Here is a 125,148-nt window from a genome sequence, read left to right as displayed (position 1 = left end):
GCCTACATGTGACTCCAGACCCACAGCAGCAATGCCCTCTGAATAAGTGCACTTAGGGATGGGCAATAAATGCTGGCCTAGCCAATGATGCCCACATCCCATGAATGAATAAAGAAAACCACTGGAACTCCTGCACCTACAAGACTCATCTTTGCATGCCTATCTTCTCATGTGAAGTCAACTGCACTGGAAAAGTGAATTATACAGCAGTGGCTTTAAGCCAGTTGACCTCCGTGAAGGAATACCTCCTTGGACTTTGATTCTGGACTCTGACTCATATGAAACAATAATTATTTTCTCTATGTCTTTGCCCTGTAAATCTTTCTTTTCTCTATCCCTCTTTTACTGTATAAGTGCAAAGGAGTTGCTACCCTTCTCCTATGTTTGAGTGTGTGCAAATAAACTAACTCTTTGTGTTCGTCCTATGTTGAGTTTGCTGCGGGGTTATTACTAAAAATTGGATCACACCAAAACTGAGGGGTTGGGAAATATGCCACCACTAAAAGCAAACCAAAATCAAAACACCTTTCTATTTACGGACAGGTGGCGAGAGGAAAAATCAGGGCTGTTTTAATTAACCCCCACTTCTGTCTGTAACAATATACAGTGCTGACATTACCAATTCCAGAGAATGTAGGGTGCTAACATTATTGAGTTCAAAGAATGCACAGCACTAGTACTACTGAGTTCAGGTGGAAAAGGGTGAGGCCAATGAGGATTTGAAAACAAGGATGAGGATTTTAAAATCAAGTCTTTGCGGACTGGGATCCAATGTAGGTCACGAGCATAGGATGAATGGGACTTGATGTGAGTTAGAATACAGTCAGCAGAGTTTTGAATGAGCTTAAGTTTATGGATTTTTTAAGTCTTTCATGTGTTATGACGCAGCAGTTGGTAAAGGCTGAGTTATTTAAAATCCCAAAGGGAAACTTTAAACAACTGTCATAATCTATATTTTCAAGGTATGTTTGAGATGCAGCTCTGAATTCAGGAATAAAACCCACCAGGCCTCGAGAGGTTTTGTATATAAATGAAACTAAACATTTATTAATTTAACAACAAATTAAACACATACATGTCTCTACAAATTACTACTATAATAACTATTAAATAAATCCCCAAATTAATCACCCCCGGGTAATCTTCCCAAAGGCAACAATAACCCATAGGGCTGAATTTTTCCGTCGGCGAGTTGGGGGCGGGGCCCGCTCACCGACGGCAAAATGACGCGGGATGACGTTGGGGGGAACCCGCCCCATTTAAATCTTCAGGCAGGCAGGGGCACAGCGAGATCAGCTGTCCTCCCGTTGACCTGTCAATGGCCAATTAAGGCCATTGACAGGATAATTAAAACAATTAAAGGACCTGCCCGTCCAACCTTAAGGTTGGCGGGCAGGCCAGGAGCCCCGGCGGGCTTCTGAAAAAACATGAAACCTCATCGGGATGAGGTTTCATGTAGGGTTTAAAAAAGTTTATTAAAGTTTGAGTGAAATTTATCAACATGTCCCATCTCATGCGACATTGTCACATGAGGGGGACATGTTAATGATTTTTTTATTTTTCTATTTTTAAAGTTTGAAAATCTTTCAGTGATCTCCCTGAGGCAGCACTTAGCCTCAGGGAGATGTGTGCTCTTTCATGCGCATGCGCGAAAGAGCGCAATCTCGCATTTGGGGAACCCCCCCGTGCCCGCACAGGAAGCGCATAGCGCTTCCCAGCGGATGTCACGCTGGGTGGGCCTTAATTGGCCCGCCCACTTAAAATGGCGGCGGGACCCGCTTCTCCGGCAGGGATCGGCTCCCCACCCGCCGGAGACTGGGTCGGACCCGCCCGCCCGACAGGCAGAAAATTCTGTCCATAGACTTAAACAGACACCAGGCAAAGCACATTTTATCTTACGAATTCAAAATGAGGTTCCTTTCAATGTGGTTCCTTTGCACAGTTGTAGGCTTAAAGGCTTAGATCTTACGTGCCTCTGAATCACACACAAAACTATTTTTCTGTATATACCTAGCCTTCCCTTGAATATAAATTCTCATTGTGTCACCAGGCCCTTTGAACTCCATTTCTTCCAACAATAAACCCCTTTCATAGTACCAATTTTATTAGTAATATAAACATATTGTTTGGTGTCTCCTAGCTAGGTGCAAGATTTCACGCCCAGTCTATGAATGGTTTATTCAACAAAATGCAAATGTACTCTTTACCATACTGTTTGACATCTCAAAACTACTATACATCAAAGCACCCAGACTAGCTGGCTTCAATCCAATTAAGACACACACACTCACATCCACAGACACATACCCTACAAGTCCAATTTAAAACAATTTCCAATAACATTATATACATTAATATCTTCATGACACATGGGATGTGGGTGTCACTGGCCAGGCCAGCATTTTTATTGCCCATGCATTCTTGAACCGCTGCAGTCCATGTGATGTAAGTACACCCACAATGCTGTTGGTCAGGGAATTCCATAATTTTGACCCAGCGACAGCGAAGGAATGGTGAGAAAATTCCAAGTCAGGATGGTGTGTGGCTTGGAGGGGAACTTGCAGGTGGTGGTGTTTCCATGCATCTGCTGCCCTTGTCCTTCTAGGTGGTAGAGGTTGCGGGTTTGGAAAATGCTATTCAAGAAACCTTGGTGAGTTGCTTCAGTGCATCTTGTATATAGTACACACTGCTGCCACAATTCATTGGTGGTGGAGGGAGAGGATATTGAAGGTCATACATGGGGTACCAATCAAGCGAGCTGCTTTGCCCTGGATGCTGTTGAGCTTCTTAAGTGTAGTTGGATCTGCATTCATCCAGGCAAATGGAGAGTATTTCATCACACTATTCACTTGTGCCTTGTAGATGGCGGACAAGCTCTGGGGAGTCAGGAGGTGAGTGGAAAATGGGCATGGCCAGGATAGCAATAGAATACTTGATAAAAGCAAAATACTGTTGATGCTGGAAATATGAAATAAAAACAGAAAATGCTGGAAAAACTCAGCAGCATCTGTGGAGAGAGAAACAGAGTTAACATTTCGAGTCAGCTTGAGCCTGGAAGTAACAAATGTATGGGTCAGTTTTTCAGCAATAGATGGACTGAGGCAGAGATGGAGATGCGTGACTTCTTTCCATTGCTATTTCTTCTCTGCACCTAAATGGATTCTACAGCTTGATCCTCTGAACCAAGGTCATTGCTCACTACTATACTGATCTCATCCATGAGTATTCAGGTCCCAGCTGTGGTCATTTCACAACCATGTTTATGCTTAGCATAGCATTCATTTATTTATATTTGTGCTATCAATTCATCCATCTTGCTATGAATGCTGTGTGCATTCAGGTAAAGATCCTTTAATTCTGTCTTTTTATCATTTTTTCCTACTCAGACCTCATATGCTGTTGCATTCTTATGTTTGTATGCCCTGTCCCTTCCTGTCACACTCTGAGCATCATTACCCATATCACTACCCTGTACTATTGCCTTTCCCTTATTTCCCCTCACATGAAACCTCCCCAACACTAATAGTTTAAAGCCCTCTCTGTGGGCCTAGTTAGACAATTCGCCAGGACACTGGTTCCAGCACAGTTCAGTTGAAGGTCATCCCAACGGTACTGCACCCTCTTTACCCAGTAGTGGTGCCAGTGGCCAATGAATTGAAATCCATTTCTTCCACTCCAATCTTTGAGCCACACATTCAGCCCTCTGATCTTATTTACTCTATGCCAATTTGCTCATGACTCATGGAGTAAATGCAAAGATGATTACTTTTGTGGTTCTGCTTTTTAGTTTAGCCCCTAACTGCTCATAGTCCCTCAGCAGACCTCTTTCTTGGTCCTACCTATGTTGTTGGCACCCATATGGACCACAACATTCCCCTCCCACTCCAAGTTCCTCTCCAGCCCCTTAACCCTGGCATTGGACAGGCAACACAGCATTCGGGACTCCACTCTAGGCTTCAGAGGACAGTATCTATCCCTCTCACTATAATGTCTAAACACATTCCTTTTCACTCCCCCTACTAAAAAGGCCCCCAGCACCATGGTTAGTGGTCAACTTGCTCATCCTCCCTGCAGTCCTTATTCTTGTCCACATAAGCTGCAAGAACATTGAACCTGTTGGACAATTGCAAGGGCTCAGGCTCCTCCATTGCTACTTTCTGCAGCTCCACACCTGCCTCTCTTACAGTCACACCTTCCTGTTTCTGACCATGGACCAAATCTGAAGTACCTAGCCTAAGGGGTGTGACTGCCTCCTGGAACAAGTGTCCAGATAACTTTCCCTCTTCCTGGTGCATTGCAGCATCCGAAGTTTGGACTCCAGATCCTCAACCCTGAGATTGATTTCCTTGAGCTGCAGATACTTACTGTGGCTGCCATATATCGCACAGGTCTTCACCAGCTCCTACATGCTACAGCTGCAACATATCACTTTCCCTGCCATCTTTATTGTGTTTTATTTAACTAATGAGGTTTCAAGTTTAGAAATATCACTCAACAATTATCTGTAATTATATTATGGAGTTTAACTAGGTATGTTATAAATTTAATACAATATTTATATCTCCCCAGTACTACTGCCCCAGTTTGGAGAGAAAAAAAACTCTTAAAACTCACCAACCAATCACCCAACTGTTCAACTAATTAATGTTTCCAGACGTTTGCTCTCAGGGCTCACTATATCTGGTTCCCTCACTTGGACCACTCCTTTTTTGTAAAAAATCAGAACAGCACCTCCTCCTTCAATGCACCAAATTCCCTCATTTACCAAATTCTCAGAGACTTGATCTTTCTGCACTCAGATAAACTGCATCTTTAAAAAAGGATGGAGGGAAAAAACGGAATTACAGACCATGCGTAATAGCAGTGGTAGGGAAAATGCTAGAATCTATTATAAAGGATGTGATAACAGGACACTTAGAAAATATCAATGGGATTAGACAAAGTCAACATGGATCTATGAATGTGAAATCATGTTTGACAAACCTACTGGAGTTTATTGAGAATGTAACTAGCAGAATAGGTAAGGGAGAACCACTGGATGTGGTGTATTTGGATTTTCAGAAAGCTTTTGATCAAGTCCCACATAAGAGTTTAGTGTGGGAGCACATGGGATTGGGGGTAATATATTGGCATGGATTGAGTATTAGTTAGCAGACAGGAAACAGAGAGTAGGAATAAATGGGTCTTTTTCGAACCGGCAGGCAGTGACTAGGGGGGTACCACAGGGATCAGTGCTTGGGCCCCAGCTATTCAGAATACATATCAATGATTTGGATGAGGGAACCAAGTGTAATATTTCCAAGTTTGCTGACAGCACCAAACTCGGTTGGAATGAGAGTGGTGAGGATGGTGTTAAGAGGGTTCAAGGTGATTTTATCATGACTCATTGGGGATAGTGCGCTGTAATATCAAGCCCCACTGTTCCCCGAGCCACAACAAATGTGTAAGAAGTTTGATCAAACCACCAGGTTGCCCCAATCCTACATAACTGTTTAATTTAGGTTAACAGAATATGAGAACCAGGTTTGTAAGCTTAATAAGTAAATACCTGTTTATTGAACAAATTGTCTTTAACAAGTGACAAAAGAAAGAAATATGAACTGCTAACTTCTAACACTATAATTTAAACTCTACCCCCTTCTTAAATCCCGACACACACACACATATGCACACACACATGACGCACACGACACACAAAACATGGATTTTAAGGGTGAGTTAAAACAGTTCAATAGCACCAAACTGGAGTACAGAATTCGATGGGTTGATTTTTGATCGATGTCTTCCAAATTCCTTTCAGTTCTTGTTCATGACACAAGGTGGTCTTCCAGCACTTTCAGTATTTAGTTCACTGGTTGAGAACTTGCTTTTCAATGTCTCTAAAAGTGATTTTCTCCTTTTCCTTTTTACAGGGGTTTCCTCCGAGACAGCAGGTTATAGAGATATGAGGATAACAGATTTTAGATGCAGGCCAGGAGCTTTCTGCTGCACACTGCTGCCACACAAAACCCTGGTCACCTGGTCAGGAGCCAATTAAAATGATGTGTCAGGATTCATTTCTGGCACCATTATGTCTTTCATGGCACACTCTGTTCCAGGACTGCAACATCTTGTTGCAGTGGACATCTCTTTCAACCTGCAGCCATTGTAATTCTAATCCACAGCCCAACAGAAAATACAAAGATATGTTCTTTACAACAGTCCAACAGAAATAAAAAGATATGTTCCTTACAATTTAGACAAGTTGAGTGAGTGGGCAAATACATGGCAGATGCAGTATAATGTGGATAAGTGTGAAGTTATCCACTTTGGTAGGAAAAACAGAATGGCAGAGTATTATTTAAATGGTGATAGATTGGGAAATATTGATGTACAAATGGACCTACCTGGGTGTCCTTGTACACCAATCACTTAAAGTAAACATGCATGCGCAGCAAGAGTTAAGAAAGCAAATGGTATGTTGGCCTTCATTGCGAGAGGACTTGAGTACAGGAGCAAGGATGTCTTACTGCAGCTATACAGGGCCTTGGTGAGACCACACCTGGAGTATTGTGTGCAGGTTTGGTTTCCTTACCTAAGGAAGGATATACATGCTATAGAGGGAGTGCAGCGAAGGTTCACCAGACTGATTCCTGGGATAGCAGAATTGTCGTATAAAGAGAATTGGGCTGACTAGGCCTGTATTTACTGGAGTTTAGAAGAATGAGAGGGGATATCATTGAAATGTATAAAAGCTCTGACTGGGCTGGACAGACTGGATGCAGAGATGATGTTTCCTCTGGCTGGGGGGGTCTAGGACAAGGGATCATAATCTCAGGATACAGAGTAGGCCATTTAGGACTGAGATGAGGAGAAACTTCTTCACTCACAGAGTAGTGAACCTGTGGAATTCTCTACCACAGAGGGCTGTGTAAGCTCAGTCACTTATTTAAGTCACTATTTAAGAAGGAAATAGATAGATTTCTGGACACTCAAGGCATCAAGGGGTATGGGGAGAGAGCGGGAGTATGGTGTTGAGATAGAGGATCAGCCATGATCATATTGAATGGTGAAACGTGCTCAAAGGGCCGAATGATCTACTCCTGCTTCTGTTTTTCTATGTTGCTGGGTACTTACTTTTTCTGTCCTTGTTGCCAAGGGAAATAGCAGGAAAGACAGTGGAACAGCAATGGCAAGAGTTTCTGGGAGTAATTTGGGAGACACAGCAAAAATTCATCCCTAGGAAGAAGAAGCATACTAAAGGGAGGACGAGGCAACCATGGCTGACAAGGGAAGTCAGGGACAGCATAAAAGCTAAAGAGAAAGCATACAATGCGGCGAAGAGCAGTGGGAAACCAGGGGATTGGGAAGCCTACAAAGACCAACAGAGGACAACTAAAAAAGAAATAAGGAGGGAGAAGATTAAATATGAGGGTAAACTAGCCAGTAATATAAAAAAAAGATTGCAAGAGTTTTTTTAGATATATAAAGGGTAAGAGAGAGGCAAAAGTGGACATCGGGCAGCTGGAAAATTATGCTGGAGAAGTAGTAGTGGGGAACAAAGAAATGGTGGAGGAACTGAATAGGTACTTTGCGTCAGTCTTCACAGTGGAAGACACGAGTGACATCCCCAAAGTTCAAGACAGTTGGGGGGCAGAGTTGAGTATGGTGGCCATTACCAAGGAGAAGGTGCTAGGAAAACTGAAAGGTCTGAAGGTGGATAAATCACCTGGACCAGATGGATTACACCCTAGAGTTCTGAAGGAGATAGCTGAAGAGATAGTGGAGGCGTTAGTGGTGATCTTACAGGAATCACTGGAGTCAGGGAGGGTCCCAGAGGATTGGAAAATCGCTAATGTAACGCCCCTGTTTAAGAAGGGAGTGAGGCAAAAGATGGGAAATTACAGGCCGATTAGCCTGACCTCGGTCGTTGGTAAGATTTTAGAGTCCATTATTAAGGATGAGATTTCAGAATACTTGGAAGTGCATGGTAAAATTGGGCAAAGTCAGCATGGTTTCATCAAGGGGAGGTCATGCCTGACAAATCTGTTAGAATTCTTTGAGGAGGTAATGAGTAGGTTAGACAAAGGAGAGCCAATGGATGTTATCTACTTGGACTTCCAGAAGGCCTTTGACAAGGTGCTGCACAGGAGGCTGCTCAGTAAGATAAGAGCCCGTGGTGTTAGTGGCAAGGTACTAGCATGGATAGAAGATTGGCTGTCTGGCAGGAGGCAGAGAGTGGGGATAAGGGGATGCTTCTCAGGATGGCGGCCGGTGACTAGTGGAGTTCCGCAGGGGTCAGTGTTGGGACCACAACTTTTCACTTTATACATTAATGATCTAGATGAGGGAACTGAGGGCATCCTGGCTAAGTTTGCAGATGATACAAAGATAGGTGGAGGGACAGGTAGTATTGAGGAGGCGGGGAAGCTGCAGAAGGATTTGGACAGGTTAGGAGAATGGGCAAAGAAGTGGCAGATGGAATACAACTGGGGGAAGTGTGAGGTCATGCACTTTGGTAGGAAGAATAGAGGCATAGACTATTTTCTAAATGGGGAGAGAATTCAGAAATCTGGAGTGCAAAGGGACTTGGAAGTCCTAGTCCAGGATTCTCTTAAGGTTAACTTGCAGGTTGAGTTGGTAGTTAGGAAGGCAAATGCAATGTTGGCATTTATTTCAAGAGGACTAGAACATAAAAGCAGGGATGTGCTGCTGAGGCTTTATAAGGCGCTGGTCAGACCACATTTAGAATATTGTGAGCAATTTTGGGCCCCGTATCTCAGGAAGGATGTGCTGGCCCTGGAGAGGGTCCAGAGGAGGTTCACGAGAATGATCCCAGAAATGAAAGGCTTAACATATGAGGAACGTTAGAGGACTCTGGGTCTATACTCGATGGAGTTTAGAAGGATGAGGGGGGATCTGATTGAAACTTACAGAATACTGAAAGGCCTGGATAGAGTGGACATGGGGAAGATGTTTGCATTAGTAGGAGAGACTAGGACCTGAGGGCACAGCCTCAGAGTAAAGGGAAGACCTTTTAGAACAGAGATGAGGAGAAACTTCTTTAGCCAGAGAGTGATGAATCTATGGAATTCATTGCCACAGAAGGCTGTGGAGGCCAGGTCACTGAGTGTATTTAAGACCGAGATAGATAGGTTCTTGATTGGTAAGGGGATCAAAGGTTACGGGGAGAAAGCGGGAGAATGGGGTTGAGAAACTTATCAGCCATGATTGAATGGCGGAGCAGACTCGATGGGCCGAATGGCCTAATTTCTGCTCCTATGTCTTATGGTCTTATGGAAATAGTGTTTCCCTACTTGCTGCCTCAAAACTGGACATAATTTTAATCCTTTTGGCCTTGATTTTATTCTGGTGAATCTTTAATCCCCACTCTCTGCTTCCATTCATTCTGCTACTTGTCCCCAGTAGAGTGAGAAGAAGGGTGGGAGGAGATTGGTGTGGAGCATAAGCACTGACACAGAACTCTTGGCTGAATGGCCTGATTCTGTGCTGTAAATCCCAGGCAGTTCTATGTAACCAATTGCTACCCTGGTCACCAGTACCTGCTCCTCCAATCCTATGTATGGATGGAAATGAAAATGTTCGATGCTGAATTGCTGCTCAGCGGGGTCACTGGTTACAGCTCAACCTCAGAAGGACACATGCCTCCTTTAAGGGCATAAGCAAAATATTGCAATACTGGAAAACTAAAAATTAAAAAAAACTAAAACTGAAAGTTTTAAAAAAGTTAACGTTTCAGCTTATTGGGCAGATAATGTTTTTAGTGGGGTTGATTGAGGGATAAATATTGACCCAGGACACCAGGGACAACTCCCCTGCTCTTCTTTGAAATAGTGCCATGGCATCTTTAATGTTCACCTGTGAGGGCAATCGGTGCCGTGGTTAAAGGTCTCATCCGAAGGACGGCACTTGAAAGACTGATTTTGTTTCTCTCCACAGACGCTGCCTGACCGGCTGAGTCAACCAATGTTGCCAGTATGAATCCAGTTGCCCCGTGCGCAGGCGCAGATCCCCAGTGCCAGTCTGAAATATGGCGGCCACGGATTGTGTTTACGCGGTTGTCGGGAATATTCCGCGTAGCCTCCGCTCCGCCGACCTCCGTAACCAGTTCTCGCAGTTCACCGAGAGCGGCGGCTTTAGCTGTTTTCATTACCGGCACCGGCCCGAGTGGCGGCGGCAGCAGCAGCCATTCCCGACTCCAGCTGCAGCCTCAGAGCTGGAGCCAGGCCCTAGCCCGACCTGCTGTTGTGTGGTTCGCCTTCCCGCGGGCCGAGCTCCCAGCTTCCGGCTGATGTATGACGGCTGCCAGTGGGTGGACAGAGCCGGGGACTCTCTGCGGAGTCGCTGCTTCATCCGCATCGTCAGAGCAACGGAGATTGCAGGTGAGGGATGGATGGAGGGAGGGGGTGGGTAGAGAATGGCAGATTTTTGAGTGGGGCCGCATCGCTTGTTCTCAGCAGCAACAACAACAACTATTTGCGTTTATGCTTCAACTCATCCAAAACTCTCGCTTATATCCTCACTCGCTCCAAATCTTAATCACCCATCATCCATGAGCTTGTTGACCTTCATTAACTCTCCATTTCTGACGGTGTGTTAGTTTAAACCCTCATCCTTGTTTTCAAATCCCTCCATGGCCTTGCCCCTTCCTATCTGTGTAGCCTCCCTCAGCCCTGCAAAGCTTCGGAATTATGCACACATCCACTTCTGGCCTCCAGTGCATTATTGATTTTGATCATTCCACCATTGGCAGCTGGGGTTTCATCCTCATTTGGCTCTAAGCTCTGGAATTCCTTTTCTAAATCTCTCCACTTCTCGGCCTCTTTCTATTCCTTTTAAGACACCCCTTACAACCTACCTCTTTGACCAAGCCTTTGGTCATCTGATGACCTGATGTGAAGTGGTGTTAAATTTTGTTTTATAATACTCCTGTGAAGTGCCTTGGGACAATTTATTATATTAAAGGCTGTACATAAATGTAAGTTGTTAATGTACCTTCAGCTTATTGAAATGCCCCAAGGCACACCATAAGAGGTTTCAAATAAAAATTGACACTGGTCCACAGAAGGAGGTATGAGAATTGCAACTTGGTTGAAGATGTAGCTTTTATGGAGTGTCTTAAAGGGGAAAGGAGTTAAACAGACTTGCTCTTCATCACGTTCACAGCCTTAGGACTCCCCAAAGAGCACTACAGACAATTAAGTACTTTTGAATTGTGAATTGTGGCCAGAGTTGCAATGTAGAAAACAAGACAGCCAATTTGTGCATAGCAAGCTCCCACAAAACAGCAACAGATAATCTGTATATTTAGTGATATTGATTGAAGGATAAATATTTGCCAGATCCTAGGGATAAATTCCCTGCTCTTCAAAACAATGCCATGAGACCCATTATATCCACCTGAGAGAGCAGATGGGTAAGGTCTGGTTCAAAGTTTCATTGAAAGGCAGAACTCCCTCAGTACTGCACTGGAGTGTCAACTTAGATTTTTTGTGTTCAAGTCTCTGGAGTGGGTTGAACCCATAACTTTCTGACTCAGGAGCAAAAATGCTATCAACTGAGACACAGTTGACACTAGACAAGCAGAGTTTTAGGGAAGAGTTCTGGAACTTGGGGCCTAGGTGGCTGAAGTGGAGCGATTAAAATCAGGAATGGGTAAAGGACAGAATTGGAGAAATGCAGAGATTTTGGAAGGTTTTAGGACTAAATGAGGCCTCTCACTACCAATTTCTCAAGGAGAATTAGGGATTGGCAATAAATGTTGGTCTTGCCAGCAACACTCTCATCCCAAGAATTAATATTTAAAGAAAAGCTTTGGTCAAGCAATTGATCTCCTGTTTTAATATTTCCTTATATGATTTGGTATCAAATTTTTGTTGGATAAAGCTCCTGTGAAGTGCCTTGGGACGTTTTGCTATGTTATAGATGTTATATAAATACAAGTTGTGAGCTTGCTTGGCTGAACTTTAAACCTCATGTCCTGCCTTACACTGGCCAATCACTGCCCACATAACAGTATCACCCGAATCTGGAGAAAATCCATGGTTTGGGAGGACAGGCCTATCCAAATGTTTCACAGCTGCATTTGACAGTTTAATTAGCAGTGATATTGACAGTGGGATTGGCGCATGAGCACATGGGGTCGGTGCGTGTGTGTTCATGTGTATTGGGATGTTGGTGTGCACACGTGTTTGGGCTTTGCTGTTTCTCTTTGGGTGGAGGACCATGTTTAATAGTGTTTTTGTTCAACAGATTCTAACCTCTTTTCATACAAAATGAGAAAGGAACTTCGGAGTCAAAGAGCTCAGAGTGAGACTTTCACCCCTGAGGACTTGTCCAGATTGCCGGAGCTAAACCCCCCGACGCTAATGCCCAATGGGAATGTTGGAACGCCACTGAAAGTTTTCTTGGAACTGATCCAAGCATGCCGTCTGCCTCCCCGTATCATCACCAAGCTCAGCCTGAAGTTTCCCAAGACCAGCTCTAGCAGGCGTTATGGTAATGTTCCGTTCCAATACCAGGATTCAGCCCCTGTACACAGCGGGGAAACAGTTTATACAGCTTCAGGAGAAGAAATCCCACAAGGAGACATGACTGCTCCTATGCTGCGGCCAGGAAAGGAGCAACGATGGGCAGGACACAGGAAATCTTTAAAGAGAAGAGACGAGGAGGAGGAGGAGGAAGGAGAGACATCTCATTCTGACGATGTAAGCAGCATTTTCTTGCCTTATGGGGAAAGGTCCCGTGGTTAATAACGAGTATTACACGTGGATATAGATGGATATTCTCAGAGGCAGCCCCATCGCCAGTCGCAGCCTTCCTCAGGCTGATGGAGCTTTCTCTTTTGATGGTGAACTAGGTGCTTCAGGGATTGGAACAGTCTCATCACTTGAGTCTGGATTGGGAGGGAATGCAGATATTTGGAGACATTTTCCAGGGGTCCCGGCCCACGCCCAGCAGGCGGCTCCCCGGGGGCCCTGGCCCACACTGTATAAATGCAAGCAGTTGTTCTGTGGCCTGTCACCAAGCTTTGTGTTTTGCCCAGGACAATGATACATGTGAGGAGTGGGAGAGACATGAGGCTCTGTACGAGGACGTTACAACCCAGGAGCGGACAAAAGAGCGACTGTATGAGGAAGAGATTGAGCTGAAGTGGGAGAAGGGAGGTTCCGGCCTCGTGTTTTATACAGATGCCCAGTATTGGCAGGAGGAGAAAGGAGGTAGGTTGGGGCCCGGGGATTGTTGGGGCGGGAAGGGGAATGGGTTGGCAGGGCGGTGATCAGGTAATGGCTGGTGTCAATGGTTGACTTTTGTTGCTTTCTTTCAGATTTTGACGAGGAGACGGCAGATGATTGGGACGTTGATATGAGTGTTTATTACGACAAAGGTCAGTTTGGATAAAGAGATGGTTTATAATTTTTTTCTGTTTGATGTAGCGTTGGAATCTGGCGTTTTATACTCCTGACTCCTCCTATAACCCTTTGCAAATGCAACAGACGGAGAAATGTTCAGGTTTGATTATTAGTAAAATAGTCTGTCCACATCCAGTAAAGTGGTAATAGGAAGTTTCATTTTTGGGACATGAATCTGCAGTAAATTAATGAGGCCACACAACAGGATATAGTAATAGCATGGAGGAAGAGGGGAGCTGAACCTGCATTTCTGCAGTGTACAGTAGGGCATGGGCTGTAGAGTCTGTGTTTCTTGCATTTCACAGTGCTGTGTGCAGATGCTGTGTATCCTGCCTCCTTTGGGCAGAGATGATGACAAGACTGTTGTGGAGTTTCCGGTGGAAACTCAGGGTGGTGTGTGCAGATTGCTTGCTCTGCCTGTGCAGTGACTGTTGAAAGGCTTTACCCACAGCGAATTTCTACTATAGCACAGAGGCTAAAGTGAAGTTACTTCTTGAATTTTGCACAGATGGAGGAGATAAAGATTCCCGGGATTACGTGCAGATGAGATTGGAACAACGGCAGAGAGAGGGCGTTGAGAGTATCTCTGTGCAGTCCCCACGTATCGGAGGCTTTGAAAGATATACTAAGGTAAGTATGTTTCCTTGTTTATTAGATTACTCAAAATTGTACTTAATTATAAAATATATGTGTTTAAATTGTTGTTTTATTCAGAACCTCCCTGCAAACTTAAATAATAGGCTGGTCCTTGCTGCTTTTTACCTGAAACACAGAATAAACAAATATTAAAAATGAAATTGGTGTAACCACTTCAAATACATTACAAACTGTAGAGACTTGCACAAAGCAAAATCTTGCAGATGCTGGAAATCTGAATTTTAAAAATGGAAAATGCTGGCAAAACTGAGCAGGTCTGGCAGCATCTGCGGAGAGAGAAACAGAGTTAACATTTCAGGTCTTTGACCTTTCATCAGAACTGTTCTAATGAAAGGTCACAAACCGGAGATGTTAACTGTTTCTCCCTTCACAGGTGCTGCCAGATCTGCTGAATATTTCCAGCATTTTCCATATTTATTATGTATAGATTCTGAGTCTACGTCACTGCAATTATACAATGATTTTCACATCCATGGTAGTTTCCACAGTACTTCATAGGAATAGGAGTGGATCATTTAGCCCCTCCAGCCTGTTAATCCTCACAGCAAATTAAGTACTTTTGAAATAAAAAAAGCCAATTGCACGCACAGTCCCATGGACAGCAAATGAAATAATTGGATCATCTTGTGTGTTGTATTGATGTAGGTTGAAGGATAAATGTTGGCCAGGACATGGAAAAATTCCAAGATCTAATGCCTACTTGAACAAACACGTGGAGGCTTGATTGACAGTATCTCCAACAGTGTAGCACCCCCTCTATAACTCCCTGGAGTTTCAGTCTCGATGATGGGTTTTGCACATCATAGAAGTTCAAACACAGTTGTCTTGAAGCTGCTGAACACAATCTTTAAAGTGTGGATTAGGAATGGGATGAGGTATGGTTGGAGTCTATGTCACAGCATTAGCTAATTCTGCAGATCAGTGCATATACACATGCCCAGTTACAGTTGTTTTTTTTTGTGTCTCAATGGAATGGGATATGGTGACTGGGTCTGACAAGCTTCTCCTTTAAATTCAGTTACCCTCTTCCTTTTGAATAATATTGATCAACGTGTGTGTTCTGCTTCTTACCCAGGGAATTGGCAGGAAGGTGATGGAAAAGCAGGGATGGAAGGATGGACAAGGCCTCGGCTCCAGCAGTTCTGGGCTGGCTGATGCTCTGGACAATGATGGGCAGAACCCCAAGTGTAAACGAGGATTTGGGTATGTGATACGAGTGGCTCCTTGTGGCAGTGTGCTGTGTTGTAGGTGTGGAAGCCCAGAATAGTCAGAGGGAAAGTGTTTGTTATTGACTGGGTTTCAAATAGTCTTCCACAAGTGAGTGTCTTCATTACACAAAAGTTTCAGTTGGTAACAGGCTGTCACTGGGTGATCATCAGTGTACAGAAGTTGTGTTGAACAACTGTTGAGAATTTTTCAAAGATCCACTGTATGGAATGTTGAAACTAGGAACTGTATGTTCCTGGAACCCTTGTTGCTTTCAAGCTAGTGAGCTAAGATAAAAATAATTAAAAAATATTTTCTAATTCACAAGTCTATGCCAGGAAACTCATGTTCCTCAGAGTGAAATTCCACAGTGCTTTTTATTTTTAATGTCCCTCTGCCTTTCCAGGAGAAGGGGGAAAAGGCTGATGAAAGAAAGAACTTGCATTTATATGATGTTTTTATATGGTTACAATCTCAGTACAACATTGTAGTGTTGAGACTGGATTTTGTGCTCCAGTCTCTGGAGTTAGAACTAGAACAATCACACCCTTCTGACTCAGAGGCTACCTCTGAGCCGAGTTAACACTTTAACACTCGACGTGCCAGGACAGAGCTTCTGTTCATCACCCATATGCTACCATGGGTATCATCTCAATCCCACTTCCAACAGCAGGAACAGAAGAGCTTTGAATGGTTATGATTTATTTGAATTGCCCTTGCCGATATCCTATTGTTGCTATGCGATACTCTGACTCTGCAGGTATCATGGAGAAAGAATCCAGAACTTCCAACCAGTGAAGAAAGCACGTCGACAAACCAAGCATTTGATTTCAACCGTGTATGATCAGCCTGAGGAGATAGACCAGGGTGACACTCTGCTCCGGAGACAGCCAGTGATCAGCATGAAATACAGAGAGGATATGAAGTTTGTTAAAGGGTCAGAACTCAGCAACCACACCCAGTTACCCCGGTAGTGACATTCTGCGGCTGCTGGTATATACTGGGCAGAAGCTGCTACTTCTGTGAAATGCAGTGTTAGGTTCTTGGTACCTGCTGGTTTTTCACACTGACAGTGCAGCAAGGGGAGTGGTCAGTCGAGCAGGAACCATGGTCAAGATTCCCCAAAGCCCATCCAACATCAGCCAGAGATCTGAGTACAACCTGGGGTCATAGTCTTTATTTATTGTATAAAGCAACTGAGGAACTGAATGAAGCTCTGGCAAAACAAACAAGAGGATAAACAATAACTGTTTACATTTGTATAGTGCGTTAAACATATAATGCAGTGTTGAGGTATTTTTCTATGAACACTCAAAAATACAGTATTCATGCCAATGAGATATTGGGCAAGATTCCAAAGCTTGGAGAGGAAATGTGCAAGAGATTATAGTTGAAGGAACAAATTGTTTGGGGTGAAGTGGGTTTTTAGGAGAATGTTAGAGATGGGAAAGAGGTAAGGTCATGAAGAGATTTGAAGAGACAGTTGAGAATAATTCAAAGGTGTTGGGGACCAGGAGATTTGATCATAGACATGAACACCCACCCACCCCTTCCATCCCCCAGCCAACGCAACTAGTCCATCCAAAATAAGTGCCTGTTTTCACCAAATTTCCTATGGCATCTTCGGGTCAAAAGATAGTTAGCCATTCAGCTCATCTAAATTCATCCATCAAGATCCCAAAGTCCCCAATGTTTGAGGTTTTTGCCTCCATATCCTTACCTGGGTTGATTTCATTCTTTATCTGAAGAAGGGTTTCACGGTATTAGTTTTAAACTTTCCCATCATGGGATTGGACCTGTGTCCCTGTCCAATTTTTAATATATTAATGAATTAGTATTTTCGGTTAACATTTTAAATACCTTTAACAATCTTGCGTAACTGTATGCAGTTACCTCGCACATGCCTTGTTACCAGGCTGAATAGCCCAAGTCTCTCCAGTCGTTCTGACTCAAATGGAGATCAGTTCCTTCTGACACTGCCTCCAGTGTTTTAATGTCTCTCTTGTTCTTCACAATCATACTGGAACCAGTAACAAGGAGAGATCTGACCAGAGCCCTGTACAGTTTGGTCACCTCTAATTTGTGGCCTATGGAGTTCAACACCCCATAGGTATTGTTTGTTGCTGCTTTGCATTGGTTGGACATGTTGACTTTACAAAGCAACTCGGCTTCACCCTGAGCTGATGTACCATCATTCATGGATTGTGTGTGAGACTTTTATTTCCTTCCCATCTGCACAACTTCATACTTGCCTGCATTAAATTCTAGCTCCTTTTGGAATTATTGAATGACAAAGCACAGAAGGAGACCATTTGACCCATGAGGCATTTGCCAGCCCTTTGGTGGAGCTAGCCAATTAATCTCATGCCCTGTTGCTTTCCCCATGGACCTTGTAATTTTTTTCCATTCAAGTATTTTTCCAATTCTCTTTTGAAAGTTACTATTGAATCTATTCCACCATTCTTTCAAGCAGTGGATTTCAGGTCACAACTTGCTATATAAAAATGCTTCTTCATTGTTCTGCCCAGTTGGATATTTTGCTTAACTGTTCTGTAATTTCCGAGCTGTCTATAACCATTTCATTGCTACCTAGTTTGGAATCTTTAACCAATGCAAATATGACCACTTTATACTGGATTTCTAAATTCTGCATTTATAGATGTGCACTCTTTTTAGTGATTTCTGTACTTGGAGTCCTTAATCTCTCTACTCATCCACAGTTCCTAGCTCCTTGCCATTTAGAAAATATTCTGATCTATCTTTCCTAGGTCCAAAGTGCAATTCCCACATTGAAGTCCATCTGCCACAGTTGTGCCCCTGTCAATGTTTCTTTGCAATATTCTACTTCCATCTACACTATTTATTGTCACCTAACTTGGTGTCATATGACAACTTAAGGTACTGTATATGGTGAATAGCTCGACCCCAGTACACTTGGGTTGAATTGGCCACAGGTTTGGGGCTGAAGGATGGTAGGTGCAACAATAGAGCATATTAAGCTAAACTCAAAGCTGACAGGATTCTGGCTAATCCTGGAAATGGATATGAAACTGTGTAGAAAAAGCAAGAAATGTGGGAGCGATAAGTTAGCAAGTTGTAGGCCTATTTGTCTAATGTCTGTTGTGGGGAAGTGACTAGAATCTTGACTGAGCAATTGGACAAATGTGAGCTGATCAGAGAGAGCTAGCATGGATTTGTAAAGGGCAAGTCGTGTCTAAAAGAACCTAGTTGAATTTTTTGAGGAGGTAACTAAGGTGGTAAATAAGGAAGTATCCCAGAAGGGAAAACCCCAGAACTGAGTGCAGAGTCCAGTCACAGTGTGATGGAGGAAACTGTAATTAGGAACCATTTTTCTTGTATACAAAAGCAAAATATTGCAGATGCTGGAAATCTGAAATAAAAATAGAAAATGCTGGAAATACTCAGGCCATTTTGATGAAGGGTCATCATGGACTTGACCCGCTGAATCTCTCCACAGTTGCTGCCTGACCTGCTGAGTATTGCCAGCATATTCTGTTTTATTACAATTCAATGTACTTTCGATGGTTCAATTTCATGAAAAATTATTTTGTACATTAAATAAAATATTTTCCTACAATCTTGATGGGAGCTGCAGAATTTCTTACTGTTGAGTATTCAATAGAATTTGACGATTTCTCATTACTCTAAGCTTTGCAAACTATTTTACTCTACTGATTTAATGTCACTTCTCACAATTCCCCATGAATGTTAGATGATTCAGGTGTTGTCCCCAATTACAGAACAAAATGAGCCTCAAACACGTAAACTAACTGAAAACAACATTCGTCCACAAGCATTCACTTTTGTGCAATACATATCCCAGTAGGATTCTTGGAAAATCCTAATCATTTTTCAAATTAAGTAAGTCTAACCACTTCAACCACATTTCCTTTTTCAACCCCTTGCAATTCTGTAAATGGAGTGCTAGGAATGTCAAAAGTCTGGCTGGAGATGACATGGAGGTGAGTCCAGTAGAACTGAAGAACATCCTCAACAGAATTGTATGCAGACGTGAGTAGTGGTTTTGTTTTTCACGGCTGCTTCTCTGTATGATGTGACCATACCAAATCAGCCTTGTAGATATCAGCATGGCTCAGGTGGTAGCCCTTTCAAGTCTGAAACAGAAATTTATGGGTTTAAGTGCTACTCCAGAACTGTGACCTAATTCCATATACTCGTTATTCCTTGTTATCTAGGGCCAACACAAATCTACCTATCTTAGTTTTAAAATTAATAATTAATCTAGTATCATTTATGGAAAAGAGTTCCAAACTTCTATCACCCTTTTCCAAGAATTGTTTCCTAATTTCATTCCTAAAAAGTCTGACTCTTATTTTATAAGACGACTGCCCCCTAGCCGTGGAGAATATAAAGAAAGTAGGAAGAAGCTTAAGCAAGGAGTCAGGAGGGCTAAAAGGGGTCATGAAAAGTCATTGGCAACCAGGATTAAGGAAAATTCCAAGGCCTTTTATACATATGTAAAAAGCAAGAGGGTAGTCAGGGAAAGGGTAGGCCCACTCAGGGACAGAGGTGGGAATCTGTGTGTGGAGCCAGAAGAAATGGGAGAAATACTAAAAGAGTACTTATAAGTATTCACCAAAGAGAAGGACTTAGCGGTCGATTTGTCTAGGGAAGAGTGTGTAGATAGCCTGGATCATGTTGAGATCAAAAAAGAGGTGTTAGGCGTCTTGAAGAATATTAAGGTGGATAAGTCCTCAGGGCCAGATGGGATCTACCCCAGGGTACTGAGGGAGGCAAGGGAGGAGATTGCTGGGGCCTTGACAGAAATCTTTGTATCCTCACAGGCTACAGGTGAGGTCCCAGAGGACTAGAGAATGGCCAATGTTGTTCCATTGTTTAAGAAGGGTAGCAGGGATAATCCAGGAAATTACAGGCCGGTGAGCCTTACGTCAGTGGTAGGGAAATTATTGGAGAAGATTCTTTGTGACAGGATTTACTACCATTTGGAAGCAAATGGGCGTATTAGTGAGAGGCAGCATGGTTTTGTGAAGGAGAGGTCGTGTCTCACTAACTTGATCGAGTTTTTTGAGGAAGTGACAAAGATGATCGACGATGGAAGGGCAGTGGATGTTATCTACATGGATTTCAATAAGGCCTTTGACAAGGTCCCTCATGGCAGACTGGTACAGAAGGTAAAGTCACACGGGATCAGAGGTGAGCTGGCAAGATGGATACAGAATTGGCTTGGTCATAGAAGACAGAGGGTAGTAGTGGAAGGGTGCTTTTCTGAATGGAGAGCTGTGACTAGTGGTGTTCTGCAGGGTTCAGTGCTGGGACCTTTGCTGTTTGTAGTATACGTAAATGATTTGGAGGAAAATGTAACTGGGCTAATTAAGTTTGCAGACGACACTAAGGTTGGAGGAGTTGCAGATAGTGAAGAGCATTGTCAAAGGATACAATGGGATATAGATCGGTTGGAGACTTGGGCGGAGAAATGGCAGATGGAGTTTAATCCGGACAAATGCGAGGTAATGCATTTTGGAAGGTCTAATACAGGTAGGAACTATACAGTAAATGGCAGAAACCTTAAGTGCATTAATGGGCAGAGGGATCTGGGTGTACAGGTCCACAGGTCACTGAAAGTGGCAACGCAGGTGGATAAGGTAGTCAGGAAGGCATATGGCATGCTTGCCTTCATCGGCAGGGGTATTGAGTATAAAAGCTGGGAAGTCATGCTGCAGCTGTATAGAATCTTGGTTAGGCCACACTTAGAATATTGTGTGCAATTCTGGTCGCCACATTACCAGAAGGATATGAAGGCGTTGGAGAGGGTGCAGAGGAGGTTTACCAGGATGCTGCCCGGTCTGGAGGTTATTAGCTATGAGGAGAGGTTGGAGAAACTCGGATTGTTCTCACTAGAGCGATGGAGATTGAGGGGCGACTTGATAGAAGTTTACAAAATTGAGTGGCATGGACAGAGTAGATAGTCAGAAGCTTTTTCCAAGGGTGGAAGAGTCAATTACTAGGGGACATACATTTAAGGTGAGAGGAGAAAACTTTAGAGGAGATGTGCGGGGCAAGTTTTTTACGCAGAGGGTAGTGAGTGTCTGGAATTTGCTACTAGAGGAGGTGGTGGGAGCAGGTACGATAGTGGTATTTAAGAGGCAGCTTGACAAATACATGAATAGAGGGATACAGACCCCAGAAGTGCAAAATGTTTTAGTTTGACAGGCAATATGATCGGCGCAGGCTTGGAGGGCCGAAGGGCCTGTTTCTGTGCTGTACTTTTCTTTGTTCTTTGTTATGATCCCAGCTGATGTTACTGCTGGATAAGCCTGATCCTAGGGTGGAACCTGGCTTGATAGATCCTAACTTTTATTTTTTGTTTAGATATGTGGAGAGTGGCTACTGAACAGAGTCACAGGAGTCAGCTGATGAACTTTTAACAAAAGAGTAAAACATTTCTTAAACCAGACAAGATGAACTATATTACATTACTCCTTCACCCACAACTATACCTTTATAGATACATAACGATTTGAAAGGATAACACAAGTTACAAAGGTTGTCTGTACTTACTGTGAACATGAGAGTATAAGTCCATGTAAACCAATAGGTGACCAGTGGTCAGGCACATCACACTCTGAAACCAAGTGACAGATGCTATGGATCCCTCATCAACTCCCACTAAACGCTTGTCACACCATGAGCCAACCAGTCTCACTAAACTCAGTCTTTCACAGGAAGGTTTCCAATCCCCACTCTCGAAGAACTCGCTCTGGAATCTTCTCCCAAACAACACTTTCTTCTTCTCATATCCACCTTAAATGGGAGACCCCTTATTTTTAAACTGTGTCCCCTAGTTCTAGAGTCTCCCACAAGGGGAAACATCCTTTCAGCATCCACCCTGTCAAGTACCCTCAGGATCTTATATGTTCAATAAAATAACTTCTCAATCTTCTAAACTCCAATGAATAAAGGCCCAGCCTGTCAAACCTTTCCTCGAAAGGTAATCCCCATACCAGGTATCAGTTGAGTGAACTTTCTCTGAACTGCTTCTAACGCATTTATCCTTTCTTAAATGAGACTAAAATTGTACACAGTGTTCTAGATGTGGTCTCAAGTTCATGTGTAATCTCCAACTCTAACCTCTGATTAATCAGGTTTGGACACTCTCCCACCCTGATCTTATCGATTGATGGGCACAGCCTGCAATCCTAGTTTGTGGGGTGGAGGGAATTATTTTTCTTGAGATGTTAATAAGCTGACATTATTTGAAATGTGATTTATCTTAAATGTAAGATTGATCTGTACAGTTGAATGTCCTGCTTATGTTTGGGATCTAGGTTCATTGGGATGATGCCATCTAAGGAACCAGTTTCAATATGGGCTGCTGCCTCAGGTAGCAGGGTAAGGGGAGTAACCTGGAGAAGAGAAAGATCTAACTTCCTCTCGTTAATAAGGTGTTACCGAGGCCCATGATAAACTTTAATTCGGAAATGGGTGAAATATGAACTTGCTCCATCACTGCTTACATAAATCATAGAAATGACCCTACAGAACGTGTGAATTTCTAGGCAATAAAAGACAATGGTCCATCTAGTCAGTCTTCTACCATCCTGGTAGCTGCATGATGCAATCCTTCTGCTGCTGCCACAGTTGTGTTGGCCTCAGACTAACATCTGTATTCTGCTGACATTTATGAATGTGGTTAGCGTTAGTTGAACCAGATATGACTTGCTGATATGGTAATCATGATGATGAAAAACTTAATGGAGATGATCTAGGAATAATAAGTATAAAATTATGAAGGGCATAGATAGGGTAGACAGGAAGGAACTTTTACCCTTGGTGAAGGGATCAATAACCAGGGGGCATAGATTTAAGGAAAGGGGCAGGAGGTTTAGAGGGGATGTGAAGAAGAATTGTTTCACCCAGAGGGTGGTGGGAATCTGGAACTCTGCCTGAAAGGGTGGTAGAGGCAGAAACCCTCATAACATTTAAGAAGTATTTGGATGTACACTTGCGATGCCATGGCATACAAGGCTATGGGCCTAGTGCTGGAAAACGGGATTAGAATAGTTAGGTACTTGTTTGACCTGCGCAGACTCGATGGGCTAAAGGGTCATTTTTTGTGCTGTAGACCTCTATGACTCTAATGATAATGGAATTGTTGGCTAAAAATAGCAATCAACCTCTATCAATTAGCCTATAAAAACAGGTCTGGGGCTGGCTATTCTGCAAAGAGTAACTTGCCTCCAGACTCCCCAGAGACTGTGCATCATCCACAAAGCACAAGTTAGGAGTGTGGTGGAATACTATTCACTTGGCTGGGTTAGTGTGCAGTTCCAATGACACTCACGAAGCTTAACATCATCCAGAGCTAAGCAACCTATTTGAATGGTACCCCATTCACCACCAACGCGTGCACTGACTCCAGTGCGTACTATCTGCACGATGTACTGAAGCACCTTGCCAAAGCTTCTTCCACAGCAACTTCCAAATCCGCAACCTCAGCTTTGAAGGACAACAGATGGACAGGAACATCACCAGTTCCAAGTTATGCACCATCCTGACATTGGAAATACATCAGCTTTCCTTCATTGTTGCTGGGTCAAAATCCTAGATCTCCCTCCCTAACAGCAGTTCAGGAAGGTGGCTCACCACCACCTTCTGGAGGGCAATTAGGGGTGGGCAACAAATGCCAGCGATGTTCACATCTAATTACCGAATAACAAAATAAATAAACCGAGGGATAACACGTGAGAAAACCCCAGAGCTGCAGAGCTTTTGGGAATCATACAGGATCAATTTTCCCTCCCAAGCCTGCCCAATTTACAACATGTCCTTGTCTGCGCCTTACCACAGCGCATGCTCGGATAGCCCGGGGGAGGGGGGGGGGGGTGAGAGAAGGTAGGGTGGGGGGTTCTGCGCATGCTCGAATTGGGTGGGGCTGCGCATGCTCGGGGGGGGGGGGGGGGTTGCGCATGCTCGGATGGGGAATGCTGCACATGCTCGGATAGCCGGCGGGGGGGAGGGGCTGCGCATGATCAGTCGCTCCGGTGGGGCCTGCAGTTTTGTGTCTGCTCTGTGTCTGCTCACGCTGAACCGTAAGGCTGGGGAGTGAGGATTCGGCCTTTCGCTATCTGGTGCGGCTTCAGTGTTCCTGTGGTAGGAGAGGTTGCCGTGGAAAAGTGGGCCAAGGCAGGGTAGGCACTCTGGCTGGGCTCCTGAGTGTGGCGCTCACCCTCAGGGAGGGGGAAGAGGGGCTTGGAGGGAGCTGAGTCCAGTCACTGTGCTGCCGCTCCTGCTCCCTGTTCGTGGAATTCTTCTCTTGTTGAAGAAAGCTGCTTCATAGGAGTTTAGAGTGATCAAGTACAGAAGGAGGGCCATTGTGGCAGTGTTGGTTATTTCAAAGGCCTGTTCAATCAGTCCACGCTCTCTGTCCTTAGCCTTTCAAGTATTAATATAATTCCCTTTTGAAAGTTACTGTTGAATCTGCTTCCGCCGTGCATTCCAGATTGCAGCAACTCACTGTGTAAAAAGCATTCTTATCTCCTAATTCTGGGTGACCAACTGTCTTGTATTTTAAGGGATTGTCCTTTGTTTTGCCTTTTCACAGTATCTTAGTGCAGAAGAAGGCCATTCGGCCCATCGAGTCTGCACTGGCTCTCTAAAAGAGCATTCCACCTAGTCCCACTCCCCTGCCTTATCCCTGTAACCTTGCACATTCTTTCTTTTCAGGTAGCAATCCAATTCCCTTTTGAATATCTCATTCGAACCTGCCTTCACCACCCTTTCAGGACGTTTCTTCCAGACTCCAACTGCCCTCTGGGTGAAAAATAATTTCCTCACACCACCCTTACTCCTTTTGCCAATTATTTTGAATCTGTGCCCTCTATCTAGTTCTTGATGTTCTCTTGAGTGGGAACAGTTTATCACTATTTACTGTGTCCATACCCCTCAGGATCTTGAATACCTTTATCAAGTCCCCCCTTAGCCACCAGTTCTCCAGGGAAAAGAGTCCCAATCTCTCCAATCTATCCCCATAGCTACAGTTCTTTATCCTTGGAATCATTCTTGTGAATTTCCTCTGTACTCTCTTCAATGCCTTCACATCCTCCCTCAAGTATGGTACCCAGAACTGGACGTAGTACTGCAGATGAGGCCTAACTAGCATCTTATACAATTTCAACATGATGTCCTTACTCTTGTACTCAATGCCCCCGCTAATAAAACGTAAGATATTATATGTCTTATTAACTGCTCTCTCAATAAGCTCTGCCATCTTCAATGACCTATGTACATATACACTGAGGTCCCTCTGTTCCTGCACCTCCTTTATAGGCTCTCTTATTTATACTGTCTCATCATATTTTACCTGCCAAAATAAATCACACCTCACTTCTCTGCCACTTGTCTGCCCAATTCATCAAGATGTCCATGTCCTTTGAAGTTCAGGACTATCCACATTACAGTTGACAACATTTCTAATCTTCGTATCATCTGAAAATTTTGAAATCATGCCCTGCACACCACAGTCTAGTCATTAATAATTTTCAGGAAGAGCAAGGGTCCCAACACTGACCTCTGGGGAACTCCACTACAAACCTCCTTCCAATCTGAAAAAACAACAATTTGTCACTACTCTGTTCCCTGTCACTCAGCCAATTTCTTATCCAAGTGCCTACTTTCCCTTTTATTCCATGACCTAGAATTTTACTCACAAGTCTGTTGTGTGGCACTGTATCAAATGTCTTTTGAAAATCCATATACACAACAACAGCATTTCCCTTCATCTTCCTCTCTTACCCCCTCAAAACTCCAGCAAGTTAGTTAAACATGATTTTCCCTTAATGAATCCATGCTGGCTTTCCTTAATTATCCCTGTACTTGTCTAAGTGACTATTGATTTTATCCTGTACTGTAGTTTCCACAAGTTCCCCTACCACTGAGGTCAAACTGAATGGTCTGTAGTTGCCAACTTTTTCCTTGCACCCTTTTCGAACAAGGGTGTAACATTCGCAATTCTCCAGTCCTTTGGCACCTCCCGTGTCTCAGGAAGACTGGAAGATTATCACTAGTGCCTCTGCAATTTCTACACTCACTTCCATCAGTACTCTTGGATGCATCTCATCTGGTCCTGATACCTTATATATTTTAAGTAAAGAAAGGCTTTCCAACACCACCTTCCCCTCAATTGTAGATTCTTCTAGTGTACAAGTTTACCTCCTTTCTCACCTTGGCCTGGGTAGCATCTCCTTCCTTTGTAAAGACAGATGCAAAGTACTCATTCAGCACCTCTGCCATTTCCCCAGCCTCCGCATACAAGTCCCCTTTTTTGTCCCTAATTGGTCCTACTATTTCTTTTAACACCCTTTTATTATTTACATGCTTATAGTGTACCTTGGGGTTCACTGCCAGCCTCTTTTCATGCTCTCTCCTTGCTTTTCTTATTAGTTTCTTCAATTCCCCTCTGGTCCTTCTATATACAGCCTGATTCTCCACTGTGTTTTCTACCTGACATCTGTTGTACACGCACTTCTTCCTTTTCATCTTTACCTCTATCTATCTCTCTCCAGGACACTCTGGATTTATTTGTCCTACCTTTCCCCTTCAAGGGAATATACCTTGACGTTGCCTGCAATACTTTTTCTTTGAAGGTTGCCCATTGATCAGCCACCATCTTTTCTGCCAACATTTGATTCCAACTCACTCGAATCAGATGCATTCCCCCAATTAATTATCCCTGCTCTGGATTGTTCCCTGTCCTTTTCCATGATTAACCTAAACCTTCTGATACAATGGTCACTGTCCCCTAGAGGTTGTCCCACTGTTATTTGATCTACTTGATCCAACTCATTCTCCAGAACCAGGTCCAAAAGTGCATGTCCTCTCGTTGGACTGGAAACATACTGCTGCAGAAAATTATCTTGAACACACTCCAGGAACTCTGGCCCCTCTTGTTCCTCTGTACTATTCCTATCACAATCTATATTTGGATAATTGAAGTCCCCCATTATGATTACTCTATACTTCTTGCACCTCTCCGTAATTTCTTTGCAAATTTGTTTCTCCACATCGCTTCCACTAATTGGTGGTCTATATACTACACCAATCAATGTTATTGCACTTTTTTCATTCCTTACTTTTAGCCAGTGAGATTCCGTCATTAACCCCTCTGGAAGATCCTCTCTCTCCAGTACTGTAGTGCCATCTTTAATCAATATTCCCGCTTTTCCCCTCCTTGCTTTTCTTCTATTCCTGTCTCTCCTAAACACCTTCTACCCAGGAATATTTAATGCCCAGTCCTGCCCTCCTTTGAGTCAGGTCTCTGTGATAGCAATAATATCATAATTCCATTTGTCAGCCTGTGCCTGCAGTTCATCAATCTTGTTAACCACACTCTGTGTGTTCACATACATGCACACAAGCCATGATTTAGATATTTTTTTTATTTTCCCCCTTATTCTGACCCCATCTAATGACTCACTATTGCCTACTCCAATTCTATCAAACTCTGCAAGAATTCTATCTATCTTGACACTACACTCTGACATATCCTCGTTATCAGTTGATACTTCACTACTTCTCACTGCCAGTCTTTTTTTCCTCTACACGCTGAATTTCCCTTCAGGCTCCTGTCCCCCTGCCAATCTAGTTTAAATCCTCCCCAACTGCATTAGGAAACCTGCCCGCGAGGACATTAATCCCAGTCCTGTTAAGGTGTAACCCATCCTTCTTGTACATGCCCCACCTGCCCCAGAACCGACCCCAATGCCTTAGAAATCTAAAGCCCTCCCTCCTACTCCATTTCTCCAGCCATGTGTTGATCTGCTCAATCTTCCTATTCTTATGCTCACTAGCACGTGGAACTGGGAGTAATCCTGAGATTACTGTTCTTGAGGTCCTGCTTTTTAATTCCCTTACTAATTCCCTAAAATCTGCTTTCAGGACCTCATCCCTTTTCCTACCTATGTCATTGGTCCCAATGTGGGCCATGGCCTCTGGCTGTTCACCCTCCCCCAAAAGAATGTCCTGCGGTCAGTCTGTGACATCCTTGACCCTGGCACCAGGGAAGCAACATACCATCCTGGGCTCACGTCTACAGCCACAGAAACACATGTCTGCTCCCCTAACTATGGAATCCCCTACTACTATAGCACTTTCACTCTTCTTCCTTCCCTCCTGTGCAGCTGAGCCACCTGTGGTGCCACGGACTTGGCTCTTGCTACAGCCCTCTGAGGAGCCATCTTGCTCACCAGTATCAAAAATGGAAAAGCAGTTAGAAAGCGAGAAAGCTTCAGGGGCTCTGAAGAAGAGTCATATGGACTCGAAATGTTAACGCTGTTTCTCTCTCCACAGATGCTGTCAGACCTGAGTTTTTCCAGCATTTTCTGTTTTTGTTTCAGAGTTCAAGCATCCACAGTATTTTGCTTTTAGCTTCAGAGGGTTCCTGCACTACCTTCCTGTTTCTCTTAGATACTCTGGCGGTCACCCATTCCCTCTCTGCCTGTGCACTACTTAGCTGCGGTGTTACCCCCTCTCAACGTGCTGCCTACGTAAATCTATGCCTTGCGGGTGCACGGTATTGACTCCAGCTCCTCAACTCGGAGCTCAAGTTTCTGCAGTTGGTGATACTTCCTGCAGATGTCGTAATCGAAGATGCTTTCTCCCTGCACGACTTCCCACATTCCGCAAGATGCACATTCCACGTGACCGAGCTGCATTGCTCCAATCCCCGGGCTCTATTCCTGCTGCTCCTGTATTTCTAGGACAGCCTTTGCCTCTTTTGTTTAGTGAGCACGCACACCCCCGCTCCCTGGTGTCAACAGCATCTCCCACAACCGGCACCCTCCACCACCCCCACAATCCCACGGTCAAAGTGTCCCTTATTTTATTTCATAAGCGTTGATCACCCTGCTCCATTCCCTGCCACCCCATTCAAATTCTCAGATTACCACAGTGGGATTTGAACTTGTCCTCTGCATTCATTGTCCAGTAACATAACCACTATACTACACAGCACTGGTGGGATGTTTTCTGATGTTTTCTATCTGTTCCAGGCCTGTGGAGCCATGATGAACCTCTAGGGATCTGGTTAGGATGTCAGAAGAGCCCAGGCCTCCAACTGTGATTTTTGGCCAGGTGGTTATTGGGCCACCTGGCTCAGGGAAGACCACCTATTGCAAGGGGATGCAAGAGTTTCTCTCAAGGCTGGGCCGCAAGGTGGCAGTAGTGAACCTTGACCCTGCTAATGATCTTATTCCATACCAGTGTTTTGTGGACATTGCTGAACTGGTGAAACTCGATGATGTTATGGATGGTCTCGGATTGGGCCCTAATGGAGGGCTCATTTACTGCATGGAATACTTGGAGGCAAACCTGGATTGGCTACTGGGCAAGCTAGAACGCTTCAAGGACTGTTACTTCCTGTTTGACTGTCCTGGTCAGGTGGAGCTATACACCCACAACAGCTCTGTGAGGAACATCCTTGCACAATTAGCCAAGTGGAATTTCAGGGTGAGTTCACACTTGGGGATAAATAATTTTGGAAATACTTATCAGGTCAGTCATCATCTAGAGAGAACACCCAGTGTTTCAGGTGTAACCCTGAAAGTTATACCTGAAAGCTTACCCTGCCTTTCCTGCTCAAAGAAGCTGATTTATAATACTTCTTTCCCCTAATTTCATTTGTTAGACTGCAACTAGTCTGGCACGGCACTGAGACATATAGACCAGAGGCTTTGATTCCTGATCTGTGCTCATTTCGTGACTCTGTTAGGCTTGTGATAGAGATGCTACAATCAGTCTCATGGCTTTTGGTTAGAGAGGAGGAAATGTGGCCAGGGTTGTTGAGATAGGGCTCAGCTCTGAGACCAAACCCACTATCACTCATTGTTAAAATTCGTACACTATGAGTAATTGCTCATGTGAGGAGTGCAGGGGAATCTGATATCACAGCAGAAGATTAAGTCTGGAGAAGGTGGTGGGGGGGAGGTACTGTAGGATTAAATGCAAGGTTCTGACCCTACGTTAATCTGTCCGTTTTTCCTCCTGCAGCTAACGGCGGTCCACTTGGTGGATTCTCACTACTGTACCGATCCAGCAAAGTTCATTTCCATCCTCTGCACATCCCTGTCCACCATGTTACAAGTGGAGCTACCTCACGTCAACATCCTCTCCAAAATAGATCTCATCGAACAGTTTGGGAAACTAGGTAAGGGGTACTTGCAACAAAGTTGGATGGGGCTGGATGTTCCTCAGGTTTGTTGGGAGGAGGCTGGGTGATTCCAGAGCCCCAGTCCTGATGAGGGATCCTGGGTTCTAAGCCTGTGAAGTGGGGCCAGGTCTGTGAGGAAGAGCTGAGAGTCCTGTTACTATGGGGAGAGGCTTCATTTTAAAACAGAAACAAGCTGGTTCTAATGTTAGAAAGTCCAGGAGCAAAGTTCAGTCTTTAATTTGACATTGATAATTTACAGGTAGAAATCTTTGCATTCTGTTAATTTACTGTTTGTATTGCTGTGACATATTGAAAATGCAGCCAGTGCTTTGCGTAGAAAGGATGAAATCACAGCAACACTGGGCTGTTAGCAAGTGTGAGCCAGCACTTGGGCTAAGATCTGCTTTCTTTCTTTTTAAGCATTTAATCTGGATTATTACACTGAGGTGTTGGATCTGTCTTACCTGTTGGACCATTTAGCCAAAGATCCTTTCTTCAAAAACTTTCGACGATTAAACAAGAAACTGGTGGAAGTGATCGAAGATTACAGTCTGGTCTCCTTTATACCTCTTAATGTGCAGGTGCGTGGCTGCTCACTAACTGGCTTTTCAGCAGCATCAATGGGGGCATTGGTGCTTGAGAACTTTACAAACCCATCAGGCCACAGTATTCCATTCACTGGGATTACAGGGTACAGCCTGAGTGTTGGGATTGATAGTGTGACAATATTATGGAATATGAGCTGGGGTGCATGAGTATTTACGGTTAGGCGCTGTGATTGTGAGGATTTCCAAGTCAAGGATCCACATTGGGATGTACAGAACATTCAGAATAAACAAAGGGAGTGAGAGGAGATTACGCAGTACAAGATGTTGTGAGAAACATCGATTTTGAGGCGGGTGCAGAGGGTACTTGACTGTTGTGAGGTGAACGTGTTTTCGGGTCCATGCAGAGCTTGTTTCGGTTTCAGGTTACATCCAGGTGTGTTTTTGAGTTTGGGAGTTCAGACCGCCTATGGGTTCCACGGGTACACACTGAGGGTGGTTTGATTGAATGTTAAGGGTGAACGTGATCTTTCCCACAGGATAAAGAGACCATGAAGCATGTGATGAAGGCTGTCGATAAGGCGAACGGATACTGTTTTGGGGATTCGGAGCAGAGAACACTGGAAGCCATGATGTCAGCAGCAGTTGGAGCAGATTTCCAGTTTACCATGTATCCTTCACACAGACCATTTCATCAGCAGCATCGTTGTATTGTGAGAGGCCAGTGATTAAAGATCAAAACTGGGGCAAGCTGCTGCAAACAGCTAAGGCAAAACCTCCTCTTGCTCTCTACCCCATCTGTGTCCCTCTGTCTCCCCCTCCGCGCTGTGGCACCGCCCTGTCCTCCTCCGCGCCGTGGCACCGCCCCGTCCTCCTCCGCGCCGGGCGCCGCCCTGTCCCCCTCTACATCGGGTGCCACCCTCCGCACCTCCCCCCCCCCCAGGTATTCGGCATTCTCTCTTGCTCTCCCCCTCCCCACTCCACTGTGCACTTGTGTGTGTGCTTGCTCCTTTCCCAGAACCTCTCTTTCTCCACCCTCCTCCACCCCCCCCCACCCCGCCCAAGTCCCCCCACTCTACCTCTCTCTAAATGTTGCCTGTGTTATGCTGCCCACTGGAGCTGCAATAAGTTCTCATTGATACTTGTAAATGTATTTATTATTATGTTTTTGCTGATTATCCAGAGTGTTTCCTTAGCAATAAACAGGTCAATGGATGCCCAGGAGAAATATGTGAAATCAATTGCCGAGGATGTGGAGGAGGAGGTGATGCAGCTCTCAAATCCACACACAAACTTTGACGCAACGTGAATTCTTTCATTGAGTGATTGCCCAAGGTTGCTGGGGCTCCCCTGATAGAGACTTGGTGATGGAGATGGCATCTCCCAATATGCTTGCTGGTTCTTGATGTGGAAGTACATTCTGGGATTGGTAGTTTTCACACTTGCCACAGCTGCTGCTGACCTCCTTTTGCCAATTTTGTTAATGGCCAACTTGCATCGCTCAGAGTGGGAATATTTGAAAAATAATTTGTATCCAGGATGTTAAACCTTTGTTTTTCCTTTTCCTTTTGGGGAAAAAAACATGCCCAATAAAGTTGTTTAGTTTCAGTACATCCTCCTCCAGACCAGTAATTGGACAGTCAGGTTAGAGACAGCTCAGAACTAAGGAACTAGACATGTCACAGTTACCGTTGCTGATCAGCACAGTGATCTGCCACTTTTCAGAGCCTTGTATCCTGCAAAATTGGACCTCCTGAGGAACCCAAAGGAAGGCCATTTGGTCCATCTTAGTTCATCTTGTACCATAGCCTTCCCATCACCACATACAGTTACGTATGATGCTGTCACTGCCCAGAAGAACATTCCATGCTGAGTTCCAGCAATCGCTCCTTTTACCTCTTTGTCCACATGCTCCTCTAGGTGTCGCAATTAGCAAGAGGTATGTTACACACTCTTTACTATTGATAGAGCTCTGAAAGCCACATGAATTCAAGCTGAACTGTCCAGAATTGTCCAGTTTCCATTTACCTTGGGATTATCTTGTGGCTTTTTTCTCTACTCCCTTCTAACCCCCTTTGCATCTTGGAGACCAGAGCTAATGCGGTGCTGTACTCCTGCCCTCTGAGGGAGTGGAAGCAAGCCTGATGGAACTGAGCAGAGGCATAAAACACATCAACTCCTCATGGTGGGTACTGCAGGAAAGCAAGAATTCCCAGCAGGCCATCAACAACCACGTCTATAGTGGCTTTTTGGAGGGAGACGGCGAAGTGAATATGTCACCAGGCAAGTAATCTGGAGGCCCATGCTAATGCTCTGGGGGCATGGATTCAAACCCCACCATGGCAGCTGGTGGAATTTAAATTCAATTAATAAAAAAAAAATCTGGAATTATGAAGCAAATGCTGGCCTTGGCAGCAGCAGCACATCGTATGAAAGAATAAATAAATGTATTGAAATGTCTTGAGGTACTTCACAGGAGCATTATAAAACAAAGTATGACACCGAGTCACATAAGGAGATGTTAGGTCACATGACCAAAAGCTTGGTCAAAGAGGAAAGTTTCAAGGCAGTGTTTCCCAAACTATTTTCCAGTGTGACCCCATTTTAACGCTTGAAAATTAACGACCCTAGATGCCAGCAAAAATAAAGCAGCATACTTATTAAAGTTTGCCTATTATAGATCAACATATACATCAAATAAATGTTTTTAAAGTACTCTGTAAAAATGCTGTTTTATGTGCTTATGTAGGTTTTAGTGAAGCTCTCCATAGTCCCTAGTGACAGAAGACACTGAAGCCTCTCTTCCCCATCCCCCCTGCCATACATACACAGTAATCAGCCCCTCTTCTCCCCCCACCACATGCACTATAATCAGCCCCTCTCTCCCCCACGCACGCAGTATAATCAGCACCTTTCCCCCACCACATACACATGCATACTGTAATCAACTCTTCCCTCCTTGCCCTCCCCCACCTTTTTGGTCTAGTTGCCAATGCCTATGAAGTGGAGCTCCTAGCCCGAGCCACTGGTACAACAGGCAGGCAAGAGCAGAAACACAGCAAAGTTTGAAGCCACAGCTCACTGGCTCAGCTGCATGACCACCTGATTTTTCCCACACTCAGGACACACCAGTCAGTCACTGAATTACATTTGCCTGCACCAAGTCACCATGCAAACCTCCCGGGCCCACTCAACACGCTGGCAAAAATGTTTTCTGAGGGTAAAAAGGACTTAGAGCTCACTGTCTGACCCTTGCTGATTAGTGGCATGATCCAGTGTGTCCAGGGCTGCCCTAACAGAGCTTCCAAACTCTGCAGTATCCTCTCCACAGTTGCCATTGCTACCTCAGACGAGATGGAGCTTGTGATGAATATCTGATTCATGGTTCATGTTAATATTTTAGAGGTAATGTTTAGTTGTGGGATTAAAGTTTAACTGTAGAAAATAGGATAAATGCAACAAAAGCAGCTTGGAGTGTATTACACTTAAACCGTTGGCACCATGTTGACTTAAGAGGTTAATGGCTGGAAAGGTAAGATCATAAAACAGCAGGTGGGTTTACCGAGCTGGAGGACTGGAGACATGGTGCCTACATTGCGTGTAAAGAAGTGCAGTCCAGAGAGATGTTTTGTTTTGGGAGTGAGAGCTAAATTAATTTAAAAGCATTGTGAACCCTGAAAGACTACGTCATCATGGAGATGGAGGGAGCTTAAGAAGGTTCTCTGGTTTCAATTGATGAGTTTTGTTGTTCCATGGGATGTGGGCATCACTAACAAGGCCAGCCTTTGTTGCCCATCCCTAATTGCCCTTGAACTGAGTGGCTTGCTAGGCCACTTCAGAAGGCAGTTAACAGTCAACCACATTGCTGTGGGTCTGGAGTCACTTGTAGGCCAGACTGAGTAAGGATGGCAGACATCCTTCCCTAAAAGGACATTAGTGAACCAAACGGGTTTTTACAACAATGGTAGTTTCACAGTCACAATTGCTGAGACCAGCTTTATATTCCAGATTTTTATTGATTGGATTTAAATTTGGACTTGAACCTGTGTCCCCAGACCATTAGCTTGGGTGTCTGGATTACTGGCCCACAGCAGGGGGAGGGAAAAAAGTGAAAGGGTGCTGCTGTCAGCAGGCTCCAGGTAGTAAAAGCTCAGTGAAGTCCTGGGGAGCTGAAAAGGTGGTGGATGGTCACTGGTTCCGTGTCAGGCAGATGGTGGTCAGAGAAGCCCTGGGAGCTGTTTATAACTGAGTGCAGCCAGGAGACTGGAGTTCAGAGAAACCCAGGGGCAGTGCCAACTTAGTAAAGCTAGCAGTCTGCAAAAGATTTGGAAGTAATTAGAGGCAGGAGCGGAGCTTAGTGAATCCCATGGAACACAATCTCAGGAGGAGATTGAACCATCGTGAGGTGAGCAGTTTTTGAGACAGTCTGAGTTGCATATGAGGGAATGCAGAAGCTAGATCTTCAAAAATGTGCGGGAATCACTCATGAAGGAGACAGTTTTAAGATTTTGTGACTCACTGTAGTCACTGACATCTGGGTGGGTTGCTGAGAAATCTGTGGGATCTGTCTTGGTCGCATCTGCCATTTAATGTGCAGCCTGATGTGTTTGACCCCAGTTTGCCTGTTAATTGATATTTATGTCATGTTAATTCTGAATGTTAGAGTATAAGATAGATATTGTGAATTGATTTACTTTTCTGTCTTTGTATAGTAAAGTTTACTTTGTTTGTTTAAGACTGGAATTTTGTGGCTTTATTCTCCGATAGGAGAACTGGGATTTCAAACTTTTGTCTACTTCAAACAAAATGTTACTGGTCTCTAACAGATCAGAACAGACTTTAAAAGTTATCTCAGACGCTGTTATAAGAGGCTTGGTGAGTTGCCGCACTGTACTTGGTAGATTGTATACTCTGCTGCCAGCATGCTGGTGGTGAAGAGAGTGAATGTTTTAAGGTGGTTGGTTGGGTATCAATCAACCTGGCTGCTTAAGTATTACTGGAACTACATTCACCAGTGGCGAGGATCCCATCACACTCCTGACTTGTGCCTTGTAGATGATGGACAGGCATTAGAAAGTCAGGAGATGAATTACTTGCCACAGAATCCCCAGTCTCTGATCTGATCTTGTAGCCACAATACTTATTTGGCAGGTCCAGTTAACCTTCTGGTCATTTGTTGATGGTGGAGGATTCAGTGATGGTAATACTGTTGAACATTATGGGGAGATGGTCATTGCCTGACACTTAAGTGGCAAGTAACATTTGTTTCACTTATCAGCCCAAGCCTGAATGTTGTCTAGGTCATGCTGCATCTCAAATGTCTTGCTGAGGCTCAAAGGGAAATAACGAAGGAGAATAACATCACCAGATGCAGAGATCATGTTTGGGAGAGGGGACAGAAGAGGACGAGCGCAGGGTGAATGAGTTAAATGATACTATTTTGGCCTCAGTTTTACCCTGTAGATCAAGAAATGTTACTTATGAGCCTTCCTGTACACTGGGTCCTAATTTGTGAGAGGCCAGGGTGAATATGACTAGCAACCTGTGACACCTCGACATTAAACATCCCATCACGGTGTCACCAACCAGCATAACTAATACAAATGGGGTTGTTATTACGCGTACTGTGTACAAAATCGAGACCCAATAAATGTTATCTTATGGTTAGAAATCAATGCCGATGGATAAGTGAAGTACTCCTCCCCCTTAAGCAATGACGATCCCTTTAATTCTAAGGTGCTCAGGTCTTGCGCCCTGATTCCCGAAACAAGCTCCCGTAGAAAATAGGTCCACAACTAAATGGTTAAATATTTCAACGTTAAACAAGCACTTACCAATTGACAACAGAATTTTACTTTTCTGATCACTAGTGGTTCACAATCAGTTTTTAAAAATCATTTTTTGAATTTAAAGTAATAAATGGAACCCGCGGAGTGATATCAGCAGGGAGGTGGTGGAGCGGTTGGCGCAGTGGGTGACGTGAGCGCGCGGGGGGTTTCGGCGCGGTCAGACTGCCGGTAAATTCGGTGAGTCTGAGGCACAGTCCAAGGGTCCAGCGGAACGGGGCTGGCAGTGGGTGTACTGGGGGAAGGAGACGGGAGATCGAGGATTAATCCTGGCTACAGCATCGTGTCTAAACGCAGGGCTCATCTTTGGACCCCGTTGATTGGCAGTTTAGGCTAGGAGACGTTGAAATTTCCTATTGGTTTGGCTTGCTGTCAATCAGAAGGAAGCGTCTGAGGACCGGAGGCTGATTGGTCCCGAATGGTCTGTGGGTGGGTTAAGGTAAAGGTTAAAATTCAGCCGGAACTGGAAATAGGGATGACCTGATAGATGGTAGAACGGTTTGATAGGTGAGACCGAACTAAAGGCCAGAAGTAAAAGATAGTTACTAATAAATCCAATGGGGGAACTCAGGAAAACTTCTTTACCAGCAGAGTGGTTAGAATGTGGAGCTCCCTACCATAAGTAGTTGTTGGGATGAATAGTGTAGATGCATCACAAGGGAGAAAGGAATAGAAGGTTATGGTGATAGAGTGAGATGAAGAGGGGTGGAAGGAGGTTTAGTGAAGTGTAAACACCAACATAGACCAATTAGGCAGCATCACCAATTGGACATGATTAGAGAATCATGCAGCATAGAAGGTCATTCAACCTGTCATATCTTTGCTGGCTCTTCAAAAGTGCTATCCAATTTATCCTCATATCCCAGTTTTATCCCCATAATCTTGCAAATTAATCCTCTAAGGACATTTCAATTGCCTTTGGAAGTTCCTGTGGAATATGCTTTTAATATTATTTTTGGGTTGTGTATTCCCAGATCATCATATCCTCCTTTGCGGGGGGATCTTCTGATTCCCCCCCCCCACCTTTGATTTATTATTTTCATTCTATAATCTCTGGTTACTGAGCCACGTGCTAAAGGATACAAATTCCCCCTACATGCTGTATCAAAATATCTCATAATTTTTAACATCTCTATTAAATGGTCCCTTAACTTTCTCTGCTACAAGGAGAACAATCCCAGCTTCTCCAATCTCTCCACATACCAGAAGCACCTCAGCCCTGATATCATCCCGGAAAATCTTCTTTGTATCCTCTCCAAGGCTTTGATCTTCTTCCTGAAGTCTGGTGCCCCGAACTGTGCATAACATTCTATTTGACATAAGTTCAGCAACTTATTGGAGAGCTCAATTTACTTCTTCTAGTTGTACTCAATTCCTCTACAGCCAAATGGCTTTCATGTTGTTACTTGCCACAAGAAGCCAGGAAGCATTGATAAGAACTAATGGACCATCTAATCCTCCATTGTGCTTCATAATTAACTCCTCTCCCAGTTTATAGAATCCTACCAGGCCTGTGTCTGCTCTGAGGAGCATCCAATTCCTGAGAATGTCTTGGATCCAGGAGGCAGAGCTGAACCCCATAGAGAAGCTGTGTGCATCCATTTTAAAGGTAAATGTATTCATTTATTTTCAAAGGCAGGCAAATTTGGTAGTGGGAGTGAATTATATATGGTAAAACCTGATGATAAGGACATCTAGCTTTCTAAAATAAACTTCAGGTTCCTTGCTGCAGATCCGCCCACTGTCCTCAAGTTGATGTTGCTGACCAGGCAGAGCTATCTGTTTCCCAGAAAGGCTCCTGTATTCATTTGGTTCAGAACCTCAGATTACTCTCTGAGCAGCCTGACTCTTTGGGGAACAACACTCCCCAAAAAAGTACAGTCAGTGTACCTTCTCTGGATTTCTGCTCCCAGCTTCTGTTAGGATGCCTCCTTGCATATGTAATTGAGAATAAACTCCTCACGTGATCTTTCACATTAGCAGGAACCAAGTGCTTCTCTGCATTCCTGGGTCTAATTTTTTAAGGATGGAAGGAGATCTAGTTGTATACAAGTCATAAACTAAGCTCAAATTCACACGCAACATAGATGTACTCAATTGACTTTATAGGACTTAAGTTGTATTTGCACTGTCACCAGGCTGCTGTGTGTGTCACTCCCTTTTTATTCTTATCCTCACCAGGCTGTACTGGGTACTGCTCTGTTGCCTTTCAATTTAATTTGATAATCTTACAGTCCAATACCCTGGTGAGCCAAATGCACACACAATGGAGACTGCCTATGCATAGAAAGTCTGCAAGGCTTCACCTTATTAAACTCCAGCAGTACTGGTTGCACTGTGGGAATGATAGAGCCTTGTCCATTGCTAACTTTCACCTAAACCATTTTTCGATAGGATGGTGGGTTGTGTTCTTTCACTTGGAAGGGTGGAGGGAGAAGAGTATTGACTCTACATTGGGCAAACAAAAACCCCAGCTGGTTGTTTTGGATATTCTGGAGTTCAGTGATTGGCTTGGTTGACAGAAACCAATGATTTGTTTCCTCATAGTAAGGTATGTCATCCTATATCAGAAGTATCTGACTGTGAGGAACCCGTTTTTAGAAAATTTGAATTACGTTGAATTTTGGACATTCTTCCTCCTGAGACCTCTACAAATGTTATCCTTTTAAAAGAAACATTCCAATACTCCAGTCCCTGCAGGGAATTGTGTTCGTTTTATCCTGTTTTGTGTTAATGTGTGAGTGTTTGGAGGTTTGAATACCTGTTTTTTAAAAAGTGGGGAAATCGTTACACTTCTAAACTACAACTTGTATGTTAACCAGTTTTATAACTGGTTTTAAAAAAGAAGTTTATTTTATAATAAATCAATTATATTTTGTGTTTACTGAAAGAAGCCTGGTTAGAGTCTTTTTATGCTGAGAGGGACAGTATCAACAGTTAACAGTTGGCCAGTTTTGTGGGTGATTTAAACATTTAAACTATTGTTACAACCTGTGGAGAAGGGGAGCTAGAATTAACTGCGCGCTCCTCCCATCACGTCCGTAACACTGACTAATTAGTCTTTGTACGGTAGAGATTTCTAAGATCATGTAGTCTTGTTCTGCAGGTTGGTCCAATGCCTGAGCATGTGGCATTCATCATGGATGGGAATCGACGATATGCACAGAAGTGTCGAGTGGAGAGAGAGCAGGGCCACTCTCAGGGGTTTGAGAAGCTGGCTGAGGTAATAAACCACATCCATATCTCGTATTAACATCCTAAATGCTCATTTTCTTGTTGGACCATCAGATTCTTTTTTTTTTCCCCAGTCAGGTGGCAGGGATGTATCAATGGCACTTTGTGATAAATCAGACTTTCTGACTTTTGAACTCTTCTATTTTTGGGAGTCTCCCAAGCGGCAGTTTTTCCCTGGGACACGGTCTGGGTAGCTGAAATGTTGTGAAAACTATTTTTTAAAAGTTTAAACTTAAATCAGTAAAATGAAATGCCAGGGGCTCAATGCTCCCAGACAAACTTTCACAACTGCTAAAACTCATATACACTACTGACAGTTAACTGGATCTGATGCTCCTTGGAAGATATGGGGAGTTGAAATCCAAGACAACCTAGAGTAAAAAAGGTAGAAAAAACTGCAGTGCCTGGAAGGTGAGAAGCTGTGGGAACCAAGGTACTCTTGAGGTGAAGGGCTGCGAGTTGCAGCACTATTTGAAGTGATGGCAGGTTGGCTTTTTTTTTTGCAGACCCTTCGCTGGTGTTTGAACCTGAATATCCGAGAGGTGACTGTTTACGCTTTCAGTATTGAGAATTTCAAGCGCTCCAAAGAGGAAGTGGATGGGCTGATGGAACTCGCACGTCAGAAATTCACAAGACTCCTTGAGGAACAGTAGGCTTTCAGGAAATTACACCAACGTTGAATAACTACTCAGAATCTAATAATGGGTCCCTGCTGTGTCGCTCCATCACACAGCCAGAGCAATGCCGTGTGGCTGACCCTAGGACTCCACCCCCCAGATTCCCCCTTGCCTGACTGTGGGTCCCAGGACTGAGGAGAGGCAGGGGCCATCCAGTAACAATGATCCCAACAGCTCAGTGGTAAATAGCCCATTTTGTATGGTACTGACTCACCCAAACCATGAGGGAGGGCTCCAGTTCATGGACTGTACTGATGCCTGGGTCGGAGAGGGGAAATCAGCCAGCGTTTCCACTCCTGATCACTGTCCATTGACTTCTGGACTTCCTACTTAAAGCCAGAATCCTCTTCGTATCCATGTATACAGTGACAGTGCTGCAAATACCAATGATGCGAAGAGATTTCCACCACCCCTCTGTCCCCGCCCATGCAAAAGATCAAACTTCTTGATTTTCATTTTAATTTAGATTGACAAAGGGCTTCCTCATTTTCAATCCAAGCAACAGCCAATTTGTGCACAGCAAGTTCCCATAAATAACAATGTGCTAATGACCAGGTAATCTGATGTTAATCGATGTTAATTCCACTTGACCAGGACACCAGGAATAAATTCCCTGCTATTTTTCAAAATACTGCCATGGCATGGGATCTTCACATCCAGAGGGGGCAGATGGGGCCTCGGTATAAAGTCTCATCCAGAAGACAGCACCTCCAAAAGTGCAACACTTCCTCAGTACTGCACTGGAGTGTCAACCTTGATTTTTGTGCTCAAATTCTGGAGTGGGATTTGAACCCACAACCTTCTGACTCAGAAGTGAGAATGCTACCAATTTAGCCATGACTGCCAGTGTTACTGGTTGTGATTTCTCCTGGATGTTGAGTATAAAGTTCTACTGCAGGGTTTGTTGATAGTAAATTAAATGCTTTTATTTTCAATCACCAGAGAGAATTTGAAGAAACATGGTGTTTGTATCAGAGTCCTGGGAAACCTGACCCTGCTGCCTGTTGACATCCAGGAGCTGATTGCACAGGCGGTGCTAGCAACACAGAGTTACAACAAGTAAGAAGCTTTACTGTACTTTTTGTGTATGTTTGCATGTGTCTGGTGGGTGGTGGTTGAGTCGCTTACACCCAGTCCAGATGAGTGGGGCACCCTCCCCCCTCTTCCCCTCTCCCAGATGTTCCATTAACTGATCCAATGCTTTGCAGGTGTTTCCTGAATGTGTGCTTCGCCTACACCTCTCGGCATGAGATCACCAGTGCAGTTTGTGAGATGGCCCTGGGAGTGGAGGAAGGATTACTGAAACCCAGGTAATGTTACCTCCTTGCACATATTGAGGTGGGAGCTGATCTATATCAAGTCTTCAGTGAGACAGATTAATCAGTGTTGAGCCTGGGAAGTGGTTAGTCAGTGTTGAGCCTGGAAGGGGGTAAAGGAATTAATCAGTGTTGAGTCCAGGGAGGGTTTAGTCATTGTTGAGCCTTGGGAGGGACTGGTTGGTGTCTCACCCCTTGAAAATGCTATCACAGGGCAAGTTGTCCCATTGCACAGCATTAATCTAAGCCCCTTTGTGTTTCAGTGATCTTTCAGAGTCTCTACTGGGCAGGTGCCTGTACTCGAGCGACTCCCCAGACCCAGACCTGCTAATCCGCACATCTGGAGAGGTTCGGCTCAGTGATTTCTTGCTGTGGCAGGTGAGGACCTGACACTGGGTTGTTGCTTTAACCATTTATCATAAAATGCGCATCATCAATTGTACCAGTTCACAGATTTCTGCTGTAAATATATTTTGAGTTTAACAGTTGTGTGCACTGACACTCTATCTAAAGAAGTAAAACTATATCCACAAGACTGTGAGGCTGGCATTTAAGATTGATGTGTTGCTGTGAAACATGACAGGATAACTATAGAACAGGTTTGCTCAGAATTTAGAGTAAAAGCTCTATCCCCTGAAACTGAATAATATGGCTGTGGAAAGAGATTTGGACTGTGCTGAAACAACGTTGTATGATGGAGATGACGTTAAACACTAATCTCAGTGCATGAACTGATTCAAGGAAAGTGTGAACAGTTACACTCAATGCACAGCAACCCCAGCTTTAATTTTGTTGAAATAATTTTACATAATTTTTTTTTGTCATTTTAAACAATGACGTTTAAGGGACATGGGGCTGGCTTGTTTGTAAATGAGTGAGACTGGTTAAACCAGGGGAAAGCTTTTTTAATGGAACTGAAAGAAAACATAGGAATAGGAGGCGGCCAATCAGATCATAACTGATCCGTGACCTAACTCCAAATGCCCGCCTGTGCCCATCCAAATACCTTTGGTTAACAAAAATCTGTCAGTTACAGGTTTAAAATTAACAGTTGACCAACTTCCATCTACAGAAGAGAGCTCCAAACTTCTATCATCTTTTGCGTGTAAAACTGTTTCTTAATCTTAACCTAAAATTTAGAGCCGGATCTTTTAGGAGTATGTTCCCAAGTCCTAGATTCCCCATATAGCAGGAATAGTTTCTAGCTACTCCATCAGTTCCAATTAATATCTTAAAAACTTGGATCAAACCACCCCTTAACCTTCTAACTTTCAAGGAATACCCCAGTTAGTGTAATCTCTCCTCTTATTTTAACTTTTGGAGTCCAAGGTAACACTCCTGTAAATTTAGATTCCAGTCCCTCCAAGACCAATTATATCCTTACTAAGGTGTGGTGCCCAGGACAGAACGCAGTACTCTAGATGTGGTCCAATTAGGGCTTTGTATAGCTGTAGTATGACTTTTAGCCCTTGTATTCTAGTCGTCTAGATATAAAAGACAGCATGTCATATGCCCTTTCGATTATTTTTTGTACCTGTCCATGATATTTTAATGACCTCTGTACATGGAATCATAAATCTCTTTGGATTTCACTCTTTCTAACTTTTCCCCATTTAGAAAGTACCCTGGTCTATCCTTTTTAGGTCCAAAGTGGATGACCTCACATTTGTCTACTCTGAAATCTGTTTGCCACAGTTTTGCCCATTAAATTAATCTATTAACATCTCCTTGAAATTTTATGCTTCCATCTATACTGCTTACAATGGTATCTATCTTTGTTACCAGAAAACTTGTATCTGTAATTCATCCATGTTGTTAATAAATACGATCAATAGTTCAAGCCCAACATACATCCTCATGGGACACTAGTCACATCCCACCAGTTAGAGCACCTGTCCATTATTCCTACTTTCTTCTTCTGCCGCTCAGCTAATTTCCTGACTAGATCAATAACTTTAGGTAACAGTATCTTATGAGGGACTTTATCAATTGTCATCTGAAGTCCATATAAATAGCACCCATAGACATTCCCCTGTTTACTACTTTAGTCACCGCTTCAAAAATTCAATCAGGTTCATCAGGCATGACCTATCCTTTACAAATCCATGCTGGCTGTCTAGCTGAAAATTTTCAAGGTGCTCAGTCACTCTATCCTTATTTATAAACTCCAATAATTTCCTAATAACAGATATTATGTTGACTGATGTTTAATTCCTCGCTTTCACCCTGTCATCTTTCTTAAATAGCTGAGTAACAGGTGGAAATTTCCAGTCTAATAGAATGGTTCCTGAATTCAGAAAACTTTGGAAGAGTAAAGTTAGGGCATCTGCAATGCTCTCCTCTACTTCCTTTAAAACCCTGCTTGGAAGTTATCTGGTTCTGGGAATTTGTCACTTTTTTTTGATACTGTTATTTTGCTTACATTAATGTTGGTGAGTCCCTGTCCCTGATTCAGTACTGCTTTCCTTGCGATGTTCAGCATGCTATCCTTTTCCTCTACAGCAAATGTAGAAATGTACAATTAGACATTAACATCCAAAAGAAACAGAACATAAACACTTGATGTGAGACCATTCTCAGTTGTCCTGGACATGTTAGTCTGTCTTTCTTCTTCACAGGCTGAAGAGTGTTGTATGGTCCAAAATTAAACTTTGAGCAGAAAGCCATAACTTGCATTTATTCAGTATTTTATCAGATCCTCCGGACATCCCAAAGCTCTTCACTTGGTGATTTATTTTCAAAATGTTATTTAAACAAACATGACTGTCAATTTCATGTAGCAAGATCCCACAAAGAGGAATGATAAATTACCTTTCATGTGATTTGTTTTTGAAAGGTTGGTTGTGAAAGGAATGTTGCCCCAGGACACCAGGAGAACTCCTGCTCCTTGCTGAATAATGATACAAACCAAAGCATGATCAATAGAACCATAGAAATCACGGCCATTTGGCCCATTGCCCCATGCCAGTGCAGGTTCTGCAGCTGGAACTATCTAATACTATTTCCCTGTATCATTTTATATTCTTCCTGTTTGTATTGTTTCTCAGTGTCTAAGTCATTGTTTAATTAATGAACGGAGACAATGATTGTTCACCTTTGCAGACCTCTCATTCGTGCTTGGTGTTCCAGCCTGTGCTGTGGCCAGAATACTCTTTCTGGAATCTGTGTCAAGCCATCCTACAGTATCAGGTCAATCATCCTGCCCTTCAGGTGAGTGCAGCAAGCGTGTCAGGAACGTGGCACTTGGCACTAAATCTTTTTCGGGTTGGTGGGGAAGGAGTAACATTCCAGATCTGCTCTCCTGTCCTGCAGACAGTATTGAGAGGGCGGGTGATTCATTGGAAGAGGGTGCAGGGGGGCGTTGTGGTGGGCAGGACATTGGGATGACGAGCAGTAGAAATGGTACACTGAGGTTCTACTGTCTTTCTGGATCTCTCCAAGCTGCCTAAAAGCCACTGTCCAAAGCATCATCAGTCCAACAGTCAAACTACACTAGTTTTAGGCAATGGTGCCCAAAGATTAACCACGTGGACAGTGATGTGGGCTACTGATTGCAGGCTATTTCCTCAGCATTTTGCGTGTTTACCTTCATAATGATACTAATGGCATTTTAACAAGTTGAGGGTTAGTATGGGCCTAGGAACAAGCGCCTGTGAGTTTTCATGTATAGGGTGTGTTGAACTCCATAGAAGGCATTGAAGCTTTGGAATTTAACCCCCTGAGAAAGGAGGGTGAGTAGCAGCAATCTCTTTCTATGAACATATGAATTAGGAGCAGGAGTAAGCCATTCAGCCCCTCTAGCCTACTCCACCATTCAATAGGATTATGGCTGATCTGATTGTGGCCTCAACTCCACTTTCCTACATACTCCCTATACCCTTAGATTCTTGATTGACAAGGGAGTCAATCGAATTCAGCCTTAAAAATATTCAATGATCCTGCCTCCATCACTTTCTGGGGAAGAGAGTTCAACAGACTCATGATGTTCTGAAAGAAAAAAAATCTCTCATCTCTATTTTAAATGGGAGACCCATTATTTTTAAACTGTGTCCCTTAGTTCTAATCTGTCCCATAAAGGGAAACATCCTTTCAGCATCTGCCCTGTCAAGTCCCCTCAGGGTCTTATATGTTTCAATAAGATCATCTCTTATTTTCCTAAACTCGATGGATACAAGCCCAATCTGTCCAACCTTTCCTCTTAGGATAACTGATTCATTCTAGCAATCAGTTGAGTGAACCTTCTCTGAACTGCTTCAAATAAAATTAAGTCCTTTCTTAAATAAGGAGACCAAAATGTACACAGTACTCCAGATGTGGTCTCACCAATACCCCATACAACTGTAGCAAAACCTCCCTACTTTTATTTTCCATTCCTCTTGCAATAAACAACAATATTCCATTTGCCTTCCTAATCACTTGCTGTATTGGCATACTAACCTTTTGTGATTCATGTACCAGGACATCCAGATCCCTCTGTACCTCAAAGTTCTGCAGTCTCCCCCCATTTAAATAATACGCTGCTTTTTTATTCTTCCTGCCAAAGCGGACAAGTTCATATTTTCCCACATTGTACTCCATCTGCCAAATTTTTGCCCATTCACTTAACCTATCTATATCCCTTTGCAGATTCCTCTTCACAACTTACTTTCTTACCTATCTTTGTGTCATCAACAAATTTAGCAACCATATAATTGATCCCATCATTCAAGTCATTAATATAGATTGTAGATAGTTGAGGGTCCAGCACTGATCCCTGTGGCACTCCACTCATTTTATCTTGCCAACTCAAAAGTGACCCATTTATACCTACTCATTGTTTCCTGTTGGTTAACCAATCCTCTCTCCATGCTAATATGTTACCCCCTACACCACGAGCTCTTACTTTGTGTAGTAACCTTTGATATGGCACCTTGTCAGATGCCTTCTGGAAATCTAAGTACACTGCATCCACAGGTTTCCCATTATCCATGTTGCTTGGTACTCGCTCAAAGAACTCTAATAAATTAGTCAAACATGATTTCCCCTTCACAAAACCATGCTGACTCTGCCTGATTGCATTGAGATTTTATAAGTGCCCTGCTATAACCTCCTTATTATTGATTCTAGCATTTTCCCTATGACAGATGTTAAACTAACTGGCCTGTAGCTTCCTGTTTTCTGTCTCCTTCCTACCTGGAATAGAGGAGTTTTATTCACTATTTTTCAATCTGATGGCACCTTTCCGGAATCTAGGAAATTTTGGAAAACTGAAACAAATGCACCTTCTAACTTAGCAATGACGTTGTCCTGTTGGTAAGCAAGCAATGGTTATAAGGATTTCTACTGTATAACAAAATTGTTGTCAATTGTAGTAATTTTACAATGAAAGTAGAAAATGATGGAAATACATAGCTGGTCCATCACCATCTGTAATAAGGAGACAGGTTAATATTTTGGATGTTAATCCTTCCAGTATTTTCTGTTTTTATTTGAAAGTTCCAGCATTGGCAGGTTTTTTTTCTTTCTAGTTTGCATTGTATCCACACAAATATGTTATCCCCTACATCATGAGCAAATTAGGTTAAGGGATAAGGCAGTAGAGATGCAGTGGCAGATATTTAAGGATATATTTCATAACGCTCAGCAAAAATAAGTTTCAGCTGGAAAGAAATACTCTTGGGGAAGGACGTACCATCCATGGTTAACTAAGTAAGTTAAAGATAGTATCAAATGGAAAGGAAAAAAACGTATAATTCCACAAAGATTAGTGGCAAGTTAGAAGATTGGACAGAATATAAAAAACAGCAAAGAATGGCTTTAAAAAAAAAAAGAGGGAGAAATTAGAGTACTAGAGAAAGCTAGAGGACCAATGTTAACTTTACTTACTCTTTTACTTTCTAAATACCCTTTTTATATTCCTAGCTAGCTTTCTCTAGTGCTCTAATTTTCCCTCTTTTTTAAGCCATTCTTTGCTGTTTGCTAAATTTGCAGATGACACAAAGATAGGTAGGAAAGTATGTTGAGAAGAGGACCTAAGGAGGTTGCAGACAGATACAGATAGGTTGAGTGTGGGCAAAAATCTGGCAGATGGAGTATAATGTGGGAAAATGTGAAGTTGACTTTGGCAGGAAGAATAAAAAAGCAGTGTATTACTTAAACAGAGAACGACTGCAGAATTGCGAGGTGCAGAGGGATCTGGGTGTTCTCATGCATGAGTCACAAAAATATAGTATGCACACAGCAAGTAATCAGAAGGCTAATGGAATGCTATCCTTTATTACGAGAGGAATTGAACATAAAATTAAAGATGTTATGCTTCAATTATACAGGGCATTGGTGAGACCACATCTCAAATACTGTGTGCAATTTTTGTCTCCTTATTTAAGGAAACATGTAAATGCATTGGAAACGGTCCACAGGAGGTTTACTAGACTGATACCTGGAATGAGCGGGTTGTCTTATGAGGAAAGGTTGGACAGACTGGGCTTGTTTCCACTGGAGTTTAGAAGAGTGAGAGGTGGCTTGATTGAAGTATATAAGGTCCTGAATGGTCTAGACAAGGTGGATGCAGAAAGAATGTTTCCTCTAGTGGGTGAGTCCAGAACTAGAGGGCATTGTTTTAAAATTAGAGGTCGCCCATTTAGGACAGAAATGAGAATTCTTTTCCCGGAGGGTTGTGCGACTTCGGAACTCTCTGCCTCAGAAGGCAGTGGAGGCAGGGTCACTGAATATTTTGTAAGGCAGAGGTAGATTCTTGTTAGGCAAGGGAATCAAAGGTTATCAGGGGTAGATGGGAATGTGGAATTCAAAACAAACAGATCAACCATGACCTTATTGAATGGTGGAGCAGGCCCGAGGGGCCGAATGGTCTATTTTTGCTCCTGGTTCATAATTTCATCTGAAATTTCCCAGTTCACTTTAGCCAGCTCTGTCATCTTACCCTCATAGTTGCCCTTATTTAAATTCAAAACACGAGTCTTAGACCCAGAATTCTTTCCCTCGAACTGAATGCCAAATTCAATCACGTTATGATCACTGCTACCTCGGGGTGCCTTTACTATGAGGTCATTAATTAATCTTGTCTTGTTGCAAATTACCAGATCTAGAATAGCCTGCTCTCTGGTTGGCTCTAGCACATGCTGCTCTAAGAAATTGTCCCAAAAAGAGTCTATGGACTCATCTTCCAGGCTACCTTTGCCAATCTGATTTGCCCAATCTATATATAGATTAAAATCACCCATGATTATTGCCATATCTTTCTCACAAGCCCCCCATTATTTTTTCCTGTATACTCTGCCCTACAGTGTGGCTAATTTAGTACGCACAAATTTTTGTAGCGTCCAATCCGAGTGTTTACGTGGCTCGTCCACGTTGTCTCTTAACTCCAGGAAACCACATCCATGGGCAGTGAGGAAACCGCAACCGAGGGCAGTGACTCAGGTGGGAGCGGAGCTCTGGTAAATTGGTCTTGATTTTCAGCATGAAGCAAACATAAATTTAGGCAAGCGTAGAAGTTCGTCACCTAGGTATTGATGAAACTGGGAAGCCGATCACATGGTTAGTGGTCCGGAGACCCACCCTGAATTACATCATTTGAAAGTGCCACCTTTATTAATTAATTTTACATTAACCCAACAGCATTGGCTAACATAGTTATAATTAACGCCGTGTAACAACTATCTATACAGTAAAACAGGTAAAACCCACCACCATTATGCCAGACTATACAGGTTCATTTAACCCTTATGTACAAATTGTCCACCTTACCCGCCTATCGGGGATCAGGTGTTGGACTTCCCACCCTGGAGACATACAATACCCATCTCGTGGAGTCTCTCTGTCCTTCATCTTGGGTCTTGTGACATCTCTTCGGGTGGTCTCTTTCGGTCGCTCCTCTGACTACTGGTCTCCAAAGATTTGCAACAGTTCCAATGTCAGGGAGATCGTCAGTCTCGAAACAAGCTGGGCGAAGGATTTGTACTTCTCGATCTTCAGGAAACTCATGAGGTCGTCGTTCTTGTCGAGCCACTTCCCTCTCGCACCCATGACGAATCCGAAGTATTTTACTGACACGCCGCCGGTCAGTTCCAGTATCTCCTTCTCAAGGTGTTTATACTTATGCTCTTTTTCGGCCCAAGCTTTTTCCAGTGAGTCATTATTGTTTTCAAAGCGTACTGTCACATCCACCACCGCGACTACTCCGTCTTTGACCAGGACTAGATCTAGTTTCCAAAGGGACCCGTCTTTTCCGAAGAGCCTTGGTTCTAGGTGAGATGTCCAGCCGTATTTGGCGATGAACTGCTGTAGGCGGTCCAGGATTTTATTGTGTCTTTTGATTCTAGCATTTTTCACAAACGGACAGCTGCCGGAGATGTGAGCCAGTGACTCGAAGGGGGCCTCACATCTCCTACAGGATTTGTTATGATGATGTCTACCTCTGTTTAGGGTGGATCTCGTCGGGTAGAGATTGCACCGCAGAAGCAAACTATTGATGAGTCTGGATTGCTTTAAGTTGAAACACGTTTTTATCCAGGAATTAGAAGCATTGTCGTTTTTGTAGTACTTGACGCCAGTTCCTTGGCATTGGAGGTCGGCCCACTTTGAATATTCAACCTCCCTCCAAGCCTCGTATCTATTAATGGGTTTGGGCCTTCGGTTAGCATCAGCCCATCCCATCTGGATAGCGAATTGTTCCAGGCTACCATCGTCATTCGCCCCACTCGGACCTCCACTATCCGTAAGGGCTTCTTCGATCTCCCTGAGTACTTTGAGGTTCCTCAGGGATTCGATTGTTTGTTTATTGTCAATTCCACAGAATTCAAACGAGGCCTCTATCGCCCCGTCCGGCGAGCTCTCCAACGCCTCTAATTTTCGGATGATAGCGGACGGAATCTGGACTTCAAGCCTAGGCATGCCTAGTCCTCCATTCCTGTTGCTGCTGTATAGTAGACCATCCGTCGTATGTGGCGGAAGGTGTAAAATTTCTTTGGTTCCGTTTTTGATATAATGGTCCAGTTTAATTAATGTATTTTGTGACACCTCTGCGAGGATCAGGTGAAAATATATCCGGGGTATCATGTGTGTTTTGAGGATTTCAATCCTCTGGATAGGCCGAAGAGCTGCCTTCTTCAGATTCTCTATCCACATTGCGATTCTGGGTCCCCATTGCTCCTCAGCCACTCCTGCCCATTGTTAGGGGCTTATAAACTACTCTCACAAATAACTTCCTACCTTTACTATTTCTTATCTGTACCAAAACTGATTCTACATCCTTATCTTTAGAACTAAAGTCATCTCCCTCTATTGTACTAATGTTATCCTTAATTAATAGAACTACCCCTCCACCTTTTCCTAGCTTCCTGTCCTCCCGAAATGTCATGTACCCATGAATATTCAGGTCCCAGCCTTTGTCATCTTGCAGCCATATCTCTGTAATGGCTATCAGATCATGCATATTTATTTCTATTTGAGCTGTCAATTCATTTGTTTTGCTACAAATATTAAGTGCTTTCAGATACATTGTCTTTTTACCATTTTTGAAACCTTTGGCCTTAACTGCTGACGCACTGTTTAAGTTTGTATGCTCTGTCTTTTCCTGCCACGCTCTGATTATCAATTCTCTTATTGTTACCTTGCTCTCTTGCCTTGTCTTCTCTCGTTAATTGATCACAGCTTCCCACACTTGATCCCTGTCCCCACTATTTAGCTTAAAGCCCTCTCTACCGCCCTAGCTATACGACTCGCCAGAACACTGGTTTCAGCCTGGCTCAGAAGAAGACAATCCCAACGGTACGGCTCCCACTTTCCTAGTACTGGTGCCAGTGCCCCATGAATCGAAACCCATTTCTCCTTCGTCAGTATTTGAGCCAGGCATTCAGTTCTTTAATCTTATTTACCCTCTGCCAATTTGCTCGTGGCTTAGGTAATAATCCAGTATTTATTACCTTTGATGTTCTGCTTTTTAAATTTAGCCTCTAACTGCCCATACCCCCTAAGTAGAATCTCTTTCTTAGTCCTACCTATGTCATTGTACCTATATGGACCACGACCATTGGATTCTCCCCTTCTCACTGCAGGTTTCTCACCAGCCCAGAGCAGATACTCCAAACCCTGGCACCAGGCAGGCAACACAGCCTTCTGGACTGTCGCTCTCGGCTGTGTTTAAAGAACTGTGTCCATCCCCCGACTATACTGTCCCCCACTACAACCACATTCCTATTTACTTCACCTGCCCCTCCCCCACTTCAATGGTCTTGTGTACATGGTCAGTTCGCTCACCTACCCTGCAGCCTCCACTTTCATCCATACAGGTTGCAAGCATTTTGAACCTGTTGGATAGTTGCAAAGGCTGAGGCTCCTCCACTTCTACCTTTTGGGTCTCCATACCTGCCTGACATGCAGTCACACCTTCCTGTCCCTGACCAAATCAGAAGACCCTATCCTAAGGGGTGTGACTGCCTCCTGGTACAAACTGTCCAGGTAACTTCCCCCCTACCTGATGTGTCTGTGTCTGCAGTTTGGCCTCCAGCTCTGTGACTCTAAGCCAAAGCTCCTTAAGCTGCAGACACTTATTACAGATGTGGATGACACCAGTGTGCAGAAACTCCCACACACTGCAGCTGCAACACATCACCTGCCTTGCCATCTTTATTATGTGTTAATTTACTAATTTTCTTAGTTATTTTATAACTAATAAATGCTGTCACTCCCATTAACCTTTACTACTACTAGTAAACCTTACTACAACTAATAAAACCTTACAATTACTAATAAATTACACGAGTTTTGAAGATATTTTCCTGTGATGTCTCTCAGATTTTGATTTCTCTCAGAACTTTCACCCCACTCTGGAGCCATAGACTGGACTGGATTGGATAGCTCTTCTAGGTGCTGCTGACTGCTTCTGGGGCCTTTCTTTGCCCGCTCTTCTAGGTGCTGCTCACTGCCTCCGGGTCATCTTTTCGCCTGCTCCTGGGATGGAGCTGTCTGAGTTGCTCTTTGCTGGATAGCTGGCTCCCTTATTCCAATCCCTGTAAGATTTACAAGAAATGTTCCTGCTAAGATACATGGGTGTGTGGCAGCGCAAAACAGTGCAATGGGACTACATACTGAAAGATCTGTCCATGCACAAAGACTATGTGTTAGAGAGAATGTTGATGACAAGCTGTCCTTTAAATATGCAACTGCTGCTCACTAGATCAATGTAATGGCTTAGGAGCAGACTTAACCAGCATATATGAACCAATGTTAAATATGCTGACCTGTGTATTGATCTGTGTGTGTTAACTTAAACTGATTAGTCTTTTATTTTACAGAAAGCAAAGTTGTTACATGAGGCAGCGTGTCGGCGTCAGCAGGTGGAGGCAGATCTCACCTGTGTGCAGGAGCTGGAGCAGTTGGGCACAGTGGGGGAGATGGGAGGCACAGAGTGCAACCAGGAACTGATCCTAAAGTACAGCAGAGAACGAGAGGAGAGAGTTTCCAACTTCGTGCAGAGGCTAGAGAACAAGCGGAGGAAATTCCTCACTGACCTGGTGCAGGGCTCTGCACCGTTTCTACGTGTTTAGGGGACAGGGGCTGCACAGCTCGAACAGCAGGGTGAGAATCATCATGTGACCAAGTGATAAATCTGTAGCAGGTGTTTTGTGGTGTTATTGGTTGTCACTAATCAAGACTGTTCCAATGCCTGTTAAATTCAACCAGCAAGTGCTGGATTCAAGGTCTCCTTGCTCTCTCAGTTTCTGCCTGCTGGGTTTCTCACTCTGACGTGAGCTAGTTAAATGCAGCTGTCCGCAGATGTATGTGCCAGGTGGGAATACAGAACTGCCCATGTTTGGATGCTGCACTTTGCATAATGTTGTGAAAGTGATGTCCACTGATGTGGACTTGATCATATTTGAGTTGTGAAGTCTCCGGTGCAAATGGGAATCATGTAGTCGCTGCAGTCTTCTCTGCTAACCTGGTGCCAAGGATAAAGCATGGTAGCATTCTGTCCCTCTATGGGGGGGCTTTAACCTCTGACAGTTTGGCACTGGGACTACAATCTACAGCCAGCACTCTGAGAGACTCTGCTGGCAGGGGCAGCAGTCTGACTGCCACCAGCAGTACTCTGACATCTGCTGGCAGTGCATATCCAGGTTTCCTATTCCTGATCACTGTCCATTAACCATTGAATGATGTGCATCTGTGGACAGAATAGAGTTCAGCTGTGTCCCCTCCAAAGTTGAATGATCAGTTGACACACATTGTCTGGGCTCCCACGTTAGGAACAGGCACAAGTGAGAAACCAGTGATTGTTGAACTGTTATTGAGAGCCAGGACTGCTGAGAGAGGCAGTTGCTGAAAAAGCCTATTGTTCCCATGCAATGGAGATCATTCTTCAATAAGATGCTTGAACTTCTGAACATGGGCAATGTTTGAAATGGATCCTGTGGGATGTGTGAGGGCAAAGTATTTCCCGCAGTTATATACAAACCCTGTGTATGAATTTTGATGTAAGGAGTGTTTCCAGTTTAGTGAATCAAAGTGTCATTCTATGGATCACTGTTGAATCCAGCTGCGGAATAGCCTTTGCCCTCAATGTCTGTCGGTCTAATCTGTCAGTTCTGAGATAAATACCTCACCTGAATAATATAAAACAACACTTTGTAAGAGGTTTGAATGGCTACATTTTGTGTTTTGTATTTGTGTTTTTGCTAGATAATAAATGCACAGTAGTGTGGACCATTTACTTCGGAAGAATGTAGGTATGCCATTTGATTTCCCCAATCTGGGGAAGGAGGATATTGGTCTAGGTGAATCCATCTCAGAAAAGACCCCAGACTGATCACAGAGTGACCCTGTCCTGTACTGATCACAGACTGATCCAGAACTTCAGTTGTGGACTGGCTTCAGCTTAAAGAGGTTCATGAATCAGGAGGTATTTCCTGGGGTCACAGATTTAAGTTGTGGAATCAGATTCTTTTGAGTGGGATTAAAAGATAAACCACAAACATGTAATAACAGGCCCATCAGCATCTGAACAGGCAACCACTACCAGCCTTTTAATATTCTGATGAATGTATGCTGAAATTGTTAACCATTCTTAGGCTGTGTATTCCACCACATCCTGTTTAGATTTCTGCTACATGCACTCAGTGCTGCGAGTTGAGGCTCGTGAGTTCAATGTTTTCCTTACTTGCCTACATGCTGTCTCCCCATTTGCCTCATAAGTACTGATTAAATCTGTGTTCATGTGGCATTTGCTTGTTCAGTTATTTAGGATAAAAACAAAGGTAATGTGATCCTGACCCTGGAACTTTGCTCAACTGCCTTAGTGAATCCTCTGCCATTGGCCTCACCATTTTCTAATCAACAATCTGTGGGAAGTAGTTAGAATGAAATGTCAACTTTATTGATCTGTTGTGCCTAATCTAGCAGATAAACTAATTACCAACATATTGTCTGAGATAAGATTCAAGGGAACTGTACCCCAGGTAGAGCCAGCACCCACAGGAACCCCAGTGAGAGCCACTGGACCTGGGCTATGGTGGGGAGTGGAGTGCTTTCTCATTTTCTGCAGCTCCTGGAAGGGCCAAAATTCTTGTCTTTAAAGAGACAGTGACATTTTTGTCAATCTGCTGTGAGGGGACAAAGACCTCACTGTATATTTTTATAATCTATATATAGAAATCCTCATAAACGGGAGAGACAAAGTGAGAGCTGGCAGTTCAAAGGGAGAGAGAGACCAGACAGCTGGGGGTTTAGAGGAAAAATTCTCTCTACCCAGTAGCTCCCCCTATCCCTCTAACCCAGAATCACTCTCTGAGGCCTTTAGTATTGCTAGATTCATTCCCAAATTCGAATAGAGTGATGTGGAGCCATTTTTTGCCACTTTTGAGAAAGTAGCAGGACAGATAAAATGGCCATCTGGACATTTTTAATTCAAGGGCAGCTGGCAGGGAGAGCCCAAGAGATCTGCTTCATGCGGATCCCTGATGTGTCCATGAATTATGAGCAGACCAAGGCTGTCATCCTAAATGTCTACGAGTTAGTCGCAAAGGCATATCAGCATTTCCGGAATGCTTGTAAGAAGCCCACGCAAATCTACATCAAGTTTGAACAGCTGAAGCGAATCGCATTCGACTGATGGGTAAGGTCCCTAAGAATCCCATGCACCTATGAGGGGTTGCGTGAGCTGGTATTGTAGGAATTCAAAAACTGCTTACCATCCAATCTGCGGATGCACTTAGAGGGGCAGAGAATCTTCATAGCTAGGGATCCAACTGTCACAGCAGACAGCTATGATCTCATCCATAGGCCTGGAAACTCAGGCAGACCCTTTCCAAACCATTCCCATGAGCATTGGAAAGACAAGCAGGGTGATCTAGATAGGAAAAGCCCCCCACCCAGAAAAGAAAACACAAAGGAGGGTGCCAGAAACCCTCCTGCAGCCTGGTGTGTTCTTATTGCAATAAAAAGACCATTCCAGACCCAAGTGCTGGAGATTGCGAGGGAAGCCTGTAGGTCTAATAGGGCTCCATATGAATAGGCCCCCAAAGGACACCCCATGGGTAGTGCAGCAAAGCAGGCAGAGACTCTTGCTACAGAAACTTACCCCTTGGAGACCATGAGACTGTATGTGTCTAAACAGGAGAAACTCCCAGAGAGCTTTCAGAGTTTTGTCCTTTCAGGAACAGTGTCCCCCTACCCGTCCCAAAATGTAAGCAAGCCCATTGTACTGTGGGACACGGGCCGCTCAGTCCTTAATCTTGGATGGAAACCTAAGCCTACACCGCCCTCCTCCCCCTGCACCCCCCAAGTACTCCCTGAAAGCCAAAGCACTGATCAGTGGCGTGGGAGGAGGATCTGTGTTTGCACCCCTCCATTGAGCCCACCTAACGTGTTACCTTGTTTCAGACCCAGGAATTGTCCCTTAGCTACCAGTAGCAGGAATTGCTTTCCTCCTTGGAAACAATTCGGCTGGTAGCAAGGCGTTAGTCAGAGAAAGAAAAGAGGCCCATGTCAGCCTGCAGAAACCTGCAGGAGAGCATAAAGCCTTGGAAGGTCCAGAGGCTGAAAAGGGTGAGATAGCACCCATAAACATTGAGCGGGAGCTGCTCGAATGAAGCAGAGCCAAAGCCAGGCCAGTAAAGTTTAAAGAGGTCCAGGAAGAGCCCATAGAACTTAAAATAGACTCAGAATATCCCAGAATTAAACAGGGATGAGAGAAGTCCTAGAGCAGGGTAAGAGATAGTGAGGGAGATGCCCCACTTAGTCAAAGAGCTTGATGAAGGCAAATTAAACCAGGAAAGGAAAGGGTTAAAGCATTGCCTGAAGTATGGTTGGCAGAAAAATACTGTCCAAATTAAAGAGGGAGAAAGGGAGTCTGAAAACAGATGAGCAGGTAGGGAGTGAGGTGCCTCACCCAGTTGACAAGCCACAAAGGAATGTAGCTGGAGCTGCACCTCCACTGGAGGGCAGAGATGTTCCAGGGGACAGAGAACAAGTTAGGAGGACGCCCACTCCCAACCCAAAGGGCCCTGCTAGGAAGCTAATGATTGGTTTAGCCAATAGCTTCATGGCTAATTTAAATAGGGACCAAGAAAGTTCCCAGATTGGCCCAGAAAGAGTGATGGTGATGCCTCACTTAGTTGAAAAGCCACCAGGAGGTACAGTGAGAGTTGACCATCCACCAGAGGGCAGTAGTGTTCCAAAAGACATGGAGCCTACCACCCAACTGACCAGCAGGGGGATCCCATACCAACCTACCTTAATGCAAAATCGTGAGGCAACCTGACAGGGTTGCCCCCTGCATTTAAAATGATCCATAACAACCCCCCCCAGGCTACAGCACTGTAGTCCTACCTGGTATGGATGAGGGAGAAGCCCCTTCCAGAAGGCAGTCTTCCTATCAAACGGGCCCAGAAAGGCTGGCCCAAGTTTAGGAGCAGACTGCCTGTCTGTTGCCGTGCCAGCCTAAAGCACCCAGCAACAGAAACTGGAACAGCCCCTAAAGAGGCCAAAGTCCCATTAAAACATCCAATCTCCTGACAATCAGCCTAACCACACTCCCTGGGTTCAGACAGCTGAACCCACAGGTTACCAGGTTGTTCAGGGAAGAGCTAAGCTGGACAAGAACAGCTCAGCCCTATGATTAAAGGGCTTGGCACTGTCAAAATTAGATACCCAGCATTACCCTGTGGGTAGCCCAGAGCATCTTGATCATCTCTCACCTCCTGAGTGCTAACCACCCTGTAAACCACCCCCCCCGACCCCCCAGGGTTAACTCAATTAGGAGTTGGACAGGCAGATTGGCAAATCCAACCCAGCCTCTGGAGGTCCCCAACATCACAGATGCCAGTCTTCAGCTAATTCGATTCACTCCGCGTGATATCAAGAAACGGCTGAAGGCACTGGATGCTGCAAAGGCTATGGGCCCTGACAATATTCCGGCAATAGTACTAAAGACGTGCTCCAGAACTTGCTGTGCCCCTAGCCAAGCTGTTCCCATGCAGTTACAACCCTGGCATCTACCCAGCTATGTGGAAAATTGCCCAGGTATGTCCTGTACACGCAGAGCAGGAGAAATCTAACCTGGCCAATTACCACCCCATCAGTCTACTCTCCATCATCAGTAAAGTAATGGAAGGGGTAATCAACAGTGCTATCAAGCGACACTTGCTTAGCAATAACCTGCTCACTGACGCCCAGTTTGGATTCTGCCAGGGCTACTCAACTCCTGACCTCATTACAGCCTTGGTTTAAACATGGACAAAAGAGCTGAACTCCCTTGACATCGAGGTCGCATTTGACCGAGTATGGCATCAAGGAACTCTAGTAAAACTGGAGTCAATGGGAATCGGGGGAAGAACTCTCCACTGGTTGGAATCATACCTAGCACAAAGGAAGAAGGTTGTGGTTGTTGGAGGTCAGTCATCTCAGCTCCAGGACATCACTGCAGGAGTTCCTCAGGGTAGTGTCCTCGGCCCAACCATCTTCAGATGCTTCAGCAATGAACGCCCTTGCATCATAAGGCCAGAACTGGGGATGTTCACTGATGATTGCACAATGTCCAGCAACATTCGCGACCCCTCAGATACTGAAGCAGTCCATGTCCAAATGCAGCAAGACCTGGACAATATCCAAGCTTGGGCTGACAAGTGGCAAGTAACATTCGCACCACACAAGTGTCAGGCAACGACCATCTCCAAGAAGAGAGAATCCAACCATCGCACCTTGATTTGCAGTGGCATTACCATCACTGAATCCCCCACTATCAACATCCTGGGGGCTATTCAAGAGCAGGTCAGAGGCTAGGAATAGTGCGAAGAGTAACCCACCACCTGACCCCCCATCTACAAGGCACGAGTCAGGAGTGTGATGGAATACTCCCCACTTGCCTGGATGAGTGCAGCTCCCACAACACTCAAGAAGCTTGACACCATCCACAACAAAGCAGCCCGCTTGATTGGCACCACATCCACTCCTTCCACCACCGATGCAGCAGTGTGCACCACCTACAAGATGCACTGCAGGAATTCACCAAGGCTCTTTCGACAGCACCTTCAAAACCCACGACCACTACCATCTAGAAGGACAAGGGCAGCAGATAGGTGGGAAAACCACCACCTAGAAGTTCCCCTCCAAGTCACTCACCATTCTGACTTGGAAATATATCGCTGTTCCTTCACTGTCGCTGGGTCAAAAACCTGGAACAACCCCCCTAACAGCACTATGGATGTAACTACACCACATGGACTGCAGTGGTTCAAGAAGACAACTCACCACCACCTTCTCAAATGCAACTTGGGATGGGCAATAAATGCTGGCCCAGCCGGTGAAGCCCACATCCCATGAATGAATTTTTTAAAAAGTTCTCAAACTAATAGCTTTGCCTATGCCTGACCCCAACAGAGGAAATGCACAACTCTAACCTAATAGATTTCCCCAAAAGACAGATTTTGAATGTTTCCCAAGTCAACCTACCCATTCCACATCCCAGGAAAGGATGCACTAATCTAAATAAAAACCTCAAAAAGGAGATGCAGCAGGGAACTACCGTTGCCCTTGCTAGCTGTGTGCCTGACATGCCAGTGTGAATGAGAGAATGCATGCATACTCCTTCCTGTTACTAATTTCACAAGACCACATTAAAGAAAATGAATTAGAATTCAATTTTTTTCTAACTTCACTAAGTGCGAGGACTATGAGGGGACTAAGACCTCACACACTATATTTTTATAAACTATATATGGATACCCTCGTGGTTATTTCTAAAATTTTAAAATGGCTGAATCTGTGTCTGTCTGTGACCCTCGAGCAATACCTGGCAGTATTGAAGAAACTTGCACCTCGTTATTCTTGAAGAGGCACTAATGACGCACCCCCACCCCCCCCCCCAATTTTGTGGGCTGCACAGACTAAATTCAAAGAGACCTATACAAAAGCAATGTGCATTTCGTAACCCAGGTTAGCCAAATAGAGTCTACTCATCTTCTTGGACAAAGGGCCCTGCAACCTTGCTTTCAAGTATTAGTAGTTGAGACATTTAACCATCTCTGGGACCCAGATGAGGGGTACACATCCCTTTACATTAAAGATGGTGTGTAAATCCAGGTCATTGTTACATTATTGATCTCTGTCCTAACAGATCCTGAAGGTGCTAACTCTCAAAATGATATGATTCCCACCCAAACCAGATGCCCTCCAGCCTCCAGTATCTCATCTCACTGGCCATTATCCATGATTGGATAGAGATCAGAGTGTTCACGGGTTATGCTACCACACAGGCATCGCATTCAAGCCTGATCCTGTCTTCACCTGATAGCTACACAATCACTTTCCAATAGAGGCCTCAGGAGAATCAGGAGTGGGTCTGGTTCCTAGTATGTAGCTGGAATAAAAATCTCCAAAATTGAGAGTACAATCTGGCACATTGTGAAACTGAAATCAATAAATCTGGTAATTTGTGATAAACATCAGAGAAATAACCACTGACTCACTAATCTCCTAGGGAAGGGAACCTAGATGTGACTCTTAATACACTCTGAGGTGGCCACTCTTGTAAACATTCACTACTAAGTTCAAAAATAAGGAAACCAATTAGACAGACAACATCTGCAGACCAATACTAAAGTTGAGAGCGCTGTCAGATTAGTCAAGCAAACAGTCTGACATACAGAATTATATCCATCACCCAACATCTCAGTCTCCTATCACCTATCCTGGGAATGCCCTGTTCTGTGAAGGTGGTGGTGGTACAGTGCTATAGTTGGCAGGGAATCTCCAGCTTTTGATCCACCTAAAGAAGTCTCATGGCTTCAGGCTAAACAAAGACAAGTAAACCTCCTGCTGATCACTAGCGAGCCTATCAGCAACAAACATGGGAAAGAAACAGGCTGTGACTGAAGGGGTAACAAATGTTAGCAGCTGCGAATATGTGGAAATAGACTGAGAGACACACCCAGCTCTCTCCCTGCTTCCAGCACCCTGCTCCCCCCCTGCTCTGTATCTGCTCCCACCTGCCTCTCTACCAGCTTCTCCCTGGCTCTCATCCCACTTTGCCCCCCCCCGGCTTCCCCCTGGTTCTCTCCTCGCTTCCCCCCAGTTTTCTCCTCGCTTCCCTCCATTCTCTCCCCACTTCCTCCCACCCTGGCCGGTTCTCTCCCTGCTTTCCCCCGACTCTCTTCCCTACTTCCACTCACCACCCCCACCCCCCCATCCCACCCAGCTCTCACCCTGCTTCCCCCAGCTCTATCTGCTTCCGCCTGCCTCTCTCCCTGCTTCCCCCCAGCTCTCACCCTGCTTCCCCCAAGTTCTCTCCCTGCTTCCCCTGCCCCGGTTGTCTCCCCACTTCCCCCCACTCTCTTCCTGCTTTCCCCCGACTCTCGCCACTATCCCCCTGCTTTCTCCCCCTTTCCCCCTGGTTCTCGGTTCCCTGGCTCTTGCCAGATTCTCCCCACTTGCGCTGCATTCTCCAGCTCCTACTGCTTTCCCACAGCCACCCATAAAACCAGAATACGTAGGAGCAGAAATACGCCATTTGGCCCATTCAACGAGATCATGGCTGATCTGATAATCCTCAACTCCACTTTCCTGCCTTTTCCCCATAACCCTTGATTCCCTTACTGATTAAAAGTCTGTCTGTCTATCTCAGCCTTGAATACACTTAATGACCCAGCTTCTACATCCCTCTGCAATAAAGAACTCCACAGATTAACCACCCTCTGAGAGAAGAAATTCCTCTTCATCTTTGTTTTAAATGAGCGACCCCTTACTCTGAGATTATGCCCTCTGGTCCTAGACTCTCCCACAAGGGGAAACAACCTCTCAGCATCTACCCTAAGCCCCCTAAGAATCTTACATGTTTCAATAAGGTTGCCTCCGATTATTCTAAACTCCAATGAGGACAGGCCCAACCTACCCAACCTCTCCTCATAAGAAAATCCCTCCAAACCCAGAATCAACCTAGTGAACCTTCTTTGGATTGCCTCCAATGCCGGTATATCTTTCCTTAGATAAGGGGACAAAAACTGTTCACAGTATTCTAGGTGTGGTCTAACTAGTGCCTTGTATGGTTTTAGCAAGACTTCCATATTTTTATACTCCATTCTCTTTGAAATATAGGCCAACATTCCATTTGCCTTCCCTATTACCTGTTGAACTTGTATGTCATCTTTTTGGGATTCATGCACAAGGATTCCCAAATCCCTCTGTGCTGCAGCCTTCGGCAGTCTTTCTCCATATAAATAATATTCAGCTTCTCTATTCTTCCTGCCAAAATGCATAACCTCACATTTTCCCACATTATATTCTATCTGTCACCTTTTTGACCACTCACTTAACCTGTCTATATCTGTCTGTAGACTCCTTGTGTCATCCTCACCACTTGTCCTCAGAGTGCACCTGCATTCGGGCACCGCTAAGCCTCAGGCATCGCTCCAGGTCTCTCTTCCGCTCGCATCGCACCCCCTCCCACACTGATTTAGTGAGTGAGGTTGGGTGGTTTATACACAATGTCCCTGAACCATACAATAGGTGAATTTTCAACTAAGATTCTGTTACAGCACAATCCAATTTGTCTTAGCAAACCTGGAGCGTTGAACATCCAATCACATGGATTACTGACATCATTTTATTGTAAACATCCAATCAGATACCCAACTGACCTATTGTTATTACCCATTCAAATGAAGGACTGGCCGTTCTTATAATGTTAATTATGAATGTGTGTGAGAGAGCGGGAGGGGTAAGTTGTGTGTGAGGGGTGAGTGGGAGGGGAGTGTGTGTGACTGGCTCACTCCTGGTCTCCGGGTTCTCATCCACCCTCACCCCCACATGCCATCATGCACTCTCACCCACTCTTACAATCTTACAATGGGTGAGTGAGTGAGCTGGACAAACACACACTCACCCTTTCACACTCTAATGGTAATTTTTATTTAGTATTCTTTTTTTAAAATTATCAATGTATTGTTTTGACATTTTTTGCTCAGCGAGTTCTTTCTTTTCATATGTAAGCTTTAAAAAAAACCTCATGTTTAACGTTGTGCCAAACCTTATCTTTCTAAAACTGTTCATCGGCCCCTTGAGTGAAAAAAAATTGAAATGTGCCCCCCCCCCCACCCCCCGCCCACCACCACCCCCAAAAAAGGTTGCACAAGCCTGCCATAACCATTCTATTCCGTGGTGTTGTTACCACAGATTGAATTGACCAAATTCTAAGGGACAACAGTTACCAGGCTGGTCATATATCAGATAGTGAGAAAACTAACACAAGTAATAAACTATTTGACATTGTCTGCACAAACCTACTTGTGACAGATGTCTGTTCATTTAACATTGGTGTAATCGACCACTGAACAGTCCACATTTCATTGTGTAGTGGGTCACTACCTCTGTGCCAATTGGGACAGGCTAAGGACAGAACTAGCAGCCCTAAACTTGGCATCCACAAGATGTTGTGGGACAGCAGCAGAGCTCTGTACTCCTGCAAATCTTGGTTTCTCACTTTTCCCATGAGATTTTGAATGTATATACTACGTTTGTAGAGACCCAGCATGGACATGAAAGGCTGAATGGCCTCATACACAAGGTATCACAATTGTGTGGAACAGGCTGAATGTACCAAAGGATCTTTACCTACACAACATTGTTTGGCTATTCATATCTACGCCAACAATGATGGTGGACACTCAGGCAATTAACTGGAGGAGGCTGCATGATCATCCTCACTCTCAACCATGGAGGACCTCAGCACTGGAGTGCAAGAAACAGGGATGAAGTATTTGCATGCACCTTCAGCAATTAGATGCCAGTGTTCAGTCAATTCGATTCACTCCATTTGACATTGGGAAGCAGCAGGTGCCGTGGACGTAGCAAAGACAATGGGCTCTGACAACATCTCAGCTATAGTACTGAAAATACATGTACCAGAGCCAGCTGTTTCATTATAACTTGGACACTGGCAACTACCCAACAATGTGGAAGACTATCTTAAATGTGTCTCATCAGTGAAAAACAGGGTTAATCCAGTCTGGCCAATTACCACCAACCCCCCCCCTCCCCCCCCCTCCCCCCCCCCTCCCCCCCCTCCCCCCCCCCCTCTCCCCCCCCCTACCCCCCCCCCCCCCTCTCCCCCCCCCTACCCCCCCCCCTACCCCCCCCTACCCCCCCCCCTCCCCCCCCCCTCCCCCCCCCTCCCCCCCCCCTCCCCCCCCCCTCCCCCCCCCTCCCCCCCCCCCTCCCCCCCCCTCCCTCCCCCCTCCCCCCCCCTCCCTCCCCCCTCCCCCCCCCCTCCCTCCCCCCTCCCCCCCCCCTCCCTCCCCCCTCCCCCCCCCCTCCCTCCCCCCTCCCCCCCCCTCCCTCCCCCCTCCCCCCCCCCTCCCTCCCCCCTCCCCCCCCCCTCCCTCCCCCCTCCCCCCCCCCTCCCTCCCCCCTCCCCCCCTCCCCCCTCCCCCCCCCCTCCCCCCTCCCCCCCCCTCCCCCCTCCCCTCCCCCCTCCCCCCTCCCCTCCCCCCTCCCCTCCCCCCCCCCCTCCCCCCTCCCCTCCCCCCCCCCCTCCCCCCTCCCCTCCCCCCCCCCCTCCCCCCCCCCTCCCCCCCCCCCCCCTCCCCCCCTCCCCCCCCTCCCCCCCTCCCCCCCACATAAGTGCCAGATAATGACCACCTCCAACAAGATAAAGTCCAGGCTTTGTTTAAATTAGCTTGGCAGTTAACTGTCAATCATCAGTTAACTGATGCGTTCTCTATGGCAACACTTCTACCAATCAGAGTCCACTTACTAACCAATCAGCACTCTCTTCTCATGCAATATAAATTGTTATTCCCTTTACATTTGGTATACTTGCAAATTGTCCTGATGAGTGCAAGGCAAAAAGCTTTGACAACATGTCTTTTTTTTTAAAGCAATGTTCAAGTTCTGTGCTACCAAACGATTATTTATTACTTTTCTTCCCCAACCCAAGGATGACCGGAGACAGAAAGAAAATTAGAATAATTTCACAATAATTCCTTACTAATTATTAATGAAAGGGTGGAGGTAATACAGAAACTTTGGCCTGGGGAAAATGGCTGACAAACTGGGGAAGGTTAGATATGAAAGACCAGAACTGGAGAAAATCTGCTGAGAGCATGGAGCAATTGAGCCAGAGATCAGAAAGTCTCAGGATTGTTGCAAATATCTAGTATATGGCTGATGTGTTTTAGAATATAATTTTTCATTTTAATCAAAGTTTAACTGTAAAAATTAGATAAATGCAACTAAAGCAAGCTTGGAGCCTATTACACTTAAAAGGTTGGGGACATGTTGCCTTAAGAGGTTAACAGCCAGAATGTTAAGGCAACTAAAATGCTGGGCTTTAGAGATTGCCAGAAAACCTCAAGAAATGACAGTTCAAAAGGTTACCCATGTTTGTTTAATAAAGTCAGAAGAGATAGAGCTATAAAACAGCAGGGAGGCTTACATAGCTAAAGAGCTGGAGACATGATGTGTGCAATGTTTGCAAGAACAATGGCAGTCTAGGGAGATGTTTTTGTTTTGGGTGGCGGGGCTAAATTAGTTTAAAAGCATTCAGTAAACTCTGAAAGGTTGTTAAACCCATTTACTTCATCAGATCAAAGAAGAAATTGTAAATGAGGAATAATTAAAGGTCAGTTTGAGAACAGCCCAAGGCAGGCTTGTCATGGAGATGGGCGGAGCTTAGGAGGGTTCTCTGGGTTTAATTTATCTGGGTGTTTGCTGTGGTTGCAGTTTGGACCTCATGTAGTTTTCAGATTACTGAGAGAAGTTAGCCAGAGTAAATGACACTTAGTTATTTACTCTGTTTACAGTTTAGGTCTAAGGTCACCATTGACCATGTGGCCTGCATGTGAGGCTTAAACTCAGTTTGAATCTTATGAAGGAACAGAAGCTGTTAGATTGCCTAATTTGAAGCTAGTGGGAGAGTCTACAGTAGGCCTCACAGTGTCTTATTGCAAAAGAAAGTAATCAGTTGAATTGGCTTGGAAGTATTGAAAAGTAACCAGAACAATGGACTGGGCATCCAGTCTAGATATGGTAAACGAAAGTATTACCTCTGAGAATAGCTGGAGTTTAGGAGAATTAAAGATCCAGAGGACTGTGGCATACTTATAGGTGGTCCCTACAGAAGTAAATATCTGTAAGATTTATGTGTCTTATAAGAGGATTTTTGGGGGAAGAAGTAAACCTACATATGTAGTAATAAACTATATTGTTAGGTTACTCATATTTGCTTTGTTTAATTTGTTTATATACAAGAATATTGTTTTAAAAAGTGAAGTCTTGTGGCATAGTTCTATTGGTTAAAATGAGGCGTTTATTTTTCTTTTCAAATGTTAACAGTTCCTAACAGGATCAACTCTCAGTGAAAGCTACATTAATTGATCTCAGCAATAGGAGCACTAGAATTTCTCCTAGTGTCCCGGGCCATTTTTGTGCTTTTTCAGAGGCTGGTATGGCACAGTCTCAGGAGCTCGTGCAGTCTTGGGCTGGTATGGTACTCAAAATTGTCCGTGGCACCAGGATTTAATGTGGGCAGCAATTGTAGGTCTCCAAGTGTGGAAAAATGGGAGAATGAGACATTAATAACTACAACCTACTAGGTCTGATTTTGTGTCCCATAATTGCACCAAGCTGGACTCTCCTCACGACCTCATGTCTTTGGCACATAGAGGTTACTGATGTGGAGTCTCTGTGGAGACTGGATTCACCGAATGACAGGCAGTTGTTTGTGGAGCTGGAGCCACCCATTGTAGAATGTCTCCATATGACAGTCAAAGTTCTGTTCAGAACTTCAACCTCTGCTTGTTGCATATTGTTGTATAAGTGTATCAGCCCACCTAAATATCTTATCTGCACTTAATTCCTGTCTCCAAATCATACTTCCTGTTCTCATATTTTTGGTCACACGTTTGTGTTGACTTTCAGTATTAACAGGCCATACCAGACTTAGTAATGAGTAATGAGCCAGAGTTAGTTAGTAATCTAATGGTAAGGGAACACCCAGCTAGCAGTGACTATAACTTGATTGAATTCATTATTAAGTTTGAGAGAGAGAAGGGTGAGTCACAAACCAAGTTTTTAAATATTATGTAAGGTGGACTTTGGTGGCATGAGGCAGAGATTGACCATAGGAGACAGAGTGTAACTTAACTGGTAACACTACAAATAAACAATGAGAACAAGAGAGCTTAACCTTAAAGTCAGAGCTGGGCCATTCAAGAAACATAAGGGGTAGTGGAAATCTGGAAATCTCTCCAACAAAAAGCTGTGGAGGCTGGGGTCAATTGAAAATTTCACAACTGAGATTGATAGATTTTGTTGGTTAAGAGTTTTAAGGGTTATATAACTAAGGCAGATAGATGGAGTTAAGATATAAACAGCCAGGATTTAAGTGAATAGCGGAACAGCTCAAGGGGATTGAGATACCTGCAAAATGGCAATTTGCAGGGGTAGTGTGTGTAGCTGTTACTTCCGTGTTGAACTTCCAGCATTTGCTCTCTCAGAACGTCCACCAAAAGATCGACACCAGGGCAGCTTTTTAGCTCACTTTTAACCCCTGCTTTGTATATTCCAAGTGGGAAGCAAATTCATAAATCTGTCTGGGCATTGCACAGGATTTCTTGATGAGATGATACTCATCTCCCATTAAGTCCCATTGTCTCTACTAGAGAGAGCAATTAGTTTCCTGATGTCTTTAAAAGTATCTTGTCTGGGGTTCCATTGTCTCTTAGGGAGTCACCCCGCAGCATTCCAGCCAGTGACTTGTGTGCATTTCTAAAAACTCAGGTCTTATTTTTTAAAGTCCAATATTTCCAGACACAATTCAGTTTTTCCTTCATTATCATGACACTGGCTAGCCTACTGCATTCTACTCTCTGTAAGCTTGAGGTCATCCAAATTCTGCTGACCGTGCCTTAACTTGCACCAAGACCCATTCTCGCTGACCTACATTAACTCCCAGTTAAGCAAAACCTTGATTTTAAAATTCTCAGCCTTGTTTTCAAATCGCTCTCCGGCCTCAGTCCTCCCTATCTCTGTAATTTCCTCCAGCCCTACAATGTTCCAAGATAACTGGGTTCGTCCAATTCTGACCTCTTGAGCGTTCAGAATTTTAATTGCTCCAGTATTGATGGCTGTGCTTTCGGTTGCCAAGGCTCTAAGTTCTGAAATTCCCTCCCTAAACTTCTCTGCTTTTCTTTTTTTCTCTCCTCCTTCTAAATCGCTCCTTAAAAACCACCTCGTTTAAGAAAATAGTTCATGACTCTCATTAATGGTATATCCCAGTGAGGAAGAAGGATTTAAGGAAGGGGATAAACCAATAATGGTTAACCAAGGAAGTTAAGGACAGTATCAAATTGAAAGAAAAAAACATACAATGTGGCAAAGATTAGTGGTAAGCCAGAGGATTGGCAAAGTTTCAAAAACCAACAAAAGATAACCAAAAAAAAATTAAGAGGGAGAAAATAAACTTTGAGGGTAAACTAGCAAGCAATATAAAAACAGATAGTAAGAGCTTCTTTAAATATATAAAAGGGAAGAGAGAGGCCAAAGTGAACATAGGCCCCTTAGAGAATGAGGCTGGGGAAATAATAATGGGGAACCAGAAAATGGCAGAGGAGTTGAATAAATACTTTGCTTCAGTATTCACGGTAGAAGATACTAATGGCATTCCAAAAATACTAAATAATCAAGGGGCAAAAGTGGGGGAGGAAATAAATACAATAACTATCACTAGAGAAAAGTACGAGGGAAACTAATGGGGCTAAAGGCCAATAAGTCCCCTGGGCCTGATGGGTTGCATCCTAGGATATTAAAGGAAGTAGCTACAGAGATAGTGGATGCAATGGTAGTAATCTTCCAAGAATCCTTAGATTCTGGAAAAGTCCCAGAGGATTGGAGAACGGCCAATGTAACACCCTTATTCAAAAAGGGAGAGACACAAAAACAGGTAACTATAGGCCAGTTAGCTTAACACCTGTCATTGGGAAAATGTTGGAGTCTATTATAAAGGATGTAATAGCAGAGCATTTAGAAAGAGGGAGGTGATGGCGTAGTGGTATTATCGCTGCACTAGTAATCCAGCAACCCAGAGTAATACTCTGGGGAATCCCACCAAGACAGATGGTGGAATTTGATTTCAATAAAAATCTGGAATTAAAAGTCTAATGATGACATGAAGCCATTGTAAAAACCCATCTGGTTCACTAATGCCCTTTAGGGAAGGAAATCTGTTGTCCTTACTTACCTGGTCTGTCCTACATGTGACTCCAGACCTCACAGCAATGTGGTTGACTCTGAAATGGCCCAGCAAGCCACGCAATTGTAACAAATCACTACAAAGTCACAAAAAAGGAATGAAACCGGACGGACGCATCAACCTAAGCACCGGAATCTTCACTGTCGCTGGGTCAAAATCCTTGAACTCCCTTCCTAACAGCACTGCAGATGTACACCACATGGACTACAGCGGTTCAAGAAGGCAGCTCACCACCACCTTCTCAAGGGAAACTAGGGATGGGCAATAAATGCTGGCCTGGCCAGCGAAGCCCACACCCTGTGAACAATTTTTAAAAAAATCTAATCAAGCAGAGTCAGCATGGCTTCATGAAGGGGAAATCATGTCTCACAAATTTATTAGAATTCTTTGAGGAGGTAGCAAGCGGGATGGATAAAGGGGAACCAGTAGATATAATATTTGGATTTCCAAAAGGCTTTTGATAAAGTACCACACATAAGGCTACTTAATAGGATGGGCTACTTAATAAGAGCCCATGGTGTTGGGGGTAGTATATTAGCATGGAAAGAAGATTGGCTAACTAATAGAAGACAGAGTTGAGATAAGGGGGGCATTTTTGGGATGACAACCTGTAACTAGTGGAGTGCCACAGAGATCAGTGCTGGGGCCTCAGCAACTGGGGCCTACAATATATATTAATGACTTAGATGAGGGAAGTGAATGTATTATCGCCAAGTTTGCGGATGACACAAAAATAGGTGGGAAGGCAAGTGGTGAGGATGACACAAGGAGTCTACAGAGGGGTATAGACAGGTTAAGTGAGTGGACAAAAACTTGGCAAATGGAATATAATGTGGGTAAATGTGAGGTGATGCACTTTGGCAGGAAGAATAGAGGAGCTGAATATTATTTAAATGGAGAGAGTCTGCAGAATGCTGCAGCACAGAGGGATTTGGGAGTCCTTGTGCATGAATCCCAAAAAGATGACATACAAGTTCAACAGGTAATAGGGAAGGCAAATGGAATGTTGGCCTTTATTTCAAAGGGAATGGAGTATAAAAATAGGGAAGCCTTGCTAAAACTATATTGGGCAATAGTTAGACCACACCTAGAATACTGTGAACAGTTTTGGTCCCCTTATCTAAGGAAAGATATACTGGCATTAGAGGCAGTTCAGAGAAGGTTCACTAGGTTGATGTCGGGTATGGAGGGATTTTCTTATGAGGAGAGGTTGAGTAGGTTGGGCCTGTACTCATTGGAGTTTAGAAGAATGAGAGACGACCTTATTGAAACATGTAAGATTCTTATGGGGCTTGACAGGGTAGATGCTGAGAGGTTGTTTCCCCTTGTGGGAGAGTCTAGGACCAGATGGCATAATCTCAGAGTAAGGGGTCATCCATTTAAGACAGAGATGAGGAGGAATTTCCTCTCTCAGATGGTAGTGAATCTGTGGAATTCTTTACCGCATAGGACTGTAGAATCGTTACTGCTGAGATAGACATAATTTTAATCAGTAAGGGAATCAAGGGTTATGGGGAAAAGGCAGGAAAGTGGAGTTGAGGATTATCAGATCAGCCATGATCTTATTGAATGGCGGAGCAGACTTGATGGGCCGAATGGCTTACTTCTGCTCCTACGTCTTATGGTCATATGGGCTGAATGGCCTTTTCCTGTTCCTAATTCCTATGTCCCCATTTTGAATTTAAATCTGCTGCTAATCAGTAATGACTGCAATCACAGACTGCCGTCGTCTCCAACTGATCCGGTAAGTTAATTTTAAGCTTTTAAATTGAAGATATTTGTTTTGCTTTCAGGTATATTACCTCCTACCTGCCAGATCCCATTCTACTTTCCCTCCTGCTCCTTAAAACTGTTGCCCTATGCTACCCCCCAGACATGGATTGGTGCTCTATAACCTATTGCCATTTTCATGAAGTTATTTCAGGCTTCTACATTTTAATTTTATGTTTATATCCCTCTTGTATTTTGTGCCAAATATTTTCTGAAGGATAGGAGCTGAAATTATTCAGTTTCCTAAATTAGCAACATTTTTCTTTAAATTCCCAAACCTGTGATTCAGCCAAACATTAAACAAGCCAAAAATGTGACAGCCTAGTGCTTGGTTAGTGAGGTCAGGCTGCTGCAGCCTGGACACACAACTATTCTGATGCCAGGACGAGTTGGCTGTCCTCCTCTCAATTCTGGTCCTTAAATGGAGCTCTTTGCCTGTGGACCCTGGTACAGTTCATGCTCATAATATAAAAGCAAAATACTGCAGATGCTGGAAATCTGAAACAAAAATACCTGGAAAAACTCAGCAGGTCTGACAGCATCTAATGGGGATTAGCACATTCCTTGGATAATATCACCATCGTCCACACCCCTTTGTCCATTTGTCTATGACATCTTAGGCAATCTCTTTGCCTCCACCTATCACTGGCCCCCTATCCAGCTCTACCTGTCCCACCCCGCTCTACCAGCTTATATTTCACCTCATTTCTCTATTTCCTTGGATCTGATGAAGAGTCATACGGACTCGAAACATCAACTGTATTCCTCTTCGCAGATGCTGTCAGACCTCCAGTTCATGTTCATGTTGACCCAAGTTTACCATAACAAAGATATCCAGTTGCTTGAAAAGAAGAAAAAACAAAAACAGAAACAGAAATACTTGGAAAAACTCAGCAGGTCTGGCAGCATCAGCGGAGAAGAGCACAGTTGACGTTTCGAGTCCTCATGACCCTTCAACAGAACTAAGTAAAAATAGGAAAGGGGTGAAATATAAGCTGGTTTAAGGGGGGTATTTGTTGGGACAAGCAACCAGTTATAGGTGGAGATAACCAAAAGCTGTCACAGACAAAAGAACAAAGGGGTGTTGAAGGTGGTGATATTATCTAAAGGAATGTGCTAATTAAGAGTAGAAGACAGGACAGATAAGGTACAGATAGCTCTAGTGGGAGTGGGGGAATACTAAAAGGTAGAAATAAACAATGGATGAAAATACATTTAAAAATAATGGAAATAGGGAAAAGAAAAATCTATATAAATTATTAGAAAAAACAAAAAGGAGGGGGAAGAAATGGGAAGGGGTGGGGATGGAGGAGAGAGTTCAAGATCTAAAATTGTTGAACCCAATATTCAGTCCGGACAGCTGTAAAGTGCCTAGTCGGAAGATGAGGTGCTGTTCCTCCAGTTTGCGTTGAGCTTCACTGGAACATTGCAGCAGGCCAAGGACGGACATGTGGGCATGAGAGCAGGGTGGAATGTTGAAATGGCAAGCAACAGGGAGGTCTGGGTCATGCTTGCGGACAGACCGAAGGTGTTCCGCAAAGCGGTCACCCAGTCTGCGTTTGGTCTCTCCAATGTAGAGGAAACCGCATTGGGAGCAACGAATGCAGTAGACTAAGTTGAGGGAAGTGCAAGTGAAATGCTGCTTCACTTGAAAGGAGTGTTTGGGCCCTTGGATGGTGAGGAGAGAGGAAGTGAAGCGGCAGGTGTTGAATCTTCTGCGTTTGCATGGGGAGGTGCCGTGGGAGTAGGGGGTGATAGAGGAGTGGACCAGGGTGTCACAGAGGGAACGATCCCTACGGAATGCCGCCGGGGGGGTGAAGGGAAGATGTGTTTGGTGGTGGCATCACGCTGGAGTTGGCGGAAATGGCGGAGGATGATCCTTTGAATGCGGAGGCTGGTGGGGTGATAAGTGAGGACAAGGGGGACCCTATCATGTTTCTGGGAGGAAGAAGGCATGAGGGCGGATGCGCGGGAGATGGGCCAGACACGGTTGAGGGCCCTGTCAACTTGAAAAGAAGACTTGGCTACAGGCTAGGAATAAAGTACTGGTTCCTGCATCCGATATTGTTTCTTGGGGGCTTGATTATAAGCCTGCAAGGCTGCTGGGTGGAGTACCTGCAAGAGTTCACACACCTCTTGTAAGCTATGGGTGTACAGCTCCAAATGCTGGTTCTTAAGAGGAGCCTTTGCTTTTGGGTCCCTGTACTAATTTTAACTCAAGTTTAACCACATAACCACATGGAGATATCCTGACCTTTGAAGAGACGGTTTGACCGCAGGCTAAGAAATAAAGTATCTGCATTTATATAGTGCCTTTCACTATCTCAGGACGTCGCAAAGTGCTTTAATGGAATACCTAGGAATGTAATCACCGTTGGAATGTAGGGAAACGCGTCAGCCAGCTCGGATACGGCAAGCACCCAAAGCAGCAAAGAGATAAAATACAAATACTCTGCTGGTTGATGGGAAATTTTGGTCATTGTACCGGGGTGAACACCCCATGTTCCTCCCTCCTCCCCTTTAGGAGGACGCCCCACGTGACCGCTCTGACCAATGGCAGTCGAGGATGGGCAGCTGGTTAGAACCGGTTCCCGGGTCGCGGGCAGTCGGAGAGAAGCATCGCCAAGCAGATACGCAGCTCAGGATTGCAGCCTGATATACAGCTCGGCCCCACCCGTTTAACCGACAGCCAATATGCCCCGCAAGCCGGTGAGTTAGTTAATCAGTGCACCGGGGCAATACTCAGATTGAGCTGCCCGGACTCCAGCGCTAGGTTCTCTAGACTGATTTAGAGGCTTAAACTCTGCGCTGCGCCCAGGTTTGGGCCCGATTACGGGGCGGGAACAGCGATTATTTTCCGCTGCTTTCTCCCGTTCCATCATATACAAGGGAAGAGGCGGGATACTATGAGCGCGATTGGCGTCCTTTGCATTCTGAAGCGTGTGGGCCGATCCCCGCCCGTTCCCCGGCCCCTCCCCGATCCTTGCCCCTCCCCCTGAACCCCGCCCCACCCCCAATCCTCGTCCCTCCCCCGGAACACCGATCCTCCCCCCACCCCATCGCTGACCCGATCGTTGCCCCTCCTCCGATCCGAGCCCCTCCCCTCCCTCGATCCGAGCCCCGCCCCTCCCTCGATCCGAGCCCCGCCCCTCCGCCGATCCGAGCCCCTCCCCCGATCCGAGCCCCTCCCCCGATCCTCGCCCTTCCCCCGATCCGAGCCCCTCCCTTGATCCTCGCCCCTCCCCCGATCCTCGCCCCTCCCCCGATCCTCGCCCCTCCCCCGATCCTCACCCCTCCCAGATTCTCGCCCCTCCCCGATCCTCGCCCCTCCCCGATCCCCTCCCCGATCCTCGCCCCTCCCCGATCCTCGCCCCTCCCCCGATCCTCGCCCCTCCCCTGATCCTCGCCCCTCCCCTCCCCGATCCTCGCCCCTCCCCCGATCCTCGCCCCGATCCTCCACCGATCCTCGCCCCTCCCCTCCGCCGATCCTCGCCCCTCCCCTCCGCCGATCCTCGCCCCTCCCCTCCGCCGATCCTCGCCCCTCCCCTCCGCCGATCCTCGCCCCTCCACGATCCTCCCCCGATCCTCGCCGATGCCCGATCCTCACCCCTCCCATCGCCCCTCCCCGATCCTCGCTCCCCTGATCCTCGCCCCTCCCCTCCGCCGATCCTCGCCCCTCCCCTCCCCGATCCTCGCCCCTCCCCGATCCTCGCCCCTCCCCGATCCTCGCCCCTCCCCGATCCTCGCCCCTCCCCTCCCCCGATCCTCGCCCCTCCCCCGATCCTCGCCCCCTCCCCGATCCCCTCCACCGATCCTCGCCCCTCCCCTCCCCCGATCCCCTCCACCGATCCTCGCCCCTCCCCTCCCCCGATCCCCTCCACCGATCCTCGCCCCTCCCCTCCACCGATCCTCGCCCCTCCCCTCCACCGATCCTCGCCCCTCCCCGATCCTCGCCCCTCCATGATCCTCCCCCGATCCTCGCCCCTCCCCGATCCTCGCCCCTCCCTGATCCTCGCCCCTCCCCTCCCCCGATCCTCGCCCCTCCCCTCCCCCGATCCTCGCCCCTCCCCTCCACCGATCCTCGCCCCTCCCCTCCGCCGATCCTCGCCCCTCCCCGATCCTTGCCCCTCCACGATCCTCCCCCGATCCTCGCCGATGCCCGATCCTCGCCCCTCCCCGATCCTCACTCCCCTGATCCTCGCCCCTCCCCTCCGCCGATCCTCGCCCCTCCCCCGATCCTCGCCCCTCCCCTCCGCCGATCCTCGCCCCTCCCCTCCACGATCCTCGCCCCTCCCCGATCCTCGCCCCTCCCCTCCCCGATCCTCGCCCCTCTCCTCCCCGATCCTCGCCCCTCCCCGATCCTCGCCCCTCCCCGATCCTCGCCCCTCCCCTCCCCGATCCTCGCCCCTCCCTCGATCCTCGCCCCTCCCCCGATCCTCGCCCCTCCCCCGATCCTCGCCCCTCCCCCGATCCTCGCCCCCTCCCCGATCCCCTCCACCGATCCTCGCCCCTCCCCTCCACCGATCCTCGCCCCTCCCCTCCACCGATCCTCGCCCCTCCCCTCCACCGATCCTCGCCCCTCCCCTCCACCGATCCTCGCCCCTCCCCTACACCGATCCTCGCCCCTCCATGATCCTCCCCCGATCCTCGCCCCTCCCCGATGCCCGATCCTCGCCCCTCCCGTCGCCCCTCCCCCTCCCCTCCCCGATCCTCGCTCCCCCGATCCTCGCCCCTCCACCGATCCTCGCCCCTCCACCGATCCTCGCCCCTCCCCTCCGCCGATCCTCGCCCCTCCCCGATCCTCGCCCCTCCCCTCCCCCGATCCTCGCCCCTCCCCTCCCCCGATCCTCGCCCCTCCCCTCCCCCGATCCTCGCCCCTCCCCTCCCCCGATCCTCGCCCCTCCCCTCCCCCGATCCTCGCCCCTCCCCTCCCCCGATCCACGCCCCTCCCCTCCCCCCGATCCCCTCCCCTCCCCCGATCCTCGCCCCTCCCCTCCCCCGATCCTCGCCCCTCCCCTCCCCCGATCCTCGCCCCTCCCCTCCCCCGATCCTCGCCCCTCCCCTCCCCGATCCTCGCCCCTCCCCCCATCCTCGCCCCTCCCCTCCCCCGATCCTCGCCCCTCCCCCGATCCTCGCCCCTCCCCTCCCCATCTCACCACTTCACTCCCCTCCCACCCAATCTCCTTCCCCAATCCTTGCTCCTCACCCCGATTCCCACCCATGCCCTGGGCCCTGCCCCTCCCTCTACCCTCGCCCTCCTCTCCCCTCCCCGGTCCCTGCCACTCAACTCCTGGTCCCCGCGCCGCCTCTCCCCGGTCCCAACCGTGCCCATCACCCTCCCCCACCCCTCCTCGGTCCTCCCCCTCACCACCACTACCCTTACCCTCTTCGGAACCCTTCCCCCATCCTCCCCCCGGCCCACTTCCCCCAGTTCTCCCCCGGATCCCTTTCTCCCTTTCCCCCACCAGATCCCATCCACACACTGATTCTTTCCCCACCCTGATTCTTTCCCCACCCACCCAAATCCCTTCCCCTCCCCCTCTCCCCCGCCCTCCTCCCCCGCCCTCCTCCCCCGCCCTCCTCCCCCGCCCTCCTCTCCCGCCCTCCTCTCCCTCCTCCCCCGCCCTCCTCCCCCTCCTCCCCCTCCTCCCCCGCGCTCCTCCCCCGCCCCCCTCCCCCTCCCCCTCTCCCCCGCCCTCCTCCCCCTCCCCCTCTCCCCCGCCCTCCTCCCCCTCCCCCTCTCCCCCGCCCTCCTCCCCCTCCCCCTCTCCCCCGCGCTCCTCCCCCTCTCCCCCGCCCTCCTCCCCCTCTCCCCCGCCCTCCTCCCCCTCTCCCCCGCCCTCCTCCCCCTCTCCCCCGCCCTCCTCCCCCTCTCCCCCGCCCTCCTCCCCCTCTCCCCCGCCCTCCTCCCCCTCTCCCCCGCCCTCCTCCCCCTCTCCCCCGCCCTCCTCCCCCTCTCCCCCGCCCTCCTCCCCCTCTCCCCCGCCCTCCTCCCCCTCTCCCCCGCCCTCCTCCCCCTCTCCCCCGCCCTCCTCCCCCTCTCCCCCGCCCTCCTCCCCCTCTCCCCCGCCCTCCTCCCCCTCTCCCCCGCCCTCCTCCCCCTCTCCCCCGCCCTCCTCCCCCTCTCCCCCGCCCTCCTCCCCCTCTCCCCCGCCCTCCTCCCCCTCTCCCCCGCCCTCCTCCCCCTCTCCCCCGCCCTCCTCCCCCTCTACCCCGCCCTCCTCCCCCTCTACCCCGCCCTCCTCCCCCTCTACCCCTCCCCCTCTCCCCCGCCCTCCTCCCCCTCCCCCTCTCCCCCGCCCTCCTCCCCCTCCCCCCCTCCCCCCTCCCCCCCTCCCCCTCCCCCCCTCCCCCCCTCCCCCCCTCCCCCCCTCTCCCCCTCTCCCCCTCCCCCTCTCCCCCTCCCCCTCTCCTCCTCCCCCTCTCCTCCTCCCCCTCTCCTCCTCCCCCTCTCCTCCTCCCCCGCCCTCCTCCCCCTCTCCCCCGCCCTCTCCCCCTCTCCTCCCCCTCTCCCCCGCCCTCCTCCCCCTCTCCCCCGCCCTCCCCCGCCCTCCCCCCCCTCTCCCCCGCCCTCCTCCCCCTCTCCCCCGCCCTCCTCCCCCTCTCCCCCGCCCTCCTCCCCCTCTCCCCCTCTCCCCCTCTCCCCCTCCCCGCTGCCCTCGTCCCCCTCCCCTCCGCTCCTCCCCCTCCCCGCCGCTCCCCCTCCCCCGCCTCCTCTGCCTCCCCCTCCCTCCCCCCCTTCCTCGTCCTCCCCCTTCCCCCTCACCTCCCCCTACCCTCCCTACCCCTCCCTCCCCATCTCCTCCCCCCCGATCTCCTCCCCCAATCCTTGCCCCTCACCCCGATTCCCAGGCCCTGCCCCTCCCTCTCCCATCCCCCTCCTCCCCCTCACTGCCACTACCCTCACCCTCTCCGGACCCCTTCCCCCATCCTCCCCCCCGGTCCACTTCCCCCGATTCTCCCCCCGATCCCCTTTTCGCCGATCCTGCCCGGATCCCTTTCTCCCTTTCCCCCACCAGATCCCATCCACCCCGATTCTTTCCCCTCCCTTCCCCTCCCACCGATCCCCTCACCACACACCTGAACCCCTCCCCTCTTTATCCCTTCCCCTCCTTATCCCTTCCCCTCCCCATACCGGCCCTCCCCGCCCTCTCCCCCTCCCCGCCCTCTCCCCCTCCCCGCCCTCTCCCCTCCCCGTCCCCGTCCCCCGCCCCGTCCCCCTCACCCTACCCTCCCCGGTCCTCTGTCCTCCCGAGTCCCAGCCCCCTCCCTGATCCCCCTCTTCTCGCTGCTCCCCGGTCCCGCTCCAGTCCCCTTGTACCCTCCTCGTCAGTCCCCTTCCTATGCCCCCCATCCCCGCACCCCCCCTCCCCAGCGCTCATCCCTCTGCCCTCTAGCTTCCTGCACTCCCTGCCCCCTAGTGCCACTGGGACCCCCCACCACGGGGCCATCTTCCCACCCCCTCCCCACAGTGCCACCCCCTCATCCGTGCCACTCCTGGCTCTACTTGTCCTCCATTTACCTCAGTGACTGATTTACTTTTCAAAAACATTTTAATGGTGACAAATTATTCAGGGATATGGATTTTGGGTAAAGCGGAAAGCGTTGGACGTACTCGCTACAAATGTTTCCTGACCTCAGTATTTCCAGCATTTTCTCATTTCAGATTTCCATCATCTGCAGTATTTTGCTTTTTGAAAATTTGGGGGCTTGTTTGCTTAAATCTCAGTTTGGGCATTGATTATTCATTAATTTAGTTCCCAAAAGAAAACGTCCCTAGACCGATAAAACTAAAACTGCAGGTTGGTTACTCCACTCTCCCCAAGTCCAGCAATTGGCTCCCTTTCCGCCCGACACCCTCCCAGGGCTTTGTTAGAGTCTCCTAGCCCCATGCCATCTGGACAAAATGCAAATAAAATATTGCTCCACTGTTTGAAATTGTTGGAATCTCTAACCTGGCTCTTTATTCCTCAGTTTGTCTGACAGAGGGGTAACCCCCATGATAGGTAGATCTGTGTTGCTCTGCTTTATGACTGAATAAGGCAGTCATAACCTGCATTTTGCTCGAATATTTCTCACACTTTTTAGAGTGTGTTTGGATTAAACGGAACTTAACTATTTGGAATTTTTTTTCCTGGTGTTTTACATTTCAATACTTAATTTCTATTTTCAAAGGGTTTTGCTAGTGATAAGATTGATAATCGATTGGTTTTTAATCAGGGCATATTGGATGTGCCCCAAGCCTGCTTATGAATCTAGAACTGAAACAGTAAGTGCTTTCAACTTTGCTGAATTCCTTGTGCTACCTAAGAATCAGGGGGTGGATGGGATCTGGTGGGGGAAAGGGAGAAAGGGATCCGGGGAGGATCGGCGAAAAGGGGATCGGGGGGGAGAATCGGGGGAAGTGGGCCGGGTAGTCTCAGTTTGCTGCTGTTCGCATTTTTCCCAGCATCTGACTGCAATATTGTTGGATATGATATGATGGGTTGGGGCTGGTACAAGTATTAAAATTATGGAATGTTTCCCATGGGTTCGGGCACTCGTTGTTCCATGTGACAGTAAAGTATTATTTACATTTTCACATTCAGGATATGACTGCTAGCAACTTTGAGCCTTTGCCTCCTAAGGAATGATCAGAAGCAGTTATTTAATCCAAGGGACTGAGAATGTTTTCACTCAGTGTAAATGATGCTAAAGTTAGTATCATCAATCCCAACCTGTGAGTTGACAAGAAAAGGGTTAAAATGATGTTGAATTTTAAATTTGCATGGGATATGATTGAAACTATCCTGTGCAAAACTGAGAGCCTGATTGTCAAGTTCTTCATGTTTGGTAGCTGCCTCCTGTTGTAGTGAAAAATTGGGAGTGGATTGTGAACATGTGTTTCATAACAAGTCAAACAAGACCTTTCTTGTTTAGAAGTAACTTCCAAAAGTATATTGGAATTTGTTTAAATGAACTCTAGCCCCGGAAAACCTGCCACTATTCCAGTTTGGGTTCTTATTTTAAACCATTTAATATTGCTGAGAAAGAGACATGTGGAAGCTTTTTGTCTTGCACTCATTAAGACACTTTGCAAGAATACCGATATAAAGGGAACCCATAGATCTTATGAACTCAGCAACTCGCGCAGTTGAGTTCAGTTTTAATGACACCACGAATGCCCAAAAAGATGGTGTTGCCATGGGATCCCCTCTAGGCCCAGCTCTTGCAAACATCTTTGTTGGGTTCCATGAGAAATGTGTCTTTCATGGAATTACATCAAACCGCTTACCCCTTGCATATTTCCAATATGTGGATGATACGTTCGCTATATTTAAATCCGCAGCTGCATGTAATAATTTCTTACATGTCATGATGGGCTCCATCCTGCGCTCAAATTCACCTTTGAAATGAAACAGTCAAATGAATTCCCCTTCCTTGATGTACTAGTTGAGAAACCTGCCATGGGGTTCTCTACCACGGTCTACCACAAGCCTACCTTCACTGGTCGATAGCAAAGCAAGCATAATCATTTGAAATTGGAACGGAGTATGATTGTAACAAGGTGATAAATTCTGGGGTAGGGGTTGTTTACAGTTTGATTTGCACTGGACACAGACACTGCTATTGTTGCACATACATCAATAGCTGCTTTCAGAAAATGAAAAACATACTTTAAGTTGGAAGTTATGAAATTACTTAACAGGAAGTGCGTAACCATTTTGAACCAGTCCTTTGTACCAAGCCTTCCTTCCCTTCTACAAACTGTATTTTCAGGTGTACGTGGGTCCAATTGGCTGATCCACTTAATTTTAGAGGTTTGTCTCTCTCGCCCTGCACAGTGTCCAGAAATAACTCATGTCCATCACTGCTTGGCCTGTGTTACTACTGGTTACCATAAACGGGAAGTAGTGGGTTATGCAGAAACCAGTCCTGCATAGAAGCAGGTAGTTGAGATCAACTGACCCAAGAGCAATCTTTAAAAGGGTCTCCTTAAAAACTTGATGGAAAGCTTTGTGGCAAACTCTGGTGCTTTGTGAGAAATCTTGCTAAAGTGTGAACTTTTGGATAGTGTAAGTGTATTGTTTTAGAATGAATAACGACTTACATTTATATGGTAAAACAAAAACAGAATTACCTGGAAAAACTCAGCAGGTCTGGCAGCATTGGCGGAGAAGAAAAGAGTCGACGTTTCGAGTCCTCATGACCCTTCAGTAGAACTGAGTATAGTTAGGAGAGGGGTGAAATATAAGCTGGTTTAAGGTGGGTGGGGGGGAGAGAGAAGTTGAGGGGGGGTGGTTGTAGGGACAAGCAAGCAGTGATAGGAGCAGATAATCAAAAGATGTCACAGACAAAAGGATCAAAGAGGTGTTGAAGGTGGTGATATTATCTAAGAAAATGTGCTAATTAAGAATGGATGGCAGGACACTCAAGGTACAGCTCTAGTTGGGGTGGGGTGGAAAGACTGACAAGGTATTAGTTGTAGATTTAAAAATAATGGAAATAGGTGGGAAAAGAAAAATCTATATAAATTATTGAAAAAAACAAAAGGGAGGGGGAAGATACGGGTTGGGGATGGGGGGAGGGAGTTTAAGATCTAAAGTTGTTGAATTCAGTATTCAGCCAGGAAGGCTGTAAAGTGCCTAGTCGGAAGATGAGGTGCTGTTCTTCCAGTTTGCGTTGGGCTTCACTGGAACAATGCAGCAAGCCAAGGACAGACATGTGGGCAAGAGAGCAGGGTGTAGTGTTAAAATGGCAAGCGACAGGGAGGTTTGGGTCTTTCTTGCGGACAGACCGCAGGTGTTCTGCAAAGCGGTCGCCCAGTTTGCGTTTGGTCTCCAATGTAGAGGAGACCGCATTGGGAGCAACGAATGCAGTAGACTAAGTTAGGGGAAATGCAAGTGAAATGCTGCTTCACTTGAAAGGAGTGTTTGGGCCCTTGGACAGTGAGGAGAGAAGAAGTGAAGGGGGAGGTGTTGCATCTTCTGCGTGGGCATGGGGAGGTGCCATAGGTGGGGGTTGAGGAGTAGGGGTTGATGGAGGAGTGGACCAGGGTGTCCCGGAGGGAACGATCCCTACAGAATGCCGCTGGGGCGGGTGAAGGGAAGATGTGTTTGGTGCCTTTCATGGCCTCAGGACATCTGGAAGTGCTTCACAGCAAATTAAGTACTTTCGAAGTGTAGTACTGTTATTGAGGAATTACGTTGAAGGACATATACTGAGTCCAGCCCAGGGATCTTGTTCACGGAATTTTAAAGCTGGTAAAAGTGAGCAGCATCCAGCTGCAGTATAGGGTGTGATTTTGAACCCAACATCTAATGCTGCCCACAGTGTAGTAGTCTGAAAATTTCCATACCATTGTTTTTCATATCGGGAAGCTGCAGTTTACTAATTTTACCCATATCTCAGTTAATTACAACCCATTAAAATCAAGTGTATTCTTCCACCTGCTCCTCCCTGCCCCAAACTCTTGTCAGTTAATTTAAATTATGTCTCTTCTATCCACCCTTGCATAATCACCTCCCAAGCATCTGTTTCCCATCCCTCTCCCTTATTTACATGCTGCTCCATGGTGGCATCATCCAAAGAATCAGATCAGCTTCCACATGTACACTGTTATGATCCTGGCCGGACCCCCAAGTTGTTGGTGAGATCCAGTTAGGGACCAATAACGTTTTGTTTAAACTAGACAAAGTTTGAGATTCGAGACACTTACTAAATGAAGAAAGCCACAAGATTCCACGGGTTTTGAAGAAACAAAAATAAACTATACAAGGTCAGAAAGATAAAATAATTTACAACATCTATTTTATACTCTAATATTCAGGGTTAATATGAGGTGTATATGAATTAACAGACAAACTTTGGTCAAACACACCATATTGCACAATAAATGCCAAATGCAACCAAAACTGATTCCACAGGTTTCTCAACAAACCCACCCAGATGTCAGTAACACTGAGTCAACCAATCTCACTGAAACTTCGTCTCTCTCACGAGGGATTCCAGTCTTCACCTTCGAAGACCTTGCCTTGGAATTCTGTCCAGAAGTCACTCCAACTCTGACGGCGTCAACGACAGCCCACTTCTTAGGATTTTAATCTCCTCACCCAAGATTACATCCCCCTGGATTCCCAAGTATGCATTCAAACACCAACTCACAAGCACAACTTCAGCTCTTCAGCCGTGTGGAGCAGAACACCGCTGCTCCAAAGGGGTACCTTTGCCCCAGTGGTCTGCAGCACGGAGTCACTAACCTTTGGCTGCCTTCTTCACTTAAAGTCTGCTCCCTGCAGCCTTTTTCCTGTTTGGAGCCTTTTTTCACTGTTCCTCTCTTTTTAAATGAGCTTGGACCTTTTCCTATACCCGACCCCTTTCTGGGATTCTTCTTTTTGGGACCTCTCCCTGGCCTCTGCCTGGGACTGTAGTTTTCCATGACACTCTGCTCCCAGTCACCTGACCTGGGTTTTCACACTTTTTTTCTCTTTATGCACAGGCGTGCTGGGCCTGTCCTGGGCACAAAGAACTTACACTACAGAATTGCGCATGTGCAGCCCGCCCCCGGTCTGCGCATGCGCAAAAACTCTGAGGCCCATGGGGAGTTGAAGTTCCTGACCTCCACTCTCAACTCTGAGGTAAGTATAGTTTTCATAACAACACCAATAATGCCCAGCTCTATCTTCACCTTCTCTCCTAACTCTGCTGTTCTCAGATTGCTTGACTGACTTCCAGTTGCATCAGTGTTAATGTCTTCTTGTTGATTAGGCCCTGGCTCAGTTCCACTTCCTCGCTCTGGCTAACCATTGTGTGCAGTACTCTGTTCTCTGGGTATAACTTGTAATGTGGGATAATCTCTGACATGGTGAATATCACAGCACAGTGTAAAGAAACTATATTTAATAATGGGAAGCATGATGATCAGTAAAAGTACAATGAAATGTGAGGCTAGACTCAATTGGTAGCACACTTGCCTAAACTAAGGTTGTGGGTCATGCCCCTCACCAGAGTTGGGCACAAAATCTAAGCCTTAGTGTAGTATGCAAGGAGTGTATCACTGTCAGAGATGCTGTATTTTGGATGAGACACTAATCCCATGGTACTATTCAAAGAAGAACAGAGTAGTAGTACCCAGTGTCCAGGTCAGTATTTATCACTCCATATCAGAAAAATAAATTATCTGGTCATTATTACATTGTTGTTTGGATCTTGTCGTTTACTGCTGCTTTTTCTGCACTACAACAGTGATTATACTTAAATACAAAAAAGTACTTAATTGAGTTTGGGACTTCAAGGGTGTGAATGGTGTTACATACATTTTTTTTAAAAGTTGCTAATGGGTCAATTACCCACTATGAGAATAGCTTCTGATTCTGAAATCTGACTTTTTCAATACTTTCTCTCCAGTTATTGGTTTAAAAATGATCTATAAAGGATAATCTGAGCCCTGCATGACTATATCTTCACAATGAAATAAGTCTTTTGATATCATCCAAATGAAATTAAGGAAATTACTTGACTTGGGCTCTTAATCATGCATAATCTGATCTTCAATTAAAATAATCACAGCTCCCAGCCTGTCATTCAGTAGTAATAGTATTGCATTGCTAACTATAGTCCATGTGAGTTGATAGAGTTAGCATTATAGCAGGGCCTGCTGCCTAAAGTGGAGCACCAATTTAACTCATACACTCTACCTGAATTCAGGGTGTACAAGATGTTTGAATTGAACTCTGCCTCTATCTTATTACAATTGTTTCGATTTAGAATTTTTATTTCTCACTCTGTTGCATTTTAAAAGCAATAGTCTCGCTGTCTGAGGAATCAGATGAAAGCTGTGGTTATGTCTGGTTAATGGTTGTCATGATAGTGATCTGTTTAAAGTAATTTTAGATGCTCACTGCAGTGGGGATTTTTAAATCCAGGTTAGTTGTTTATACAGGACCCCTCATCTAAATGGGTACATGAAACTTTTGTATTGTTTATGTAGCAGGTATCACGGGTATAATAGATGGGAAAAAGCAAGCTCCGTTTCTCTTTAGTTAGCATTAAATGGCGTGTAATCAAATGCTTTGCAGCACACACTTTCTGTTCAATTTTGATGCAGTGCTGAGATATTTAATGACTTTCTATAGACTAGTTCTTGGATTTTGATAATCAACGGTTGTTAACTGAGGTAACATAGACAAACTTCAGTGAGTTAAATCCATTTAAAAAGTTGAAGGGTTTCAGTGTAGCATTTATACATTGATGTTCAAAGTTGTTAAAATTAGGTCACTATAGGGGTGTCCAAGGATCCATTGATATTAATGGCCACATCTGTTTGCAATTTCTGGACCCAGAATATATTTAAATATAAAAAAGCAGCCTGTGTATATTCTGTGTTCAAACTGTGGTTCTCTGAAGGTAGCTTTTCAACTCTCTTTAAAAGGTCTGGTGAGCTTTTGATTAATCGTTTAAGCATTGAAATTTGTGTGAACTTTGTCTCCATTTTCTACTTTTTTTTTCATGTACATACCTTGACTAAATGAGTGATGGTCAGCAGCTGACTAATCCTGGCCTCACCCAAACACCATATGTACCTTTGATACTTTCAGGGATGCTAAATAGATTGAAATACACTAATGCATTTGGAGGGGATTTGGATTTTCAACAGCTAACTGGCATGGTTTTTAACTGTGAGGTTTACCTACAGTCTGTTTTCACAGTATTGCTGCAGAAATAACTGTTAAACCTTGTAGTAAAACACTAACACTCCTCTCTTTACTGTCCTAGGTTGTGGCTCCAAAACCTGAAGTAAGTACATTTTTCATATTATAGGTTTTACGCATATTCATTAAAAGCTGACTTGCTTATTTCTAAACTGTCTGTTTTGCTTTGCAGGAACTAAGGAGGTCATCACGAACCAAGGTAGGTATCGGAGTACTCGTGAGTCAAGTCAGCTGGGTTTTAAGTTTGTATGTGTATAGTCACAGACTTCTGAAAGTGCAGTGCAGATCCCTTGAAGGCTTGACTGCATGTCTAGTGTGTGTCAAGTTCACTGTGAGGCTACTGTCCTCTCTGGAGGCATTGAGGAAAATTAGCTGATAATATGAATTACATTAAAAAGAACAGAGTCTGTCTCCCGTGGAAATATTCAGCATACTGCTTAATTTGTGGAAGTGATAACTAAAGCAAATTGGATAGTTTCCCAAGTGGCTTGCATGTACTTGTTTTAATCAATTATTGATTGATTGAAGATTTGTTACTTAGTCTCTTTCTTACTCTGATTCACAACAGCATTCTGTCCAACCTGCAGCTCCAACCAAGAAGGCACCAGCCAAGGTAAGCCTTTCACCACACTCTCACCTGACACTAAATGCTCAATTTCAATTAATTCTCTGCTGCAGCTAACTTTAATTGGATAAGCAGATATTGATGATCAGAATTGACCTCAATTTGATCGTGGACAGTTAAATTAGTCAATCTTATTTGGGGTTCTATCACTGCCTTCAACACTCCAGAAATGAATAGGATGGGTGGGAATTGTCAGCATTCCTGACCCTGGTTGCGATCTAGTGGATCCCACTGAAGGTTGAGTGAGGCCAAGATTGGGCTTTACTGTCACACCAGCATTGCTGTATTTTAATAGCCCTCCCTTGTTGCTCTGAAGAGGCGATAAGCCCAGTGACAAGTTGCTCTATCTGTAGAACGTGTCCATCAGGTGTGTGCTGTATATTTCCTGGCACTGCTGAGTAGCCTTATAGATGGTGGAGAGGCTTTGAGGGGCTAGAAGGTGAGTCACTTATTGCAAAGTGCCCCACTCTGCCCACTGTGTGAATATGACTGGTCCGGTTAAGTTTCTGGGCAGTAATGACCCTCAAAGTGGAGAACTCTAGGGTGGTGATGTTGAAAGTCTAGGTGAGGTAGTTAGTTGTTATCTTATTAATCTTTTCCTGCTACTTGTGATGCGAATATTACTTGTTGACGCAAGCCCAGATATTGCCCAGGTGCTGCTGCAGGCTGGCATAGGCTTCCTTATTATCAGAGTTGAATATCGTGTAATTGTCAGAAAATACCTCCACTCCTTACCTTGTGATGGAGACCAGACCATCTGGTCAAGGCCACTTCCCTTGGGAACTGCAGAGTTGTTTTGGGACAGCGTGATTTGTCTCCGTCAACCACAGCCATTTTCCTTTGTACCAGATATGACTCCAGGGTTTACCCTTTTATCCTTTTGACCTGTTTAGTTCGTGGTGTCACCTTGCCTTAATGTCGACAGCAGTTACTGTCAACTCTCCTGTGACATTCACCTCATCCATTCATGTTTGGAGCAAGGCTGTAATGAGATATGAGCTGGAATGATTCAGGTAGAACCCAAATTGAGCATCAGTGAGCAGGTTGTCGGCAAGCAGGTGATGGCACTAATGAAGACTCCTTCCATCACTTTACTGGGCTGTAAATTGGCTGAATTAAATGTGGCCTGCTTATTGCAAATGAGCCATAGCTGCACCAGAGCCAAGATGATGCTGCAATCCACAGTCATCACTGTGCTCTTTCCTAATGGGGCATAGGCACAGGAAGAGACCAGGCCCTTTTCGTCTTCTCCACCACTTAGTTATACCATGACTGGTCTGTATCTAATTCCATTTTACCTCTCTTGGTTTGGTAACCTTTAGTCATAGAATATTACAGCACAGAGGAGGCTGTTTGGTCCATCGAGATTGCATGAACTCTTTTGAAAAGCAATCCAGTTATGCCCATAATGCTGCCATTTTTTTCTCCACGTAATTATCCAATTCCCATTCCAATTATTATTCAATAATGAGGCTGTTATTCAACATGTATCCAGAGGTGTCAGCTGTGGCTCAGTTCATAGCACCCTCGCCTTTGAATCAGAGGGTTGTGGGTTCATGTCCCACTCCCGGAAACCAAGAACTGTGATTGTACTCGAAAGAGTTGCAATCTGTGACTGTTGATAACTCGAAAGAGTTTCAACATGTATCCACAACGGTGTCAGGCAGTGCATTCCAAATCCTAACCACTCGTTGTGTAATAACATTTTTCCTCATGTCTCCTCTAGTTATTCTGCCAGTCACCTGAAAGCTGTACCCTCCGGTTATTGCCCCTTCAGCCATTGGAAAGAGTTTCTCTTTATTTACTCTGTTTAAATCCTTCATGATTTTCAACATCTATTAAATCTCTTCTTAGCCACCTCTGTTCTAAGCAGAATAATTCCTGTTTCTCCAGTGTATCCACATAATGATAATCGCTAACCCCTGGAACTATTCTAGTAAATTTCTTCTGTACCCTCTTCAAAGTCTTCACACTTTCAAAAGTGTGATGGTCAGAAATGGGGGCACTACACCAACTGGGCACATCCTAGAGATTTATAAAAGCTAAAAGCTACTGCGGATGCTGGAAATCCAAAACAAAAACAGAATTACCTGGAAAAACTCAGCAGGCCTGGCAGCATCGGCGGAGAAGAAATCAGTTAACGTTTCGAGCCTTCATGGCCCTTCGGCAGAACTGAAGCATAGTTAGAAGAAGGGAGAAATATAAATTGGTTTAAGGTGGTGGGGGGGTGGGGAGAGAGAGAGACATTGAGGGTGTGGTGATTGTGGAGATGAGCAGATAATCAAAAGATGTCACAGACAAAAGGGTCAAAGAGGTGTTTTGTCTGAGAAAAGTGCTAATTAAGAATGGAGGACAGGATATTCAAAGTACAGCTCTAGTGGGGGTGAGGTGGAAAGGCTAACAAGGTTTTAGTTTTAGATTTAAAAATAATGGAAATAGGTGGGGAAAGAAGAATCTATATAAATTATTGGAAAAAAAAGCAGGGTGGGGGGGGGAGAAACGGGGTGGGGATGGGGGGAGGGGGAGTTTAAGATCTAAAGTTGTTGAATCCGCCGATACTGCCAGACCTGCTGAGTTTTTCCAGGTAATTCTGTTTTTGTCCTAGAGATTTATATTGGTTTAGCATAACCTCCTGGCTTATCCTATACCTCTGTTTATAAAGTTCAGAATCCCATATGCTTTATTGTCTGCTTTATTAACCTGTCCTGTCACCCTCAAAGATTTGTGCACAAACACCGCTGGTCTCTCTCTTCATACGCCCCCTTTAAAATTGTACCATTTAGTTTGGATAATCCCTCATTCTTCCTGCAAAAGTGTCATCTCACACTTTTCTAGACTGAATTTCATCTGCCATGTGTTTGCGCATTTTGCCACTCTCTATATCTTCTTGATGTCTATTACTATCTTTCTCACTGTTTGCTACACTTGCAAGTTTTGTGTTTCCTGCAAATTTCTAAATTCCGCTTAAGTCCAAGTCAGAAATGTATATCAAGAACAGCAGGGGTCTCAGTCGTGGAAACTGGGGAACACCACTATATACTTCCCTCCAGTGTGTAAAGCAGCCATTCACCATAATTCTCTGTTTCTCTGTCCCTTAGCCAATATGTATCTGTGCTGCTACTGTCCTATTTACCCCATGGGTTTCAATTTTGCTAACAAGCCCAATATGTAGTACTTTCAAACCCAACAAAAGTCTGTCAATCTCAGTTTTAAAATTGTCAGTTAACCCTCTACCTAAGCAACTTTTTGGGAAAGTGTTCCATGTTTCCATATTGTGTATCTTCCTGAATGGCCTAACTCTAATTTTAAGATTGTCTTCCCCCGCATCTCTGCCTCCTCCGTTGTGGACACTCCACCAGAGGAAATAATTTCTCGCTATGGACCCAATTGAATTCTTCAATCATCCTAGGAGCTTGGACAACCTCAGGAATATGCATTAGAAAAATATTTTCAAAGAAAAATAATGCAATTTTGTGGAAAAAATGTGAATTACAAAGGGAGCAATCTAATCCTCTGACTGCATGAACTCTTCAATCCAAATGATGAGTGATGGTGTTTGGGGGTGCGGCAGGTGGGAGGTAGGGTTGGGAAATCTGGGTGGAACAATGCAGGCAGAAGTCCTGGAATCGAACAGTTGGGTGCTGTAACTTTATTTTGGGGGGAGGGTAATGGGAGAAAGAGGGGAAAACTGCTGTGTGGCCATTTGGTTCAATGGATATCTCTGTGCACCTAAACAATCAGCCCCCACCCACCCATCCACCCAGTCTTTAAAGAACTAAATGGCTATGGGTTGAATGTCATTCTCTTGTTTTGGACAGTAATGTTTTTCTCTCTCATAGAAAGCCAAGAAGCCAAAGGTCACCAAAGGGAAAGCGAGTGATTCAAACCAGGATCCTAATGCTGCTCCAGCCCAAAATGGGGAAAATAAAGAGGTAAAACCCTACAGTCCCCATACACTCTCTCTGTGCTCATTGGAGCCACATATAGGATTCTGGAGGTGGGTGGCTGAAGTGTGTCCTAGATCTGAAACCTTGCTTTGATCTAAATATACAATTTGTTTAAGGTCTGCTTTTAAGATCTTGTCTAATTTCAGCTGCATCACCAGTTTCCCTGCTCATGTAGTTGAGCTGTACAGGTTAGAATGTCCTGGATTTGATTCCTGATCTGCCGGGTCGGGATGTTACATTCTGCCTCCTTCCCTGAATTCAAAAGCAGTAAACCAGCCAGTGTGGTCGAATGACTCCTCCTGTAGAGTGCCTGTGAGGACAACTGTTAAAGGCAGGATTGAGCCGTGGTGGTGGCAATGCCTCTCACTATGTGGGCAAGTTAGCAGGGCACCAGCACCCATGTAATTAAACTACCGCAGGGTCTGAGAGAGCTGTGGCTCAGGGCTTGGTCTTCGGGATCAACCTTCCTCTTCCTGCATCCATAATCACGCCCACATTGTCCTCTCAGCTATGTCATCAGAATAAATTCTGTAATAAGTAGTAGTTGAAAACTAATCTAAATGGTTTCATTTTCCTTTGCAGGCATGAGAATTGAAATCTGATGGGCGAAAGTCTTGTCCAAGTCTGGAGAGTTTGCCAATCTCCTGTCACTTGTACAATTGAAAGGAATATTTTTATCAATTTTTATAAATGCAACATTTTTGTAGGTTGAGTGGGCAGATGTTGCGAATTCTTGCAGTGTTTTTATTTTCTGTAGACTTTGTATACTGACATGATGCATGCTGAAACTGCTTGACATTAAACTGTTTTATGCTCCCTCCCTAAACCCCAAAATTTGACCATTTTCTATCTGTACTGTCAGTTGAAGCTGTATTTGTAATGTTGGTAGCTGTTAGTGGCACATTTTGCTCTCCATGTGAAATTATCATTCTTGCTTGACAATTTGACAATGAAAAATGTAACTTTTTTTAAAATTACTGTTTTAAAGTGAATATTCTTTGGAATATGTTTTGACTCAGTTTTCTGAATTCAATCATATTTTGCTGAGTATCATGGAGTTTTAAATTTGCTACTTAAAATAAAGTTGGATACTGTTATGCTTGGGAATGAAGTTGTCTGTCTCTCTCTACACTTGAAGCCACAGTTCCACTGACATTAGCCATTCTTGGTGCCTCAGCCTACACAGAGTCTCCAGAGTGGTCCATGGGAGAAAGGTCACATGGTGGGGTAATATCTCACTGTCACATGCAAAAATCTTATGAAATTGTAACTCAAGAGTTGAAATCACAAGTTGTTATGCTCTTCCCCTCACCCAGCACCAATAACGGCAATCAGGATCGCCAGAAACAATCTTAAATCACACAGGGAGCAGGAGTCAAGCATTATCAGAGCTGTAACAAGGAGAATGAGTAATTGACCATGGGAGAGAACAGAGACTAGAATGCACAGTAATCCCTGGTGGGGCAGAACGGGGAACATGGTACAATTTCCACGTAATTCACTCTGTTCCTCCTGTTTATAATTTTTCAGTTCTGATCAACATTTACACATGCAATTCTCAAGAGAGATGTTTTTATATCCTTGGTTTCCTAGAATACTTTTTTTTAACCATCCGTTTTTGTTTCCTCCTTCCTTTCTTCCCCCTTGCAGATTTAATTGTTCCCACAACTGAGCTGATGGGCTGTTGAAGTAGCCTGAGCTAAAGATTTTTTTTTGCTCTTGCCTGTCTTCTGATAACCCAGCCAATAACTATTTACATTTATTTGGCACCTTTTAACCTAGTAAAAATATCCCAAAGTGCAACGAAGGAGTCACAAGGGCATACTCAGCATGCTGAGGGAGTGTTACACAGACCTCTAACTTGCCCGGCTCATGTCCTCTACGCACTCAGTGCGCGCGATTCGGTAAAATCCTCCGATTTAGACACTCCGTTCCCAGTGAAACACCAGATGGCGCCAGAACTTCATTTTTAAAGATCCTTTCAGCTGTGAGACGGAAGATAATCAAATCAATATTCGCCAATTATTGTCTTCAGTGGAAATGCCCAGCTGGTTCAGTGGCATCGGCAGAGAGAACTGAGATTTACATTGCGTGTGTAATCGTTGATCAGAACTTTAAAAAAATGATCATTTAGACAGGGAAATGCATGGGAATTGAACCATGTTCCGCTCAGCCAGGGATCACTGGTGCATTCTGGTCTCTTGTTCTCCCCCAAGGTCAATTGTCCATTCTCTTTGTTCCAGCTCTGGTAATGCGTGGCCCCTGCTCTCCTTATGATTTAAGACTGCTTCTTGAGACCCTGTTTACTGTTATTGGTTCTGGGTGAGGGGAAGAGCATAACGAGTTCTGATGCAGTTGCAACACAAGAATTAAAATCACAAGACATTTTGTAGTGAATTTCAATCATCACGTTGTGGTTTGGCAACCAACAAATCCAACTATTTTTCATATTTTGTTTTAAAAAAATCCTTAACTTCACCAGAGAGTGAAATAGTTTCCTTGATCTGCTTCCATTTGAGATTGGAATTCAGCCCCATTGCTGAGCTCTTGGATTTAGCCAGTCACATGCGATGGGGATGATTCCATGGTCCTTCCTGCTGTTTCACATCTGCATTTGCAGCTCCAGGCGTTGGTTTTAATGAAGAAGTTTGGGCAGCGACCAATCTGAAAGGAACATTTGTTTTTTACTCTTTTTTTAAAAAAAAAAGTAGCTTTTGTCGTGGGCTTGGCCCCAGTGAAATGGGGTCCCCCCCCAAAAATGACAAAACATGGAGCTTAATTTGTGAAACTTCCAAGTCCGTAAAAACTAGAAAATGCTGGTCAAATGTTCAAGGTCAGTCTCTGTGGGGAGAGAAACAGTTAACGTTTCAGGTCTGTGACCTTTCGTCAGAACTTATGTTTTCATGAGGTATCAGTATGACTAGGTTACCGGGCTATTGCTGTTGAGTGGTCAGGAGTGAGGTACAAACCAGTCCCTGTTTCTGGGGCATGTGGATGAACTGGTCCAGTGAATAAATATACTCCCGATTAACACTAACCGACCACCTAACTCCTAGGGTCGGTCTGCGTCGAGTCGGAAAACGACACTTCTGTTTTTGTTTACAATGGAATACTAATCCGTCTGAGCCCTGGTTTACAGCTACAATTGGGAGCAGCGCCCCGGGCATCGCGCAGTGGGCGGGGGCTGGGACTAGGACAGGGGTGGGTGTGGAGAATCTGCCTTTAATGCCATTCTTCGCCTCGCTGTGCTCGGAACCCGGGCCCGGGAGTGGCTCTGGGGCTGTTTGCTAATTTATCGCCTCGCCCTGTAAGTTTCTGCATGTTTTTTTTTATGTTGCTGTCTAGTTTTGAGGTTGGCGTTATTGCGGAATGTTGGAGCAGCTCAGGCAGGGGCCGCACTCTGAGAGAGACGCAAATCCCGCCTGGGGAATTGGGACCGAGTCGGGATTCTGACTAACAGGCAAATGAGAGAAAAAAAACTATGACTTCAGCAATTAACATTCAGCCTGTAATAAACACAGTGTATATTGCACAGGTGAGACTGTATACTACAATGCAATTACCTAAAAACATTTGAGTTATGTAATGTGCACTCTATAATAGGCAGAGTGGGTACATAACATCTTTGGTGGGGAGGGAAGAACTGCGAATAGAAATATCTCCTAATTGGTCAAGATTCTTAAGAGGCGGAGCTTGTGTCTAAACAGTGGAAAGGTCTGGCATTTATATATCGCCTAATCACAGCTTCAGGGTGTTCCAAGCGGTTTCACAACCAATGAGTTATTGAACTCAATGCTCCCTGTGCCAATGAAGAGAGGAGTAGCCCACCATGAGTCCTTGCTCCAGCTCTATACTCCGGGATAGATACAGTCTGGGTGTGGAGAGGTTAAGAACTTTTTTCTGCTCTCAATTACTTCTAGTTCAGGATTGGTTCTGGGTGCAGAGGACCCGCGTTCGATTGACAGTGGCTGATTAAACTCGGAATTAATGCCCTAGGCAATGAGGAGAGAATTCAAACTGTGGTTAATAACTTCAGGGACCCAACACTGGAACTGAAGCTTGTAATTCTCCTGCTCTTAAAACAACAACTTGCATTTGTATAGTGCCTTTAATGTAGGAGAAAGGTCCTAAGATGCTTAACTAAAGTCAAAATCAAATAGGCAAGACAAAAAAGAGACACTTAGAAGGGTGGATCAGGCTGAGTGAGGTGGATTTAAAGAGTTTTTTAAAAGAGGAAAGGGAGGGTTAGGGAGGATATTCTACAGCTTTGGACCTAAGCAGCCAACGATGGAGAGAAGGATGTTGGGGATGTACAAGAGGCCAGCGTCAAAGGAGCTGAGATTTCTGGAGGAGTTGATAGAGATAGGGGGTGTAGCAGGGGAGGTGAGCAGAGGCTGGGCCCCACCTACTGCGGGGCACTCTGACTTCTGGCTCCTGATTTTGGAGCGGGGCCAGAGGATGGGCCCTGCCCAGTGTGGGATGTGAAGTGCACCAGATCCCTGCCAGCAGAGGCTTCAGCCAGCAGGATGCAGGGCAGGAGGATCCAGTCAGCCTGGGGTCCTTAGGACAGGAGCTGAAGTCCTGAAGAAACTGGGGGTGGTTGGGCGGAGCCTAAGCCTGGAACGCGGGCTGGAGGAGAAGGACACACCAGAGACCTCATGAAGGGGGAAAGAGAGCAGGACTGCAGCCAGGACCTAGGGCAGCAAAACAAACCTGGTGAGTCACTGCGTTGAGGAGCTGAGGCCCCGAATAGGACTGAGATCTGGAGCATCGGTAGTGAATATTCACTGCAAATTGTTTGTTTCTTGGAGTTACACTTTCCCTTGAAAGTTTATGCAGTTTTGATGCCAGTAGAATAAAAGAACCGTGTGTTTTTTTAACCTTTGTGCAGTCTGTGTGCTTGAATCCCACATTATATCTAGGTGCCAAAAGTGGGATTCCACAGCACAGGCATCAGGTCATGGCAGAAGAGATGGAAGAGTTGAAACCGGCGATGACCACGGGGGAGGCTGTGGTGGCTCGGGGCATCGACAGTGGAAACTGAACCTTCAAGCCAAAACCAGGCAGAGGCTCCCTAGATGCATTCCCTTGATTCTGCGAACGAAGAACACAGAACCGCTGGTCAGGTATTCTACTTATCAGTTGGTAGGAAGTTGGACACATGTGGGGGAAGACCATAGGCACCCAAAGAGTCAGTGGCCAAAGACTGGATCGAGGATGCGCAGTTGGTCCCGGGGCCTCAATGAGAGCGAGCGGGTTGTGTTTGTGATGGAAAATCTATGTAGGAACGTCCATCAGGAAATACAGGGAAGAGGACAGACATTCACAGAAGTCCACAGCGGATCTTTGAGGACCTGGCATGTGTTTTTGGGGACAGCAATAGCCTGCCACAGTTGCTACAGAAGTTTTATGAGTACAAGCAAGCTGAGGGAGAGGACCTGTTCTCCATATCCTTGAAACTGTGAAGATGTTCAGCTGCTTTATCCTCCTCGATCTGTCCCTCAAATTGACCAGGGACACACAGCTGAAGGACTGCCAAGCTGAAGCAGTGAGGGATGGAACCGTCCAGATGAAGTTGAGGAGGCTTAACAGTGCCAAACCCCAATTATCCTCCTTTGACGCGTGGGGCCACATCATCCGGATCATGGGGAAAGACGGGACTCCAAAGACCAAGAAAGAGGCCACCATCAGGAAGGTGGCTGTTAGTGCGGACAGGGATTTGGACCTCAGGCTGAGGAGGCAAGTGGTACAGATTGCTGCACAACAAGCATAAATCCAGTCCTTGCTGTCCAGTCCTTGCTGTCCTATCTCCACGGCAAGCCTTATGGCCAATCCCACACAAGGGATAGTCCAAAGAGATTTTGGAATTGTAACAGGACTGGACACTTCAAATGAGACTGCACTCACCAACCACAGCCATCACAGATGTTAGACATGGGGACCCCATCCAATGCCACGGCCTCCCCTTTAATAGACATTAAACTAGTTGGGCCTTCCACCGAGAGCCAGGCAGGGATGGGGCGAGGTTCTTTTGGGAAGAGGCTCAGTCTTATGCCGAGTGGTAGGGACTTGCCCTAAGGTGGCTGAGAGATTTGGAATGGTGGAAATATTGTGCCTAATTGACACCGGAGCAGAGGTGTCAACCGTTACTCACCAGTTCTTCCGAGAGCAACTAGCTGAAGGGCATGACCTGATCAACATTTCTTCCCTCCTCCAAATCTCTGCTTCACAAGAATTGGGCATCCCTTAACACGGCTACATCAAGCTCTACCTATCTGCTGTCCATCACACTTTTCATACCCTGGGGTTTCTGGTGGTTTGTGACTCGATTGTGACTCCAGTGGAAGTAAGGAAAGTTGACAATACCTGTGATGTTAGGGTTAAAATGTTGAGAAACATCTGGGCATCCTTGGAAGGCATGTATGATGACTGGTATGAGCAGGAAGTTACTAAATCAGCCGGAGGGGGGGAGGTCAAGAGTCCTCAGCCTTGCTCTATGCACTCAAGGTGTATCAGCCTGCACAGAACCTTAAGACTGTCAGGGTAGCAGGAAATTGGGTGTGTGTCTCCCCCCCCACCACCCAATCACTGTCCTCGAAGGCTTACGCCAGCTGTCCGCAACTGGCCAATATCAGGCCTTGCTTGAGCATCACATCCTGCATGTAGTGGAGCCACCACTTGGTGTAACTATGGAAGCCATCCTCGTCACTGTGGGAGAAAAGGGTAGGGTACCCATGCAGATCACCATTTCAGCGGCAAGGATGTTTACCTCCAACCGAGAATGTCCATAGGTATCCTTAAACCTGCAACTGTCATGGAGAGTGGACCAAGTGGGGAAGACATTTCTAACCTCATTTCCAAGATGGACATCGGTGAGTTGGAGGAGACCCAGAGGAGATGCTTCATTTCTACTCACCAAGTATGGGACAACTTTCAGTCAGGGTGATAATGACACCGAGTATTGTGACCTGGTGAGCTACAAGATTGTAACAGCAGATGACTGCCCAGTGAGGATTCCTCATCGCTGGATCCGACCCCATCACTGGGAGGAAGTGGGAAGGGAGTACCTGCAGAAGTCTGTGGAATGAGGTGTCATCTGGGAATCGTTGAGTCCATATGCCTCCCCCACAGACCTCGTGAGAAAAAAAGATGGAAAACTCCCCTTCATACTGGAAACCAAAGCCAGTCTCCTTGGCCTAGGAGCGGAGCCATCACTTGTTCAAGGGTAGAAAAGAGTGGTTACCGTGAGAGGTGTATTTTGGCCAAACCAGGGAAGCGGCTTCACCCCAACATGGCTAGTTGCCACTAGGCCCCTGAAGGTTCTCGCAATGGGTTTTACTGTCCTCGACCCCAGTGGTAATGGGACCTAGCACATTCTTATACTTACAGATGTCTTCACCAAGTTTACACAGATTATTCACACCTGTGACCAAAAGTCTCAACTATTGCGTTAGTAACACTCAACTAATGTTCATCCATTTTAATACTCCCTGCCGGGTCCACTGACCAAGGACTCAATTTTGAGAGTGGGATCCCACTGGAGCTGTGCAAGGTGTATGGCATTGTCAAGAGCCGCACTGCCCCCAATAGTCCAGAGGGTAATGGACAGTGCAAACAATTCAACTGTGCTCTGTCTGACCGATTGCACAGCTTGCCTCCTGAGAGTAAATGTAAGTGGCCAGGGTATCTTCCAGAGTTGGTCTATGCTTGTAATAGTATCCCACATTCCTCCATGGGTTACTGTCCACACTATCTCTTCTTTGGAAGAGACCCAGTCCTTCCTGTGGATCATCTCCTTGGGTTCACCGCACGTTCAGATGGAGATGGCTATGTTGATGAATGGATTACTGAGCATCACCTGAGGCGAAACCAGGTGCTCAAGATGGCGTCCAAAAGGACTGAGAAAGAAGTACTGTGAAGAAAAACACTACGCAATACAAAGCTGACAAGGTGGACCTTCCGATTGGTGCAAGAGTATTCCCCCAGAACAGGAATATCAGGGGTCGGAATAAGATACAAGGTGTCTGGGATCCTGAACCCAACAAAGTCATCAAGTGGCTTGACACTGGGGGCAACATCTGTGTTGTTGAACCTGTAGCCAGAGGACAGCTTCAGAAATTGGTTCATAGAGGGGAGATACTCGAGGCCAGAAGCCTGGTGGATGAAGTGGGGGCAAGCAGCTCACTCAACAGCATCGCTGAAAGTGTCAGTGGCTCGTGCGAGGGAGACTCAGATAGTGACAAGGAATCTGGAGTGACCTGTGTGTTGTGAACCCAGGGAACATATCCAGTGTAAGGAGACCTTCTCTAGTACTGAAAGAGGACACAGAGATGACCAGTGGTGAAGCTGCAGCAGAAGCGACAAGTGCTGCCAATCGTACGATCCCAGGCAACATGACCGACCTGGACTCCTATGTAGCTGATCCATTCCAAAGCCTGGATTCCATTGAAAGTACCAGTGTGGGTAAGGGACTGAGAATGTCATTTCTGTCAAATGCCAGATAACATCCCAATCCTTACCATTTGCCCCAATCAGTGCTGCACGAAGGAAATGCTGCCACCAATGTGGCTTTGAAAGTTATCATAGCTCAATTGAACCTGTTGATCATGTGATTGCTTAGCAAACTGTCACACATGTAGTTTCTGGAACGGGGGCGTGTGTACCAGGAGAGGTGAGCAGGCCCTTGGCATCCTGACTTCGGGCTTCCAACTTTGGAGCGGGGCTGGAGGCTGAGCCCTGCCCACTGCACAGAGCATTAGGTCCCTGCCAGCAGAGGTCTTTGGCCTGGGACGTTGCTGGGCAGGGGGATCCAATCGGCCTGGGGTTCTCCTTGCAACAAGAGCTGAAGTCTTGAAGGAGCCAGGGGCGGAACCTAAGCCTGGAGTGTGGATTAAAGAAAGCTGGAGGTAGGGCCTCAGTCCGGAGCATGGGCTGGATGAGAAGGAGGCACCAGAGGGCTCATGAAAAGGGAGAGAGAGCAAGACTGTAGCAAGGAGCTAGGGCAGCTGAACATGCCTGGTGAGTCACTGCATTGAGAAGCTGAGGCCCTGAATAGAGTGGAGATCTGGAGCATCAGCGGTGGATATTCTCTGTAAATACCTTTCTTAACTTTGCAGTCAGTGTGCTTAAATCCCATGTTGTAGGAGGGTACAAGCCCCTGAAGGTATTGAGCACAATGCGACTTTCACATTAGGAGGTGTTGATGGAGTCAATGAGCAAGGGGGTGATGGGTGAATGGGACCAGGTGCGAGTTAGAATGAGGCCAGCCGAGTTTTGGATGTGCCAAAGTGTATGGAGGGTAGAAGATGGGAGGCCAGCCAGGAGAACATTGGGATAGTCAAGTCTGGAGGTAACAATAGCATGGATGAGGGTTTCAGTAGCAGTTGGGCTGAGGCTGGAGTGGACATGGGTGACGTTACAGAGGTGGAAATAGGCAGCCTTGATGTGGAGAGGCTGTAGGGTCAGAAGCGCAACTTGGGATCAAATAGGATGATGAGTTTGCAAACAGTCTAGTTCGGCCTCAGGCAGTGGGCCGGGGGAGGGCTAGACTTTGTGGTGGGGAATGAATACAATGGCCGGAACATGATATTTGAGGGATGGCACAGGCTCAAAGTCTGGGTACCAATTCCCTGGTTTGTCAACTGAATAACGTGGAAACTATTTATTTCAGATTTTTTTTCTTATTAATTCCTTGTCAAAACATCTGACAGCGCTTCAAGAACAATGAATTGTTTGAGGTGCAGTCACTTGTTATGCTGTTGGACATAGCTGTCATTTTGTGCACACTGTCTGTCTCTCTGGCGCCTGTGGGACAGTCAATTAATCTGTTTGTTTGATGGCTTTGGTCGAGAAAGGAAGGCTATAGCAGACACTGGGAGGTGTGCCTGTTCATGGGATCACCTGGACAAGCAGATTGAGGTCTGACAGAGAATTCCATACTTCTGTACTCTTGGATCACAAAATAATAATGGATGAGGAGGCCATTGGGCCCATCTTAATTCACCCATCCAGAGAGATCCCAACAACCATCCCCTTTTGTTTCTTCAATAATTCCAGGTTTTTGGCTCCCCCTTTTTTTAGGGATTTTATTTCTTTAAAAAGAGCTGATGAGAGAGACCTTAGGGGTCAGGAGCGTGAATCTTTAAAACTGGGAGGACAATTGAAGCTGTTAAAAAGCAATATTGAATTCTAGATTTTATAATTAGAGACAAAGTATAAAAGAAAAGAGGTAACTTTAAACCTGTAATGATCATTGATCAGGCTGCAGCAGGAATATTGTGTCTAGTTTTGGAAGCCTTGCTTAAGAAAGGATGTCAATGCCATGGGGAAGAATTTTTCCCCCATCGGAGGAAAGTGCAGGAGCGGGCCTGGGCAGGAGCGCCTCCGATTGGTGCCCCTGATTAGGGGCGTGCCGCCATTTTACATGGGTGGGCCAATTAAGGCCCGACCAGCATAACGTCCACCAGGAAGTGCTATGTGCTCCCTGTGCAGGCAGGGGAGGGGGCAGGGGGATTCTCTCAGCCGAGAGTGTGCTCTTTCATGCGTGCGCGCACTGATCTCCCTGAGGCTAAGTGTTGCCTCAAGGAGATCAGCTCCAAATTTAAAAATGTTATAGAGACAAATACAAAATTTCCCTGACATGTCCCCTCATGTGACATGTCCGTTGCTTCCAGTGAAACCTTTACTAAAAACTTAAAAACCCTCATGAAACCTCATCCCGCCCGTGGATGAGGTTTCATGCTTTTTCTTAAGCCCGCCAGGGCTCCCAGCCTGCCCGCCAACCTTCAGGTTGGACGGTCAGGTCCATTAATTACATTAAGTACTTTGTCAATGGCCTCAATAGGCCGTTGACAGGTCGTCAGGCGCACAGCTGATCCGGCTACGCCCCCGCCGACCTGAAATTTGAAATGACGCGGGGTGAGGTCAGGACTTCCACCCGACGTCATCCCGCGTCACTTTACGGGTCGGCAAGTGGGCCTCGCCCCCTCCCGCTCGCCTACCTAAAGATCCTGCCCATGGAGACAGCGCAGAAGAGGTTCACTAAAATGATCCCAGGGATGAGGAGAGAGGAGATTAATTTAGGCTCTTTTCATTTAGAGCAGAGAAGGTTAAAAAGAACCAAAAACAATATAACTTGCATTTGTAGAGGACCTTTTTGCAGAATGCCCAAGGCTTTTCATGAGGCACTTGAGCAACCAGTGTTATGACAGGGAATGCATGCAGAAGTTGTTCAAAATTTTGATTTATTTTTGATAAGCTAAATTAGAAAACATGAATTCCGATTGTGAGTGAATTGATAATTAGGTGACAGCTTGAAATCATCATGTAATTTAAAGAGAGTGAAGAGGGAGAAGTGTATTTATGTAGCAGTTTATTGGGACCTGCAATATCTGATCGGTGGTAAGAACAAAATCTGTAACAGCTGCTAAAAGGAAAGTGAGTAACTGTTTTGAAAATAAAATTTTAGAGAGGTCTGGGAAAAGGGCAGAGGGATGATACTAATTGGACAACTCTTTCAAAGAGCTGGTACAATTGTAATGAGCAAATGGTCTCCTTCTGCGATGTGAAATTCTATAATTTTAGATTATTTTCATCTTCCCCTCAAAGGCTGCGAATTTTATGAATTCTCCTACATTAGTCTTTGTAAAGCACCCTGTGACTCATCCTGGAGTGTGAGAACTGAATAGCCTGCCCTTGTTTCTATGACTGCAAGGGGGATGAATGGCCTCTTGCTGTTCCTATGAGTGCAAGGGGTTGCTTCACATCTGCATTCTCCCACAGGCTGTGTTTGCACTAAGTGGGGGAAGGTGTCGAGGGACCAGACAGTAACATAATCAGTGACAGTGCATTGTGCCGTGCAAAGCAGTAAAATCCAAGTTCCACCCTCAATTTGTGCTGAGTTAGCATTTCTCAGCCTGGGGCATGTCTCTTGACCTCAGCACCTCTGGGTGAATTGAACAGAATTCTCACTGCTTGCAGTGACTCTTGTTGGTGTATATGGTTATCACAGGGAGAACAGGATAGACTTATGAATAAACATCCAGCAACACTCAGTGCCTGGGCACCACATGAAGAATGGGCAGTGTAGGTGGACCAGCGCCCAGGGACCTGATCCCTGTGGAGAGGCAGCCTGCTTGGAGTGGGACAGGCTGCTGTCACCTTGACCTGAATGGGAGAAACTCATTCTCTCAAATGTGGGCTGGTGACAGAAGGAGGAGCTGAAGTAGAATTGTTGTATCATCTTGGCGATGTGGGAAGAGAGTGAATTACTAAGCATAAAGTCAGCAGCTCATCACTGAGTGCAGCTCAAGGCAGAGTGTGAGCTTGGGAATTTGGTGAATGAGGGAATTTTGAAGATTAATAGCTTTCTAAAATTTAGTCTAGTTTGCATTTAGCATTTAACTACAATTTACTGTTAAAGTTAAGTTTTCTTTCAGTCTTAGAGATAAACAAGCTCCCTACTGGAGAGGCAGTTGCAGTTAGTTAATTAGGTAGCTGGTTGGAACAGGTTTCTCTAGTCAGAAGTACTGACTCCTCTGTGGAATTTCAGCTAGTATAAATACAGGTGGCCATGCTAAGCACACGAAGATAGCAATCACTCATTAGAGAAAAAGTAATGGGAATGCTAATGGAACTTAAGGCTGCGATGTCCCCTGGACTTGATGGCTTGCATTCTGGGGCCTTAAGAGAAGTGGTTGCTGAGATAGTGACTGCATTGGTTGTAACTTTCCAAAATTCCCTAGATTTTGGAAAGGTTCCAGTGGATTGGCAAACCACAAATATAACACCTGCATTCAAGAATGGAGGGAGACAGAAAGCAGGAAACTAGGCCAGTTGGCCTAACGTCTATCATTGGGAAAATGCTAGAATTCATTATTAAATAAGTAGTAGCAGAACATTTAGCCAATCATAATACAATCAGAGTCAATGTGGTTTTGTGAAAAGGAAATCATGTTTGACAAATTTATTAGAGTTTTTGAGGATGTAACAAACAAGGTGGATAAAAGGTAGATGTAGTGTACTTGGATTTCCAAAGGACATTCAATAAGGTGCCACATAAAAGGTTACTACGCATATGCTACATAAGAGCATATGGTGTTGGGGGTGATATATTAGCATGGATAAAGGACTGGCTAACCAACAGGAAACAGTGTGTTGGGATAAATGGGTCATTTTCCGGTTTGCAAACCATAGCTAGTGGAGTGCCACAGGGATCAATGCTGGGACCTCAACTATTTATGATCTACATTTAATGGCTTGAATGAAGGGACCTACTGTATTGTAGCCAAATTTGCTGATGGTATGAAGATAGGTAGGAAAGCAAGTTGTGAGGAGGATATAAAGATCTGCAAAGGGATCTGGAGAGGTTAAATTGGGGTGGGGGGAGGTTGGGTAAGTGAGCAAACATTTGGCAGATGGAGTATAACGTGGGAAAATGTGAGGTTGTCCGCTTTGGCAGGATAAGTAGAAGAGCAGAGTATTATTTAAATGGAAAGAGACTACAGAATGCTATAGTACAGAGGGATCTAGGTGTCCTTGTACATGAATCCACCTTCTCAAGGGCAACTAGAGATGGGCAATAAATGCTGGCCTGAATTAATTTTTAAAAAATTCTAATGGACTGAGGAGGCCGGTGAGGCAACGTCGCATGGCACTCGGGCACCTCCCAGAGGCTAAATCAGAGTTCCTGGGTGATTGCCAAGTGTGATGGGACTGAGGCCAGTATCTTGCTTCCTTCCTCATTTGAATTTTGTATTTCCCAGGTCAGAGTTGGTGTGGTTCTAGGGAACTGTGGACACAAGTGGGAAATTATCATCCACAGAGCAACTCCCCCCACCCCCCCTGCCACCTCACCATCCACTGAGAAAATACACTAATTGAGATGTTTCTCTATTTTAAATGCATCTGTCTCACTGTGTCCTGGATTTGAATTGCTGTAATCTAACACTAGCTGGACAATCACTGATGCAATCTGCTCAGTTCTTGGGTTATGCAGTGTCTAAACTGAAAGGAGGGAGGGGCAGGGTTGAGTGCTGATAACAGCAAGGGTGGGTGGTGGAGTTTGAGCGCTGAGACTTGCAGGAAAGCTGGGTGGGGCTGAATGCTGGTTATTGGAGAGTAGATGGTGGGGATATCTGTGGGGGTTGGAGGGATGAGTGTGAGTGTTGGTAATAGGAAGGAGCAAAGAGAGGGGGTGACTGGTAACTGGGGGTGAAGGGTAAATGCTAGTAACTGGGGGTCTGAGGGGTGGGGTGAGTGCTGGTATCTGGGCCAGGAGTGAGTGCTGATAACAGATGAGGGAGGGGTGAATGTGAGTGCTGATAACTAGGAGTGGGAATAAGTACTGGTATCTGAGAAGGCTGAGGCGGCAGGGGACTGAATGCTGGTAATTGAGGAGTGAATGGTTGGGGCAAGGATGAGTGTTGATAACAGAGGAGTGGCAGTGGGAGTGAATTCTGTTAACTAAGGTGGGGGTGGGCTGGGGGGAAGAGAGCTGGTATATCCAGCATCAGTTCCTGTGTCGGAGCGGGACTATCGAATAGTTGAGTCATCTCAAAAGTCCTGTGTTGTCGGACAGAGGAAGCTAAGGAATAGACATTGCTGAAACTGTGTTGTTTTGATTCAGCCCAAGGCAGGTCCTGTCAGTGCAGTGATCACAGAGAGAGCTGATGCGTCTGAGTCTGGGACTTGGTGAAGCGAATGCATATCCGGAACATAAAACACTGATGCCCTTTGACAGACAGCTCAATAGCTCAGTGACATCACTGAGTGCGAGAGGCATGGTATAAAAAGCTGTTTACGGCCAGTCACCATAAGCATCCAGTCAGACCGGAGGCTGCGCTACACTCCACTCCATCAGGCAGGACTGGTCATCTTACCGGGACCCAACTACGTTGCCAATAACGTGGACTTTTCCTCTCCTCAGACTAGGAACATTTGGAATTGCACGCTACTCTTGTTAGAATCAACTACCATCCATATGTCACCTTGGACATGATACTTCGGCTGAACAGATTAACTCCCAATTACTTCCGACTATTACAGGTTAGTAGAACTACCTTAACTGGAGTGAGGAATGTGCAGGGAAGGGTGCAGAATTGCGTGCAGTGGCATTCACACAGTAACGTGATGTGACAGTCACACAATGACGCACAGTAAAGCAACAGAAAGAATAGATGAGGGTACTGTAGTAGATGTAAAATATTTGGTTTTTCAAAAGTCCCTCGATAAGGTGCCATAGGCTTATATCTAAGGTCAGAGCATGTGGAGTCAGGGGACAAGAAGCAGAATGCATAGCAAGCTGGCTGCAAAGTGAAAATAAGGGGTTACAGTTACTCAGACTGGCAAAAGGTGGGTAGTGGTGTTCCATAAGAATCAGTGCTGGGACCATCATTGCTCATCATTTCCACTGAAGATTTGTACTCAGAAACTGGAGTGCAATTTTAAAATTTGCAGATGACATTAAATTTGGGGGTATGGTTAATACTAAAGAAAATTAGGACAATATACAGGAAAACATTAATAAACTCGCTGAATTGGCAGGTAATTGGCAAATGAATTTCAATATAGTTCAGTGAGAGACGGCAATTTTGGTAAGAAATATGGAGGCCACATACTCCTTGGAAATTAAGGGTCTAAATGGGGTAGAGGAGCAAAGGGATCTAGGGATATAGATTCACAAATCATTAAAAGTAGCAACTCAGCTTAACAGGGCCATTAAAAAAAAACAAGCAAAGCACTAGGGTTAATTTCTAGAAGCAAAGAATTGAAAAACAGAGGACCTATCTTAAACAAGGTACAGAACCTTGGCTAGGCAACATGGAGTACTGTGCTCAGTTCTGGTTGCTATATTACAAAATGAATAGGATATGTTGATGCAGTGAAATGAAGTAAGGTGGAAAAATGATCGTGTCATGAAGCTTAAAAATCAGCATAGACCATTTGGGTCGATCACCTGTTTCTGTGCTGTAAATTGTATGTAATATACATTCAGTAACACACCGTGACATTAACATGCATTGACATTAGCCTGCAGTCGGTAACAAGCAGTGACATCATCAGTTTGTATAAAGAAACTGTTTAGCTGATGAAGTTCTGCTTTTCCTTCATTTCAATCCTTAAACTGGTGATTTGTTGGATTTTGCTGAGTATAATCTTCAAATCCACTCTCACAAACAGGAGATTGTTTTCTGGGGCTTTAGCCAGTCAGTGACCTTGTATCACATTTTAACAAATCTGTGTTTCTATAAAAACCTCCCTATCCAGCATGGAGCCTGCAGTCATTATCTGTGTGATACAGCAGCAGTGTGTGCGTGTGAGAGTCTCATGATCCTCTTTCTCCTCTCACTGTCTCTCTTTCACCTCCTTTTTCACTTCTCTCTCTCTCGTTCCTTTCTCCCTATATCTTTCCATCTCTCTTTCACCTCCTCCCCCCTTTTATCTCATTCCTTTCTCCCTCCTTTCTTTCCTCCTTATCTCTTTCTCCTTCCTTCACTTCCTTTCCTTCCCTCTCTCTCTTCCTTCCTCTAACTATCCATCACTATTCCTGAATAAGCTGGGCTGTAGTTCCATAACAGCATCTCACCTCACATAAATCCTTATCCTTTGTGTGTGAGCATCCACAGTATGTGTTAGCAAGTCAATTCACCAGGAGGGGCATCACAACAGATCCTGATCTTTATCCTGCCCTTACCTAACTGCACTTGTCATCTGAGGGTGACCGAACAGCGTAACCCTCCCTAACCTGGAGTACTGAGGTTAACTTTAGCAACATAACTATTTCCCCTATTGCAATCTCCTGATTCAGCCTGGACCACAAATTGTATCATAAAAGGAAGCCATTTAACCTACCATGCCTGTGACCATTTGCTGAAAAATTCTCCACCTCTTTCTGTATCATGAGCTTTTCTATTTCTTTATACAAGTCACAAGCGAGCTGTCAGGTCACTTCCTCTCAAGGTTACTAGGGGAGCTCACAGAAATGGCTTGGCTAAGGTTCCAACACTCATGCTCACATGAAGCATGGCCTCTTAACTGAGGCATTGTCAGGTCCCCAGTTCCCATGGCGCTATCCACAGCCAGGATCCCAGTGGAGGAGGGGTGAAGGGAGTGAGAATAGGAACCATCCATGGAATGTTGGTGAATTTACCCTGCAATTTGAGAGGAAAAAGCTGGAATCAGATGTAATGGTATTACAGTTGAATAAAGGCAACTACAGAGGCATGAGGGAGGAGCTGGCCAGAATTGACTGGGAGATGAGCCTAGCAGGAAAGACAGTGGAACAGCAATGGCAGGGGTTTCTTGGAGTAATTTGGGAGACACAGCAAAAATTCATCCCTAGGCAGAAGAGGCATACTAAAGGGAGGACGAGGCAACCATGGCTGACAAGGGAAATCAGGGATAGCATAAAAGCTAAAGAGAAAGCATACAATGCGGCGAAGAACAGTGGGAAACCAGAGGATTGGGAAGCCTACAAAGACCAACAGAGGACAACTAAACAAGAAATAAGGAGGGAGGAGATTAAATATGAGGGTAAACTAGCCAGTAATATAAAAGAAGATTGCAAGAGTTTTTTAGATATATAAAGGGTAAGAGAGAGGCAAAAGTGGACATTGGGCTGCTGGAAAATGACGCTGGAGAAGTAGTAGTGGGGAACAAAGAAATGGTGGAGGAACTGAATAGGTACTTTGCGTCAGTCTTCACGGTGGAAGACACGAGTAACATCCCCAAAGTTCAAGAGAGTCGGGGGCAGAGGTGAGTATGGTGGCCATTACCAAGGAGAAGGTGCTAGGAAAACTGAAAGGTCTGAAGGTGGATAAATCACCTGGGCCAGATGGATTACACCCCAGAGTTCTGAAGGAGATAGCTGAAGAGATAGTGGAGGCGTTAGTGGTGATCTTTCAGGAATCACTGGAGTCAGGGAGGGCCCCAGAGGACTGGAAAATCGCTAATGTAACCCCCCTGTTTAAAAAGGGAGTGGGGCAAAAGACAGGAAATTACAGGCCGATTTGCCTGACCTCGGTCGTTGGTAAGATTTTAGAGTCCATTATTAAGGATGAGATTTCAGTATACTTGGAAGTGCATGGTAAAATAGGGCAAAGTCAGCATGGTTTCATCAAGGGGAGGTCATGCCTGACAAATCTGTTAGAATTCTTTGAGGAGGTAACGAGTAGGTTAGACAAAGGAGAGCCAATGGATGTTATCTACTTGGACTTCCAAAAGGCCTTTGACAAGGTGCCGCACAGGAGGCTGCTCAGTAAGATAAGAGCCCTTACTGTTAGAGGCAAGACACTAGCATGGATAGAAGATTGGCTGTCTGGCAGGAGGCAGAGAGTGGGGATAAGGGGGTCCTTCTCAGGATGGCGGCCAGTGACTAGTGGGGTTCCGCAGGGGTCAGTGTTGGGACCACAACTTTTCATTCTATACATTAATGATCTAGATGAAGGAACTGAGGGCATCCTGACTAAGTTTGCAGATGACAAAGATAGGTGGAGGGACAGGTAGTATTGAGGAGGTGGGGAGGCTGCAGAAGGATTTGGACAGGTTAGGAGAATGGGCAAAGAAGTGGCAGATGGAATATAATGTGGGGAAGTGTGAGGTCATGCACTTTGGTAGGAAGAATAGAGGCATAGACTATTTTCTAAATGGGGAGAGAATTCAGAAATCTGGAGTGCAAAGGGACTTGGGAGTCCTAGTCCAGGATTCTCTTAAGGTTAACTTGCAGGTTGAGTCAGTAGTTAGGAAGGCAAATGCAACGTTGGCATTTATTTCGAGAGGACTAGAATATAAAAGCAGGGATGTGCTGCTGAGGCTTTATAAGGCTCTGGTCAGACCACATTTAGAATATTGTGAGCAATTTTGGGTCTCGTACTTCAGGAAGGATGTTCTGGCCCTGGAGAGGGTCCAGAGGAGGTTCACGAGAACGATTCCAGGAATGAAAGGCTTAACATATGAGGAACGTTTGAGGACTCTGGGTCTATACTCGATGGAGTTTAGAAGGATGAGGGGGGATCTGATTGAAACTTACAGAATACTGAAAGGCCTGGATACAGTGGACGTGGGGAAGATGTTTCCATTAGTAGGAGAGACTAGGACCCGAGGGCACAGCCTCAGAATAAAGGGAAGACCTTTTAGAACAGAGATGAGGAAGAAGTTCTTTAGCCAGAGAGTGGTGAATCTATGGAATTCATTACCACAGAAGGCTGTGGAGGCCAGGTCATTGAGTGTATTTAAGACCGAGATAGATAGGTTCTTGATTGGTAAGGGGATCAAAGGTTACGGGGAGAAGGCGGGAGAATGGGGTTGAGAAACTTATCAGCCATGATTGAATGGTGGAGCAGACTCGATGGGCCGAATGGCCTAATTTCTGCTCCTATGTCTTATGGTCTAACCTGTCTGGGGATGTGGCATTGACTTAGGGAGGAGGGGAGCACTGATGGGGGGTGTAGGCGGGGGATGCTGACAGGGGGAGGGATGTGAAATTCTTTTGTAAGGTTCTTTGACCCATCCTGGAGGGACAGCTGGATGTCTTTGTCCTTTCACTTCACTGATTCCGACTCTCAGTGGATTAGAATCAGCGGCTGTTTTACAAGAGACAGATTAAATATTAAAACCAACATCCCAATTGCCAAACTGCATCATTGTTACTGGCTCGCGTGGTTTGATTTTTAACCATTATAGTGCTATGCACAGCATTTGGTTTGAATCACAGTAAAGTTCCGAGGGCCCAGAGTCTAATCTCCAGGCCCCTGTGAACTGGCCCTTCCTGCAATCCTGAATCACTATCAAGTCAAGAAAACATCAAGAAAACATCGTTCATAGCCAATTAAATACCTTGGAAGTGCAGTCACTGTTGTAATGTAGAAAAACGTTGTAATGCAGTCCTGGTTGTGCAAAGTATGGAAGGCTGTGCCAGGTACACAGGCCCAAGTTACAGCAGTTCCTACAACACATGGACTGCAGTGGTTCAAGAGGGCAGCTCACCATCACCACCTCAAGGGCAATTAGGGATGGGCAACAAATGCTGGCCCAGCCAGTGATGCCCACAACCCATGAACGACTGGGGGAAAGAAAGCACTGCAGACCTACCACATCCACTTGGTGAACAATCAGGCAGCTAACAGGAGTGGAAACCCAATAAACATTCCCACCAGTGTCCAGGCTGAGTGCATGATTCTACTTGGCCTCCTTCCAGATTCCCAACATCATGGAAACCAGTGTCCTACCTATTGATATTATTCCATGACGGAGAGCTCTGGGCAAAACTAAGGCTTGTCAGTTGTTCTCTACCTTAGTCTCTCCCTGAGCCTAGTTGGTTCTGACTCTGGCCTCTAACTCACAATGTGGAGATTGTCCAGGATGATCTAACCACAAAGAAAAAACAGGAAAAATCTAACGTGGCCCATTACCCACCCTTCCAGCCTCCTTACAGCCATCAGTGAAGTGATGGAAAGAGTTGTCAATCACCTGCAATCTGAGGTAATGAGATAATTCGGTGGGAGGACAGGGGACCTAGACCAGCAAAAGATGGCAAATCAAACAGTGGACAAGTGGGAGATATTTAAATATGTGAGAGAATTTACAGGATAAATATACTCCTCCAGCTATAGAAGCTTTGCCAAAGGCTGGGATTCATGGGTAAGTAGGACAGAGTTGTAAAACAAGAGTCATATGATCAAAAGGGGGTGTAATACAGATGAAAATAGAGAAGGAAACAAAAAGGAAGACAGGGAGGTGAGGCAGTATGAAAAACTGGTAATCAACAGAAGGGGAAATAAACAGAATAGTCAAGGGGATAAAGGAGCCACTTTGCACAGAGGAAAGTAATAGCAGAATTTAAGAATCTCTCCTCTGTATCATGGAGGAAGATGATGGGGTAGTACGAGTACCTGAGAAGGATGCAAGAGAAACATGACTAGAGCAAAAAACTCAAAAAGAAACTTGTATTTAAAAAAGCAATAGAACTGAAAGTTGAAAAGGTCAGCTGGCCAGAATACTGAGGGAAGTTTGGGGGATAGATGGAGAGGCACCGATCATTATTATCTAAAGATCTTTGCAAATAGAAATTGTAGTCAAAGAACTGGGTAGTGGGGAATATTCCCCTCTAGATCTGGAGAGGGGAGGGGATTAATGGGGAATTACAGGCATCTCATTTACTGGTGGTTTTCTGATTTGCACAGATGCAACTTGCGGGTGAAGCTGTGGTCCAGAGTACTGGCCGACTCATTAACTTCTCTGCACTGCTCCTAGCTGTAGGGGGTATCGGTCTGTCCTCCTATAGCACCAGAAGAATGACTGAAGCAGCTGAAACCAATGCAGTTGTTGGAACAGGGGCATCGGAGGAGAGGAATGAACTGCGCCAAAGTGGATAATGGACAGATGGACACATGATTCCCATCACTTAAAGTGGTCCCCTCTCTGCATTCTATCTGAATAGACGAGCCATATTAAGAGGAGTAGTTGGTAAAATGAATGACTGATACAGATGCTGCTCCTACTACTCCCTGAATGTGGTCAATGGGACAGTGAGAATTTTTGTTACTGCCTCAGGCAATCTCTTCATGTATCACTATTCCTTCTCACTGGGAGAGAACAGACAGAAAGTTGGCTTGAGGTCCAGTACAAGGTGTCACTGTGATTAAGCAGCAAGTTACATGTGGAACAAATTAACAAAGTTATATTGGCAGCAAATATGATCATTGTACACTTAAGTGCTCAGTGTCATTCATAACCCAAGCTCCTACCGAGGTACCCCCATCACTCGTAACATTAGGGTCTTTCCACCTGTGTATCCCATCTGATTGTTGGGCTCTGACTGGGGTGTTGGGACAGAGGTTGGTAGTTTGGATGCCCCTCTTTAAGCACCATATCCTGGCATGGCATATTTTTAATATTTAGGAATGGTTCAGAATTTAAAGATCGATGTGTGGAAAATGGACCTGTTATCAGTGGGGTTGCCAATCTTCCTGGAATATTCTGGAGTCTCCAAGATTTAAAGGTTAATCTCCTGGATGCAAGTCTTGGAAAAAAATCATAGGGGCATTAAAAATATAAGTTCTCATTTTCTTTGAACATCTTTGTTTATTGGTTATAAAAATGTCAGAGATGGAGAAAAATGCTATTTGTTTGGGTGGCAAGCTAGGAGGTGGGAGGTCATGTGATAAAGCCTCCAGGAATACTCCCACCCAGAGTTGACAAACCTAATTATCAGACAAACTGAACTAGTTAAAATCAGCTGCTCTTTCAGACTAGGCCAGAGTGGAAAAACCTGTCAAATGGCTCCACCACTGATTAATATGCCCCTGTTTAAGTCATAGTTTCTAATTTGTATTTGTTTGCCTCCCACTTTGGGAAGGCCTACAAGCAGCTTATACAAGGAACCTGTAGTAACACATGTCAATAAAACAATATGAATAGTTAATAGATAGTAAGCACAGCACCGTATCGAGCTTATGTAACAGTGACTGTGTCCATGACTGGAAACTCAAGGGCAAGTTGTAGCTGCTGTAGTGCTGCACTTCTGCCAGTGAGTGGTGCCAGTGAGCAGCATGTGCTGGCACTCCCCTACTGGCGAATGGGAGTTAACTGCATACTAGTGCCTCTACCGGCAGATAAAGTTACAGATAATGAAAAGGACAACATTTGCCAATTTTTGTGGGTTAACTTTGAAGAACAGCTCTGTAAGGCTGTTTGCTCCCTACCAGCAGCAGTACCTTGCGAGACAAATTATCTTTTTATCTTTTCAGACTTCCAGCATCCGCAGTGTTTTGCTTTGATCTTTTTATCATGGTGTTTTCATACCTGAATAAAAATGCCATAGTGCTGATTTGAACTTAAACGTTGGAACAAAACAAAGTAATTCAGCCATTTAGCTATCACCTAGCTCACCCCATCGCCCAGCTCCAGGCTATCCAAGCCTGAAAATGAACACAAAATTAGACTTGTTGGTGCCAGGATTTTCACAGTTAGATTGAAGAATGAACATAACAAATCTGAACTCATTAAATTCATTGATGCTGGGATCAGGAGTGTTTGTAAATTCTGCCATTAGACAAACCCCATCCCCTCATCGTCACTGTTGTGTTATTTATTTGGTTTGACAGGTTCTCAGGGTTAACATCTACAAGCGATTGTGGGCAACTGTTTGGACACCTTCCAGTGACACTAAAATGCAAGTTACGTAACAGCTGATATTATTGGTTTTGTAGATTTTTCTTTATATAAGTACAGGCCCCCGGCCTGGAGCTGCCCTACATACGCTTCACAGAACATTGGGTTGGTTTGAAACACAAACAGATGTGACAGCCGGAATGTGCCTAAGGGAGAACGCTCATCAAACACAGTGCACTTTGCTCAGTACTGGAATGCAGCTCAGGCTTTCTCAGTCACAGCTCTCATGCAAACCTGGACACTGCCTCCCTTGGTCAGGAACACTGTGGTTTATTGTCTGAATTACCAACACATTTCTCAACATGTACAAAGAAACTTGGCAGTGCTACATGCTCCTCCTGGGCTACTGAAACAGAAATTGGGTTTGTAATGTTTATTGTCTGTAAGTTTTGCTCTGCTGAGACCATAATGCAGTTTTCAATGGAGACTGAGCCTAGGCCCCCCCCTTCCTTAGACTGGAATGACGTTTTGTGGTTCCATGTGTTGGATGTACCACAGTCGTGGAAGGCAGGTGTCCCAGAGTCAATTAGACAGTTCTGGAGTGACTCAGCAAGACAGAATCAGATTCCTACAAGATGCTTTCTTGAGCTGGACAGGAATGAATGGTGCTTGGCTAAAGTCACCTGGAGTCTTAGCTGAGGTGACTTCCACCTTGGGAGGAAGCTATTTCAGGGACCAGCTGCTGGGGCCTTTTGCTTGCAATAACAAAGATTCAGAAGATCCTTCATGTGGAGGGATTGATAGGGTTTAAAGGAATAAGTCTCTGGAGAGACAGTGATATCTGCTTCCATACCTCGCAACTCCCTGGGCACAGAACAGGTTAGACAGGTATTGCAAGTCCACTGAAAATGTGATGTTCAGGCAGACCCTCGGGGTCACTGGTAGACTCTAGAAGCCACTGATTAATGTCCTTAGTAGTTGTTGCTGGTGTCTTGCTGTCACAGAGATCTCCTAGGATATCACAGTCTCCAGGGGATAAAGGACTCCTGTATGTCCATCATATCAATTATAGTCCACACTATCTCCACATGAGATCACTGGTTCTGATGGATGAGAACCTAGTGGTTATGGTGCTGGATTCATAATCCAGGGTTTGTGAGTTCAAATTCCACGATGGGAAATTGGATTTATTAAATCTGTGACTTGGCACCAGATGAAGTAACCCTTCATATCAATAGTTCACCAATATACTCCAAGGAAGGAACAGGTCCACATTATTTACTTTTCAGCCCAGTTATAGCTCTTCTGACCACCAGCTTTTCCTCTTGATTGAATGCCTCTGTTGGGCCTTGTGTTAGTTAGGTCCTATGATGGACCAGGTAAGGAAATGGTAGCAGCTCAGGTTGTAGCTAATGCCTCTAGTGAAATGTCATCATTTGCTAACCTCTTCCTTCAAGGCATCCCCTATGATGTGACACAGAGAAGAGTGTAAGAGTGTGTTTAGCTTTGCTTGCAGTGACAGTGCCTCTTGAAAAATAGTTGCTGAATTGTAATATTTTGAGGAAATGCATAAGGCAAAGACCATCTATAATAAGATTTCATCAACTTCTGTTGGCACTTCAGCTCCCATCTTTCTCCCTCCCACAGGCTTCACTCTGACTTCTCTTCACATGTGTAAGGATTTCCAGCATGGCTGACCCTCCCTCAGTTGTCTTTTTTTGGTGCCGTTTGTGGGCCATCCTTTGGTGGGGGTGGGGGTGGCGGGGGGTGGAGAATGGATGTTAAAGGCCTGTGAGTAGTATACACATCCCACATGTGCATAAAATGAAATGTAGTGTACACTGTTCCTTTAAATCAAAAGTCTGTAGACCATCTGAGTTGGCAGTTTTCATCGAAAAAGGAGCTTGAGTTATAAAACACAGTTAGGCCCCAGCTGGAGTATTATGTTGAACTCTGGGCACTACGTTTCAGGAAAGATGTCAAGACCTTAAAGAGCTAAAGAAGAGACTTACTAGAATTGTGTTGAGGATGAGGGACTTCAGTTATGTGGAGAGACTAGAGAAGCTGAGGCTGTTCTCCTTACAGCACAGGTTAAGCTGAGACCTAATAGACATACTCAAAATTATGAAGCGCTTTGATAAGGTAAATAAGGAGAAATTGTTTCTAGTGCCAAGAGGATCAATAACCAGAGGAACAGATTTAAGATAACTGGCAACAGGGGCTATATGAAGGAATTTTTTTTTTACATAATGAGTCATCGTGATCTGGAATGCACATCCTCAGAAGCAATGGAAATAGATTTGATAGTAACTCTCAAAAATTCGGGCATAGATATTTGAAAAGGAAAACTTTGCAGGGCTATGGGGAAAGAGCAGGAAATGGGACTAACAGGATAGTTCTGCCAAAGAACCAGCGACTCACGAACGAGGACACCCAAGTCCTCTCGATGTTCAACATTTCCCAGCCTCTCACCATTTAAGAAATACTCTGTATTTCTGTTTTTCCTATCAAAGTGGACAGTTTCACATTTCTCCACATTGTATTCCATCTGCCAAATTTTTGCCCACTCGCTTAACCTCTCCAAATCCCCTTGAAGCATCTTTGCATCCTCCTCACAACTCATACATCCATCTAGTTTTGTCATCTGCAAACTTGGAAATATAAAATGATCACAGCAGGATGTATTAGAGCAGCCGCCCCTGTGTCTAGAATATTCTTTAACTCTTCCATTAGTGCTTACTGTTTGCATACCCTGTGGAAAGTTTCCTTCGATGGTTGATTATGTTGAAGATGCTACATAAATCCATAATTGACCCTGCTGGTGTTTTAAACAATGTTATCCATAGGCTGATCATGGTATCTGTGTGTAAAACTAGTCATGCTTCTGGACTGAACATAGCAACAGAAAGAGGTCAATCAGCTTCTCGAGCCTCTTCCACCATTCATTTAAATCATGGCTGATCTGTATTCTCAACTCCATTGACTTGTCTTGGTTCAATGACTCTCGATACCAATGCCTAACGAAAAGCCATCAATTTCAGTTTTGAAATTTTCAATTGACAACCCCCTCCCCCACCGTTCCACAGCCTTTTAGAGGAAGAGAGTTTGTCTGAAGAGGTGCTTGCCGACTTCACTTCAGAACAGCCGAGCTCTAACTTTATGATTGTGTCCCTTTGTTATGGACTCTTTCTTCAACAGAGGAAATAGTTTCTCTACCAACTCCTTTAATCATCTTAAACACCGCAATTAGATCACTGCTTAACCTTCGATATTCAAGGGAATATAAACCTACTCGATGCAATCTGCCCTCATAATTTAACCCTGTTAACCCTAGTATGGTGGTTCTGTGCTGCATCCCCTCCAAGGGCAATATATCCTTACTGAGGTGCAGTGCCAAGAACTGAGGACAGTACTCTAAATGGGGAATAACCAGTGCTTTATATAACCAAGCTATAATTTCTATCCCTTTGTATTGCAGGTCCCTTAAGATAAAGGCTAATATTCCATTAGCCTTTTTAATTATGAATTAAACAATTGAGATTTGTTCATTCTGTGCTGGCTAGCTGTTAAATAGAACATGTAAATGGCGACCTCTACTGGTGGATAAACACATAGCCATTTTAAAAGGACAATAACTGAAATTAAAGACTTGTATCACACCTCATCACATCTTAGACATATCTAACAACATTGTTCATGTTGTTTAAAGAGGCAAGACAGAAGTATGCCATGAACTTTTATTCATTCATTCATGGGATGTGGGTGTCACTGGCTGGGCCAGCGTTTATTGCCCATCCCTAGTTGCCTTTGAGAAGGTGGTGGTGAGCTGCCTTCTTGAACTGCTGCAGTCCATGTGGTGTAGGTACACCCACAGTGCTGTTTGGGAGGGAGTTCCAGGATTTTGACCCAGCGGCAGTGAAGGAACTGCACTGAGATGAATGATTGGTTAATCTTTTGGTAACATTAGTCAGGAAAACTCTCCACTTTTCTTTGAATAGTGCTACAGGAGCCTTGGAATTCCCAGTCTGCAGCTGGATATAAAACCTGCAGCTGCTTAAAGGGGCAACGGAAGCAGCGGAAGAGCAGCCACCTTGGGAGAGAGAGTGAAAAGGTTAATGTTTTGTTAGTAGAGATTCAAAGCAGGAGTTTGGGCTCAATGAGAGACTGGTTGACCGGTGCAGGAGCAATGTTGCTGCTCTTGTTGCTGTTTATTTGTTATTGTTGTTATTCTAATTATTGTTACTATTGCCACTATTACAACAATAAATTGTATTAATAAAGCACTTTTAATGTAGCAAAACAACCCAAGCACTTCATACGAACACACAAAATAGGAGCAGAAGTAGGCCATTTGGCCCCTTGAGCCCGCTCTGCCAATCAATAAGTCCATGACTGATCTGTTTGTGTTTCAAATTCCACATTCCCATCTACCCCCGAAAACCTTTGATTCCCTTGCCTAACAAGAATCCGCCTCTGCCTTAAATATATTCAATGACCTCATCTCCACCGCCTTCTGAGGCAGAGTTCCAAAGTTGCACAACCCTCTGAGAGAAAAAAATTCTCCTCATCTTTGTCCTGAAAGGGCGACCCCTAATTTTAAAACAGTGCCCCTAGTTCTGTACTCACCCACAAGAGGAAACATCCTTCTGTAAGGAACATATCTTTTTATTTCTGTTGGACTGTTGTAAAGAACATATCTTTTTATTTTCTTTTGGACTGTGGATTAAGATTATAATGGCTGCAGTTTGAAATACATGTCCACTGGAACAGGATGAGAAATAGATACAATGTTGCAGTCCTGGAACAGAGTGTGCCATCAAAGACAGGATGATGCCAGAAAGGAGTCCGGGACCAAAGGAGCTACCTGACTAAAGCACTTTAATTGGCTTATGACCAGGTGACCAGGTTTTGTGTGACAGCAGTGCAGCTGAATAGCTCCTAACCTGAGAAGAACAAGACCTAAAACCTCTTGCTCCTGTGTGTGGAAGATTCCAATAATTCCACAATAATAGCTAGTTGGCTTTTTCTCCTCATATCTCCATAACCTGCTCCCTGTCTCTCTGAAAATCCCTGTCAAGAGGCAAAGGGGAAAAACACTGACATTGAAAAGCAAGTTCTCAACCAGTGAACTAAATACTGAAAGTGCTGGAAGACCACCTCATGTCATCAACAAGAACTGAAAGGAATTTGGAAGACAACGATCAAAACCAACCCATCGAATCCTCTGGAATTGGCGCTATTGAACAATTTTATCCCACCCGTAAAATCCATGTTGTTTTATGTGTCTTATGTGTCTTCTATGTGTATGTATAGGGATTTAAGAAGGGGTAGTGATTAGGCTATAGTGTTAGAAATTAGCAGTTTATATTTCTTTCTTTTGCCACTGATTAATGACAGTTTGTTCAATAAACAGTTATTTACTTATTAAGTTTACAAACCTGGTGCTTGTATTCTGTTAACCTAGATTAAACCATTAAATAGAATTGGGACAATCTGGTAGTTTGGTCAAACTTTTCACATTTGTCGCGGCTCGGGGAACAGTGGGGCTCGATATTACAGCGCACTATCCCCAGTGAGTTGTGACACTTCCCACATCCACCTTGTTGAGACTGTTCAGGAGCTCTTATATTTCGGTCAAGTCACCTCTCATTCTTCTAAACTCCAGTGGAAACAAGCTCAGTCTGTCCAACCTTTTCTCATAAAACAACCCAATCATTTCAGGTATCAGTCTAGTAAGCCTCCTCTGAACCATCTCCAACGTATTTACATCCTTCCTTAAATAAGGAGACCAAAACTGCACATAGTATTTGAGATGTGGTCTCACCAATGCCCTTAAACTGAAGCATAACATCTTTATTTTTATGTTCAATTCCTCTCATAATAAAGGATATTAGCCCTTGATTACTTGCTGTACCCGCATACTAACGTTTTGTGACTCATGCACAAGAACACCTAGATCGCACTGCACCTCGGAATTCTGCAGTCATTCTCCATTTAAGTAATGCTCTGCTTTTTTATTCTTCCTGCCAGTGAACAACTACACATTTTCCCACATTATACTCCATTTGCCAGATTTTTGCCCACTCACTCAATCTATCTATACCCTTCTGCGACCTCCTTATGCTCTCTTCACAACATACTTTCCTACCTACCTTTGTATCATCTGCAAATGCAGATGGTGGACACCTTGGGGAGTCAGGAAGTGAGTTACTCACCACAGGATTCCTAGCCTCTGACCGGATCTTGTAGCCACAGTATTTATATGGCTAGCCCAGTTCAGTTTCTGGTCAATCTTAATTCCCAGGATGTTGATAATGGGGTATTCAGCAATGGTAATGGCATTGAATGTAAAGGCTTGATGGTTAGCTTCTCCCTTGTTGGAGATGGTCATTGCCTGGCACTTGTGTGGTGTGAATGTTACTTGCCGCTTGTCAGTCCAAGCCTGTATATTGTCCAAGTCTTGCTGCATTTGGACATAGACGCTTCCATATCTGAAGAGTCACGAATGTTGCTGAACATTGTGCAATCAGCAGTGAACATCCCCACTTCTGACCTTATGGCGGAAGGAAGGTCATTGATGAAGCAGCTGAAGATGGTTGGACCTAGGACACTACTCTGAGGAATTCCTGCAGTGATGTCCTGGAACTGAGATGATTGACCTCTAACAATCGCAACTGCCTTCCTTTGTGCTGGGTATGACTCCAACCAGTGGAGAGTTTTCCCCTGATTCCTATTGACTCCAGTTTTGCTAGGGCTCCTTAATGCCATAATTGGTCAAATGCTACCTTGATTTCATGGGCAGTCATTCTCACCTCATCTTGGGAGTTCAGCTCTTTTGCCCATGTTTGAACCAAGGCTGTAATGAAGTCAGGAACTGAGTGACACTGGCAGAATCCAAACTAAGCATCAATGAACAGGTTATTGCTAAGCAAGTGCCGCTTGGTAGCACTGTTGATGACCCCTTCCATTACTTTACTGGTGATTGAGAGTAGACTGATGGGACAGTAATTGGTTGGGTTGGATTTGTCCTATTTTTTTGTGTACAGGATATACCTGGGCAATTTTCCACATAGCCAGGTTAGATGCCACTGTTGTAGCTGTACTGGAACAGCTTGACTAGGGGTACAGCAAGTTCTGGAGGACTGAAGTCTTCAGTATTATTGCCGGAATTTTGTCAGGGCCCATAGTCTTTGCAGTACTCAGTGCCTTCAGCCGTTTCTTGATAATTTGAATTGGTTAAAGACTAGCATCTGTGATGCTGAGGACCTCCGAGGAGTCCAAGATGGATCATCCACTTGGCACTTCTGGCTGAAGATTGTTGCAAATGCATCAGCCTCATCTTTTGCACTGATGTGCTGGGCTCTTCCACAGTGAGGATGGGGATATTCACAATAATGTTTAATATGGCACCCTATCAAATGCCTCCTGGAAATCCAAATGCAGTGTGTCTACAGGCTCCCCTTTATCTACAGTGCATGTTGCTCCTTCAAAGAACTCCAATAAATTGGTTAATCATGGTTTCCCTTTTGCAATACCATGCTGACTCTTCCCGATTAGTTTTGAGTTTTTCCAAAGTGCCCAGCTATAACCTCCTTAATGATCGATTCTAACACCTTCCCAATGACAGATGTCAAGCTAACTGGCCTATAGTTTCCTGTTTTCTGACTCCCTTCCTTCTTGAACAGAGGGGTTAGATTTGCTATTTTCCAGTCTGATGGAACCTTTCCAGAATCTAGCGAATTTTGGAAAATTAACATCAACGCATCTACTGCCTCATTAGCCATTTCTTTTAAGACCCTAGGATGAAGTCCATCAGGACCCGGAGACTTGTCAGCCCGCAGCTCCATCAGTTTGCTCAGTGCTTGTGATTGGAATTTCACCAAGTTTCTTTCTCTTCCACCTCCTGATTTATAGCTATTACTGGAATGTTTTTTGTATCTTTTATAGTGAAGACAGAAGCAAAATATTTGTTCATTTTATCCGCCATTGCCTTATTATCTACTATTAACTCCCCATTGTCACTCTCTAGAGGACCGACACTCTTTTCCTTTTTCAATGCCTGTAGAAACTCTTGCTATACATTTTTACATTTCTAGCTAGCTTCCTCTCGTACTCTAATTTCTTTCTTCTGATTAACCTTTTAGTCATTCTCTGCCGTTCTTTACATTCTGACCAATCATCTGTCATTTACATCCTGCCACTCATCTTTGCGCAGTTATATGCTTTTTCCTTAAGTTCGATGCTTTCCTAACTTCTTTATTTAACCATGGTTGGTGGGTCCTCCTCTTAGAATTTTTCTTTATAATAGGAATATATTTATTCTGTGTATTCTGAAATATCCCCTTAAATGTCTGCCACTGCTTCTCTATTGATCTTTCCTTTCACCTCATATCCCACTTTACTTCAGCTGGCTCAGCTTTCATCCCCACATAGTTGCCCTTATTTAAGTTTAAAATACTAGTCTTAGACCCACTCTTCTCCCTTTCAAACTGGATGTGAAATTCAATCATATTATGGTTGTTGCTACCTAGGGTGTCTTTACTCTGAGGTCATTAATTAACCCTGTCATATTACACAATACCAAGTCTAATATAACCTGTTCTCTGGTTGGTTCCTAAACGTGCTACTCTAAGAAATTATCTCAAAATCATTTTATAAACTCCTCATCCAGGCTGCTACTGCCAATCTGATTTTTCCAGTTTATATGTAGATTGAAATCACCCATGATTATTGCCGTCGCTTTATCTTAAGCACCCAATGCTTCTTCTTGTATACTTTGTCCCCACATCGTGGTTACTTTTAGGGGACCTGTAGACCACTCCCACTAGGGATTTCTTTCCCCTACTATTCCTCATCTCCACCTAAACTGATTCTACATCCTGATCTCCTGAACCAAGGTCATCTCTAACTATTGCACTAATGCCATCCTTGATTAACAGTGCTACCCCTCTATTTTTACCTAACTTCCTAATCTTCTTAAATATCATATTCCCCTCAATATTCAGGACCCAATTCTTGTCATCCTGCAGCCACGTCTGTAATGCTATCAGATTATATTTATTTAGTTAAATATATGTTATCAATTAATTTACTTTGTTATGAATGCTATGTAAATTCAGATACAGAGCCTTTAGTTTTGTCTTTTTGTTATTTTGTAACATCTAGTCTTGACTGCTGGTGTATTCTTGGGTTTTTCTCTCTGTCCCTTCCTACCATTCTCTGACCCTCATTTCCCATATTACTACTCTACTGTCCTGCCTTGACTCTACCCCTTGATTTGCTACACCTACCCAAGCTTGATCCCTCACACTCCCTTGTTTAGTTTAAAGCCCTCTCTCCTTTCCTAGTTATGCGGCTCACTAGAACACTGGTCCCACCACAGTTCAGGTGTAGACCATTCCAATAGTACAGCCCCCACTTGCCCCAGGATTGATGCCAGTGCCCCATGAAATGGAAACCACTTGTCCCACACCAGTCTTTGAGTCATGCATTCATTTCCCTAATCTTATTTGCCCTATGCCAATTTGCAAGCGGCACATTTGAGGTTCTGCTTCTTAATTTGGTGCCTAGTTCTTCACACTGACTATGCAGAATCTCTTTCTTTGTCCTGCCTATGTCGCTAATGCCTATGTCATTGGTACCTACATGTACCATGACAACTGGATCCTCCCCCCTCCCACTGAAAGTTCCTCTCCAGCCCTGAACCATGGCACCAGGTAGGCAACACAGCCATATAGACTCTCACTCTTTGCTGCAGAGAACAGTGTCAATCCCCCTCACTATACTACTAAGACTGCATTCCTGTTTGCTGCCCCCACTTGAACGGCTTCCTGTACCATGGTGCCATGGCCAGCCTGCTCATCCACCTTGTAGGCCTCGCTATCGTCCACACAGGTTGCGAAAACCTCAAATCTATTTGACAGTTGCAAGGTCTGAGGCTTTTCACTGCTATCTGCCCATTCTCTTTACCTGCCTCACTCATAGTCACATTGTCCTGCCCCTCACTGCTGACCACAACAGATGACCTTATTCTAAGAGGTGTGACCGTATTGTGGAACAAATTGTCCAGGTATTTCTCCCTTTCCTTTATGTTGTGCAGTGTTTGCAGTTCGGCTTCCGGATCAATAATTCTGATCCAGGATTCCTCTAGCTGCTTACACTTTCTGCAGACGTGTTTGTCCTGGATCGCCTTGGCGTCCAAAAGCTCTACCATTCCACATCTGCAACATAACACCTGTCCTGCCATTGTTACCTGTTATTTAATTAACGTAATTACTTTCTTAATTAACTTAGAGTAATTCCCATGTATGCTACAATTTACTGTGCTTATTCACAGGAGCATTATCAAACAGAAATTGAACCGAATTATTTCAGGAGGTACTAGGACAGATGACCAAGAGCTTGGTCAAAAGGTGAGTTTTAAAAAGTGTTTTAAAGGAGGAATGAGAGGTAGAAAGGTGGAGAAGTTTAGCGAGAGAACTCCAGAGCTTAAGGCCTAAAGGTAACGCCCCAAACGCGGAGTAATGAAAATCAAGGATGTGCAAGAGGCCAGGAGATAGTGGACAATCATGGGGCTGGAAGAGGTTGAAGAAATAAGAAGAGGCAAAGCCACAAAGGGATTTGAAAAGAAGGATGAGAATTTTAAAATTGAACTATTGCTACGGGGGCCAATGTAGGTCAGGAAGCAGAGATACTGGGTGAATGGGGCCTGGTGCAAGTTAGGATACAGGCAACAAAGTTTTGGATAACTTCAAGTTTACAGAGAGTGGAAAATGGGAGGCTGGGCTGGAGAGCATTGGAAATGTCAAGTCTAGAGGTAACAAAGGGAGGGGTGAGGGTTTCAGCAGCAGATGAGTTGAGGCAAGAGAAGAGTGAAGCAATGTCCCAGAGATGGAAGTAGGCAGTCTTAGTAAAGGAGCAGATATGTTATTGCTATTAAGTTTACTCATGTTATTATTGGTGTTGTCTGATGAAGCTCCTGTAAAGCACTGTGGGACATTTTACTATGTTAGGGCTCTACATAAATGCAAGTTATTATTATTGTTGTTATTTTAACTTGTTGTTGTTGTCATTACTTTTATTGTTGTTACTGTTTGGAAGCATTGCAATTTTAAACTTCTCATTCATGTTTCCAAATCTCTCCATGGCCTCACTCTTCCTCCTTCAACCC

The 125,148-nt window shown here is 45.2% G+C and overlaps 3 protein-coding genes and 2 long non-coding RNA genes across 10 annotated transcripts; all 5 read left to right on the top strand.

Annotated features, from left to right (window-relative positions):
* Positions 1-10,004: 10,004 nt before the first annotated feature.
* gpatch3 (G patch domain containing 3) lies at positions 10,005-18,873 on the top strand. Its single transcript, XM_078567245.1, has 7 exons — positions 10,005-10,382; positions 12,253-12,707; positions 13,046-13,220; positions 13,328-13,387; positions 13,921-14,042; positions 15,145-15,272; positions 16,036-18,873. The coding sequence occupies exons 1-7, from the start codon at positions 10,031-10,033 to the stop codon at positions 16,247-16,249; spliced, it is 1,506 nt and encodes a 501-aa protein (XP_078423371.1). The 5' UTR covers positions 10,005-10,030; the 3' UTR covers positions 16,250-18,873.
* Positions 18,874-24,303: 5,430 nt separating this feature from the next.
* gpn2 (GPN-loop GTPase 2) lies at positions 24,304-35,760 on the top strand. Of its 3 annotated transcripts, none has more exons than XM_078567243.1 (6): positions 24,304-24,428; positions 29,324-29,780; positions 30,321-30,477; positions 30,901-31,061; positions 31,565-31,695; positions 32,232-35,760. In XM_078567243.1, exons 2-6 carry the CDS (start codon positions 29,364-29,366, stop codon positions 32,332-32,334), a joined length of 969 nt encoding a protein of 322 aa, XP_078423369.1. In that variant the 5' UTR covers positions 24,304-24,428; positions 29,324-29,363; the 3' UTR covers positions 32,335-35,760. The 3 variants fall into 3 exon arrangements, with proteins under 3 accessions (XP_078423369.1, XP_078423368.1, XP_078423370.1); XM_078567242.1 differs by having other exon boundaries at positions 24,306-24,466; XM_078567244.1 differs by having other exon boundaries at positions 24,317-24,406.
* Positions 35,761-36,980: 1,220 nt separating this feature from the next.
* On the top strand, positions 36,981-54,730 carry dhdds (dehydrodolichyl diphosphate synthase). Of its 3 annotated transcripts, none has more exons than XM_078567239.1 (9): positions 36,981-37,051; positions 38,363-38,480; positions 39,978-40,094; positions 40,612-40,754; positions 41,725-41,841; positions 41,991-42,092; positions 42,362-42,476; positions 45,201-45,308; positions 53,393-54,730. In XM_078567239.1, the coding sequence occupies exons 2-9, from the start codon at positions 38,418-38,420 to the stop codon at positions 53,642-53,644; spliced, it is 1,017 nt and encodes a 338-aa protein (XP_078423365.1). In that variant the 5' UTR covers positions 36,981-37,051; positions 38,363-38,417; the 3' UTR covers positions 53,645-54,730. The 3 variants fall into 3 exon arrangements, with proteins under 3 accessions (XP_078423365.1, XP_078423367.1, XP_078423366.1); XM_078567241.1 differs by lacking the exon at positions 36,981-37,051 and adding an exon at positions 37,058-37,203; XM_078567240.1 differs by lacking the exon at positions 36,981-37,051 and adding an exon at positions 37,309-37,378.
* A 19,430-nt stretch (positions 54,731-74,160) lies between these two features.
* On the top strand, positions 74,161-91,976 carry LOC144696041 (uncharacterized). Its single transcript, XR_013580062.1, has 6 exons — positions 74,161-74,316; positions 86,362-86,382; positions 86,470-86,496; positions 86,866-86,910; positions 90,762-90,854; positions 91,452-91,976. It is a non-coding gene; the product is annotated as an uncharacterized LOC144696041 (long non-coding RNA).
* Positions 91,977-94,078: 2,102 nt separating this feature from the next.
* LOC144696038 (uncharacterized) lies at positions 94,079-114,059 on the top strand. 2 transcript variants are annotated; one of them, XR_013580061.1, is made up of 3 exons: positions 94,079-94,176; positions 105,796-105,914; positions 112,049-114,059. It is a non-coding gene; the product is annotated as an uncharacterized LOC144696038 (long non-coding RNA). The 2 variants fall into 2 exon arrangements; XR_013580060.1 differs by having other exon boundaries at positions 105,496-105,914.
* Positions 114,060-125,148: the final 11,089 nt, after the last annotated feature.

This window comes from Cetorhinus maximus, chromosome 21, assembly GCF_964194155.1.
Source record: "Cetorhinus maximus chromosome 21, sCetMax3.hap1.1, whole genome shotgun sequence".
Taxonomy (NCBI): domain Eukaryota; kingdom Metazoa; phylum Chordata; class Chondrichthyes; order Lamniformes; family Cetorhinidae; genus Cetorhinus; species Cetorhinus maximus.
Note: the sequence above shows the minus strand (reverse complement) of the source record. Positions and strands in the feature narration are given on the sequence as shown.

Bases quoted from the DNA above. Each gene is read 5' to 3' on its own strand.
- gpatch3 (XM_078567245.1), top strand. From the start codon at position 10,031: ATGGCGGCCACGGATTGTGTTTACGCGGTTGTCGGGAATATTCCGCGT. The intron at 10,383-12,252 runs GTGAGGGATGGA...TTTGTTCAACAG, and splicing joins CAGAGCAACGGAGATTGCAG to ATTCTAACCTCTTTTCATAC. The intron at 15,273-16,035 runs GTATGTGATACG...CTGACTCTGCAG, and splicing joins AAGTGTAAACGAGGATTTGG to GTATCATGGAGAAAGAATCC.
- gpn2 (XM_078567243.1), top strand. From the start codon at position 29,364: ATGTCAGAAGAGCCCAGGCCTCCAACTGTGATTTTTGGCCAGGTGGTT. The intron at 30,478-30,900 runs GTAAGGGGTACT...TTTCTTTTTAAG, and splicing joins CGAACAGTTTGGGAAACTAG to CATTTAATCTGGATTATTAC. The intron at 31,062-31,564 runs GTGCGTGGCTGC...TCTTTCCCACAG, and splicing joins TTATACCTCTTAATGTGCAG to GATAAAGAGACCATGAAGCA.
- dhdds (XM_078567239.1), top strand. From the start codon at position 38,418: ATGTCTTGGATCCAGGAGGCAGAGCTGAACCCCATAGAGAAGCTGTGT. The intron at 38,481-39,977 runs GTAAATGTATTC...CTTGTTCTGCAG, and splicing joins TGTGTGCATCCATTTTAAAG to GTTGGTCCAATGCCTGAGCA. The intron at 42,477-45,200 runs GTGAGGACCTGA...TCACCTTTGCAG, and splicing joins GTGATTTCTTGCTGTGGCAG to ACCTCTCATTCGTGCTTGGT.